Source organism: Nicotiana tabacum, chromosome 7, assembly GCF_000715075.1.
Source record: "Nicotiana tabacum cultivar K326 chromosome 7, ASM71507v2, whole genome shotgun sequence".
NCBI lineage: Eukaryota > Viridiplantae > Streptophyta > Magnoliopsida > Solanales > Solanaceae > Nicotiana > Nicotiana tabacum.
The window spans coordinates 47,349,638-47,493,816 of NC_134086.1; the positions used below are offsets into that span (position 1 = coordinate 47,349,638).

The 144,179-nt window shown below is 39.7% G+C and overlaps 1 long non-coding RNA gene across 1 annotated transcript; it reads right to left on the bottom strand.

The window, feature by feature from the left end:
• Positions 1 to 7,622: 7,622 nt before the first annotated feature.
• Positions 7,623 to 9,518, bottom strand: LOC107784717 (uncharacterized). The gene is made up of 2 exons (XR_001647741.2): positions 8,960 to 9,518; positions 7,623 to 7,979 (listed from the first exon to the last, which is right to left on the bottom strand). It is a non-coding gene; the product is annotated as an uncharacterized LOC107784717 (long non-coding RNA).
• Between the last annotated feature and the right edge of the window lie 134,661 nt (positions 9,519 to 144,179).

Below are 144,179 nucleotides of genomic sequence, written 5' to 3' on the forward strand. Positions count from 1 at the left end.
ATTTTTTTGATTCCACAATGCCATCCATTTTCACCGAAGGGAAATAATAGCGGATATTGTAACGGATCATAACATCCATAATAATAATATACTAATCGAACTCTATTGCTATGGGTATAAATTCGAATATGTGGTGCAGAAATGTTTGTAGGATTTTCTTCAAGCCATAATGCTGCAATCTCTGATGAGCTGGGTAAGTTATATGTCTGTCAATCTAAGGTTTAGTGACATTTAAGAGCAATATAAAAATAAGATAGTTGGGGAACATTTAAGAGAGATTTTAGGAAAATAGTGTATGGATTTACTTTCAATATGTCCATCAACTTTTTCACTATTGATTCATTAATTCTTGTCGAACAAGCCATCCTATTAGCTAGTTCATTATCATGATCATAGAAGTACAATTGTAAATTCCTGGGTTTTTTATTAGAAGGAATTAAATCATCTATAAAATGATACATTTGTCCTTGGACTCTAAATGTGTAGATACCGCAATTTCTTCTCGCTAGCTCTTTATCATACTTTACACCAAGTGAAATATATGCAAACATGTTGTTGTATGTTCTAATATAAGTTCAAAAGTTTTCAGATTCTTCAGTATTTCCAAAGTATAACTCTGATAATTCAGGTGGCATTTTATGAGATGTCAACCTTATTGAACCATTGTTATAGCAAAATCTTGGAGGTTCATATTCAAACCTCTTTGCACGACAGTATTGGCAATACGAAACGTTTTTTAGAGCAACATAGTCACTTCGTTGCTCTTTAGCAGCCAGACACACCTTTCTGGCCCGACTATGAGATGAATATATAAGAAGTATCATTAAAAAAATGGAAACACGAAGGCATAAGTATGGTGGACATTATTATAATATAAAGTGTATGCAAACCTTTGATTGGAACAACGTTCAAGGAAACATGAGGTAGGTTAGATGTACCCGATGGCAACCCTTATATACAAATAGTCACAAATTACAGTAATGTACAAACAATATGTTATTCTAAAAAAACGTACAATCTAAAGGCAGGTTTACCTATTTCACGAATGATCGGGGGATCCAATATATGCTTTCCTTTTTCTAGATTATCCATCACTGTAGTCGTGCAAGTTTGAAGACTGGCAGCTAGTAAATAGAATAGCCAAGACGTTTAAAAGCGTACAGTGAAGCCATAATAGATGCAAAATAGAGTGTAAAACATTATGTAGTATTTTTGTATTTTCGTTTATAGGCACATATAAGATAAGATATCATACTCAATATCCTAGCAAAATTAAGAATCATCCTTGTCCTAATAATATATAGTGTACAAACATGAGTACAACAACTTGAACTGGCATAAATGATGGATTCCAAAGAACCAAACAAGTGCTCATAAATATACAGCTTATTTTTTACTTGTAACGACCCGACCGGTCGTTTTGAACTTTTGCACTTTGATCACCAGTTCCCGGGCATGACTTGCCCCGTGTAATGTATTATGACTGATGTAGATCGTTGGTTTGGTTTTCAGGAAAAATCGGAATGAATTTGAAGGAACAATATCAGTTGAAAGCTTTGAATTTGAAAGGTTTGACTAAGAGTTGACTTATTTGTATATGAGCTCGGATCGGAAATTTTATGATTTGGATAGCTTCGTTGGGTGATTTATGACTTAGAAGTGCGATCGGAATGCATTTTGGAAGTCCGTGGAAGGATTTGGCTTGAATTGACAAAGTTAATATTTTGGCGAATTCTGGTTGATAGGTGAGATTTTGATCCAAGGGTCGGAATGAAATTCCGAGAGTTGTTGTATCTTCGTTATGTCATTTGTGATGTGTGTGCAAAATTTCAGGTCATTTGGACGTCATTTGGTCGACTTTTTGATCGAATTTGAATTTCGGAAGTTTTGGAATTCTTAGGCTTGAATCCGAGGGTGATTTGATGTTTTGATATTGTTTTGAGCGTTCCGAAGGTTGGAACAAGTTTGAATTATGTTATGGGGTGTGTTGACATATTTGGTCGGGGTCCCATGAGTCTTAGATAAGTTTTGGAAGAGTTTTTGGAGGATTTTGCCGTTTTGAGCATAAACATGTAATGATCCAAAGATCCATTTTTAGTTCTAGAGATCGAAAATTGATTTCGTGACTTCCGTAATTTTGATAATGAATTATAGGAGTGATCTGGAAAGTTTGGTCTAATTTCATCAAGTCACGATTGGGTTTTTGACACGAAACATGAGTTAATTATTTAACGAGCGAAATGGGTATTGAACTGAGCAAATGAGCTCCGAATTGAGTTTCCACTGAAGGGATATGTTCGTATTATTATTTGTGACTCATAGGAACAAGAATCATTAAATTTCGAATTCGTACGATGGAGTTAGAGCCTTTTTAGTGAAAAGAAAAGTTGCTGCAATTTTCTGGGCAGTTTCTGCATTTTTCGCACGTGTGAACAGTGACCGCACCTGCATGAACAGTACCATGTATAGTACCCCGTGAACAGTAACATGTACAGACCCCGTGTAAAGTACCCCGTGAACAGTACCCCATGAACAGTATCCCGTGAACAGTCGTGAACAGTACCGGACAGAATGTTAAGTTCTGGAAAATGGGACGAATCCCATTTTCCATTTTTACCAAATTGGAGCTCGGGGAGAGGCGATTTTCGGGAGATTTTCAGAGAAAACAATGGGGTAAGTGTTCTTAACTTAATTTTGGTTAGATTACCCGAATCTATTACTAGTTTTGGCATTTAATTGGTGATTTTAGTTGGAAAAATCTTGAAAACCCTCTTGGTTTAATTTGAAGATTTGAGGGTCGAGTTGATGTCGGATTTTAGTAAAATTGGTATGGTTGGACTCGTGGTTGGATGAGGTTTCATATTCCGTAATTTTTGTCGGGTTTCGAGACGTGGGCCCCACGGGCAAATTTTTAGTGCAATTTCGGATTTTAAATGGAAAATGTAGAATTTCATATGGAATTAATTCCTATAATTTTTATTAACTGAATCGAATTATTGTGGCTAGATTTGATAGACAAAGGCACGAGTACTGATTGGTAAGAGTTGAGTCACGAGTGACAGAGAGGCTATCTCGAGGGGCGATAGATATATACATGCATATGAGTGGTGTTTTGCCTGAGAGGCCTGTTTATGGACTTATTGATTTCACTCCTCTTAAAATGAGTTTCTATCGAATATGTTGATTTATTGACTGTTTTCACTCATCTTTATATTGAGCCTCTATCGAAAAGTTGCACAAATATTTTAAAACAGCTTTTATTTAAACTGGGGTTTATGAGATGTTCAGAAATTAATCACTGATTTGACATTGGTTATTTCCACTGAGATTTTCAAGTTATGAAGTATTCGTGATTACTGTTTGCCCGAGGGGCTATTTTACGAACCATGCTTTGCCCGAGGGGCCGATTATGACTTTAATCTCTATTATTATTTTAAATGGTATTGAACCCCTACTGAAACTGTTGGAAGGTATTTCAAAGATGATTTTTACTAAAAGTTGGATTTTAAAAGAGAAGATTGACTCGTATTATGATTTGAAAGCATGTTGTGTTTATTGAACCCAGCGTAAATGTGGATTCATTGTTTCCTACTGCTCAGCCTTTATTTACTCTTATTACTTACTGGGTTGGAGTACTCACATTACTCCCTGCACCTCGTGTGCAGATTCAGGTATATCGGAACCCGGTAACGGGTGTTGATAGCTCAGCCGCGGAGTCATCAGAGTTAGCAAGGTGGCTGCATGACGTTCGCATCACCGCTTCCTTCCCCTCATTATTGTTACTGTATTTAGTACATTTTTAGACTTTTGTTGTATTCAGACCTTGATAGTTGTTCATGACTAGTGACACCTCGATGTCGGGCTGGTATTTTATTCAGCACTGTTATTCCAGGATTTTATTATGAAACATTGTTTAATTTAAAGACGTAAAAATGACTCTTAATGCTTAAAGGGTTAAGGTGAGTGTTGTGTCGGTTGGCCTTGTCTTCACGAAAGGCGCCATCACGACCGGGCCGGTTTGGGGTCGTGACATTACTGTACAACCTCATATAGTTGAATGTCCTCTACTCTTCCTTTTCGTTTTAAGTGTGCTGAAACATCAAATAAAGTGGAACATCTGCGAGGGTTTATTGTACTTAAGTGTTAATTCTACCATACTGAGCCTTATTCCACCAAGAACTTTGTTATAATAGAATTTCCTATGATCCCTACCTGAAGAACTAAATAATCAAAATTTTAACTCCGTCTGTATTTTAGTTATACTACAATACAGCCAGTCCCAAGCCCCGATAAAGGAGAAAGGTTTATTAATCCACAATCAAAATTTTGTGATTAAGTATTCATCCATTTGAAATTATCCTTTTCCTTTAAAGTTCTACAAATTTCATAGGCTATCTATCCGTTTTTTGGTTTGTTTGATTCATTTTGGAGCTTGAGACGACCTGATACATGTAATCCTTCAATACTTGAACAAACAAACTTTTAGTGTTCTTAGTTCTGTAATGTTGTCCACACTATGTTATTAATTTTATTCTAGTGGTGCTAGTGCTGTATGGTGGGCCGGGATGGGACCGGGACCGGACCAGGCCAGCGGTCCTAACGGGGAAAACGGGTCTGGCGGGCCGGTCTTGGCGGGCCGGTCCTTAATGGTGCAAAAAGCCTGGGGCGGGGCGGGTATGATAAAATAGCCCACGAGCCTGGGACCGCTAAGCCCGGGACCGGATGGCGGGCCTGGGCCGGTCTTACCGGGCCTAACGGCTACTTTTTTTAAAAAAAAAATTGTTTTAAAAAATAGCAACGGTCAAAAATTTAAAAAGTAGCCGTTGGGCTGCAATTTTGACCGTTTGGAACTTTCAAAAATAGCCATTTGGCCCCCAAACTTTATTTTAACCCCAAACTTTATATAATTACACTTTTTTTCAATTCTCAACTATAAATACCCCCTCATTCTTTCCTTTTTACTCACCAATTCATCAATCTCTCTCAATCTCTCTACTATAATTGCTTATTTTATTGTTGAAATTTCGTGAAAAATTGTGAAGTTGGTGAATTGAAGAATTCAAGTCTTCAACGATTTTCAATTTTCAAGAATTCGGCAATTTGGTAAACTCGTTTCAACTCTTAAGTTTTAAGAATATATTTTTGTGTGTTTTAGTTTGCATAATTGTAATTAATATGACATCTTTGATAAAAATGTTTGGTGGTAAGGGAAAAGCTAAAACTGGTGAAAGTAGTGGCCAACCTACTACCCTTCCCCCGGCTCCCCGACCCAGACCTGGTAGATGTCCTGATGCTCCTATTATTCTTGATAGTGATAACCCTTGTTTTCAATTTTCCGATAGTCAATTTTGCCATAGTGTTGCACCAGGTGAAAATTTAGATGATGAAACTATGAATGCTCTTTATCCTAATGAAACTATCTTTGAAAATGAGGATGAAGATGAAACCCAACCGGATTTAGATGATACACCTACTAGTCCTTTTAATAACCCAACTGATCTATCGCCCGACTCACCTGTAGAAACCCCTAGTTTTAATAGACAACCTCCTAAACGCCTAGAAACATCATTAGTTTGGAATTTTTTTACTCAAGTAAGAGAACAAAATAAGGCTAAGTGTAAAACATGTGGGAAATTATTGGCGCATAAATATACTGGAGACCGTAGCGGCACGGGTAGTTTGACTAGGCACATAAAAACACACCCTAGAGATAAAGTTAGATATTTACAAATGAAAGCGCAGCTAGAGGGGACACGTGTAGATTGTGGGGATAGCCCTAGTACATGTTCAAATCTAGTTCAACCATGAATTAACACTGTGACCGGAGGTATTTTATATTACGATCCAAATAGAGATCGTGAAGAATTAGCAAAGATGGTTACCGTTATGTGCTTACCCTATTCTTTTCCTTCTAATCCTAATTGGGTGCATTATATTAGAAGAGTTTTTAATCCTACTTATAAAGGTTGGCCTCGCGCAACAGTTAAGAGCGATATTTATAAATATAAACATGAGTATGAACAATATTTGCGGTATTTATTTACTCATATAACTAATCGGATTTCTATTACTACTGATATTGGTAGAAGTGGTAATGATTTTGATTATCTAACTGTTACAAGTCATTGGATAGATGAGGAGTGGACAATGCAAAAACGCATTATTGTGTATAGAATAATTAATTCACGTCACACAGGTAAGTTTATAGCTAACATTGTTGCAGATATTTGTAGATATTTTTGCTTTAGAGATAAAATAATGGCAATTTCTATGGATAATGCTTCTAGTAACACTAGTGCTATAGGCATACTTACAACAACACTAAATCCTGCATTTAGGAATATATTCCATGTTAGATGTATTTGTCATATTTATCATTTAATTTTCGGTGATGGTATGCGAATTTTAAATTTAGAAATTGAAAAGGTTAGAATGACTCTTAATGGGATTTTTTATTCAAACCGTAGAAGTAGACTTAGAGATTATTTTAAAAAATGTGATGAATATGGCCTTAGAGAAAGAAAGGTTCCTAAAGCTTGCCCGACTAGATGGAATTGTATGTACGAAAGTTTAGTAGTTGCATATGAATATAGAAACCCAATTAATGCAACGTTTAATGCTCGGGTAGGTGGTGAGGATGATGATGAAATGCTTACTACTCAAGATTGGACGAATGTTAAAATTCTTATAGATTTTTTAGAACATTTTCAAATTGCTACAAATGCATTTTCTGGGCAATATTATCCTACTATTTCAAACTGTTTAGTTTATATTACAGCACTATCTGATTTGTTTGTTGACGGTCATCCATATCTATAATACTAATAAATCTCATCATCCAAACATCCCATGTCCAGAGAACACACAAAGGCACCCTCTAAGAGTCACAATACTACACCCCAACAAATCACGTTTACCAAGCTCATTAGGCGTTGATACCTCCGAGAATTTCTCTCACTTAAATAAAAAGCAACAATTATACAATAAACACTAAAAAGCAACAATTATACATGAACGATCAGAAACAACTATACATGAACAATCAGAAGCTTCAATTATACTTACCATAGAAGTTTTTGTTCTATTTTGGTAGTCTTCAAGGGGTATACTAGTTATCTTTTGGTTTTCCTGTCGTCGTATGTCAAGACAATTTAGCTCTCTTGAGACCTTTTACATACAATGGGTATGTTAGTTTCAGTGCTTAGAACACTTGTTGCTATAAAGGAGAATATCAATACAATACAACAACAACACAGTATAATCCCACTTAGTGGGGTCTGGGGAGGGTAGTGTGTACGCAGACCTTACCCCTACCCTAGGGTAGAGAGACTGTTTCCAAATAGACCCCCGGCATCCTTCCCTCCAAGAACTTACCACCTTACTCTTGGGGAGACTCGAACTCACAACCTCTCGGTTGGAAGTGAGGGTTGCTTACCATCAGAGCAACCCCTCTTGTCTATTTGGATATCAGAATATCAATACAATACACTATTTTTTGTTCATTCGTCTCAGGCTTGTCGCTTAGTTTCACCAATTAATCGCAGTAACAGGCTGTAATGTCTATTATCTATGAAATAAGGAATATGTCTCAACTGTTCCAGCCAAAAGCACGATAAGAGAACTAAGCACAATTGTCTCCGACATGCTAAAACATTGCAAAGCTAAAAATTTGTTTACAGCAATTCAAAGGATCAACTCAATTGAGATGTGAACAATCAACTATCGGAACCAGCTTCTCCTAATGGTGCTATAGTGCCGTCCTTTGTATACTACATAGTATGCGATACCACAAATGCAAGTCTACTTCAAAAATTCTACTTCTATGAAGTGATCTTTCTTGAAAGAGTATCCATTTTATAACATCATAATTACAGAGTAATACTCTTGGAAATAAAATATATTGTTGAGATCCAGGCCTCAGTGACTCTGTCCACAGTTCTCTAACAATCAATTCCATAGAAGCAGACATATCCCTGTCACTGTATAGAACAAGTGTCAAATGGTATTATGTGGCATTACACTTAACAGATAAATGCATATGCTAACCTGTACCCTGAACGCTTGTAGACTACTAGACTACATGTTGCAACTTCAGAAGAACAAATATTAACCAGCAACAATAAAAGCAATGGATTTGGCGAAAGGTGTAGCCTTTATAATACTGCTGAAACTGTTATTTATCATCAGAATTGCAACCACAGTTTTGCTATGCAAATAAAATAGAGTGGCTTTTGAACAATTTACAGGGGTAAAAAATAATCAGTGACAGACCATCCTATCATAGCAAATAAATGAACCAGAAAATAACAACATATTTATGCATCAAGAGTTTTTCAAAAGAGCTTTTTCGAGATTTGGTTATCTTAATAAGATAGAAAATATGTTTAACTATTAACTAGGAGTTATCTGCTTCTTAAGATATAGTTCTAGCCAATATTGAGCTTTAGTCTTTGTAATCATAGATACTGAGAATTACATAATCAAGCAGGGAGTAACATACACTTTTTTTAATATTTAGAGCGGCTAGATAAGACTTCTACCATCAGATTGCTTAAAAACAGTATGCACAAAAGCGGCTACAATACTACATTAGTCCATTGGGAGGTTACTCATGATTCAAAAAAAAATCAAAAGGAGTGGAAACTATTCTTTTCAAGACAATGTATGCCCAAAATGTAACTATTTTTCTCTTAAAGCACCAGCATTATATGATGCTGAATTAATGCAAGCGACGAATCCAAGTTTTTTCCTTTTCAAGTAATACAATATACTTCAGGATTGAAGAATTACCATCACAAAACTATGAGCACGAGAAAATTACCAGTCACCCAATCCTAGGAGGACAAAAGAATTACTTTTCATAAAACTCTGATTTATTTTATTGAATCAAATATGAGGACCTAATTAAAAAAATATAAAATAAAAATGAGTAAGAAATCATGAAAATTTGATGTGTTACCTGAGTAGATCTTCATCTCAAAATATTGCACCAAGGCCAAACATAGGAGAGACAAGACTCTCTATGAAAGTTCTAGTCCTTGGAAACTTAGCTATTATTCCATCAACATTCAAATCTCTCCACAGTTCCTCTTTCTTATTGTAGACAATCAACTTCTCTTCTGCAGCCACATCCAATACAATATCATCATCATTCATCAAACACACAGGGGTGAAACCTGAACCTTGGCTTATAACACTAAATTTGGTCCAAGACGCCGCAACCCCATATTCTTTCATAATCCAAGCATCAATTTTGTATTTTCTAGCCAAGATACTAAGACACCCTCCAAGACCCACCAAATCGTAAAACACGGTTTCGCGGTGGATTATGGGTGGTTTTTGGAGATGGTTTCGCGGCTGTTTTGTCGCTACTGTGGTAGTTCAGGAGATCCGATAGAGGTGAGAAGGAGGTGTTTTAAGGAAGAAATGGCATCTTTCCAGTGGTGGTCAAAGGGTGGAACAGTGGCGGCGACAGATGGTGAAGGTGAGCTTAGCCTGCTACTGCTTTTCGTTTGGATGGGCTTGTTTTACTTGGTAAGTTACAATACTAAGGTAGCGTTTGGACATAAATTTAGTTGAAACTTGAAAAAGTAATTTTTGAAGTAGTTTTAAAAAGTAATTTTTGAAAGTTAAAATTATATTTGGACATATATTTTATTTAAAAAAAAATTGAAATTTTGTAAGTGGGAGAACAAGTTTCATCCAAAATTTACCCTAAACTAGATTTTGGGAATTTGAAAAAAAAATTCAGAAATTTTTTAAAAATAGATCATTAATGTATGAACAAACAATATTTTCAAATAAAATTTAAAAAAATGTTGCCAAAATGTATGGCCAAATGGGGCCTAAATTTTGATTTTTGATTTATTTTTACTTTATTCAAACACTACATAGCTCTAATTTTTAAGGGTGAACAGTGGCTTTTTGTTCCTGAATCGTCTCTGCCCACATTTTTTGCTCTTCACTTTTCTTTTTTCAGGTTTTGCAAAAATTACAAGAAGTTTTTACCCAGCAAATCTTTTCTTTTAACTTGTTTATGTGTTTGGAGAACATTTTGGTTCGAAATGGAAAGAATATTTGAAGTTGAAATTATAATCTTAGTGGGCGTTTGGACATGAGAATTGTAAAATTCCAAAAAAAAGTGATTATTTTTTAAAAACAGCTTTTTGTAGTTTTTTAAATTTTTGAAAAATTTCAAAATTCAATCTTCAAGTGAAAATTGAAAATTTTATGCCAAACACTGGTTTTAAAAAAAATAACTTTTTTTCTGAAAAGTGAAAAAATTCTTATGTCCAAACGGGCTAATAGTGCACTTGAACTTTGTAAAATTACACGGGATACCTTATTTGGTCTATACTCATTTTTTAAATTTTTTTTAACTTGTACCCAATTTTTAAACAACTTCAGCCCCTTTCTCCTCATTCTTCTCCTCCTTCGTTTTCTTCTTCTGTTAACAACCGAAAGGCCTTGGAAAGTTTGATGGTGGTTTTGCAATTTTCGAGGGCGTTTCCGGTGTTGTAATTTTCATAGTCATCTTTGCTTATTACATCCACGCTGCGGCTTGCACCATAGTTGAACTCTGATCATCACCATGCAATTTCAAATTAATAGTTTGGTTTAGTCTAAAGAAAGACTTAATAACAATAATAATTAAGAACTCAAACCCTTAAGCTCTAAAGCTAGAGCTGAATTTCGCCAGTTATGAAACAAAAATTTCAGCTCTAGAGCTGAAGTTTGTCAGTTACAAATAAAAACTTCACCAGTTACAAATAAAAACTTCTACAGCTCTAGAGCTGAAGTTCGTCAGTTACAAAACAAAAACTTCAGCTCTAGAGCTGAAGTTCGCCAGTTACAAACAAAAACTTCAGTCTCATCTACTAGAATGTTGAAGTTTTGTGTGATTGCCTTTGCTACTTCAGCCCCGTATGCTGAAGTTAAGCGAAAAAGTGGGTACGCTTGTAATTTTTTTGCAAAGCGGACACAAGTTAAAACGTGACCCAAAAAGCGGATATAAATGCAAATGTATTTGAAAATTGAAATTGTACTTAACATGAATTTTACTCCAAAAAGTTACCTTTTTAACTAGATATTATTATTATTATTTCATTGAAATAAGTTTTTTAGTATTTGTTAATTTTGAATTTAAGCTAATTTTTGAAACTTAAAAAAAATCATTTGAGGAGTATTTCAAGTGAAATCATAGTTTCGCTCATAAATTTTATTTTTTCTTCCAAGAAAAAATTATTTATGTCTACAAATTATAAGTGAATAATAACGTGGTTAGCTAACACGTGTCTAAAATTTAATAATAGGAAAAGATCAAATTTATTCTTGAATTTTAAGAAATGATCTGGATATGCTCTTTTTACCCATCCCAAACATTCCGCCTATTTTAATCTTTTTAACTGACGAACGACGATAATCAAGACAGACGGCAACAATTGGACAATACTCTCCTTCAAGGTAAATCAATTTTTTAATATTAGAATACGACAAAATCAAAGCATACCATCAATAAATAATTTTAGGCCAACGTAAATACCAGCTATCGGATAAAAAAATTAGAAAATGGATAACGGACAATAGCGTCTAAAGGATTGGGATTTGATAGCTAAGAGGAACATTCTGTCAGAATATCTGAGTGGAGAAAGGAGACGAGGATACAACAGCAACCACCATATCTCAGTCTCGAATAATATTGGGTTTGGAGATACGAATATTCACTTTTTTCTATAAGCTCAATTCACCAAAATATATTACTTAAAAATTGATTCCAAAAAAATGTGGCATTTATAGTGATTGATTGTTATATAGGGATGCTATTATAGAGATGACTGACCGTTGTAATAATATTAAAAGTTATCTAACAAATTTAAAGCATATTCCTAACGAGTAAATATTACCTATATGAAATTTATTTTGGTCCAATCTTTAGCTAAATGTGCTTTGATTCCAAGAATTTGTATCTCTTTCGAGATAACTTCCTTCCATATAATTTTAGGTCTTCCTCGTTTCCTTTTAACACCTTCATTTCACCATAGCTTCACACCTATGAATCGGTGCCTCTGTAGGACGATGCAAGCATGACCAAATTATCTCAAGCGACCTTCTCCCATTTTATCCTTAATACGTGTTACTTGCATCTTCTAACGATTGTGGTAATTTTTAGTTTTATCTAATCTAGCATGACCACATATTCATATCTTAGCATCCGCATATCTACACCACTCATCTTGTGGATATGTTGGATTTTAACAGCGCAACTTATATTTCACTACCATATAAACATTGCCGGTCTTATAGTTGTTCTATAGAGCTTATCTTTCATTTTCCTAGGCATCCTTCTATCACATTATAATACCTTGGTAGCATTTCTCCATTTCAACTACCCAGTATTGATTATATGGTAACATCATCATTTATCATTTCATTCTCTTAAAACGACGAACCTAAATATCTAAATTGTTTATATTTTGGTACCGCAATCCCATCTAGTCTCACATTAACATTGTTCTTCTCATGCTGACTAAAATTGCAGTATATATTCAATCTTAATTCTATTTATTTGTGATGACCCAAAATGTCATCTTCTATTTTAGAATCCGATTCCGTATTCTGAGGCATTAAAAACCTCCTTTTATCTCTTCTCGATTTGCGTGTGTAGTCCGGGAGCGATTTCGGAAAGCCTTTATTTGGAAAAAATTTATGAAATAATAATTTTCGGCTTAAAAAGTGATTTTTGTTGACTTCAGTTTTTGGGTAAACGGACCCGGAGCAGTGATTTGAAGGTTCCGATAGGTCCGTAGTAAAATATGGGACCCAGGCCTACGCTCGGAATCGAATTCCGAGGTCCCAAGCCCGAGAAATAAATTTTTGATGAAAATTGTAAGACTGAAAATCTAAGGAATTAAAGTAATTGATTAATGTTTGATCTCGTTGGTATTGTGTTTGTATTTTGGTTTCGGAGTCCAGTATAGGTTTAATATAATATTTAAATTATGTTTGTGAAATTTGTTGAAAAACGGAGTTTATTTGACGTGATTTGGACCGTGGGTTGAGAAAATAGAAGTTTTGAAACTATCTTGAAAATTTCATGCAAATTGGTACTAAATTCATAGTTCTAGGTGTTATTTTGGCGATTTGATCACGCGAGTAAGTTCATATGATGTTTTAAGACTTGTATGCATGTTTGGTTTGGAGCCCCTAGGGCTCGGGTGAGTTTTGGATAGGCTACAGAGTGATTTGGACTTAAGGAATTTATGGTGGTATGCTTCAGGTCTGCAGGCTATCGTTTTTGAATAGTTGCAGGTATCACATTTGCGATCAGGGGTTCGCAAATGCGGACATTACTTGGAAAATACGAAAAATGGCCTGACCTACTAACATCGCAAATGCGAACAAATGTTCGCAAATGCGGCTTGTTCACAAATAAGGAGTAATAAGGGTGGACATGTGGGATCAGATTGCACGCCGTAACAGGAGGAATATGGCGATATATTGAGGAGTAATAAGGGAAGATTGGTGGGATCGGATTGCACGTCGCAACAAGGAGTAATAAGGGTGAATGTTCATATTGTTACTGAGTATATGATGGGATTAGGATGCGCGCTGCATCATTTTTTATTTATATATATTCATCTTTTGTTGTGATTTTACTATGTAGTATCGTAATTCTCTCTTAAGGATTGGTTATAGCTGAGTACTGGCAAGACATTTGGGTTCCGTATTTACATTGTTGCAAGTTACTGTTCCAATTCATTCTGTACTTCCTTTTTGCTTTATTATATATTGTTGCAGGTTATATTGTACATGCCCCGCCATAGCCTCGTCACTACTTCATCGAGGTTAGGCTCGGCACTTACCAGTACATGGGGTCAGTTGTACTGATACTACACTCTGCACTTTCTGTGCAGATTTTGAAGCTGGTTGTGGCTGATCGAGAGGTCGGTTGCAGGCAATCATCTAAGAGACCCAAGGTAGTCCTGCAGACGTCTGCAGTCCCTGGCGCCCCCTCCCATGTTTTTCTTATTTCTATTTATTTCCTTTCGAGAAAGATGTATTTTCTTCTTTCAAACCCATATTTGTAGTTATTCATAGAATGTTCGTGGGTTGTGACACCAGTTTCTGGGTGGTAATAGTTTTCGATATTTGTTAATAGCGTATGGTTAACTAATAAATTATGTGCTTCCGCATTCATTTAAATTTAATTTAGTTTTATTTATTGTAAGCTATAAAAATGCAAAGGAAAAAGGTAAATAGAACTCTAACGTTGACTTGCCTAGCGAGTGCGATATTAGGCGCCATCACGGTCCCGAGGATGGGAAATTCGGGTTGTGACAAGTTGGTATCAGAGCACTAGGTTGCTTAGGTCTCACAATTCCTGATCAAGCTAGGTAGAGTCTGAGGGATCGATACAGAGACGTCTGTGCTTATCCCCAGAGACTACAGAGTAAGGAATAAATTCACTTCTATTCTTCTTTGTCGTGCGATTTGATCTTTTAGTTCTAATTGAACTTGCTACTCTGTTCCTTTGCAGATGGCGAGAACACGTACCGCTTCATCAGCTGATTAGCAGCCCGGTCCCCTAGTGGAAACTCTTACGAGGGGTAGAGGACGAGGCCGAGGCCGTGCTAGAGGCCGAGGCAGTGGCAGGGCTCAACCTAGAGCTTGAGCAACAACACCAGTAGAGGAGCCTCAGGTGGAGTTTGATGATGAGGCTCTGGCCCAGACCATTCCGGTGGGGCTAGCTCAGGTACTAGAGGGGTCATCGCTACCCCGGTACTTCAGGATGCTTTGATTCATCTAGTGGGCCTTATGGAGAGTATTACTCAGGCCAGTACATTCCCTGTAGCACCAGCCGTCTCTCAGGCTGGGGGAGGAGCACAGACTCCCGCTACTCGTACTCCGAAGCAGATGGCTCCCTAGTTTCAGACTCCAGCAGCTCAGCCAGTTGAGGTAGTTCCGCCGGGTGTTGCAGCACAGACCGGTGATGGATCAGCTTTGTCTTCTAATGCTTTGTGGAGGTTGGATAGGTTTACCAAGCTTTTCACCACTACCTATGAAGGTACATCTTCAGAGGATCCCCAGGACTATCTGGACAGTTGTCACGAGGTATTATAGAACATGGGGATAGTGGAGACTAATAAGGTCGATTTTACTACTTTTCATCTGTTAGGTTCCGCCAAGAAATGGTAGAGGGATTATTGTTTGGCTAGACCAGCTGGGTCACCAACTCTCACTTGGTACTAGTTCTCTCAGCTATTTTGGAGAATTATCTTCCTATTACATAGAGAGAGGACTATCGGAGGCAGTTCGAGCACCTTCAGTATGGTTCTATGACCGTCACTCAATACAAGACTAGATTTTTTGATTTGGCCCGTCATGCTCTTCTTATACTTCTCACCGAGAGAGAGAAGGTGATGAGGTTTATTGAGGGACTTGCTCAGTCTATCAGATTGCAGATGGCTAAGGAGAAAGGGAGTGAGATTTCTTTCCAGGATGCAGTCAATGTGGTCAGACGAGTTGAGATGGTTTTAGCTCAGGGGTCTGACAAGAGGCCTCGTCACTCCGGTGGATTCAGTGGGGCCTCATCTGGAGGTCAGGGTACTTTTGGTAGGGGCCATCATCCAGGCCGTTTCATTCAGCACTTCAGGCATCCCATGGAGCTTCGGGGGGTCGTGGTTCTTATGTACCTCCTTTAGGGCAGCCAACTTATAGTGCACCGCCAGCTCCTATTAGAGCACCTCCTCTTTAGAGTTTTTATCGCGGTCAGCTGGCTTGCCAGAGTCAGTATCAGTTTCCTCAGTCATAGTATTTGGACGGATGCTTTGAGTGTGGTGAGTATGGGCATATCCGGGTGACCTGTCTGAGATTAATGGGTGTTCAGTCACAACAGTAGAGTTCTCGTGCCATGATTCTGGCATTGCCTGCCCAGCCAGCTAGAGGTAGGAATCAGGGAGCCAGAGGTAGGGGTCAAGCCGCTAGAGGTGGAGGTTAGGCCATTAGAGGTGGATGCCAGGTCGCTAGAGGTGGAGGCCAGCCAGCGGGAGGTCATCCTAGGGATATGGTTCAGGGTGGTGGGGCCCAGCCCCGATACTATGCTTTCCCAGCTAGGCTTGAGGCTGAATCCTCCGATGCGGTTATCACAGGTACTGTTTCGGTTTGCAGTAGAGATGCTTCAGTTCTATTTGATCCAGGGTCTACATACTCCTATGTGTCATCTTATTTTGCTTCATATTTGGTTGTGTCTCGTGATGTTTTGAGTGCTCCCGTGTATGTGTCCACACTATTAGGGGATTCTATTATTGTAGATCGTGTCTATCGCTCATGTGTAGTTATTATTGGGGGTCTTGAGACCAACGTAGATCCCCTACTTCTCAATATAGTTCATTTTGATGTCATGGGGATAGATTGGCTGTCACCTTATCATGCTATATGGACTGTCACGCCAAGACCGTGACCTTGGCATTGTCGGGGTTGCCTCGATTGGAGTGGAGAGGGACTCCTAGTCATTCTACCAGCATGGTTATTTCTTATATGAAGGCTCGGTGTATGGTCGAGAAGGGGTATTTGGCTTATTTTGCTTACGTTCGTAATTCTAGTGCGGAGGTTTCTTCCATGGATTCTGTACCAGTTGTTCGGGAGTTCCCAGAGGTATTTCCTACATACTTGCCGGGGATGCCACCCAATAGAGATATTGGCTTTTGCATTGATTTGGCTCTAGGCACTCAGCCTATGTCTATTCCGCCGTATAGCATGGCCCTGCCATAGTTGAATGAATTGAAGGAGCAGTTGCAAGATTTGCTGGATAAGGGCTTCATTAGTCCTAGTGTCTCTCCTTGGGGTGTGCCAGTGTTGTTTGTAAAGAAAAAAGATGGATTGATGAGGATGTGCTACTATTGGCAGTTGAACAAAGTCACCATCAAGAACAAGTACCCATTGCCGAGGATTGACGACTTTTTGATCAGCTTTAGGGTGACAATGTGTTTTTAAAGATTGATTTGAAATCTAGCTACCATTAGTTGAGGATTAGGGTGTCGCGCCCCCTTTTTTCCCTCCGAGAAGAGAAGTACGGGTTCCGGCGTTCATAGGGGGGTAATAACTCGTTTCCTTTTGGGATTTGGGTATTCGAAGAGTCGCCACCTAACGGATTATGGTGCGTTAGGGCACCTAAAGCGATTAACTCTTAGATTAGTTTGCATTACCAGAGATTTAGGGTAAGGGCTCGAAATAACCTTGAGGGGAAGGTGTTAGGCAGCCCTCTCGGTCTATAATGGTGGGTCCCAACTGAACTTATACTCATGAATTAGTCCTTTTAACAAATAAATAGTTTAAATACATACTTGCAAATAAAGGCATGTTTTTGGACATTGTATGACTCAAGTAATGAGATTAAAGGAAAAGAGTTGAACAAGTTGCATATATAGAGAAAAGTAAAGTTTAAACATCGGGAATTGGGAAAGAGGGATCCTAGGTTGGTTAGCCTACAGGATCACCCCATACAATGCCCGGTAAACACTCCTCAACGAGGGGCTACACGTGACATTAGCGCGTAGTCATCATATCCTTACTACCCAATTCCCTCCCCTTGGTCATAGCCTAAAGCGTTCTAATAACCTTGATAGATGTCCTATGCGTACACTACCTGTCCCTTCCTTGTGACCCTGGAGGTATTTAGGGCCTCTACTTTTGGACAATTCTAGGCCATCCTAAGTTATTTTAAAGGAGAAAAGTCTAAGTGTCAACCAAAATAATTAGGACTGCACATAAATAAGGAACAAGTAATGGCTCACATTTTTACCTCCACACGCATAACAAATAAATGCATGTCTCAAACAATTGTTTCAAGTATTTAATAAAACTTAGAACATGATGTCTAGGTGAGCAGGAAGTATACATCATGAATTAGGACCAAGTCGCAAAGACCTATTAGCTTGCCTACTGATTTTAGACCTGTTAAATTTGGTCAGTCTAAAATAACAAAGCGCAGTTTTATAGTTGTAGAATTTTTATCGCCCTATAGGCTAGCCTAAGCATATAACAGTGACGTCCTAAAAGCATGATATCTATATTGGTTAGGAATGCAGTAAAACAGTGAACAATTTTTAAACGGGTGACTTGTGATCATAGACATATTTTCTAGCGGTACTAATTTAAAGCAGTGTTTGAAAATTTATTACAGAAACGGACAGATTAATTAATTATACCAATTCAGGATGAACAAACATGAATTAAACTGATTTATTTAACTAAACTGGTTTTAAGTTCTATAGGCATGATTTCTACTAGAGCTGATTTTAATTCCTATAGGCATGGTATCTAATTATTAAAATCTGACTTTTGAATTTCTATAGTCATGGTATCTAATTATTAAAAGCCATTTAGATCCTATTGGCATGATTTCTAATATTGTGGAAGTAAAGCAAACATGGCAGACACATTTGAATTAACACAACTCTATAGGCATGATATCTACCCATATATATATATATCTACTCACCCTTTTCCAATAATCACCCCAATATTGTTTACAATAATTATTACAGACCAATGAATTAAATAAAAATACATAAATAAACATGAGTTAATCTATAGGGAGCCTGCAGTAGGCCAAAATGACTTCGCACACCTCCAATAGCCTCAAATGCCAAAGTTCCATAAACAATTTCTTGTCTACATGTGTCAGAGTTCTCAAGGATCCCCGGCAGTGCTCACACCTATACCTTTTCTCAAATAATAACTGACTTAGGTGCAATGTGGAAAGGCCAGCTCTGACATGCCATAGTTCAGAGAGATCTCAAGGATCTTAAGGCAGTACACATGTCAGAAGGGCAGAACCTAGTATTCTAAGAATAAGTGGAGGTGCATAATAGTTGAAAGAGTTTAATAGAAAGGTCTTAAGACTAAAAAGAACTTTTGAAAAACCATTAGTGCTGAAACAGTTTGAGGAAAAGTGTAAAGAAAACAATTAGCAATCAGAACCAAGTCATAGAACAAGTTTCAGGAACAACTTTCACACGAAGGGGATATGGGTTGGGAACATAGAGGCATCTCTTAATGGAGCATACAAACGACAGGAAATAGGGAGTTTTGAGGGGGATTCTGCATATACAGCAAAGATCATAGCAGAAACATGCGTCACACAGCTAGAATTACTTTAAAGGGATTGACTGACTTAGTAGGAATGAAACAGAACAAGCAAGGATTTAAATAAGCATGGTGGGCAAGTACTAACAATGGAGGCATGCTAATTATATTGAAGCAGAGTTTAGGAAGGACAGTAGTTAGGCCAAACATGTGCAGTCATGCTAAATAAGGTAGCAAACAAGCAAGTAAAGTGGGAACATACTAATCATAGATTTGAATGGGCAATATTAAACATGCTTGGATAAGCAGTAGATAGAAACATGAACAGACTTAAGCCATACGAACTAAAGCAGTAAGTAGACACATAGGTTTAATTCTTAAAAATTAATCAGAAGCATACCTAGTTAAGGAATGAAAAGTACAAGATGTAAGAAAGGTAGTGTGCAACTTCTAGCCTTGGCTTGCAACCGGCTAGAATGGCAAAGATCACAAGTAGCAAAGAGAGCAGAAAGAGAGACTTTTAGAGTGTAAAAGAGTAGTGGTTTTTGAACTATTGTTCATTGTCCAGAACTCAAAATAAGAGGGGGTTTATATAGTAATCAGAAGCTTAACAAATAAGGTAAGAGATCAATTAAGTAGCAAATCAGGGAAGTTTGTGGAATCAATCACATATGTAAATTAGCAAGTCTTTCCCTTAATCAAGGGATAATCAAATCAACGGTAAAGTATGCTAGGTATTTAAGGAAAAAAAATCAAGTAAGGCTTGGGTATAGAGCAGGTAATTAGGGGTAAATGAACAGAAGTTTCAGTTAAGGAAACAATCAGTAAGAACCAGCAAAATACAGACAAGGCAAGGAAAAATTAATTAAGGCAAGTAATTCAATCAAATCGGGTAGAGAGGTAAGAATTGAAAGTTTAAGGGAAAGTGTTCAAATCAACCAGAAAATAAGGAATTCAGAATAATCAAATGTTCAATCAAAGAGAAAGTCATGAAAGAGTCAGCAAGTTTAGCATATAAAATAAGGCAAGACATGAATAGTCAGGAATCAACACATAACTTTAACAAAACAAAAAGTAAAACGACACTGATTTAATGAGAAAGATACAAGTCTTGACATGAATAGTTAGGGTGAACACAAGAATATAGAATCGGTGAAAAGGTTGAACTAAGAAATTCAGTAGAAGCATATTAGGACAAGAAAATCACGAGAAATCACAAGAACCCATAGCAATAACACAATCAGATGTACCAGTACTCAGAAACCAAACGAAGAACCCCCAAAATTAGGGCTTTCAGTACAAGTGAGCTAAGGTTGTAGCAGAATTATAAAATCAGTCAAAACATATGAGAAGCAGAAGATTAAGTACAAAAAGTCATCAAACATTTTGTAAAAGAAATTCCGGAAACCCTAGTTTAGAAAAAGATGTGAATCACTTGAAAATCATACGATTATTGTAAAGAACCTCAAGGTTGTTGTAAAACTCACATGAAACAAACCCAAATCATCTTAGATCTGTACAGGTCTAAGAGATTTTAGAAAAGAAATTAGGGTTTCGGAGAGAACAACACAGAGGTGAAGAAACATGCTAAAAAACCCATAGATCGTAGTCAATATAGGACGATCTTACTCGGAATCACACTGGAACAGCCTGAACCAGGCGAGAAAGGAACCATAGATGCAAGCCAACTAGCCTTGGTCCCTTAAGGACCCTGGAGATGGCAACACTAACGTGAGGGAGACCATTGGAGTCTAGGGAGGTGGTGAGAGATTATCGTAGATAGCCATGGACGAGGGTCAGTGAGGTTTGATTAGGGTTAGGTTTGAGAGCATTTGAGAGCAGAGAGGATTTTCAGAGCGGCGGGTAGTGTAGAATGATAAGGTTTGGGGGGCGGGGGTGATCTTTTGGGTTTATTTTATGAAGGGTTATTTGTGGCCGTTGATCTTTATGATCAACGGCCGAGATTAAAGGGTATTGGGGCTAGATCGGGTCCTCAAGATTTGGGCTGGGTAATTTAATTGGGTATTGGGCTGGTAATTGGGTTAAATTGGGGCCGAAATTGAAAATAAAATAGGCTAGATTTTAAATTGCCACTTTTAATAGTTATATAATTTATAAGAACAATAAATAATTTATAAAAAATAATTTCGTATACTAAAATGATTTAAATAGTTATTTAATATTTTAAAAATATAAAAGACCATTTTATACATTAATAATGCAATTATGCATTAGTAGGGCTATTATTGCAAAGATATGCAATTTAGCCTAAAAAATATAAATATAATTACAATAATGCACAAAAATGTTTAAACACTATTTTGGCATAAATAAAGAATTTAGATGACTAAATAACCACAAAATAATTTGAAAGATAATTATTAGAAATTTTATAAATAAAAAGAGAAGAAATAAATCAATTTGGAGCTTTTAAAAATTATAGAAAAAATTATAAAAATTCTTATGCATTCTTATAACTGCATATGTGCTATTTTGAAAGTATATATATGTATTAAAAATATATGAGGAAAAATTGGGTATCAACAGGTGCCCCTCTTTACCCGGGAAGGATGAAAGAGTTTTCGGTTAAAGAAATGATAGCCAATTTTGACCGGACGAGATGTTTTGAAAGACAGAGGCTGGACTCTGGTCTTGAGTTGCCTACATATCCCTGGTTTTACAGGAATCAGGCCATGTGTAGTTCTGGATTCATTGGAATATACCGATGAAGTCATTGCAAGAACGAACATGGGATGCATGAGCGGCTGTGGTGAACGATCAGGGTTTGAGATAGTTGAAGGAATTGGAGCGAGGTCGCTCATGCTATAATAGAGGTTGCTTGCTGGTCACCTGCAGATGAAAAGATGCTACCGACATGTATTTGTGCGAAAAATTAAACATGATGCAAATTTCCTTTGGACCATGAAGGTTGTCTTTGGACGGTTTAAAGATGACGTCCTTGGACCATGACATCCTGGGCCATGAATTGTTTGGTGAGGGATTCACAAACCATGAATGATGTTCTTGGGCCATGAAGATGATTCCTCCGAACTATGACGCCTTTGAATAATAATATGCAAAGTTGAGGGATCCTAAGGCCATGGCATGGTGTCTTCCGGCTATGAGGATGATGCCTGTTAGACTATGACGCCTTTGGATAGATTGGCGATATTTTCGCCCATAAGATGTAATAATATGATATTAACAAGACAAGGCTTAGTCTTATGAAATGAAGGGCAGAGCTTAGCCCGATAGAAAAACAAATAGATAGTACTAGAAAAGAGCAATATTTATGTAAGGAGGGACAATGCTTAGTCCCGTGCAAATGTGGAGGCAGGGATTAACCTCATGCAAATACGGAGGCAGGGATTAGCCTCATGTAGATATGGAGGCAGGGATTAACCTCATGAAAATATGGAGGCAGGGATTAGCCTCATGCAGATAGGGAGACAGAGATTAGCCTCATGCAGATATGGAGGCAGGGATTAGCCTCATGCAGATAGGGAGGCGGGGATTAGCCTCATGCAAATATGGAGGCAGGGATTAGTCTCATGCAGATAGGGAGGCAGGGATTAGCCTCATGCAAATATGGGGAGGCAAGGATTAGCCTCATGCAAATATGGAGGCAGGGATTAGCCTCATGCAAATATGGAGGCAGGGATTAGCCTCATGCAAGATGAGGAGGCAAGGATTAGCCTCATGCAAATGTGGAGGCATGGATTAGCCTTATGTAGAGAGCAAGTAGCAAATAAGAGTAGTATATGTCTTAGCTGGAGATATATTCGATGTCTGATGTCCTGATTGATAGCGAATTTGCTTTGTGTATACATATCTGTGAATGCTATCGTCACGTCAAACGTGCCTGCATTCAAAGAAAAATTGTAAGTTTTGTGAGGGGAGGTTGGTTCGTGCTTCTGTCTGTTGGCCTTGCTTTGCTCCGTTCTGGAGGCCTTTTCGAATTCCCCTATGTAACATTTGACTGTTACGGAAATAAAGGTTTTTTCCGAAAAATATGCAATTATTGATAAAAATAGAGTTATTTTAGAAACATATTGATATATCAAGTAATTTTAGACGAACTAGTGACTGTAACACATTTTAGAGACACTGCAGCTTTCTTATGTAAGAATTTTGAGGGTCCTCCTCAAAATTATGCCCCAGTTTGGTAGATGATCTTTTGACCGTTTGGGGGTAATGAGCCTTGTTGAACCTTCTTCAGAATTTTGAGAATCTTTCTCAAAATTCTGCCCCAGTTTCTTAACCGATTTCTAACCATTTGGTATATGTTGGCACTGGCTGGACTTGCTCCGGAATTTTGAGGGCCCTCCTCAAAATTCTGCCCCAGTTTTTGATTTTGGGGAAAAATCGAAATTTTATTATGATATGACCGAACCTATAAGGCTGCCTACGTATCCCCTCTTAAACGGGAATCATGTCAAGCGTAGTTCAATTACATCAGATAAGAAAGGTAAATAATCTAAGCATAGTATCTCTTGACTGCGTCTGAATTGATTGGTTTTGGCCAGATTTCACCATCCATTTCTGCAAGTATGAGTGCTCCTCCTGTTAGTACCTTGTGAACCATGTAAGGACCTTGCCAGTTTGGAGAGAATTTTCCTTTGGCATCATCTTGATGCGGGAAGATTTTCTTTAACACCAACTATCTTGGCGCAAATTGCCTTGGTTTGACCCTTTTGTTGAAATCTCTGGACATTCTATTATGATAAAGCTGACCATGACATACTGCGTTCATCCTCTTTCCATCGATAAGAGCTAATTGTTCATAGCGGCTTCTTATCTATTCTGCATTGCTGAGTTCGGCTTCCTGTATGATTCTTAAAGAAGGAATCTCTACCTCGGTTGGAATGACAGCTTCGGTACCGTAGACCAACATGTAGGGAGTTTCCCCGGTTGATGTGCGAACTGTAGTGTGGTATCCCAATAAATCAAAAGGTAGCTTCTCATGCCATTGTTTGTGGTTCTCTACCATCTTCCTTAATATCTTCTTGATGTTTTTGTTGGCAGCTTCTACGGCTCCGTTCATCTGAGGTCTGTAGGCTGTGGAATTCTTGTGCTTGATTTTGAAAGTTTCACACATAGCTTTCATCAAATCACTGTTGAGATTGGCGGTATTATCAGTAACAATGGACTCAGGAACTCCGAATCGGCAAATAATACGATCCTTGACAAAGTCTGCGATGACTTTCTTGGTTATAGCTTTGTAGGATGCAACCTCTACCCATTTTGTGAAGTAATCAATGGCTACTAGAATAAACTTGTGTCCGTTCGAAGTAGTAGGCTCAATCGGACCAATGACATCCATTACCCATGCGGAGAATCGCCAAGGTGAGCTTGTTGCATTGAGCTTATTTGGTGGCACTTTTATCATATCGACATGCACCTAGCATTGAAAGCATTTGCGGACATACTGGATGCAATCTGTCTCCATGGTCATCCAAAAGTAACCAGCCTTAAGTATCTTCTTAGACAAGATAAAACCATTCATGTGCGGGCCACAAGTCCCGGCATGTACGTCCTCAAGCAGTTAGAAGCTTCTTTTGCATTGACACATCTTAGCAATCCCAAATCGGGAGTTCTTCTGTACAAATTTCCTCTACTGTGGAAGAAGTGATTGGATAATCTCTGGAGTGTGCATTTCTGAGTGTGGTTAGCATGCTCCGGATATTCTCCCTTTGACAAATACTCCTTGATGTCATGGAACCAAGGCTTTCCATATGTTTCTTCTTCAACATGAGCACAATATGCCGGCTGATTATGGATCTTCACCGGAATGGGATCAATATAATTCTTATTTGGATGTTGTATCATAGATGACAAGGTAGCCAAGGCATCAGCAAGCTTATTCTAAATTCTAGGCACATGTCGGACTTTTATCTTCGTGAACCTCTTTCTCAATTCCTGCATATGGTGCAGATATGGCAATATCTTGTAATTCTTGGTGGCCCATTCTCCTTGTACCTGGTGCACAAGCAGATCTGAATTACCGATTACCAACAACTTCTGAATGTCGATTGCCATGTTGAGCCCTAGTATGCAGGCTTCATACTCCGCCATGTTGTTGGTGCAGGGAAATCTGAGTTTAGTAGATACCGGATATTGTTGACCCGTTTCTGATACCAAAACTGCTCCAATTCCTACTCTTTTGAAATTTGCAGCTCCATCAAAGAATATTCTCCAACCGTCGTATCCTTCGGTAATGTCTTCTCCTACGAACGACACTTCTTCATCAGGAAAATATGTTTTCAAGGGTTCGTATGCTCCTCCCACCAGATTTTTAGCAAGATGATTTGCCAATGCTTGTCCTTTGACTGCCTTTTGAGTTATGTAGACGATATCGAACTCACTTAATAGTATCTGCCATTTGGCCAACTTTCCAGTCAGTATGGGTTTCTGGAATATGTACTTCAGAGGGTCCATCCTAGATATGAGGTATCTAGTGTAGGCACAGAAGTAATGCCTCAATTTGTGAGCTATCCAGGTCAAAGCACAACAAGTGCATTCCAGTAGAGAGTACCGTGATTCGTAAGGTGTGAACTTCTTACTCAGGTAGTATATGACCTGCTCCTTTCCTCCTGTCTCATCATGTTGTCCCAGAACACATCCGAAGGCTCCATCCAACACAGATAGATAGAGTATCAAAGGCCGTCCTGGTTCTGGTAGGACCAGAAATGGTGGTGTGGATAAGTACTCCTTGATCTTGTCAAAAGCTTTCTGACAATCCTCAGTCCAGCTTGTCTCGGCATATTTCCTCAGCATCTTGAATATGGGCTCACATATGACTGTGGACTGTGCTATGAAGCAACTAATGTAGTTGAGGCATCCTAGGAAGCTCATCACGTCCTTTTTGCTCCTAGGTAGCGGTAGTTCCTGAATAGCCTTGACTTTGGACGGATCCAGCTCGATCCCCTGGCGACTGACAATGAATCCCGGTAGCTTTCCTACGGGAAACCCGAATGCATATTTTGCGGGGTTCAGTTTCAAGTTGTATCTCCTTAACCTGTCAAAGAACTTTCTCAAGTCCGCTATGTGGTCTGCGACTCTCTTGGATTTGATAATTACGTCGTCCACATACACCTCTATTTCCTTGTGTATCATATCATGGAAAATAGTTGTCATGGCTCTCATGTAAGTAGCCCTAGCATTCTTTAGACCAAATGGTATCATCTTGTAGCAATATCCCCCCAAGGTGTGATAAAAGCTATTTTCTCCACGTCTTCTTCATCCATCCAAATCTGGTGATAACCCGCGAAGCAATCTACAAAGGATTGGAGTTCATGCTTGCAGTTGTCGATCAAGATGTGTATATTTGGCAGTGGGAAGTCATCCTTGGAACTTGCTCTGTTTAAATCCCGATAGTCAACACATACTCTGACTTTCCCATCCTTCTTCAGAACCGACACGATGTTAGCTAACCAAGTTGGGTACTCAACCACCCTAAGAACTTTGGCTTTGATTTGCTTGGTAACTTTCTCCTTGATTTTCAGGCTCATATCTAGTTTGAACTTTCAGAGTTTCTGCTTTACTAGCAGACACATGGGATTAGTAGGCAGCTTGTGAGCCGCTATAGATGTGCTCAAGCTGGTCATGTCATCATATGACCATGCAAAAATGTCCTCATATTCCTTTAGAAAATGGATGTATTCTTCCTTCTCTATTGGTGACAAGTGAGTGCTGATGCGAGTCTCCTTGATGGTCTCGGTGTCCCCCAAATTTACTGCTTCGATTTCGTCCAGATTGGACTTAGGTTTATTCTCAAAGTTTTCAACCTCCCTGACAATTTCCTCGGGTATCTCATATTCCTCGTCTGAATCACTTTCCTCATGTTGCGTTGCGTCATTATATGTCACAGTCACCGGTTCATCAGGAAAATTAATAATAACGCTGTAGAAAGAAAAAATGTAGGAAATAGTAATGAATAATAAAGAGAAAATGCATTTGATTAAAATCAAACAACATCCAAACAAGTGCGGCTCGATGAATCGAGCATTTATTTTGAAACAAGTAAGTCTTAAAACAAAATTACTGAAAATCTTAAATGCCTAGAATGCCTACAAAAGTAAAATCTACCAAGCTACCCAGGGACTCGACGGGCTTGGGATGATGTGGCGGTCCAGTTCCTGAGAATAGCTCCCTTCTTTACGGTCTAAATAGTGAGGCCTTCTTCTTCCTCCTCCTCAATTATGGCACTGCAATCCATGTCTTCGTACTCCAAGAACAAATTCCTCAACCCAGCTAATGTTTCTTCTTCTATGGTGCCCCATATTGTGTCAGCTTGGTGAAAAGCTTGATCTAAACGTGGCACGGGTTGCCGAGAGGGTAATACGGTCTGCGCCATGGAGGCGACCAGTCATTGTATTCTTGCCATGTGTACTGATATCCGAGCCCAAAAGTAGTACTATAACCCTTTAGCCGTATCGGTTTGGTGATACCCTAGAGATTCTTACCCAGCCCTTTGCCGGGCTCATACCCAGACCATGCCAATATGCTTTCTATTTTACTACTCCACCATTTGTCTTTCTCGATGGCATTGACACGTTTAATGTGATGATAGGTTTCCCCTCGTAGCCTTCTTAAATGTCCAATGGCTGGGATGGTTTGACTAGTGTAAATGAGGTTACTCCCATCTCTGTGAATGATCACCTCCTGACGATTCCATTCAAACTTCACGGCCAGGCACGGCTCCAGTGGCATGGATCCATTGTCGGTCTAGCAGAAGATTATATGAGGCTGGTATGTTGAGCACCTGAAACTCGACGTCGAACCAAGTTGGCCCCATCTGCAAGCAAAGGTTGATTTCCCCGATTGTGGCCCTTTGGGACCCATCGAAAGCTTTCATGTTCATGCTTCCTACCTGTATCATGTAAACCTTTGTCCAACCTTTTAAGAGTGTCCAACGGACAAATATTGAGGCTTGAACCTCCATCAACCAAGACCCTGGCAATGAATTTGTTTTCAAATTGCACTATAATATGCAATGCTCGATTGTGATTCAACCCCTCATACGGTAGCTCATCTTCATGGAAGATGATCTTATGACTTTCCAGTACTTGCCCTACCATATTGGCTATTTCTCTGCCAATGATGTTATTGGGTACATAAGCCTCGCTCAGCACTTTCATTAAAGCGTTCTTATGCACCTCTGAATTTTGCAATACTGACAAGATAAATATCTGAGCTGGGGTTTTGTTCAAATGGTCAATGACAGAGTACTCCTTTGCTTGTACTTTCCTCGACAGGTCATCTATCCCTGTCTCAATAACATGTTGCCTGGTAGTGGCATCCTTACTTGGTCCTCCCAAGTGTTTAGGTGTATAGACTCTTCCAGTCCTAGTTGTTCCTTGTGCAGCATCAGATTCCTCTACTTTTGCCTTCCCTTTTCACCGAGCTTCGGCAAGTAATCCTAGGGTATTGCTTTTGAGTTGAATGGAGGTGTGGTTGATACTATCACCGTGAAAGGTGTGACCACTTCTACTTCAAATGGAGCGGGGGTGGCTGCAGGTGGAGCTACCTCTACCTCAAATGGAACCGGTGTCGTTACCTCAACCTCGATTGGTGACTGAGTCTGTACCACAATAGGAGTAAGTGTGACTGCAACTTTAAAGTCATCGCCTTATCGAATAATCCCAATCGACCCCTCAGGGTCCCATTCTTCGTTCGTCTCTATCACATGTAACCCACTACCTCCATGATCAGGGAGGGTGTTGTTGCGGATATTGTGTGCAACTTCTTTTGCCTGTATGACCTTGTTGTCAATTAGCATCTGGATCTTATCCTTGAATGTTCGACACTCATCAATGGTGTGCCCCTTAATACCAGAGTGGTATGCATAAGTTTTGTTCGGATTGACCCATTAGGATGGATTCTCTAATGCCACAACAGGAATATGGGTGACATAACCAGCGGCTTTCAACCTTTCCTATAGCTGGTTGATGGGTTCCTCAATGACGGTGTATAGTCTTGGTGGCTTGCGATCGAAATTGGGTCTTGGTCTTGGAAAGTTTTGGCGAGTTGGAGGTGATTGGAAATGGGATGGTTGGGAGTTATAGGTGTGATGGACAGTGGCTGGTTAGGAATATCTAGGAGATGAGGGTTGATATGTGGGCGGTGGTGCTTGGTATGTAGGTGGGGTTGTTTGATATGTGGCTGGAGGTTTTTGATATGTGAGTGGAGGTGTTTGATATGTAAGTGGAGATTTTGGGCCCTGAGCCACCATTACTGCCCCAACATCTCTCTTCTTTGACATGCCACCTGATTGTAATGCCTTATTTGTGGCATGTAGTGCCTCAAAATTCATTACCATCCCGCTCTTTATTCCTTCTTCGATTCTTTCTCCAAGTTTGATGATACTAGAGAATTTATGATTTTCGATAACCATCAACCTTTCATAATATTGTGGATCCTATGCTCTGACAAAGAACTTGTTCATCTGTTTCTCATCCAAAAATGGCATGACCTTGGTCATTTCTGACCTCCAACGAGTAGCATACTCGTGGAAAGTCTCGGTAGGTTTCTTCTTAAGATTTTGAATCTAGAAAACATCCGGTGCGTTCTCTGTATTGAACCTGAACCAGTCCATGAAATCTGACGCCATACTCACCCAAATGGACCATTTCTTTGGATCTTGGCTGATGTACCAGGACAAAGTATCCACAGGAAGACTCCTCATAAAGAGTTTTATTCGGATCTTTTCGTCTTTCCCAACCCCAACAAGCTTGTCATAATAGGTTCTCAAATGAACCCTGGGATCACCTGTACCGTCGAACGTCTCGAACTTGGGAGGTTTGTACCCCTCTGATAGTTCTACGTCTGGTTGTATGCATAGATCTTCATAGTTCAAACCTTCTATTCCTTTGTTGCCTTTAACACTCTGAACTCGGCTCATCAACTTCTTGAGTTCTTCAGCCATGTTTTTAATGAGCAGGTCCTTCTCGGAAGATTCTGGTGTATAAGAGATTAGTTGGATAGAGTGAAGTATAGTTTTCACATATATAGGTTACTTTGATGGATGCCAGGGCCTTGGGTGTAATAATGGTCACTGGTGGAGTTTTGAGGATTGAGAATGGGTTGTGGTGTGTTTTGGGGAGTATGGTAAGTGGTGGTTGGTGGGTACTAAATTGGTTGGTGGTGATGCTGTGGCGAAATTGGTATTGGTAATGGATTGAGATTTTGGGGTGAAGTTGCGTATTGATTTGGCGCGGGAGGATTTTAGGGATGTTGGTTTTGTGTGTTTTGGGAAGGTGCTGGGTTCTTTGTGTTCTGTTGGTTGATGTCGGGGACATTCAGGGTGAGTGACAAGTTTGCTAAGTTACGAACCTACTCAAGTTCTCCTTGCAATTCCAATATCTTTTGTTCCAATCTTAAGACTAGGTCATTCGGTGCCGGAGTACTTCGTCCATCTGAAATTTTCGCGTTCTCAACATTCTCATTTCGGATACCACTTAAGTCGTCCATTTTTGCTTTTCCTCTGCCTTTTGTATTGCTTGGAGGAGGAGGAGGTGGAGGGCCTCTAGATCTGGTATGATACGCTGATGATGCCAGTATGTCTGAACCAACCTAAGAGTATGGGAATAATCAAAATAAGGAAAAACAAAAAGGTAACAAGTTAGTAAGGATTCTGAAATGTTTGCAGTATTTAAACACATATTACGGGAATGTAAATTCGTGTCCTAATTTGGAAGCCTCGTTGTGCCCGAGGTAGGCCTAGCGACAAGTAGATTTGGAGAACTTTAGATGCCAATAAATGCTTCATTTCATAACATGAAAAATAGATGAATACCAAATGACACTAAGATAATAGAAAAAAATAAGTCACTACTGGCACTTGGCCTTATTACATTTTAGGAAAGCAAATAAATCTAGCCTATTTGGTCCCAGAAGGACCTTCCCCAGATTCGATCTTCCTAACTCCATCATACAGGTCCCCCAGTTCGCGCAGACCCAGCAGCAAGTTGGCTCTGGCCAGATGTCCTCCTTCAGCTCCTTCGGCGTTCTGGCAATCCTCGTTCCTCTTTATGACTTTAACTTCCAACTCCACTATTCCTCGCTCCAGATATTCCAACTTCCTGTTGGAAGTGACTGCCATTTCTTTCCATTCTTCAATCAACCTCGCATTCCTCTCATGTATTTCTCGGTGCTCATTCTCAGAGTTGTGGACCCTCTTCTGCAACCTATTGTATTTGAGTTGAGCTTCAGCTTCTTTGTCTATGATTCTATTCCCTCGGCCGGCTCCTGGCATTTCTATTCCCTTTCAGATTGTCTTCTAACCATGCTGGGTAGAGAGGTTCACACCCTGCATGATACCTGTCGGGCTCGATGGTGTTCTTTTCAACAATGATCTTGTAGTGCCATATGTGATAAGCTTGGACTTTTAAAGGACGTCGTCGTCTTGAAAGTCTGCTCTAAAATGACTCATCTTGGCAACCCTTGGTACAACCTGTTTCCTGCTTGCTTGCCTTATAACTCAGATATGGACATAAGGGTATATCCCTCTCAACCCAATCAACAGCAGGTGTGGGACATCCCTGGATCTGATGATGAATTCGTCTGTTGGGAACCATTCAAACATCCATTGCACTTACTCCTCGGTCAGATTGTCGAAGAACTCCACCCACTCTTTGGCATTTTTCGGCTGAGCCCACCTATCCGGAATATAGGTCATCTGCTTGGGGTGATGGAAGGCAATATGGTCATTCCAAGCCCTTCGCAGAAATTCTTGGCAATACTGGCTCTTTTGAAGATGTTCTAATAATCACAACCCCAGCAACAGGTTACAACCCCCGAAATGCTAGACCCCTCTTTGATAGTGCTCCAGAGCCCTGTAGATGTCGACTATGATCATGGGGACTATAGTGTATGTCTGTCCATTGATCCCTTCCATCAAAGTCTTGGCGACCATGGCCAACCTAGTGTGGATTCTTTCCCTTTTCATTGGGAATACTATCAGGCCTAAGGAACATACAATGAACATGAACACTCTGCGGTGGATGTGGCCCATATAAGTGAGAGAGAGCTCATCATGGTAGGTACGGTAGGACTTTCTATGGCCATACCTCTCATACAGATATTCGAAGGGTATGTAAGATTCCTTCAAGCATACTAGGTCAGCATTTTTCTTCAGCCCCATCATCTTTAAAAACCCTCCCTTTACCAGTTCGGTTTTCCAGCACCAATAACCCAGGGCTATCCCAAGTTAATCCCGCAAGCCCTCCAATTTCTTCCAGAAGTGGTGTCATTTCTATGTCACCGAAACAGAACACATCCCTTTCACTTCCCAAAATAAAACGGCAGCCTCGAATATCCTTTTATTTGGCTCAATGTCTAGTAGAGAAGGCAACTTACCCAGGTACTTTCTTACATATTTCTTGTCGCTTGAGGAAAGGTCCTCAGACCAATCTAGCTGCAATGGTGGGATGTTGCTAACCATACCCAATCTGGGGACCCAATCTGGGGACCTTGTGCCTCATTTTCTGCAAAACAAAAAGGTTAGGCCCTTCTCCCCCACCAGACTCGACTATTTATACATTCATGATTAGCATATTGGCATATAGTTCTCCAAATTAATGCATAGAATATGGTTGTGCCGTTGGGATTATGGAAACCCCGGTGGACTTTTGGATAAGGCTCATCTTAAAGGATTATTATATGGACAATATATTAATCCTACTAGGTTTGACCATGATGCATGCATAATTTCAATCAGAGTAAGGTTACTGGGGGTCTAGACTGGTATCCTCAAGTGGATAACTTGAGGGGGAAATGCACGAAACTGTCGACTGCACCGCTGATCAACTAGTTTTACCGCAAATAAACCTTTTCGAATTTAAGGGTAATAAATAGGAAGAGCATAACCACTCATCAAGCGTTGCTATAGGATTTAATATGCACGAGTGGAATATGATGTGGATCATTATTTATGCAACAATAAATAGACAAGTCAGTTTCAGGAATAAAAGAATCATAAATGCCTAAAAAAATAGACAGTTAAATCCAAATAAGGGGGAAGGGTACGGGATAAGGCATGCTTGGACTAATTCACAAAAGATAAGTTTGTTATGGTAAGAGCCTAAAAATATCCCCAGCAGAGTCACCATGCTGTCGCGCCCCTTTTTTCCCTCCGAAGAGAGAAGTCCGGGTTCCAACGTTCATGGGGGGTAATAACTCGTTTCCTTTTGGGATTTGGGTATTCGAAGAGTTGTCACCTAACGGATTATGGTGTTGGGGTACCTAGAATGATTAACTCTTAGACTAGTTTGCATTACCATAGATTTAGGGTAAGGGCTCGAAAAAACCTTGAGGGAAAGGTGTTAGGCACCCCTCTCGGTCCACAACGGTGGGTCCTAACCGAACTTATACTCATGAATTAGTCCTTTTAACAAATAAATAGTTTAAACACATACTTGCAAATAAAAGCATGTTTTTGGACATTGTATGACTCAAGTAATGAGACGAAAGGAAAAGACTTGAACAAGTTGCATATATAGAGAAAATTAAAGTTTAAATATTGGGAATTGGGAAAGAGGGGTCCTAGGTTGGTTAGCCTGCAGGATCCCTCCACACAATACCCGGTAAACACTCCTCAATGAGGGGCTACATGTGACATTAGCGCGTAGTCATCATATCCTTACTACCCAATTCGCTCCCCTTGATCATAGCCTAAAACGTTCTAATAACCTTGATAGATGTCCTATGCGTACACTACCCGTCCCTTCCTTGTGGTCCTAGAGGTATTTATGACCTCTACTTTTGGACAATTCTAGGCCATCCTAAGGTATTTTAAAAGAGAAAAGTCTAAGCGTCAACCAAAACAATTAGGGCTGCACATAAATAAGGAACAAGTAATGGCTCACATTTTTACCTCCACAAGCAGAACAAATAAAGACACGTTTCAAACAATTGTTTCAAGTATTTAATAAAACTTAGAACATGATGTCTAGGTGAGCATGAAGTATACAACATGAATTAGGACCAAACGGCAAAGACCTATTAGCTTGCCTACTGATTTTAGACCTGTTAAATCTGGGCAGTCTCAAATAACAAAGCGCACTTTTATAGTTGCAGAATTTTAATCGCCCTATAGGCTTGCCTAATCGCATAACAGTGACGTCCTAAAAGCATGATATCTATATTGATTAGGAATGCAGTAAAATAGTGAACAGTTTTTAAATGGGTGACTTGCTGTACTAATTTAAAGCAGTATTTGAAAACTTATTAAAGAAACAGACAAATTAATTAATTAAACCAATTCAGGATGAACAAACATGAATTAAACTGATTTATTTAACTTAACTGGTTTTAAGTTCTATAGGCATGATTTCTACTAGAGATTTTTAATTCCTATAGGCATGGTATCTAATTATTAAAAGCTGACTTTTGAATTCCTATAGGTATGGTATCTAATTTTAAAATCCATTTAGATCTTATAGGCATGGTTTCTAATATTGTGAAAGTAAAGCAAACATGGCAGACACATTTGAATTAACACAACCCTATAGGCATGATATCTACTCGATTGGGCCCAACATATATATATATATATATATATATATATATATATATATATATATATATATATATAACTACTCTGCCGTAGTAGGTCACCCCAATGTTTGTTTACAATAATTATTACAGACTAATGAATTAAATAAAAATATATAAATAAATAGGAGTTAATCTATAAGGAGCCTGCAGTAGGCCCAAATGACTTCCCAGCCTCCAATAGCCTCAAATGCCCAAAGTTCCATAGTCAATTTCATGTCTAGGTGTGTCAGAGTTCCCTAAGTACCTCAAGGATCCTGGGCAGTGCTCACACTTAGACCTTTCTCAAATAATAACTGACTTAGGTGCAGTGTAGAAAGGCCAGCTCTGACATGCCAGAGTTCAGAGATATCTCAAGGATCTCAAGGCAGTACACATGTCAGAGGGGCAAAACCTAGTATTCTAAGAATAAGTGAAGGTACATAACAGTTGAAACAATTTAATAGAAAGGTCTTAAGACTGAAAAAAACTTTTGAAAAACCATTAGTGCTGAAACAGTTCGAGGAAAAGTGTAAAGTAAACAATTAGCAATCAGAACCAAGTCATAGAACAAGTTTCAGGAACAACTTTCACATAAAGGGGATATAGGTTGGGAACATAGAGGGCATCTCTTAATGTAGCATATAAACGACAGGACATAGGGAGTTTTTAGGGGGATTTTGCATATGCAGCAAAGATCAAAGCAAAAACATACATAACATAGCTAGAATTACATTAAAGGGATTAACTTACTTAGTAGGAATGAAACAGAACAAACAAGGATTTAAATGAGCATGCTGGGCAAGTACTAACAATGGAGGCATGCTAATTATATTGAAGCAGAGTTTAGGAAGGACAATAGTTAGGCCAAACATGCGCAGACATGCTAAACAAGACATGAAATAAGCAAGTAAATTGGGAACATACTAATCATAGGTTTGAATGGGCAATATTAAACAAGCTTGGATAAGTAGTAGACAGAAACATGAATAGACTTAAGCCATACGAACTAAAGCAGTAAGTAAACACATAGGTTTGATTCTTAAAAATTAATCAGAAGCATACCTAGTTAAGGAATAAAAAGCACAAGATGTAAGAAAGGTAGTGTGCAACTTCCAGCCTTGGCTTGCAACCGGCTAGAATGGCAAAGATGACAAGTAGCGAAGAGAGCAGAAAGAGAGCCTTTTAGAGTGTAAAAGAGTAGTGGTTTTTGAACTATTGTTCGTTGTCCAAAACTTAAAATAAGAGGTGGTTTATATAGTAATCAGAAGCTTAACAAATAAGGTAAGACATCAATTAAGTAGCAAATCAGGGAAGTTTGTGGAATCAATCACATATGTAAATCAGCAAGTCCTTCCCTTAATCAAAGGATAATCAAATCAACGGTAAAGTATGCTAAGTATTTAAGGAAAAGAATCAAGTAAGGCTTGGGTATAGAGTAGGTAATTAGTGGTAAATGAATAGAAGTTTCAGTTAAGGAAACAGTCAGTAAGAATCAACAAAATACAAACAAAGCAAGGGAAAATTAACTAAGGCAAGTAATTCAATCAAATCGGGTAGAGAGGTAAGAATCGAAAGTTTAAGGGAAAGTATTAAATCAAACCCAGAAAATAAGGAATTCAGAATATCAAAGGTTCAATCAAAGAGAAAGTCATGAAAGAGTCAGCAAGTTTAGCATATAAAATAAGGCAAGACATGAATATTTAGGAATTGACACATAACTTTAACAAAACAGAAAGTTAAACGACACTAATTCAATGAGAAAGATACAGATCTTGACATGAATAGTCAGGGTGAACACAAGCATATAGAATCAGTGAAAGGGTTAAACTAAGAAATTCAGTAGAAGCATATTAGGACAAGAAAATCATGAGAAATCATAAGAACCCAAAGCAAGAACACAATCAGATATACCAGTACTCAGAAACCAAACGAAGAACCCCAAAAAATAGGGGCTTTCAGTACAATCGAGCTAAGGTTGTAGCAGACTTATAAAATCAGTCAAAACATATGAGAAACTGAAGAAAGTCATCAAACATTTTGTAAAAGAAATTCCGGAAACCCTAGTTTAGAAAAAGATGAGAATTACTTGAAAATTATACAATTCTTGTAAAGAACTTCAAGGTTGTTGTAAAACTCACATAAAACAAACCCAAATTATCTTAGATCTGTACAGATCTAAGAGGTTTTAGAAAAGAAATTAGGGTTTCGGAGAGAACAACACAGAGGTGAAGAAACATGCTAAGAAACCCATAGATCGTAGTCAATATAGGACGATCTTACTCGGAATCACATTGGAACAGCCTGAAACAGGCGAGAAAGGAACCATAGATTCAAGCCAACTAGCCCTGGTCCCTTGAGTACCTTGGAGATGACAAGACTAACGGGAGGGAGACCATTAGAGTCCTGGGGGAGTGATAGATCATCGTAGACAGCCATGGACGAGGGTCAGTGAGGTTTGATTAGGGTTAGGTTTGAGAGCGTTTGAGAGCAGAGAGGGGTTTCAGGGCAGCGAGTAGTGTAGAATGATAGAGTTTGGGGGAAGGGGGAGCGGTCATTTGTGTTTATTTTAAGAAGGTTTTTTTGTGGCCGTTGATCTTTATGATCAACAACCGAGATTAAAGGGTATTGGGGCCGGATCGAGTTCTCAGTGTTTCAGGGCGGTGGGTAGTGTTTACAATTTATAAATAATTTCTAAAAAATACTTTCATATACTAAAATAATTTAAAATAGTTGTTTAACATTTTAAAAATATAAAAGACTATTTTATGCATCAATAATGCAATTATGCATTAGTAGGGCTATTATTGCAAAGATGTGCAATTTAGCCTAAAAAATATAAATATAATTACAAAAATGCACTAAAAATGTTTAAACACTATTTTGGCATAAATAAAGAATTTAGATGACTAAATTACCACAAAAATAATTTGAAAGATAATTATTAAAAATTTTATAAATAAAAAGAGAAGAAATAAATCAATTTGGTGCTTTTAAAAATTATACAAAAATTATAAAATTGCTCATGCATGCTTATAACTGCATATGTGCTATTTTGAAAGTATATATACGTATTAAAAATATATGAGAAAAAATTGGTATCAACATAGGGCATCCGATGTCCCTAAGATAGCTTTTCGGACTCGGTATGGACATTATAAGTTCCTAGTGATGTCATTTGGGTTGACAAATGCCCCAGCAACATTTATGGATTTGATGAACTGGGTGTTCAAGCCCTATCTGGATTCCTTCGTGATTGTTTTCATTGATGATATTTTGATCTACTCCCGCAGCCGAGAGGTGCATGAGCAACATCTTCGAGTCGTTCTTCAGACTCTGAGAGACAGCCAGTTATATGCTAAGTTTTTGAAATGTGAGTTTTGGTTGGGTTCAGTTGCTTTCTTGGGTCACGTTGTATCAGCAGAGGGTATTAAGGTGGATCCTAAGAAGATTGAGGCAGTCAAGGACTGGCCTAGACCCACATCAGCTATAGAGATCCGGAGTTTCTTGGGATTGGCGGGTTATTATCGTTAGTTTGTGGAGGGGTTCTAGTCTATAGCATCCCTGATGACCAGGTTGACCCAGAAGGGTGCCCCGTTCAGGTGGTCGGACGAGTGTGAGGCGAGCTTTCAGAAGCTCAAGACTGCTTTGACTACGGTGCCAGTGTTGGTGTTGCCCACAGGTTCATGGCCCTATACAATATATTGTGATGCATCTCGTATCAGACTTGGTGCGGTATTGATGCAGGGTGGCAAGGTAATTGCATATGCTTCGCGGCAGTTAAATATTCACGAGAAGAATTATCCAGTTCATGACTTGGAGCTAGCATCCATTGTTCATGCGCTAAAGATTTGGAGGCATTATCTATATGGCATGTCGTGTGAGGTGTTCACAGATCATAAGAGTTTGCAGTATTTGTTCAAGCAGAAGGAGCTCAATTTGAGACAGCGAAGGTGGTTGGAGCTATTGAAAGACTATGATATCACCATCTTGTATCATCTCGAGAAGGCCAATATGGTGGCCGATGCTTTGAGTAGGAAGTCAGTCAGTATGGGCAGCCTTGCATATATTCCAGCCGGTGAAAGACCTCTTGCATTAGATGTTCAAACTTTGGCCAATCAGTTTGTGAGGTTGGATGTTTATAAGCCCAATCGTGTTTTAGCTTGCACAGTTGCACGGTCTTTCTTATTTGAGCATATCAGAGATCGACAGTATGATGACCCTCATTTGCTTATCATTAGGGACATAGTGCGGCATGGTGATGCCAAGCAGGTTACAGTCAAAGATGATGGAGTTTTGAGGATACAGGGTCGTGTTTATGTGCCTAATGTGGATGGACTTCATGAGTTGATTCTAGAGGAGGCCCATAATTCCTGGTATTTTATTCATTCGAGCGCCGCTAATATGTATCAGGACTTGCGGCAATATTATTGGTGGAGGATGATGAAGAAGGATATTGTTGCATATGTAGCTCGGTGTTTAAATTGTTAGCAAGTAAAGTATGAGTATCGGAGGCCTGGTGGTTTGCTTTAGAAGATTGAGATTCCTGAGTGGAAGTGGGAGCGTATCACTATGGATTTCATTGTTGGACTCCCACAGACCCATAGGAAGTTCGATGTAGTATGGGTTATTGTGGATAGGCTGACTAAGTTAGCGCATTTCATTCCTGTGGCAGTTTCCTATTCTTCGGTGTGGTTGACAGAGATTTATATTCGTGAGATCGTTATCGAGGTACACAGTTTATCTTGCATTTCTGGAGGTCGGGACAACATGAGTTGGGTACGCAGGTCGAGTTAAGCACATCATTTCATCCTCAGATAGACAGACAGTCCGAGCATACTATTCTGATTTTGGAGGATATGCTTTGTGCCTGTGCTATTGACTTTGGAGGTTCTTGGGATTAGTTCTTGTTGTTAGCAGAGTTTTTCTACAACAACAGTTATTAGTCGAGCATCCAGATGGCTCCCTATGAGGCATTATATGGTAGACAGTGTTGATCGTCGGTTGTGTGGTTTGAGATGGGGGAGGCTCGGTTATTGGGTACAGATTTAGTGCAGGATGCCTTGGATAAGGTTAAGATCATTCAGGATAGACTTCATACAGCTCAATCCAGGCAAAAGAGTTACGCCGACCATCAGGTTCGTGACGTGGCATTCATGGTTGGAGAGAGTGTGTTGCTTCGGGTGTCATCGATGAAGGGTGTGATGCGATTTGGGAAGAAGGGCAAGTTAAGCCCTAGGTTCATCGGGCCTTTTGAGATCCTTGATCGAGTGGGAGAGGGTGCTTACATACTTGTGTTGCCGCCGGGTTTATCAGCAGTACATCCAGTGTTTCATGTGTCCATGTTTCGGAAGTATCACGGTGATCCATCCCACGTGTTATATTTTAGCACTGTCCAGTTGGGCAAGGTTTGACCTACGAGGAGGAGCCGGTAGCTATCCTAGACCGGCAGGTTCGTCAATTGAGATCGAAGAGTTATCCTTTGGTTTGTGTGCAGTGGAGAGGTCAGTCTGTAAAGGCAGCTACATAGGAGTGCGAGTCCGATATATGGAGCAGATATCCCTATCTTTTCACCGACTCATGTACTTTTTATTTCCATTCGAGGACGAACAATTGTTTTAGAGGTAGAGAATGTGATGATCTAAAAGGTCATCTTCTGTTTTAGAATTCGATTTCGTATTCTGAGGCCTTAAAAACCTCCTTTTATCTCTCCTCGAATTGCGTGCATAGTCCGGACGCAATTTCAGAAAGCCTTTATTTGGAAAAAATTTATGAAATAATAATTTTTGGCCTAAAAAGTAATTTTTGTTGACTTCGGTCCATGTTTTGGGTAAACGGACCCGGACCCATAATTTGAAGGTCCCGATAGGTCCATAGTAAAATATGGGACCTGGGCGTATGCTCATAATCGAATTCCGAGGTCCCAAGCCCGATAAATATATTTTTGAAGAAAATTGTAAGACTGAAAATCTAAGGAATTAAAGAAATTCATTAATGTTTGATCTCGTTGGTATCGGGCCCGTATTTTGGTTCCAGAGCCCGGTACATGTTTAATATAATATTTAAATCATGTATGTGAAATTTGATGAAAAACGGAGTTTATTTGACGTGATTTGGACCTTGGGTTGAGAAATAGAAGTTTTGAAACTATCTTGAAAATTTCATGCAAATTGGTACTAAATTCACAGTTCTAGGTGTTATTTTGGCGATTTGATCGCGCGAGTAAGTTCGTATGATGTTTTAAGACTTGTATACATATTTGGTTTGAAGCTTCGAGGGCTCGGGTGAGTTTTGGATTGACTACAGAGTGATTTGGACTTAAGGAATTTATGCCGGTATGCTTTAGGTCTGCAGATGCGAGCATCGCATTTGCGAAGATGTTTCGCATTTGCGATCAGAAGGGCTGGGAGGGGACCATCGCAATTGCGAAGCTCAGGATCGCAATTGCGATGTGAACATGCGCATTTGCGAACATTTGTTCGCATTTGCGATGTTAGCAGGTCAGTCCATTTTTTGCATTTGCGAGTTCGCATTTGTGAACCCCTCATCGCAAATGCGATACCTGCAACTGTTCAAAAATGATTTTGGATGGGATTTTTCATTCATTCTCCCATTTTTCAAAACCTAAACCTCAAGAAGAGATTTTTCAAAGACCATTTCTTCCCCAAATCATAGGTAAATAATTTTTAACTCCTTTCTTTCAATCTATTACATCTTTTTACAAAATTTCATCCTAGAATTTACGGGTTTTTATGGTGGAATTGGGTGTTTTTGGGGTAGAATTTAGGGATTTCGCAATTTGGGGATTTAGACCTCAAATTTAGGTCGAATTTCAAAACCAATTATACATCCGCGCTCGGGGGTGAATGGGTAATCGGGTTTTGGTCAGAATTTCGGATTTTGACCAAGCGAGCCCGGGGTTAGTTTTTGACTTTTTGGGAGAAAGTTTGGGAAAACCAAAATTATGCATTGGAATTGAATTCTTTAGTGATAATTGATGTTATTAAGTTAATTATGACTAGATACAAGTGGATTGGAGGTGGAATCTAGAGGAAAAGCAATATTTGAGGCTTGAATTTGGTCGTGGAATCGAGTTAAGTGTTTGGTCTAACTTTGACTTGAGGGATTAGGGATCTCCGACTTAATTGCTATATGAAAATCCATGTGTGTGGTGTATAGGTGAGGTGACGAGTACCTATGCGCCGCCAAATTATCTGTTTAGCCTGTTCCCTTCCCCGTTCCTAATATATTTATTCCATGTCTTAACTGCTACATGCCTATTTGTGCTTCCATGTCTAATTGCTTCTTGTTAAATGTTATTTTCTTCATCGAAGGTATTAATTGTTCCATAGTTTTATTGTATTACATTACGGGTTTATGTTGGTTTATTGGTGCTTCATGGTATACTTTGGTTGGTCTCGCTGTGTAGTATTAATTGATAAAGTTTGATAATTGTATAGATTTCCATGTTTTGGTTTGAGGTATAAATGTTGTGAAGGGTTTGAGCTGAATTGTGAAATACTTGTTCATATTATGTGATTGGTACTGATATGGTGGGATCGGGTTACACGCCGTAACATAAGAAATAAGGGTGAAATGTGATTGTTTGGAGGGATCACGTTGCGCGCCGCAACAAGGAGTAATAAGGGTGGACAGGTGGGATCGGGTTGCATGCCGTAACAGGAGGAATATGGCGATATATTGAGGAGTAATAAGGGAAGATTGGTGGGATCGGATTGCACGTCGCAACAAGGAGTAATAAGGGTGAATGTTCATATTGTTACTGAGTATATGATGGGATTAGGATGCGCGCTGCATCATTTTTTATTTATATATATATTCATCTTCTGTTGTGATTTTACATTGTAGTATCGTAATTCTCTCTTAAGGATTGGTTATATCTGAGTACATGCAAAATATTTGGGTTCCGTATTTACTTTGTTGCAAGTTACTGTTCCAATTCGTTCTGTACTTCTTTTTTGCTTTATTATATACTGTTGCAGGTTATATTGTATATGCCCCACCGTAGCCTCGTCACTACTTCGTCGAGGTTAGGCTCGGCACTTACCAGTACATGGGGTCTGCTGTATTGATACTACACTCTGCACTTTCTGTGTAGATTTTGGAGCTGATTGTGGCTGATCGAGAGGTCGGTTGCAGGCAATCATCTAGGAGACCCAAGGTAGTCCTGTAGGCGTCCGCAGGCCCTGGCGTCCCCTCCTATGTTTTTCTTATTTCTATTTATTTCCTTTCGAGACAGATGTATTTTCTTCTTTCAAACCCATACTTGTAGTTATTCATAGAATGTTCGTGGGTTGTGACACCAATTTCTGAGTGGTAACAGTTTTCGGTATTTGTTAATAGCGTATGTTTAACTAGTAAATTATGTGCTTCCGCATTCATTTAAATTTGATTTAGTTTTATTTATTGTAAGCTATAAAAATGTAAAGGAAAAAGGTAAATAGAACTCTAACGTTAGCTTGCCTAACGAGTGCGATGTTAGGCGTCATCACAGTCTCGAGGGTGAAAAATTCGGATCGTGACATTATCTTAAAATATTTACTCTCCAAGGTGCTTCTCCATGTCTCAAGCTTTTTATTGACACCCTTGCTAATTTTGTCAATTAACACATGTCATCAACAAATAACATACACCATTTAATATATGAGAAAGCAAAGTCAATAACGACATTAATCTAGGCCATTTTTTGATCATCTCAATCTTTATTTGGCATTGTCACACCTCCTTTTTCTGAGGGATTAGGGAGTTTTTTCATTTAAGTGGCATTAGTCGAAATTGAATTATTTATTTATCTAGAGTCGCCACTTGGAATAATTTATGATGTCCCAAATCACCGATTTATTTTAAATCCCAAATCGAGGAAATTTGACTTTATTTTAAAGTCCGCAAAAATCAGAAGACAGGGTAAGGAATTATGCTAACCCGGGAGAAAGTGTGAGACACTCCCTAGTTATGTGATTTTAGCACGGTCGCTCAACTATTAATAATTGGCCTAATTGTCTGATTTATTACATCTTTAAAACTCATTGTGCATTTTTAATTTTGTAGCCACTTTTAATTTATTTATGGAGTTTATTTAAATAAGTCGCGATGTCGCGCACTTATTGTTTTTTGTACACATTGCGAATTGCGTTACGTGAAACGCACCCATGATTTATGATATGTTTTTTTATTATTGTTTAAAGTTAGGGTCGAGTCACGTGGAACACACATTCAAATTGGGATTTATGTATCATGACTATGCCACTGGAGTCGCGCCCATAGTCATGATGATTTATTCAATTAACATGCCTAAAGCAAGCTACAAAGTTTGTGACTTATTTCCTAATCTAATTTGAGATTATTGTAAGGTCATTAATTTTGGAATGCAATATTGGGGAGAACATGATTTGGAAATTATTTAAAACCACACTTTTGGAAGGACTTCTTGCTAAAAGAAAGATACCCCATTTTCTGGAAATCTTGTCATTTCATCTTGGATATAGCGCCGATCTCAAAGTCAACTAATGATTAAGCTTTATGAAAATATATAACTATTTGAGATATGAATAGCTAAAAGTTCTATCAGGCACACATGGCTACTTGAATTTATGAATTAAAACCTTAAACAACTGAATCAAGAGTACTTATTCGGAGTTCACAATAACAGATACCCTTAATGCATTTCATAAGAACGGTAGGAACTTTGTACACGATCACCCAGCAATAAACCACAAATAATTTCAAGCTTCATCTTTAAACTTCAAAAGAAACAATAGGGCTATCGAAAACATGTCCAACCAGCATGAATTGTGAACATGTTACATATAGAGATTCCAATAAGTGATTCAAGCAATTACAGATATTTACGAAAATTAACAACCAGTGATACAGATTCAAATTCTGTCATCAAATATAGGCTTCAACTAACAGACTCTAAACTTAGACTTTAGCTATATCAATTCCTGCCATAGTGTTTCACTGCCAGCTCCTTGCAATTCCAAAGCCTCGCCATTGAATACCGAGATTGCAAATTAATGATACTACCAACAGACCGAGAAATTGATCGAGACCAAACTAAGCTTACACTTACTCATGCAAATCAAAACATCTAACGTATGAGAATGAGTTAGACCTTGAGTCATTTCTTATAATTTAAGCTTTCAACCTGCATCAAACATACGAATCACTGTTCGAGTTAAATTAAACACAGTTAATGGATAATTGCATCTTAACTTTCAACATTGAGCAAAATGAATGAGTTAAGATATTGTCACGACCCAAAATCTACTAATCGTGATGACACCCAACCCAACCCGCTAGGTAAGCCAACTATGCTATCCAACTCCCATAATATTTAATAAGACAATTTAAACAAGAGAATTATCTAATCTTATACACTTTCCAAAGGACTGGTAGTACAAATCATGAGCTTATAAGAATAGAATTTACAAAGCTGATATGAAGTAAATACATCTTCTGTTTGAAAAGTACATAAATAGAGTTTTAAAATTTAAGGCTACCATGAACAAGAGGCAGCTACAACAACAACCAATATCTGCACGCAATGTGCAAAAGTGTAGTATCAGTATAACCGACCCCATGTACTGAGTAAGTAACAAACCTAACCTAGGTTGAAAGCAGTGACGAGCTAGAACATAGGTCGGGTCCAACACCAATAACTAACAGCAGTTCATAATAACGTAGAGCATATAAATGAGGAAGTAACTCAGAGAAAAAATGCTAAGCTTTTTCACAGTTTTCCAAAAATAGTTTCGCTTTTCAAGAATATCAGTGAAACTCAAATCATTTACCGAAATCATCGTAAAATATGAGATAGTTTGAAAACTGTAATTTTTCTAAAAATCCTTTTCACAATAAATAAGATGTTTCATTTTCTTTCTAGATAACAAGGGTGAAATACCTCTCTATGCCCATATATCAATGTGTGTAAAAAGTCATGAATGACGTGATACCGTACAGCATAAGAAAAAATGCATATATATGCCTGTATGTCATGTATGTATGCCAATGCCATGTATCTCAGAGATAAATCATGTACTCACACTCTCGGAGTACTCAATCTCACTGTCTCACACTTTTCACTTATCATGCTCAACCACTCGGTACTGTATATGGCCCAGGGAAGATCCATCCTGGAATATATACATCACTAACCATCAGTCACTCAGTATCGAGGAAGGCCAATCCGACCCCATGGAGAAGATCCATCTCCAGGTGTATAAATGTTTCGGACAAGATACATGTCCAGGGAAGATCCATCCCTCAATATAATTAACCGCGCTCACTGGGGGTGTGTACAGACTCCGGATGGGCTCCTTCTACTCAAGCACTATCACAAGCCAGGTCCAGACATAAATCAATATAACATGTTGCGTCGTGCAGTCCGATCCCGTAAATGTCACTCATAATCAGGCTCTCGGCCTCACTCAATCATCAATCTCTCCAGTCTCACCCAAGGGCTCACAATGTCATGAAGACTAACCCGGAACAATGATATGATGTGCCAATGAATAATAACTAAGATTGAGGTATGATATAAATGCATGAATATGATTGAGTACGAAATATCAATGAAAATCAGTGGGATAATAGCAAGAAATGACCACTATGGGTCCCAAAAGTATTGGCATAAAACCTAAACACAATATATAGCATACAACTCAATTACTTTATCACATGGTGAAAACACTGATATCAACAAGATAGGGCCACTATACAGTGTCATGGAAAACAACAGAGTCACAATTCATAGGATGCACGCCCACGCGCCCGTCACCTAGCATGTGCGTCACCTCAACACCAATCACATAACATGTAATCGGGGTTTCATACCCTCAACACTAAGTTTAGAAGAGTTACTTACCTCGAACAAGCCAATTCCAATACCGAGCAAGCCAAGCGATGGTCCAAAAATGTCATATCGTACATTCCGACCTCCGAACGGCTCGAAACTAACCAAAAACAACTCAAATATATCAAACAATACTAAAGGAACCAATCCAAATTGAAAAAGGTCGAATCTTTAATCAAAAGCCCAAAATGGCCAAAAAGCCTAACCTAGGCTCGTATTTCGGAACCCGACAAAACTCATAAAATCTGACAAATCATTCAATTATGAGTCCAACCATACTAGTTTCACTCAAATTCGACTCCGAATTGATATTCAAAACTCAAAATTCACTTTATGAAATTTTAGACATAACCCCAAATTTCACTTTAAAATCATCAATCAAATGTCAAAACGAAGATGGTTTCACGAAGTATAACCAAAATCGAGTATAGAACACTTACCCCAATCCATATGGTGAAAATATCCTCCAAATATTGTCCAAATCCGAGTTCCCCAACTCAAAATATGACCAAATGAGCAAACCTTCGATATTAAGTACTTTTGCCCAGCTGTTCTGTCTCGTTTTATGTGCCAAACTATCCCAAAACCTATTTTTGATGCCTCCAATGAATTTCTTGTGAAATTTCAGTCAAGATAGGCTTTTGAATCACTCTATTTGACCTTATAATGAAGGAGATATGTTGGTTTCAATATTTGAAAATAATGCAGATTTTTTAATACGAAGTCAGTGGCAATTTCGTAATTAATTTGAAAAAATCTGGCAACCCAATTCTTAGTAAATGACCAATAAATCCTCATACGATGTCCAAATTCGACGATTTTTTTTACTACGGATCCGTAATTACGATACAGATTGAATTCTTCAACCAAAACAAAAATCGAAGCTCATTTGTTCAATGTGGTACCATTTATGCTTGAAGAAACGACATCGAAACATAAGAAAAACGAGCGCAACACAACCCTATTCTATTCAAAACTCACCCGAGCCCCTTGGGATCCCGTACGAACATACCAACAAGTCCCATAATATAATATGAACTTACTCGAGGCCTCAAATCACGTATTACAATATCGAAACAATGAAACACACCTCAAATCAAACTTAATGAACTTTCGACTTCCAAACACTCGCGCCGAAACATATCAAATCAACTCGGAATGAACTCAAATTTTTCACACAAGTCCTAATACAGCATACAGAGCTACTCGTGCCCCCAAACTACTGAGCAAAGTACAAATACTTAAAACGATCGTTTGGGTCGTTACAGATATTAAGAGAGAAAGCAAATATGGACAAATCTACGGTCCAACACCCTCAATACACAAAATTTGGACATAAATATAGCAAAAACAAATCACAACTTCAATTCCATATTTAATAGTGATCTCAGATAGAGTGTTACATACTTAACAGTAAGGAAACAAAAGGAAATGACCAAATAAAGGTCTGGAATCCAAAGTAAAGAACTTAGCTACACAGTAACAACAAATAGCAATAGAAAACAGCACACAATAGCTTCAATCTTCAACCCAGAGGTCCAGCAGTAGACCCAAAACCAACGAAACTTTAATGCAAAATTATTACCAAATGAGAAGGGAGTTCCCAATTTTCAGAAAGTTGAAGTGTAAAATCCATCTCAAAATCAGTCTTAAAAATGAAGAAAAATAGTCTGAATTTCAGAGGGTTTTGGTGTAAAATTCGTAAGTGTATCTGTGAATGAGTCTCGTAGAATATGTCTATGCTATATGGGGGAATGAGACAAGGCCTAGAAAAGAATCTGTCAGCCATCCTAAAATTTAGGAAAATGGCATCTTTTTGCAACAGAAATGGACATTTGTCCCTTCTAGATATTTTTCTTTACTCCCTAAACCTTTAAACTTCTAAAATTTTAACGTTTTACCCCAAGTTTTGACTTAATTCCTTGTTTTATTTCCTTAAGTTTTTATGACCCCTTAGCCCTCTCAAGTTTCAATTATGACAAATAAACACCAAAAACAAACATACAGATATGAACAAAACATTAACAATCAAACCATTTAACAATTAATTGATGAACTTATGCAATTAAACTAATTAACATAATTAAACTAACTGATTATGCAATGACCTAATTAACCTAAACAAATGACATTCAACATAGTACAACAATAACAACAACATCCCAGTATAATCCCACTAGTGGGGTCTGGGGAGAGTAGTGTGTACGCAGACATTACCCCTACCCTGGGGTAGAGAGGCTATTTTCAATAGACCCCTCGGCATCCTTCCCTCCAAGAACTCCCCACCTTGCTCTTGGGGTGGCTCGAACTCACAACCTCTTGGTTGAAAGTGGAGGGTTCTTGCCATCAGAGCAACTCACCTTGTCCGTGGTAATTGTAAGCACGTGATTTTTGCCCTATATGAGAATTACTCCCAAAAAATTCAAAAAAATAAAGTAATTTTTCTTGGTGTGCAATTTTGTGATGTTTTGTGATATTTTGAATAATTATTTGTATTTATCTGTGCATGTTTATTTGCTAAATTAATAAAAAATACAAAAATATGTCGCATTTTGCATATAGGATTTAATTCTACAATTGTTAGTAATTAAATTTGTTTTACAAAAATTAAAAATTACAAAAATAGGCATCGTTTGCATTTTTAGCATTTAATGTCCAAATATACAATTTTATGCTTAATTAATACTTAATTGTGCGTTAATTGTTATTGGGAGTTAATTTGCGCTGTTATAAATTAATTTAGTTCTTAATAATAGTTTAAGTATTTTTATAATTTAGTTTTAGAAAAAATAAAAGAAGAAAAGAGAGCGAAAATATAAAGAAAGTCGGAATTAGGCCTCTTCTTCAATTTCAAGCCACAGGCCCAAAAAATGGCCCAATCTTCCCTACGACCCAGTCCATTTCGAACTGGGTCGACCCAGTCCATAACCCAAAAGACCCAATACCCCTATCTTGCATTTCAAAGACACAAAACAAAAAAAAACAAAAAAAACCAAAAAAAAAACCCTAAAAATGACCTAAGTCATCCGCCCCCCCCCCCCAAACCTTTGCTCTTTCTTCTCCATCTCCATCTTACACAGCCATGGCTGCCCTAAAACCTCACCTCCCATGGCTGCGCTTACCTTCTTCTTCGTCCACTCAGAACAACCAACGTCACCACCATCCACGTCGACCTCCCCGTTGCATCACCGGAAAACCCTCAATCAAAGAAGAAAAAATATCAAACCCACCGCTGCCCGCTTCATCCCCGTCGTCACTGAGCTTCGCCATCAACATCCATGGCTGACCTGCACCAGCATCACATCCAAACCACTACCAAACACCACTGTTACACCCAGTCGCTTGGCCCGTCGACCCTACTGTTCCGTCGCCTCCTTCCACTGTTACACCCAGTCGCTTCCCTGGCCAAGCTCATCGTCGACCAGCTGCTCAGGTTGCTGCATCCTTCTCCTTTGATGTCCTTAAGCCGAACAAGTCGACGCCATTGTCTCTCGCTGCTGCCCTTGTTTCTGAAACACCATGGATTCCATGGATGCGGCTCGTCGCTGCTTACTCCGTCGCTAGCCAAACACACGAACAACTGCTTCAGTCTCCGAACTACTGCTGCTCGCGTTTCTGGTTTGAATTCGCTGGCCATGGCAGCATCGTCATTAGCTGCTTCTTCTCCTTCATCATCCCGTTTGCTACTGCTTCATCGTCCAGATTTTGCTACTGTCCCATTTCTTCAGTTACTTCTTAATCGCGTTCGTCATCGTTGGTTCGAGCTTTGGTCGAGGCTCGTCAAGTTCGTTGTTGGTTTAGTCGTTTGTTCGTCGTTCATCTCCGGTTAGTAGATTTTTTGAATTTTATTTTGTCCGCATTTCGTTTTGATATTTTCGAATCTAAAATCGGCAAAGGTTTGTTTTGTTTATCGTTTGAATTAATTTTTAGTTCATGTTTATGTGTTGTTTGTTAAATTAATTTTTCAGATTCCAAATGAAAGATTAATTAGTTATTTTTCATGTTTATTTCATGCTTGTATTGTTGTTTAAGTGAATATTTGTTAGTTTAATGTTTGTTAGATTCAAATTGGAATTTAATTAATTATCTCTTCAATTTGTCTCATGTTGTTATGTATTTTCCGGAAATTAGTAATGTTGTTTGAATCATTGAATCTGTCATGTTTTGTTGCTTAAAGATAGATTTAATTCATGTTCGTCTTGGTTTGAAGTTCATGTTTAAATCCAGTGATTTAATGTGAGTTTATGTTTGTTCGTGATTTTTTGATTTAATTTGAATCATGCATATTGTTGTTGGTATTGTTGTATCTTTGTTCATCCATTGATGATCTAAATTAACCAGGATTGGTTCCCGATATGGTTGATTTATTTCCATTAATTTGGAGTTTGTATTGTTCATCATGTTCATGTAAATTGTTGTTGAAGATTGTTGAAGAATTGGTCATCTTGACTATATTTTGGTTGAGTTATGATTAATTGATTGTTTAGAGCAGAGGGGTAATTTGGTAAATTGCATTGCATTCGGGGGTAGTTTGGTAATTTCAGTAAGGTCGGAGGGGGTAGTTTAGGAATTGTACATTTTGAAATTGTTTATTTGAAGCATGGGGGACAAAATGAAATGGGGTGGGTTGTGATATGATTATTTAATATAATGGGGGGACAAGATTTAAATTAAAGGGGAATCTTGCATTATTTTAAATAAAGCATGGGGGACAAAATATAATGGGGTGGTGTGATATGTTTATTTAATGTAATGGGGATGAGTGGAAAGATAATGGGTTGGGTAGAGAAAAAGTATTGATTTAATTGATTAAAAGATTTATGGGATGGGATTATATATATGTGAAGTCTTGAGAACAAGAAATACAGAGAGAGAAATAGGGAGAGAGATACGAAAAAAAATACACACACAGATAGAGAGAAAAATTCCGAAAAATATTTAAGCTTTCAAAATAAAAAATAAAACTAAAAAAAAATCTACTGCTTTCTTTCTTTGTTTGAAATTAGTATTAATGGTTGTTGTTTCATTTAAAGCTTAAAGCTTTTGTTTTTGGGATTACTACTCCACCGGTCTGTTACTGGGTAGTTACTGTTGCTGGGCAGTTGTTGCTATTGTACTGTTATTATTGATGCTGATTCTCATCATCATTTTCTTTTGCTTCCAATATCAGGTACATATCTGAAAATTCATGTCATGAAAAGCTTCAACATGGCAAGTAAATGAAGTTTGGAATTATAAGGATGTCTTTTACTCATTTAAATTTTATTAGTTTAAGTTTCAGTTTTGTTTTAGTTGGTTAATATAGTATTAAATCAATTGGTAGATTAGTTCTCTTTCTTAATAACAAATGGCTTAGTTATTTTAGGAACGCGATCAACTCATTTCTTTTAATATATGAAATAATGTCAATGATTTTTTACAAAATATAGAGTTAGTGTTTGCAAATATTCGCATAGGCAGAATATAAGAATTGGTTTATTTATCTCAAACCCAATCTTCGTAAGCAAAATTAACCAAACAATTATAACCTCGGACTAAAAACAAGTGGTGTAAAAGAAGGATGAGATTTATAGATTGTAACTTTTTAAGTCAAAAAATGTGTAAATAGCGTTTGCTCCAAATATAACAATAAAAATTCTTCAGAAACTATTAATTTGTTTATCAAATTAATTCTTTTTCCAGTTTTATATGCGATTCGATTTTGGATATGTTAATGTTGTATCCACGATAAAAATGGTAGTATTTTTAGTTACATGTTGTTTGTTTCTTTTTCATATCATTAATTCTTTAAAATTTGAATAGTTTTGAGGTATATAATTCATACGCGTAAAAATAAGACTTGTAGCAACGCCTAATAAATTTTGAATTCTTTGTCAAGAAATTTGGTGGCATCTCAATCGGTAATTCTCCATGATTCTTACATTTAAAAATAGATGGATGAAATAAACATTTATGGAAAATCTATACTACTATTAAGAATATTTTGCGTGATTAGGGATGCGTTTGCGTAACCTGATTATATTTCTAAAAGCAATTCGGATTATGCGTTCGCGCAACTTCGAACGAACATTTAATAAAAAGGGGGCTCTTCGGAGAATATCAATATTAATTTCATATAACTCGAGATGTGCGGTTCAATATTTAATTATACAAGAGCGACGAACGTTCTTAATTTTATTTTAAGCACAATTTCGAACTAGTCCTTTTTTTTCTTATAATAAAAAATTTCGAAAAAAAATAATAATAATTATATTATCAATATCATTGTGTATACGTACGCGTGACATGATTTTTCACGTTAAAATATATATAATATATAAAACGGATACACGTACGCGTGATTCGATTCAAAGAAGGGTCTTTAAATCTAAATAGAAGCGGTAACAATAGAATCATGCAATAAAAAATGTATTTAGCTAATCAAAATAATCAAGCCGAATATAACAGTTGAGCGACCGTGCTAGAACCACGGAACTCGGGAATGCCTAACACCTTCTCCCGGGTTAATAGAATTCCTTATCCGGATTTCTGGTGCGCAGACTGTTAAATAGACAGAGTCATATTCTCCTCGATTCAGGGATTAGAACCGGTGACTTGGGACGCCTTAAAATTCCCAGGTGGCGACTCTGAAACAAACAAACAAATCCCGTTTCGACTGTCCTTTAATTGGAGAAAACTCCCCACGCGCCCCGCGGGCGCGGTGAAAAGGAGGTGCGACAGCTCTGGCGACTCTGCCGGGGATCAAACCCAGAACCACTGGTTCAGGGTTCAAGAATTCGAGCTTAAAATAATTGTTATAGTTGGCTTTATTTATTATCTGATTTTTTTTACATGATATATGCCCAATGTGCTAAATGACATTTTTACCGCTTTAATATTATTTGAATTATGAATATATACAACTGCTACGAAACCCCCTTCTTTCTGAGTCTTCTAAATTTATGGTGCACACGTGCGCGTGGCCCACCTTTCTGTTAAAGTCATACCAAATAAGACGAAGTTGGGACAAGTAACTAGGCCGGGTAGACTTTCGTGCTCCCGGTACGTTGCCCCCGCTTCGGCTCAAACTGTCCGTTTGGGTAAGCCAGGGCTAGATCAATATGCCTCAGGTTTTTTTTTCACTTAGAATAACTCAGCTTCATGCCGGATCCCTAGTAGGAGCGATTGTTTGCATCACGTGCATTTGACTTTGGAGACTCAACACAGGGGTTGGGTCTGTCTAGGACAGGTGTACCAAAACAAATGACCATCCTGATGCATCTTACGTGCTGCTACTTGCGCATTTATTTGATCCGGATTTGTGTGTTGACTGACTTTTGAATATCATGAATAATATTTTAAAATTGAAAAAAAAATAGCGGTTAGGGAATTGACTGTTTATTTTTGAAAAAAAAACCAATGCCCAAATAACTGTCAAAACTCTGCCGAAATTTTGAGAAAATGAAAAAAAATGTTTTATTAGTTTGTTTTATTAAAAGCAAAGGAAAAATAGAAAATGAAAATAAAAAAAGAGTCTTATTTTTAAAATGATTTTTTTTTATTTTATTTGCTTATGAAAATGCAAAAAATAAAAAAAAATAAAAAAAAAATAAAAAAAGGTCTTTCATTATTTGTCGCAAATATATATATATATATCCGAAAAGTTTTTTTATTTCCAAAAGATATATATATCTTTATTTGTTGCAAAGAGTATTTTTCTTGCCAAGAAAATTCAAAATAAAATTCCAAAAAATATGTCTTGCAAAAAACAATATAAATATCTTTATTTTCCATTGTTGATAAAACAAAAATAATAAAAATGTTTTCTTTTTAAAAAAAAAAATCCGAAAATATTTTGATTCCTCTTTCAAAATTGAAAAGAAAATTCAAAATTCAAAAAATATTTTTTAGAAGCATTTCTTCTATCAAAAGTAAAATTCCAAAAATATTTTTTTCTTTAGAATAAAAAAAAAGACAAATGGAAATTCGAAAAAAAAAACTTCCTTTTACTTTTGAAATTCTCAAAGTTCAAATCAAAAGAAAAGGAATTTTTACGAGTTTTTCTTTCAAAAAGAAATCAATCAAAAAAATATATATACTTCCTTTGAGCAGTTCTTTCACAGTTCCAACAAAAAAAAAATATTAGTTCATTTACTTATTCACGATGCCCGAACTACGCCGGTTTGATTCTCACCGGATGTGAGATACGTAGGCAACCCTCATCGGGTCCAACCCCCATTTTTGCTAAAATAGCCAAAAACCAATAAATAAATAAAAAACATGTCAAAATTTTAATTTTTTTTTCATAAATAAGTCGGGCAGTGTCCAGCCTCCACTTTTTGCTAAAACAAAATAGCCAAAAAAAAATATGTCAAATTTTAAGAGTCATAAAGAAGTCGGGTGACATTGTTTTATCAAGACATAGCCGAATGTTCCCGAATGGGACGCCAGAAGGCCGACTTTGCATAAACAACCACATTTTGGGTCATGTTTAGGATTTTGGTCTAGTTGACTCACACAGCCTTAAAAATCTTCGTCCCCGAGGCGCTGAAGGGACGTGTTTGCAACACCAGGTTTTTATTGTAATTTGAAAAAAAAAATAAAAATAAATAGTCGGCGGTCAGGTGAATATCGTTTGAATTTTGTCATAATAAGCCGAGCCAGCTTCGGCCGCGTCTTAAACCGTTCTTGCCGAAATAGCCTCAGAGTATCTTTCAGTTGTCGAAAGGCTATTTTCGTAAAAGAACAGACAAGTGTGTAAAGTGTCATAAAATAATCCTCTCCGGCCTCAAAATTTGGACGGGGCCACATTTGCAAAAATAACCGTTTGGTTGCATTTGTCAAACGGAGAAAGGAAGCTGACCGTTTGTTTTGGAGTTTGTAAAACTTTTGATTATAATATGTGGGTCGTTTGATTTTCAAGTTTGTAGGTCATTTTTAAACCTTTGAAACCCAATATGAAAATTGAAAAAAAAATGATAAGTATTGCTTATCTTTTATTGGTCTGAACTACGCAAGGTCTGATTCATGCGGGGTCATGATACGTAGGCAATCTCCATAAGATTCGACCACAACAAAAAAAAAAGAAAAAAATGATAAAAAAAAAGAAGAAGAAAAAAATCGAAAAAAAAGAAAATGAATGAAAAAAAAATCGAAAAAAAGAAAGAAAAGAAAAAAAAAAGATGTTATTAATAATGGGGACCGACAGAGTCCATTCTAACCTGTTTCACTTTGAATCACAAAGAAAGTTAAGGTGGTTGGTTTGTGGTAAGCCGTAAATACAAGACCCAGAAGCACACTTTGCGGGGATCAAGCCTGATAACAGAAGCACTCAAATCCTATTAAGACTTGTTGACTGAGGTTGATGATATTGAAGTTGGCAATGGTCTCGACAATATTAATGCAAAGCTCAGTGGCTAAGATGCCAATTTTGATAAAGTGGGAGGACGCTCCGTTCCTTGGTTAGCAAGAGAGAAGCTTTTGGTGGCTTATTTTGTTGTCATTTCTGTTGTCCGGATTATCCTTAGGGTTGTAGTTCGAATATTGTCTTGTGTCAAACCTTCTTATCTTTCCAGTTTGTCATATCAGTTTGTTTAAGTTTTTTAAGGGTGTGTTAAGATTTTATTCTGGTTGTTTTATTTGTTTTTCTAACCATCTCGCCGGAAGTCTAATACAAAAGCCGGTCTTTTATTATTTCCAGTCATCTTTTTATTTAGTCCTTTTGTCATTTTCGTTCAATGTCGATTCTAGGGACATGACATGCGCACACAGTTTGGGCCTAGTCTATAAAGTTAATCATAAAACCCTGGGAAGGTGATCAAAGCATTTAAAGGAAATAAGAACGGTTTGAGATTATTTGAAGCCCGAGTCATGTGGAATTGGGGCAAATAAAACATAAAGAAAACCGTTAAATGCAAGATTCGCCAAATTGGCATGAGGGTCGTGCATGAGAGTGAGAGTGTCGCCCAGCAGTGCTTTAGAAATGACAAATGAAAAAGCAAGTGTTTAACATAATTGTCAAGTCCAGCACCATCGGAAGAGACTATAAATCTATGTTCAATTGTGTTGTTTGCACTTGGCTTGTTTTGAAGACTGGAATGACGAAGGCATTTTATTCTGCTACCTAAACACTTTATCCTTCATTACCCCCCTTTGAGCCCTATTTATTTTCTTTCATACCCCTCGTTCGGAATCAATAGCAACGACTAGGAAATACGAGCCTGGAAGGTAAAAAGAAGGTAAAGAAAAAATCAAAAAAAAAACGAAAAAGAAAAATAAAAATGAAAAAAAAACAAAAGAAAGTCAAATGAAAAAGAGGAATTGGGAACTACGTTTGACCTGATTCCTCAAAGAGGATACGTAGGCGCCTCACGGCTCGGTCATAGGGTGCATAGTGTGCATAATGTGCATGGTGTGCATAGTGTAACAAAAAAATTAAAAAAAAAATATAAATAATAAATAAATTATCCCCAAGCAAGAAACTGGGGCAAGGGTTGCACTTGTTATAAACAAATATGATTTCGAAGGTTGTAATTTTGAACCCCAAATTGATTTGTTTTTGAGCCTTTAATACCCTTTATTTCTAAGCCTATCCAAAAAACCCACATTACGGTCCAAAGGAAGACCTTCTGATCAGTCTGCAAAAGATGCCAAGTCAGACAAATGAGAGTCTTACCGGCGAACATAACATTCTGTTCCACAGCAGAAAGGACTCTAATCTCCAGCAGAGAGAGTCATACCGGCAACACTCCAAATCCCCAGCTGGAAAGTGATACAAATGAGAGAGTCTTATCGGTGAAAATCTTTACGGACACCATAAGGCGACGCAAGCTGAGAGAAAAACCAAAATGAGAGAGGCTTGATAGTGAAAACCCTTTGGGCACTACAAGTCGAATAAGATTGGGAATCAGATGGGGAATCGCCAATTGAAGGTCTTGAAAGACGATTGACGGCAGAGGATGGGCCACATGTGCATGTCATGACCATTAGAGTCGGTATTTGCATTTGATAGGTTTTTATTTATAGTTTCTTTTGTTAAAGAGTCATCTTTTTCCGTTGTCTTTTATTCTGTTCCCTTTTATCTTTTCCTTTCATAGAAAAATTCCCCAGTAGAGTCTGTTTGGTCAGATCCAGTGGGAAATGACTTCAAAATAGGCCATCAGCTTTCCAAGATAAGATCTGACTAATACATCCAAGTGATATAGTCAGGAAGGAACAAGCGCGAGGCCAATGTCAAGAAAGATATCCCCAGCAAAAGGGAATTGACAAAGGGATCGACGAGTGTCAAGAGGGATATCCTTGCCGAAATCAGAGGTTATTAAAACCTCAAGGCCAAGGCCCGTGGACAAAACAAGGAGAGCAATAAGCATGACTTGGAAAATTCATGCGAGACTAAAAGGTCAGGAAAATGCAAGTCTCCGAGCCATGCCACGAAAGAAGAGGGATATCCCCAGCAGAAAAGGATTATCCCCAGCAAATAATATCATCCCTTGTGGAATGCAGAGCAAGGAAGGAAAAAGGGAAAAGTCGTCCCAGTGGAGTATCACAACCAACTACCACGCTTTAAGCTAACAAATTTTGTTTTGAAACAGGTAAAAGAAATGGCATTGATGACAGAAATGCATGCCATAAGGGAGACTGTAAAACTGGGGCAGAAAATTTTCCTTTCATTTGGAAAATTTTCTGGAAGTCAGGTACCCATTTGAGGAAGAATAAAAAAATAACACCAGCTCAAGGGAAGTGGTCTTTGGAACCAGTGTTGCCCCAACATAATAAGTTTCAATGGAGGAAGTTATCCCCAGCAGACAGAATAAAGGGATGACGCTTGTGCTCAGAAAAGCAAAAAGCCATTATCATCCCCAGCAGCTTCCAGAAGAATGAAGCATCTATTTGAAGGGATAAAATTCCCCAGCAGCGTTATCCTCAACAACGTTATCCCAAGAACATAACACTTTTATCCCCAGCAGTGTTGAAAAAAAAAAAAAAAAAAACAAAAACAAATTTGAAGGAGGGGAAGAAAGGAGACTCCCACAGTGGTATTATCCCCAGCAAGCAAGAACAAAGCAGCGCAAAGGAAGGAGAAAAGAAAAGAAGAAATTACGAAGGTAAGTTTCTCAAATCATTGATCTTTACTACATTTTTCTCCTAGGATAAAAAGTCTTAGTCTGATGAATTTACCCCCCGATACAATCTTGGTCCGATGAAATTTTTCTCCCAAGATAAGATAAAATCTTAGTCGGATGAATCTTTCTCCTAAGATCACAACAAAATGGACCTAGTCTGACGATTTATCTCCTAGAGTCAAAATCTTGGTCTGATGAAATTGTTCTCCCAAGATAAAATCTTAGTCGGATGAATCTTTCTCCTAAGATCACAACAAAATGGACCTAGTCTGACGATTTATCTCCTAGAGTCAAAATCTTGGTCTGATGAAATTGTTCTCCCAAGATAAAATCTTAGTCGGATGAATCTTTCTCCTAAGATCACAACAAAATGGACCTAGTCTGACGATTTATCTCCTAGAGTCAAAATCTTGGTCTGATGAAATTGTTCTCCCAAGATAAAATCTTAGTCGGATGAATCTTTCTCCTAAGATCACAACAAAATGGACCTAGTCTGACGATTTATCTCCTAGAGTCAAAATCTTGGTCTGATGAAATTGTTCTCCCAAGATAAAATCTTAGTCGGATGAATCTTTCTCCTAAGATCACAACAAATGGACCTAGTCTGACGATTTATCTCCTAGAGTCAAAATCTTGGTCTGATGAAATTTTTCTCCCAAGATAAAATCTTAGTCAGATGAATCTTTCTCCTAAGATAAGATATCAAATCCTAGTCTGATGAATTTTCTCCTAGGATAATAATAATAAAAAAAATGAAAAAATTGGAAAAGAAGTCAGGCGTCCACCTGGAGAATGAGGATGAAAAATCTAAGAAGAAATCAGGCGCCCACCTGGAGAACAAGGGAAAACAATTGAATTATCAGAAATCAGGCGTCCACTTGGAGAACAAGGAAGGACAGTTGAAATAGCAATCAGGAATCCACCTGGAGAACAAAGAAGAAGAGTTGAAATATCAGAAGTCAGGCGTCCACCTGGAGAACAAGGAAAAGCACCAAAACTGGGGCAGAAAATTTTCTGCCATTGTAGAAAATTTTCTCGGAGGAACGAGGAAATTAATTCAAGTTTTAAGAGATAGCAAGACAACACGATTCGAAGAAAAACAGTCGGAGGTAAGACAATTCCAAGATTTTGAAAATGGGATCATCCGCCCTCGAATAGGATATTGTTGGGTTCATCCGCCCTCGAATAGGATATATTGGGTTCGTCCGCCCTCGAATAGGATATTATGGGTTCATCCGCCCTCGAATAGGATATTTTGGGTTCATCCGCCCTCGAATAGGATCTTTTGGGTTCATCCGCCCTCGAATAGGATATTGTTGGGTTCATCCGCCCTCGAATAGGATATATTGGGTTCATCCGCCCTCGAATAGGATATTTTTGGGTTCATCCGCCCTCGAATAGGATATTTGGGTTCATCCGCCCTCGAATAGGATATTTTGGGTTCATCCGCCCTCGAATAGGATATTTGGGTTCATCCGCCCTCGAATAGGATATTTCGGGTTCATCCGCCCTCGAATAGGATTTTATTTTCAAAGTTGTTGAAGTCAGGAGCCCGCCTGAAGAGAGGAATGGCGAATTATTTTCAAAGTTGTTGTTGAAGTCAGGAGCCCGCCTGAAGAGAGGAATGACATTCATTTTGTTGTTAAAGTTGGGAGCCCGCCCATAGAACAGATGCATACATTTCAGTCTTTAATTTTCAAGCATTGAACTTGGGAGCCCGCCCAGATAACAGAGGCATACGTATCAAGTCTTTAATTTTCAAGTATTGAAGTTGGGAGCCCGCCCAGATAACAGAGGCATACATTTCAAGATCAAGTCAGAGAACAATAAAACAGAGGGTTACAATAGGAATCCCCAGCAGGAAACAATAAAATTCCCCGGCACCGGAAAACAGAAGGTTGCAACAAGAGGTCACAGCACAAACTCAAGTGCATGTGTCAAAAGAAGAAAAGTATCGGAAGAAATGCAAGCAGACAAGGAAGCAAGGCAACAAAAACAAATTGTACTCTAGCCTAGCTTCTTGTTTTCTTTTAAGCACGTTGTAACAAGGAGATCGGTAAGCAGTAGTAATAGCATGCAACAACATTAACAGTGCAGTCCAACGGTAGTCCCAGCTACCAAAGTTTCCCGAACTACATTGACCTGATTCCTGTTTAGCCCAGAATATGTAGGAAACCTTTGAAGCAAAGGTTCGGTCAAATCTTTTTCAAAAAAATGCTTCAACGGAGTACTCGAATGGGCAAAAATCGCTCGCTTTATCTTTGCACGAAAACCCTTCATGTCTTCGGGCAAAGAGGGGCAGCTGTAAGCACGTGATTTTTGCCCTATATGAGAATTACTCCCAAAAAATTCAAAAAAATAAAGTAATTTTTCTTGGTGTGCAATTTTGTGATGTTTTGTGATATTTTGAATAATTATTTGTATTTATCTGTGCATGTTTATTTGCTAAATTAATAAAAAATACAAAAATATGTCGCATTTTGCATATAGGATTTAATTCTACAATTGTTAGTAATTAAATTTGTTTTACAAAAATTAAAAATTACAAAAATAGGCATCGTTTGCATTTTTAGCATTTAATGTCCAAATATACAATTTTATGCTTAATTAATACTTAATTGTGCGTTAATTATTATTGGGAGTTAATTTGCGCTGTTATAACTTAATTTAGTTCTTAATAATAGTTTAAGTATTTTTATAATTTAGTTTTAGAAAAAATAAAAGAAGAAAAGAGAGCGAAAATATAAAGAAAGTCGGAATTAGGCCTCTTCTTCAATTTCAAGCCACAGGCCCAAAAAATGGCCCAATCTTCCCTACGACCCAGTCCATTTCGAACTGGGTCGACCCAGTCCATAACCCAAAAGACCCAATACCCCTATCTTGCATTTCAAAGACACAAAACAAAATAAAACAAAAAAAAAAGAAGAAAAAACCCTAAAAATGACCTAAGTCATCCGCCCCCCCCAAACCTTTGCTCTTTCTTCTCCATCTCCATCTTACACAGCCATGGCTGCCCTAAAACCTCACCTCCCATGGCTGCGCTTACCTTCTTCTTCGTCCACTCAAAACAACCAACGTCACCACCATCCACGTCGACCTCCCCGTTGCATCGCCGGAAAACCCTCAATCAAAGAAGAAAAAATATCAAACCCACCGCTGCCCGCTTCATCCCCGTCGTCACTGAGCTTCGCCATCAACATCCATGGCTGACCTGCACCAGCATCATGTCCAAACCACCACCAAACACCACTGTTACACCCAGTCGCTTGGCCCGTCGACCCTACTGTTCCGTCGCCTCCTTCCACTGTTACACCCAGTCGCTTCCATGGCCAAGCGCATCGTCGACCAGCTGCTCAGGTTGCTGCGTCCTTCTCCTTCGATGTCCTTAAGCCGAACAAGTCGACGCCATTGTCTCTCGCTGCTGCCCTTGTTTCTGAAACACCATGGATTCCATGGATGCGGCTCGTCGCTGCTTACTCCGTCGCTAGCCAAACACACGAACAACTGCTTCAGTCTCCGAACTACTGCTGCTCGCGTTTCTGGTTTGAATTCGCTGGCCATGGCAGCATCGTCATTAGCTGCTTCTTCTCCTTCGTCATCCCGTTTTCTACTGCTTCATCGTCCAGATTTTGCTACTGTCCCGTTTCTTTAGTTACTTCTTAATCGCGTTCGTCATCGTTGGTTCGAGCTTTGGTCGAGGCTCGTCAAGTTCGTTGTTGGTTTAGTCGTTTGTTCGTCGTTCATCTCCGGTTAGTAGATTTTTTGAATTTTATTTTGTCCGCATTTCGTTTTGATATTTTCGAATCTAAAATCGGCAAAGGTTTGTTTTGTTTATCGTTTGAATTAATTTTTAGTTCATGTTTATGTGTTGTTTGTTAAATTAATTTTTCAGATTCCAAATGAAAGATTAATTAGTTATTTTTCATGTTTATTTCATGTTTGTATTGTTGTTTAAGTGAATATTTGTTAGTTTAATGTTTGTTAGATTCAAATTGGAATTTAATTAATTATCTCTTCAATTTGTCTCATGTTGTTATGTATTTTCCGGAAATTAGTAATATTGTTTGAATCATTGAATCTGTCATGTTTTGTTGCTTAAAGATAGATTTAATTCATGTTCGTCTTGGTTTGAAGTTCATGTTTAAATCCAGTGATTTAATGTGAGTTTATGTTTGTTCGTGATTTGTTGATTTAATTTGAATCATGCATATTGTTGTTGGTATTGTTGTATCTTTGTTCATCCATTGATGATCTAAATTAACCAGGATTGGTTCCCGATATGGTTGATTTATTTCCATTAATTTGGAGTTTGTATTGTTCATCATGTTCATGTAAATTGTTGTTGAAGATTGTTGAAGAATTGGTCATCTTGACTATATTTTGGTTGAGTTATGATTAATTGATTGTTTAGAGCAGAGGGGTAATTTGGTAAATTGTATTGCATTCGGGGGTAGTTTGGTAATTTTAGTAAGGTCGGAGGGGGTAGTTTAGGAATTGTACATTTTGAAATTGTTTATTTGAAGCATGGGGGACAAAATGAAATGGGGTGGGTTGTGATATGATTATTTAATATAAAGGGGGGACAAGATTTAAATTAAAGGGGAATCTTGCATTATTTTAAATAAAGCATGGGGGACAAAATATAATGGGGTGGTGTGATATGTTTATTTAATGTAATGGGGATGAGTGGAAAGATAATGGGTTGGGTAGAGAAAAAGTATTGATTTAATTGATTAAAAGATTTATGGGATGGGATTATATATATGTGAAGTCTTGAGAACAAGAAATACAGAGAGAGAAATAGGGAGAGAGATACGAAAAAAAATACACACACAGATAGAGAGAAAAATTCCGAAAAATATTTAAGCTTTCAAAATAAAAAATAAAACTAAAAAAAAATCTACTGCTTTCTTTCTTTGTTTGAAATTAGTATTAATGGTTGTTGTTTCATTTAAAGCTTAAAGCTTTTGTTTTTGGGATTACTACTCCACCGGTCTGTTACTGGGTTGTTACTGTTGCTGGGCAGTTGTTGCTATTGTACTGTTATTATTGATGCTGATTCTCATCATCATTTTCTTTTGCTTCCAATATCAGGTACATATCTGAAAATTCATGTCATGAAAAGCTTCAACATGGCAAGTAAATGAAGTTTGATTATAAGGATGTTTTCTACTCATTTAAATTTTATTAGTTTAAGTTTCAGTTTTGTTTTAGTTAGTTAATATAGTATTAAATCAATTGGTAGATTAGTTCTCTTTCTTAATAACAAATGGCTTAGTTATTTTAGGAACGCGATCAACTCATTTCTTTTAATATATGAAATAATGTCAATGATTTTTTACAAAATATAGAGTTAGTGTTTGCAAATATTCGCATAGGCAGAATATAAGAATTGGTTTATTTATCTCAAACCCAATCTTCGTAAGCAAAATTAACCAAACAATTATAACCTCGGACTAAAAACAAGTGGTGTAAAAGAAGGATGAGATTTATAGATTGTAACTTTTTAAGTCAAAAAATGTGTAAATAGCGTTTGCTCCAAATATAACAATAAAAATTCTTCAGAAACTATTAATTTGTTTATCAAATTAATTCTTTTTCCAGTTTTATATGCGATTCGATTTTGGATATGTTAATGTTGTATCCACGATAAAAATGGTAGTATTTTTAGTTACATGTTGTTTGTTTCTTTTTCATATCATTAATTCTTTAAAATTTGAATAGTTTTGAGGTATATAATTCATACGCGTAAAAATAAGACTTGTAGCAACGCCTAATAAATTTTGAATTCTTTGTCAAGAAATTTGGTGGCATCTCAATCGGTAATTCTCCATGATTCTTACATTTAAAAATAGATGGATGCAATAAACATTTATGGAAAATCTATACTACTATTAAGAATATTTTGCGTGATTAGGGATGCGTTTGCGTAACCTGATTATATTTCTAAAAGCAATTCGGATTATGCGTTCGCGCAACTTCGAACGAACATTTAATAAAAAGGGGGATCTTCGGAGAATATCAATATTAATTTCATATAACTCGAGATGTGCGGTTCAATATTTAATTATACAAGAGCGACGAACGTTCTTAATTTTATTTTAAGCACAATTTCGAACTAGTCCTTTTTTTTTCTTATAATAAAAAATTTCGAAAAAAAATAATAATTATTATATTATCAATATCATTGTGTATACGTACGCGTGACACGATTTTTCACGTTAAAATATATATAATATATAAAACGGATACACGTACGCGTGATTCGATTCAAAGAAGGGTCTTTAAATCTAAATAGAAGCGGTAACAATAAAATCATGCAATAAAAAATGTATTTAGCTAATCAAAATAATCAAGCCGAATATAACAGTTGAGCGACCGTGCTAGAACCACGGAACTCGGGAATGCCTAACACCTTCTCCCGGGTTAACAGAATTCCTTATCCGGATTTCTGGTGCGCAGACTGTTAAATAGACAGAGTCATATTCTCCTCGATTCAGGGATTAGAACCGGTGACTTGGGACGCCTTAAAATTCCCAGGTGGCGACTCTGAAACAAACAAACAAATCCCGTTTCGACTGTCCTTTAATTGGAGAAAACTCCCCACGCGCCCCGCGGGCGCGGTGAAAAGGAGGTGCGACAGTAATTACTACTAAATGCAAGACAAACAATTAATTAAACCAAATGAGAGAGGAAATGATTACCCTTAAGAAAGTGAGTGACTACCTAATTAAGATTTAGACTCTGACCGGTCAAGAACAACTTGGCCGGATTTCGATGACTTCGAAGGGACCCAAAATTAGTGTCAATCTATTGTTCTGGTTGAAGAACAATCGATTAGCACAAATTTTAGGTCAAACAAGTCAAGAATTCCGACCAAATCAGAAGTGGAGGCGGATTAGGTATTTTAGATTCCTAGATCTACTATTCGTCGATTTTGGTGGGAATTTTGGGGAAATTATTGGTAGATTAGGGTTGAGGAAGAATTGGGGAAGGGTATAGATGTGGGGTTGTTTGGGGGTGGCCGCCGGTGATGATTTCAGGGACGGCTATGGTTTTGCTGGGTTGAGAGAGAGATGGAGAAATAAGAGGGTTCTGAGGGGTTCATGGGAGGTGTGGGGGGGGGGGGAAGGGGATGTTTGGACAGTTTTATGGGAGATGCGAGGGGGTTGGGAGCCGTTGGATTAGAGTAGATGGAGGGTTGAGATTAATCCAGGCCAAAACGACACCGTTTGGGAGCTAGGCTAGATTTATAGGGGATTGGGCTTGAGGCGGATTTGGTCTGGGGCCTTTGAAGCTAGCCTAGATTGGATTTGAACCCAACAACCCTTCTCTTTTCTCCTTCTTCTTTTATTAAATTTTCAAAGCTAACCACTTCACTAAATATTCCTAATTAAACCTAATTTTTTGCAAAATTAGCTTGTTGACTATCATTTAAATAATTATTTAACTAAAAATGCATGTAAAGTGACTAATATTGTTTTTAAATTTTCATGTATTAATTATGAAATTAATATATAATTAAATCTTAAAAGTGCAATTAAAACCTAAAATGATATGAAATTAAAATGTGATAATTTTTATGATTTTTGTACAATTTTATGATATTAAACATGCATAAAATGCAGCTAAATGCAAACAAACAATTTAAAAGAAAATCCTAAAATTCTATAAATTCAAAAATAATTAGAATTTTTTTTATTTTTATGGATTTTGTGGGAGATTTTCATCGGACAAAAATCACGTGCTCACAGGCATAGCCCAAACTTATGAACCTATGTACATGCACTATACAATCTTTTGCCATTAAACTAGCCAAATTCTTTATTTCTGCTGCTTCACTGAATATAAAGCATATTTATTTAAGAACTAGGTAATTCGTCCGCACTTCGTGCAGTAATAAAGATATCATTAAATTAACGCATTAACTTTTTATAATAGCCAAATATTATAATATTTCAAACTAAAATTTTAAATACCTTTTTAGTCTTCGAATCTAATAAATTTATAAAAGTGAAACATTTTTCTCAGTTTTCTTATACAAAAACATGTAAAGAAAGAAAATGATCAAGAAAACTTGATCTCTTTACGTGCATATCTGTATTAATTTAAAATATGATTTGTACTCTGTACATTTAAAATGTGTATGCAAATTAATTTTTCTCTTCAAATGTTAATGCTTTCATAAAATAAGAAGAATGAAATAAAAAAAATGCAAAGTCAAATTAATCGACCTTGCTCGTTCAGTTTTAAAAATAAAAAGAAATATCTACCAACTTTTTACTATAAAATAATTTATTTTCATCCTCAAAGTCATAAAATTATACTAATATTTCTCAAATTTTAAAAATATATTAAATTCCTTTAACACTTTCTCCTATAAATTGAACATACGATAAAAAAGTGCGGAGAGAATCCATAGGAGTTCAGACGGATAATATTTCAAGCTGCAATCTCCTTGATTCGTCTGAATCACTGTCTGAATAGTTTGTGAGAAATATCTTTCCGTTCATTCGTCTGAATAGTTTATCACAATAGAACTACTAAAGAAGAAAAATAACATAACCAAGAAAAAGATACAAGACAGAAGAAGAAAATAAAAAAAGAAACAAAAAGAAAAGACAAGACCTAAGACTTCCAAATCCTACTTTTTGTTGCTCCTCCTATCTTGTTGTAGTGAGTTTCGGCTGTTTGAATATGTTCTGATTTCTCTACGCTGTCTTTTGAGCTGGAGTGCATTAATAGTTTTACGGCCTCTAGAGAAAGTTAGCAGCTAATTTGCTAGTGTGTCTAATACGTGTCACGACCCAAAAATTCATTAGGAGTCGTGATGGCACCGGACACCACTGTCAAGCAAGCCAACACCAAATATTTAGTAATTTTTCGTTTTAGGCATTTTTGAAATCATTTCCTCTGTACATTTAAACAATAGATAATAAATTTCACAGAATAAATAATAATACTTTTAACAATTTTAAAATATTGAATAATCCCATAGATATCCCAGAACCCGGTGTCACAAGTGCATGAGCAATTTCTAGGAAATAATGTAATACAATAACTGTCCGCAAAATAAGTTGGATAGTAGTAAGAAAATACAATACAATACTCTGAAGGAGACTCTGCTGGCTGCGGATCATCTCGAGAAGTGCAACTCACCTAAGTCCCTGTATCAACCATGCCGCTGCGCCAAACTAGGCCACTAAACGTACATGTGCCTGTGCAACAAAAATGCACCGCAAGTGTAGTATGAGTACGAAAACAACGTGTACTCAGTAAGTATCCCGTCTAATCTCGAAAAGGTAGAGACGAGAGGTCGACTTTGATACTTACTAGTGGTCCAATAATAATATACCAATAATATAGTAATTAAGGATTTTTATAAATATGGTTGTAACTTAATAGAATGAAGCAAGTAAACAATTCTTTTATTCATAGGAAATTTTCAAATTCCTTTTCATCATTTATACATTTATTCTCAATCCGGGGAAGCAATATCCTCATTTATAAATATCAAGGCAAGCAATACAAGCATGCGCAAATCATGCCGAGGACGTACGACCCGATCCAACAATATTTAAACTGTGCACTGCCAGAGGGTCGAATGGCGCGAACCATAGATACGTCTATTACCCCGCTCGCGAATCATACGTCCGACGCGGTCAAATATAAATAATAGAGTTACCCCGCTCGCGAATCATATGTCCGACGCGGCCAAATATAAATAATAGAGTTACCCCGCTCGCGAATCATACGTGCGACGCAGGTACTCATAGATACACATATTCAAACCGTCAATTAAGAATTCATCAAGAAACAATTATCCAAGAAAAATGCAATTTCTCTTTTAAAAAATCAAGAAACAATGTCTAGTCTATTAGAAATTCATTTACACGTTCGATATGTTTTAAACATTCTGAATTGACAACAAGATTTCAGATATTGCAAGTAAAACATGCTTTTGGGTCCTAGACTACCCAGACTTAAGCATAATAGTAGCTACGCACGGACTCTCATCACCTCGTGCGTACGTAGCTCCCCACAAATAGAAGCACGTATCCAATTAATTCACCTATGGGGACAATTCCATCTTACAAGATTAGAAAAGAGACTCACCTCGCTCCGAAGCCTATATCCCAATTCAAGAATGCGCTTAAACCTCCAAATCGGAGTCAAACGATCCAAAACTATTCAAATAGAGTAAGAACTAGTCAATATATGTTCAAATGTCCATATTCTAATTATTAAACCGATTTTCCAACCCTAAATGCAAGATTCCTAAAATTTATCCCCGGGCCCAAGTATCCGGATTCCGAATTTTTTGAAGAAAGTTGTTACCCATAACCTAAGGATCACAAATATATGATTTCTACTAAATTCCATAACAAATTTCGTGGTTAAAATAAAAAAATCTCAGAAGTGCACGAGCAATTTCTAGGAAATAATGTAATATAATAACTGTCCAGAAAGCAAATTGGATAGTAGAAAGAAAATACAATACAATACTCTGAAGGAGATTCTGCTGGCTGCGGATCGTCTCGAGAAGTGCAACTCACCTAAGTCCCCGTATCAACCATGCCGCTGTACCAAACTAGGCCACTAAACGTACATGTGCCTGTGCAATAAAAATGCACAGCAAATGTAGTATGAGTACGAAAACAACATGCACTTAGTAAGTATCCCGTCTCATCTCGAAAAGGTGGAGACGAGAGGTCGACTTCGATACTTACTAGTGGTCCAATAATAATATACCAATAATATAGTAAATCAAGGATTTTTATAAATATGGTTGTAACTTAAAAGAATGAAGCAAGTAAATAATTCTTTTATTCATAAGAAATTTCAAATTCCTTTTCATCATTTATACATTTATTCTCAATCCGGGGAAGCAATATCCTCATTTATAAATATCAAGGCAAGCAATACAAGCATGCTGTGATGACCCGCCTGTGTCTCATGAGTTTCTGCTCTGTTTTCCCCATTTCTGCTTCTTATTGCTTTGTCTATCGGTTTTATATGTGATCGGGTTGGTTGACTCGGGTTCGGAAAGGATTTGGTAAGATTTGAGAACTTAGTCTCTTTTGAAGAAGTTTAAGTTGGAAAAATTAATCGGATGTTGACTTATGTGTTAGAGGGCTCGGATGTGAGTTTCGATGGTTCGGTTAGCTTCTGGAGGTAATTAGGGACTTAAGAGTGTGATCGGAATGAGTTTTGGAGGTCCGGTGTAAATTTAGGCTTGAATTGGCGAAATTGGATTTTTGACGTTTTCCGGTTGATAGGTAAGATTTTGATATAAGGGTCGGAATTGAATTTCGAGAGTTGCAGTAGTTCCGTTGTGTCATTTGGGATGAGTGTGCAAAATTTCAAGTCATTCGAACGTGGTTTGGTTGGGGATTTTGATCAAAAGCATAATTCGGAATTATTTGGAAACTTAGGCTTGAATCCGATGTGTTTTGGTTAATCCGATGTTGTTTGAGGTATTTTGCAGATTGATATAAGTTTGAACAAGGTTATGGGATATGTTTGTGATTTTGGTTGAGGTCTTGGGGGCCTCGAGGTGATTTCGGATGGTTGACGGAGAGTTTGAGATTTTGTTGAAGCTGCCGATTTTTCTGCTTCTGGTATTTCCACACATGTGAATTTGGGACCGTAGGTGCGATCTCGCAGATGCGTGAAGGGAGCCACAGAAGCGGAATAGAGCTAGAGAGGCAGGAAATCGCAAAAGCAGTTAGTGGACCGCACCTGCAATGGCGCAGGTGCGGTTGGCGCATCGCAGATGTGGATCGGGGCGGAATAAGTGAAAACCGCAGAAGCGGTTCTTTAGCCGCAAATGCGGTACCGCAGAAGTGGGTATATGGCTGCAGATGCAAAAATTCCTGGGACAGAAGGTATAAATTGTGTCCTTCGCGATTTTTGAGCTATTTAACCATTTTTAAGTCGACTTTGAAGCTTTTTGGACGATTTTGAAGAGGAATTTTAAGGGAACTTCATTGAGGTAAGGATTTTGGACCTAAAACTCGTTCCTATGGCATTATTTCAAGGATTAGAGCTATAATTAAATGAAAATTAAGGGTTAACATTGGGGAAACTAGGGCTTGGTATTGGAGACCTAGACTTGAGGATTTGATGGACCTATTGTGGTCGGATTTTGGTACTTTTGATATGTATGAACTCGTGGGGAGATAAGGAATACATTGATGTAAATTTTATCAAATTCCGATACGTGGGCCCGGGGGTCAGGTTTTGGTAATTTCAGGATTTGTGTCATATATTGATTATTTTCATTTGGGCTTCGTTCCCTTGGCATATTTTGATGTTGTGATTCTGATTTTGGATAGATTCGACGCGAGTGGAGGTCGATTCGAGGGGCAAAGGTGTCGCGGGCTAGAGATTTGACCGGATTGAGGTGAGTAATGATTGTAAATGTTGTCTTGATGGTATGAAACCCCAGATTGCATATCGTGGTGCTATATTGAGGTGACACACACGCTAGATGACGAGCGCGGGGTCGTGCACTATTGGGAATTGTGACTTAGTCCATCCTAAATGATTGTTTTACCGCGTATTTGACTAAAAACTATTTGCTATCATCATGTTTTGGGCTGAATGCCATATTTGGGCCTCGTGCCAACTATTTGAACCCTTAGGGGATTTTTATTGATATTTCCTCACTGTTTTGACTTTATACTTGAACTCAGTCATGTTATATTCTACTGATTTCATAACTCAGCCATGTTTACTCTACTTTAACACTTAAATGAGATTTTGGGCTGAGCATCATGCTTTACTGTTGCCCGAGTAGTTTGTGAGAACTTTGACTGAGAAGGGCCGAGGGCCTGTGTTGTGAGGAAACACCTGATTATGATTATGAGGCCGAGGGCCTGAGATTTGTACGCCACGAGGTGGCTTGTTGATATGAGGTCGTGAGCCTAGTGATGATGCCACGAGATGGATTGATATTGCGCTCTGGCCGAAAAGGGCCCCTCTAGGAGTCTGCATACCCCCTAGTGAGAGCGGGTACCCATTGTGATGTGAGATATAGCCCGAGGGGCTGGTATTGTTGACATTGTGCCCGAGGGGAAATCCTTTATGTGCTTATCTGTCTTATTTGTCTGTCATTTACTTGTTTAATTGTTGAATAGGCATTTCTTGAATTTTAAGTTGACCTTATACAATTTTACATATCTTTACTGAACCACTGTTCTTACATGTTTTACTGCTTCATTTCTTGAATTTTAAATTGACCTCATAGAGTTACCCTTCTCACGAATCATACATGTGACGCAGGTACTCATAGATACACACATTTAAACCGTCAATTAAGAATTCATCAAGAAATAATTATCCAAGAAAAAGGCAATTTCTCTTTTAAAAATCAAGAAATAATGTCTAGTCTTTTAGAAATTCATTTACACGTTCAATACATTTTATGCATTTTGAATTGACAACAAGATTTCAAATGTTGCAAGTAAAGCATGCTTTTGGGTCACCTCGTGCGTACGTAGAACCCCACAAATAGAAGCACGTATCCAACTAATTCACCTATGGGGACAATTCCCTCTTAAAAGGTTAGAAAAGAGACTCACCTCGCTCCGAAGCCTATATCCCAATTCAAGAATGCGCTTAAACCTCCAAATCGGAGCCAAACGATCCAAAATTATTCAAATGGAGTAAGAACTAGTCAATATATGCTCAAAATTCCATATTCTAACCAATTTTCCAACCCTAAATGCAAGGTTCCTAAAATTCATCCTCGGGCCCATGTGCCCGGATTCCGAATTTTTTTGAAGAAAGTTGTTACCCATAACCTAAGGATCACAAAATATGATTTCTACTAAATTCCACAACAAATTTCGTGGTTAAAATCCAAAAATCTCGATTTCTAGGTTTTTCTTCAAAATTCCTAAATTTCCACAATTTTACATGTTTAAATCCATATATAATACTTGCATTTAACCCATAACTCGACAAAATGACTCACCTCTTTGATGATGATGGAACTCCTTCTCAAATGCTCTCAAAAATCGCCTAAGACCAAGTGGGAAATTCGCTAAGTCTCGAAATAAAAAGCCATTCCAACAGACACAGAAGTCGCATTTGCGACCTCTGGCTCGCAATTGCTATGGTCGCATTTGCGACAAAGGCATCGCAAATGCGAAGCCCAGCTTCCCCCTGCCATGGTCGCATTTGCGACAAAAATCCTCGCAAATGCAAAGAGGACAACATTGCAAAAGCGATGACTCCCTCGCAAATGCAATCTCCCCTTAGAAGCCCCAGGTTCGCAAATGCGAGCCTACCTTCGCAAATGCGGTGATCGCATTTGCGACCAATTCCTCGCAAATGCGATTATACCAGAACCAAAAATTCCAACTCCTTCATAAAACACTCCGAAGCTACTCCGAAACTCACCCGACCCCCTAGGGCTCCAAACCAAATACTCGCACAAGTCTAAAAATTATAACACGGACTTGCTCGAGGCCTCAAATCATATCAAACAATGCTAAAATCACGAATCACACCCCAATTCCAACTTAATAAACTTTAAAATTTTAAACTTCTACTTTCGATGTTTAAGCCTATCAAATCACGTCCGATTGACCTCAAATTTTGCACACAAGTCATATTTGACATTACGGACCTACTCCAACTTTTGGAATCGGAATCCGACCCTGATATCAAAAAGTCCACTTCCGGTCAAACCTCTCAAAACCTTCAAATTTCCAACTTTAGCCAAATGACTCCAAAATAACCCACAGACCTCTGAATTCGCTTCCGATCGCGCTCCCAACACCAGAATCACCATACGGAGCTATTCCTAGACTCGGAATCCCAAACAGATATTGATAACACTGGAATGCGCTTCAACCCAAACTTATAAAATTCTTCCAAAAATGCTAACTTCCACTATAGGTGCCGAAATGTTCCAGGGTCTTCCAAAACCCGATCCGGACATACGCCCAAGTCCGAAATCATCATACGGACCTAATGGAACCTTTGAATCTTGATTTCGAGGTCGTTTATTCAAAAATCCAGTATTAGTCAATTCTTTCAACTTAAAGCTTCCGAAATGAGAATTTTCTCTCCAAATCAACTCTGAACTTCTTGGAATTCAATTCCGACCATGTGTACAAGTCATAATACCTAGAGCTCAAAATGACTGGTCGGGTCGTTACATTCTCTCCCACTTAAACATACGTTCGTCCTCGAACGTGCTAAGAACTGCGCTGGAGCTGTCCGAAATCACTGTTTAACACCTCGTGCACCTACCCATGCTACTACAACCCAGTTGAGCACATTAGCTCGATCAATTCTAAAGATATTCCCTTTTATTCAAGCAAATAAGCTTAGAGCCTAGTTCCAACATTCGGATCTACCAGGCCTACTTCCAATATTTGAACATGGTGTCAATCACTACACGAGGTACCGGAACATGACTGCATACCTTTGCTGAATTCTCACCATGCACCATATCATTCACAGTACCATAATAACATTCTTTGATCATAATAATCGACATTTCCTGAATCTAATGCTCACAACGCACCTCATGATATATATAAGTCTTGTTCCAACTCTCGCAATACTGCCCCAATGTAAGAGATGCGTGGAAACTCATAACCAACTATTGAGTTAACAAATCATTGAGTCTACACCTCTAACAAGAACCATTACCTCATTCTGGCCAAATAATGATCTTTGCTCTTTATTATACTTCATATAATTCGACTGCACTGATCTTAGATCCAATAATCTTGCCTCACCCAGTACAAACTGTTTAGGTAATAAGCCACCCCAGATATGACTAGAAGCCTCATATGATGCCACAATGTTCCAATAGGCTACAAACTTGAACGTGATACATAAGGGAAGCGAACTCAGGGAGGGATTACTCAACTCGCGCAACTAATATAAACTTTCGTCAGAAAATGGGAAACAAAACGCACAAAACAGATATAGGGAACTATACTCAACATCACGTTATTGCGGCATACATACCCGTGGCGGCGTACCACCCAATCCACACATAAAATTTCACATAAGAAGATACGCACCGAGCTAAATCGCTCATTACTACAAAATACTGGATATCGGGCACAAGCACGCTAAGTGCACAATACCATCCCTGGGGAGACATATAGCGCCATAGGCTACAAAACGCAAGCACAAGTGAGATGTGATTTATGATCTGAATCTAAAGAGCCATCCTGCTCACATAACATCATCGCTACGCGAAACCTTAACACATAAGAAATTTAGCAAGCCGTCTCACAGCTCACATGGTGCAACATAGCATCACATGGAATAGCCGATGACGAAATAACATCTAACATCCGAATACTCCTTCATAAGGAGTGCTTTAAATGAACACATCCGGCCTGATATAGAGCCCATATTGTTACTTAAATCCATTCACAAACCTCAAGCCGATTGTGATTGTACCGAATTAGGTCCATAATCTTTTCTGGGTCCATAATAACCCCCTTTTCCCATAACACACAAGAACAACCATCTTAACCGGAGTAATCCTCCATACTCCACAACCCAATAATTCGAGTGCCCTCTAGGCATCAATTCCCAAATTAACGATATCACCACAATCTTCATACTTGGTTTAATTCTTCAATCAATTAAGTGACTACATGCCACTCTTATACAATCTTCCCTTGGGGAACGCTCCCACGACATTCCGTAACAGATAACAGGTTTGTACATCCATGCCACCGGCCGCACTAACGCTGAAAAGGGATCAAGAATCCTTTACCAGGATGCAAAGCCTTTTTCACAAAACATCGATCTCAAGTGACGTTGAAGGCAATGCTAGCTTACTCTAAACATTCAAATCCCTTTCCTACTCTTTCGAGCTTGTGACATCCTTGTCAATACCAAACCACAACCTTGATCCTCACTTTCAAATTCCATAGCACTCACTGCACCCAACATGCCAATATGCAATAGCGCAAGATCTTCATCATAACTCCTGAAACACTAATATGGTAAACACTTCCTCACCTGGAAACTTTTTTACTTAATTCATTCCAAGAGGACCGTAGTAACATGCAAGTAACTTCTCCTAACCATAGAACATTCAAATCCTCAAGTAGTGGTCTAAACCACCATAACCCTTTCGGGATCTGCCTACACATAACATGCCATAATACTTAAATACTTCCAAATATAATCAATTACGGCGGCCGTCCAGCCTCACACGTACCGTCACAAACGACATGCATAACTCAATCATGCTGAAGGAACTGATCACTGTCACCAATATTCCAATTCAACCATGGCTAACCAATCCCATATTCTTCTAATTTATCCTTAATCGCCTCAGAAATAATAATAACTCCATTCAACATATAATGAACTCAATCCGCACTCCTCTCGAGTGGCCTTGTATCACGAGACCATGCTGTCTCAAATCCCACAAACCGTCTCATACCCTCCTTGTGCGTATATTTTCATCTTTATATGATATACCCATTCTGAAAATCCCTTTATGAATCCGAGGTCATTTTATCCCATTCCTCTCAATTTATACCGCAGACCAAAGATAACACTGAACACTCCAAGCTCCTTATCATAATCTGCTGCAAAAGCTCGATACTCAACCATACTATGGACTCGAAACCCTTAAGCACCACACCTTAACCTTTGAACCCACTAGGACTATTATTGAGAGTCACCCACTCTAATTTGGCCCCAAATATAATCAACTGCAAGGCTTCGCTAGCACATGACCACGCTCTCAAAGAAGCACCCGACCGAATCACCTTCCTTGCAACTCACTTTTACGTGAAACATAATTCCTGAGTCTTCCCAAAGCCTGAACATGAATCAAGGATGCCAATTATAGAACACATTCTTCAATTCCTTTGCTCAAATTACCACTGATGTTCTCTTTCCTTAGTCGCAGTAACCCATCAATATGCCGATTAACTAGAAATCTCACAAATAGGCGACCAGGCAATCCAACCGTAGGCGGTGGGACTCTCCCACTTAGCATGAATCCACTATTACACAACTTTGGAACCCACTATGATTCTTTATCTCTTATTGACATGACCTTGCGCAATTAAACCACCAGATTCCTCGAAATCCTTCCGTTAGAATTTCATGAACACTCTGAATCTCTAGCAACATTCATATATTAGACCTCTTACCAGATAGCCAGTAAAATCCTTCGCAAGAGCTTCACCAACCACGCAACCGCTGACCTGCTCATAAAAGATAACCCACCTGAGCCCGCGCTCATTCACCAGCTGCACAAGTCCATTCACTCCTCGTGGACATCAACTAAATATGCGGCAATATTTTCCAATTCAAAGTCATGTTGTATCCTTCTTCATATCAAGCAACTCATTTCTGTCATATCCAATCTCCCGCCGTATGCTAGCCAATATTTTAATTTAGGCTCGTAGACCCAATCACCATCCACTATCATTCCCAAATCACTTCAAGCTTTCATTAAGGGGTGTAATTACCCTGCCATTAAACCCATATGCTACTCTGCCACTCTCCCACTTTGGGCAACCTCACTTCTTTAAGAAACTATTTGACTTCCGCTTCTTACACCCAACCTTCTAGAAGTTTGACCTCTGCACATGTACTTCCCCATCCTTTGTTGCCCAATTGTTACCTTAAGTCAAATCTATCTCTGACAGCCGCTCTTCCAATACTATTTCACAATATCCTGCCCCAAAGGAGAATTGTAGAAGACCATGACATCGGCGAACTTAACATATCCAATCGAGGACGACGATACCACGTCACAGATGAAAATTCTACCACACTTATAAACACCGAGTCTTGTTACTCCATCAACCCAAACCTGGTCATTCATAGTCCGATTGACCTTCCTTCGCCAGAAATACAACACCGAATCTCTGAATCATGCACTGAGAAAACCTCCTTCCAAGTCATTCACTGCCCCAACACATATGCAAGTATCCTGTCACCACATCAATACCGTGCAATAACCAATCATGAACAATTACACCAATCCGTACATTGCCTCAAGCTCTCAGGAGTGCAACTACCTGTGACGACCTGACCGGTCGTCTTAAGAATTTACGCCCCGATCCCCTATTAACTTCTTTTCCCAAGTTTATTTTTGCTATTTTGACTTGCCAGGATGTTTGGTTTCGAGTTTTGGAGGGTTTTGGGACACTTAGTCTCTAAATGAGAGCTTAAGTGTTGGAAAGTTGACCATAGTTGGAACATTGTGAAGACGGCCTCAGAATGGAAATCTGATGGTTCCGTTAGCTCCGTTGGGTGATTTCGGGTTTAGGAGCATGCTCGAATTGTGTTTTGGAGGTTTGTAGCTAATTTAGGCTTGAAATGCCGAAGGTTGAATTTTTGAAGTTCCCGGTCCGATAGTGAGATTTTGATCCAAGGGTCGGAATGGAATTCCGGAAGTTGGAGTAGATCCATAGTGGTGAATGTGACGTGTGTGCAAAAATTTAGGTCATTCGGACGAGGTTTTGATCGAAAGCATATTTTTAGAGTTTTTGGGATTCTTAGGCTTGAATCTGATGAAAATAGGTGTTTTGATGTTGTTTTGAGCGTTCCGAAGGTTGGAACAAGTTTGAATGATATTTTATAATTGGTTGGCATGTTTGGTTGAGGTCCCAGAGGCCTCGGGATGAATTCAGATGGTTGAGGAAAGGATTTTTGGAGTTGGAAGTTGCAGCATCAGCTGGTCTTCTGTCATAACCGCACCTGCGGTTTGGGTCCCGCAGGTGCGGAGCCATAGAAGTAGCGGAGTAAGCACAAATGCGGATTTGGGGAGGGCCAACAGGTTCCGCAGATGCGTGTAATTCACCACAGAAGCGGTACCGCACCTACGGAAGGGTAACCGCAAATGCAGATATTGGCGTTTAAGTGGAAGTCATAGATGCGATGAAGTTCTCGCAGAAGCGGGACCGCAAAAGCGGTCCCAGGGCCGTAGATGCGGATATCGCTGGGCAGAACATATAAATTCTCGCCTTCGCGAAAATTAGCCATTTTCATCTTTTTCAAAACGGGAAGGAGCTTGGGAAGCACTTTTCAAGAGGGATTTTTAGAGGAGTTCATTGGGGTATGGTCTTTGGTCCCTAAACTCGTTATTGGAGTGATTTTTATCAATTTAAGCATGAAAAATTAAGGAAAATCAGTGGTAATTAGGGGGTTAGTGCTTGTCTAATTGGAGACCTTTGAGTGATGATTCGAAGGACAAGTTGAGGTCCGATTTTGGTACTTTTGATATGACTGAACTCATGAGAGTGCAAGGTTTCTGGAAATATAAATTTTACCCGATTCCGAGACGTAGGCCCGAGGGTTGTTTTGGTCATTTTACCTAATTTCGCGTATTAGCTTAGAATTTCTTTGTTGTTACAGTTACTTGAAGTGTTATTTACATTATGAAATTGAATTGAATAGATTTGGGCCATTTGGAGTTGATTACTCGTGGCAAGAGCGTGGTTTCAGATTGATTTTTGAGCCGGTTCGAGGTAAGTGACTTGTCTAACCTTGTATGGGGGACCTTCCCCTTAGGATTGGTATATTTGGTAATTGAAATGCCTTATACGTGAGGTGACTAGTGCGTACTTGTGCTAATTGTTGGAAATCCGGTTTTCTTTAAGTAATTGCTAGTATGTTTCCTTTCCTGTTTCTATTACTTGCACTATTAAGCCTGTTGTTAGCTTAGGAAAGCATGTCTAAGTGACTTAATTGCTTATTTGCTCAACCTGCCTTACTTGACTTCTGTGCAGCATGCTAGGCTAGAATCACTTGTTGCCTTAATATGAAATTTTTGCCATTTCTGTATATTTTCCTATTACTGCTGTGTATTTATTTTGGGACTATGGATGTGGGATTCCAGTAGCCCCCCCTTGTCTGTTTATTTTGGGACTACGGATGTGGGATTCCGGTAGCTCCCCCTTGTCTGTTTATTTTGGGACTATAGATGTGGGATTCCAGTAGATCCCCCTGCACAGTTGTATGGAACTACGGGAATGCACTCGGTAGATTCCCCCAATACTAGGTATTTATATTTGGGACTACGAAACAGGATTCCGGTAGATCCCCGTGCACTATGAGTTGGACTACGGGACGGGATCCCGAGAGATCCACTGTATATGTACATATGGGACTACAGGATGGTATCCTAAGAGATCCTCGATTGTTATTATTGGTGCTGAGCTATATTTCCTTTCCATTTTTACCTTGCTTCTGTATAGTGTTGTTGTCCTGTACATCCTGTTTTATTTACTGCTGTACTTATTTCTATCGTTTTGTTCTATATTGTTGATCCTTATATTTTATTTAACCTTAGTAGGGCCCTGACCTTCCTCATCACTACCCAATCGAGGTTAGGCTTGGCACTTACTGAGTACCGCTGTGGTGTACTCATGCCCCTTCTGCACATGTTTTTCATGTGCAGATCTAGGTACCGCTACTCAGGCCTACCATCCTTGAGGGAGGCGACTGCTCTAGAGACTTTGAGGTACATCTGCCGCGTCCGCAGACCAAAGAGTCCCTTTCCATTCTAGCTTTTAAACATTGCCCTTCTGTATTTTCTTTCTTGTTAGATATTCTGGAGTTAGACTATTAGATATTCGAAAGGCTTGTGTTTCCGTGAGTTTCCGGGTTTTGGGATAGTGTACTTGGTTTTGAGAACGTTGTGTGGTATATGTCGAGCGACATTATAAGTATTGTTACCATTCAGTTATTTTGGTTTTTGATTATTTCTTCCGCAAGTTTCGTTTATGTTCCGCATTTGTTAGGTTTACCTAGTCGTAGAGACTAGGTGCCGTCACGACAGTTCACGGAGGGCAAACTGGGGTCGTGACACTACCGAGCTAAAAAGACAGAATATCCTTCCACAAGGTGATGACAATAGCCCAATCAACCATGCCAGTAGAAACATCCCGCACCATATTTGTAGTATCATTACAATTCTTCAATTTTCATTTTATAATAAGCGCTTCGCGTCGTATAAGATTGAGTAGGTAGGAAACAAGGGCATAAGACTCAAAGGAATCAAACAGCACGATGAGGAATCAAGAAGGGAAGTGCTCCTAATAGTCCTGTAGCCTCTCGAAGATAAGTACAGACGTCTTCGTACCGATCTACAAGACTCTACTAGACTCACTCATGACTCGTGAGACCTAAGGGAACCTAGTAATCTGATACTGTATTGTCACGACCCAAACATCCACTAGGAGTCGTGATGGTGCCGGACACCACTATTAGGCAAGCCAACACCAAATATCTAGTAATTTCTTGTTTTAGGTATTTCTGAAATCATTTCTTTTGTACGATTAAATATAGATAATAAATTTCATTAAATAAATAGTGATACCTTTAACAATTTTAAAATACTGAATAATCCCAGAGATATCCCAGAACCCGGTATCACAAGTGCATGAGCAATTTCTAGGAAATAATGTAATACAATAACTATTCAGAAACCAAGTTGGACAATAGAAAGAAAATACAATACAATACTCTGAAGGAGACTCTGCTGGTTATGGAGCGTCTCGAGAAGTGCAGCTCACCTAAGCCCCCCTATCAACCATGTCGTCGCGCCAAACTAGGCCACTAAACGTACATGTGCAAAAACATGCACAACAAGTGTAGTATGAGAACGAATACAATATGTACTCAGTAAGTATCCCGTATAATCTCGAAGAAGTAGAGATGAAAGGTCGACTTCGACACTTACTAGTGGTCCAATAATAATAATATATCAATAATATAATAAATCAATAATTTTTATAAACATGGTTGTAACTCAATAGAATGAAACAAGTAAACAATTCTTTTATTCATAGGAAATTTTCAAATTTCTTTTCATCATTTATACATTTATTCTCAATCCGGGAAAGCAATATCCTCATGTATAAATATCAAGGCAAGTAGTATAAGCATGCGCAAATTATGCCGAGGACGTACGACCCGATTCAACAATATTTAAATTGTGCACTGTCAGAGAGTCAAATGGTGCGAACCATAGATGCATCTATTACCCCACTCACGAATCATACATGCGATGCGGTCAAATATAAATAATAGATTTACCCCGCTCGCGAATCATACGTGAGACGCAGGTACTCATAGATACACACATTCAAACCATCAATTAAGAATTCATAAAGAAACAATTATCCAAGAAAAAAGGCAATTTCTCTTTTAAAAATCAAGAAACGATGTCTAGTGTTTTAGAAATTCATTTACATGTTCGATATGTTTTAAGCATTTTGAATTGACAACGAGATTTCAAATATTGCAAGTAAAGCATGCTTTTGGGTTCTAGACTACCCGGACATAAGCATAACAGTAGCTACGCACAGACTTTTGTCACCTCGTGCGTAAATAACACCCCACAAATAGAAGCACGTGTCCAATTAATTCACTTATGAGGACAATTCCCTCTTACAAGGTTAGAAAGGAGACTCACCTTGCTCCGAAGCCTATATCCCAATTCAAGAATGTGCTTAAACCTACAAATCGGAGCCAAACGATCCAGAACTATTCAAATGGAGTAAGAACTAGTCAATACATGCTCAAAAGTCCATATTCTAATTATTAAACCAATTTCCCAACCATAAATGCAAGGTTCCTAAAATTCATCCCCGAGCCCACGTCCCCGGATTCGCAATCTTTTTGAAGAAAATTGTTACCCATAACCTAAGGATCACAAATATATGATTTCTACTAAATTCCATAACAAATTTGGTGGTTAAAATCCAAAAATCTCAATTTCTAGGATTTTCTTCAAAATCCTTGAATTTCCACAATTTTACATGTTTAAATTCATATATAATACTTGCATTTAACCCATAACTGGAAGAAATCACTTACCTCTTTGATGATGATGGAACTCCTTCTCAAATGCTCTCAAAAATTGCCTAAGACTAGGTGGGAAATGGGCTAAGTCTCGGAATAAAAAGCCATTGCACCAGACGCAGAAGTCGCATTTGCGACCTGTGGCTCGCAATTGCGATGGTTGCATTTGCAACAAAGGCATCGCAAATGCAAAACCCAGCTTCCCCCTGCCATGGTCACATTTCGACAAGAATCCTCGCAAATGCGAAGAGGACAACATCGCAAAAGCGATGACTCCCTCGCAAATGCGATCTCCCCTCAGCAGCCTTAGGTTTGCAAATGCGAGCCTACCTTCGCAAATGCGGTGATCGCATTTGCGACCAATTCCTCGCAATTGCGATCATACCAGAACCAGAAATTCCAACTTCTTCATAAAACACTCCGAAGCTACTCCGAAACTCACCTGAGCCTTAGGGGCTCCAAACCAAACACCCGCACAAGTCAAAAAATATAACACGAATTTTCTCGAGGCTTCAAATCATATCAAACAATGCTAAAATCACGAATCACATCCCAATTCCAACTTAATGAACTTTAAAATTTCAAACTTCTATTTTTGATGTTTAAATCTATCAAATCATGTCTGATTGACCTCAAATTTTGTACACAAGTCATATTCGACACTACATACCTACTGCAACTTCTAGAATCAGAATCCAACCTCGATATCAAAAAATGCACTTCCGGTCAAACTTCTCAAAACCTTCAAATTTCCAACTTTATCCAAATGACTCCAAAATAACCCATGGACCTTTGAACTCACTTAGATCGCTCCCAATACCAGAATTACCATACAGAGCTATTCCCCGACTCAGAATCCCAAACAAACATCGATAACACTAAAATGCACTTCAACCTAAACTTATGAAATTCTTCCAAAAATGCTAACTTTCACAATAGGTGTTGAAACGTTTCCGGGTCTTCCAAAACACAATCCAGACATATGCCCAAGTTCAAAATCATCATACAAACCTGCTGGAACATTCAAATCTCGATTTCGAGGTTGTTTACTCAAAATTCTAGTCTTAGTCAATTCTTCTACCTTAAAGCTTCCGAAATGAGAATTTTCTCTCTAAATCAACCCCGAACTTCCCGGAATTCAATTCCGACCATGCGTATATGTCATAATACCTGAAGTGAATCTACTCAGGGCCTCAAACCACCAAACGACGTGTTAGAGATCAAAACGACCGGCCGAATCGTTACAATACACTTGACTGTAAGTGAGTTTGATATTTCTATAGTTTAATTTGGAAAATATCTCGTTTCAGGATCTTAAGTTTTGTCTAGTCTATTTTCATTTGCATAGGTATTTTTTAAGCGTTCTAGTGTTCATGAATAAATGAATATTTTTGAGCTATATTGATACGTTGAACCGTCTTTCTTTCTCTTGTTTGTTTCTGTTGGTATTACTATGTTCAAAATCAGAAAAATAGAGAAGCAAATAAACTTTAGTTCAATAAACAAATCGTACAATAATTCCGAGCCCACTGAATTCACAGTGTGTTCTTAAGGAATTTAATCTCCACACTGTTGCCCAAGGTATACGGATTAGTTCCTCCCAGGATAGAACGGAATAACTATTCTGTGATAGCGACACTTCAAATCACAGAACTTTAGCGAACTCAACAAACGGAGCAATCACACTTAACACTTATGTTTATTTATAAAATAATGCAACAATGTAGAAAAGAGGGGAGAAGATTTTAAATTTTCCATATCTTAAAAATGAGGCCAAGCCTCTAAATTTATAGACAATGAAAGGGTGAGATGAAGAGGTGCAATCCAAGAGGTGCCTCTTCCATTTCCCATTCACATCCATTAATAAAAGTGCAACAATCCATGTTGGAATAGACATATGTGAAAAATATACATGAAAATACTGTGTGATATGCAAGTAAGGATTAATCGAATTTGGATAAGTATGTTTCCCTTTGAACTTTCTGTAGTGAACTTATGTCGGATATACTCGGTCAATCAGTAGATTTGATATCTTTGAACTGTCGAGCTTTGGTATATACCTAGACAACCATAAGTCACAATCAATCCTTAACCGTTTTTGGTTCTCACAGTTGTGTTCGTTTTTGCCATGAACACCGCCTGGTTTCATGAGTGCTTAGAGAATGGGCCTTTACTTTCATTCCCCTTAAAGCGGTTTACACTTCACACTCACATAGGTGATTTTAAACGTGTAATCCTATAGACACACTATCTGGTCATATCATGCCAGACTTAGCAAATGATTAAAATGCTTTAAGCTTTATTGACTCATCAAAAAGCCTTAATGCTTTACCTTGACTTCTGAACATTGTCTTCATCACGAGAATGGGTTGAGTTATTTGACAATGTTGAACCGTCATTCATAACTTTGTTTGATATCTTTGAACATAGATCTTGAGGTCTCCTGTCTTCTAGGTAGAGTTACCGCCATGATGACTTGTCCTAGGCCTTAGCCCCATTCCCTTCGATGATCTTTCAACTGCCTCTCTAGATAGGCCTTTTGTAAGTGGATCCGACACGTTATCTCTTGACTTTACGTAGTCAATCGTGATAATACCACTAGAGAGTAGTTGTCTAACGGTATTGTGTCTCCGTCGAATGTGACAAGATTTTCCATTATACATAACGCTCCCTACCCTGCCTATTACCGCTTGACTATCACAATATACACATATAGGTTCCAAAGGTTTGGGCCAAAATGAAATATCTTCCAAGAAATTTCGGAGCCATTCATCTTCTTCATCGGCCTTGTTTAAGTATATAAACTCAGCCTCCACTGTAGAGTGGTCAATACACATTTGTTTGGATGATTTCCAAAACATCGCTCCTCTACCGACTATTTAGAATCGGTTGAACTGGTGATCTAATTTGCATCACTATAACCCTCTATTATCGCGGGATACTTATTGTAGTGCAAAACATAATTTGGAGTATATTTTAAATACTTCAAAACTCGTTTCATTGTCATGAAAGTTCAAATGCAAACTTTCGTATGTTGTAGACTAATACGTCTGGACATTCGATTGCATATCAGATTATTGACTACACTTAATGTAGTAATTATAACAACATCTGAAATGATTGACATCAGTTGTGGCCACAAACTTTTAATATATAACACATCGCAATCATTCTGTCATTTTAAAGCATTTGTATGATATTTATTCATACGTCTATATGATATGCAAATTATAGCACCTTCATTCATGAAACAAATCCAATTTGCAAAAGATTTTGATCATGTTCATCGGTTGGTTCACCTCATTATATACCAATGTATTAATACATTCATTCATGAACGGTCATGTTTATACAAAACATACAAACACACTTTTCATGAAAAGTCGCAACCTTCCAGGTGACACCTTTCATAAAAGAACTAAAAATGATAAATGTTCAAGAAAGAACAAATCATTTTTGTAAAGGCACGTAAACAACTTTCGATTTTGTAGTTTCATCACTAGTCATCACTAAGACTGAACAAGTAATGAATTCACCGACTACCATATCAATATCCTTAAGGATTCATGGGGTTCGAAGAATCATATCATCTAGTTCTTCAAAACAATATAGACATCATGTCTAACATTAGCTTTAGTTATGCATAAGCTAAATATCACCACATTTCATATGTTTCATGTGCCTTTTCAATCAACATATAATCCATCTATAACCAAATAATGACTATATAATTTAGAGTATTCTTAATGTAACTACACTAGTTTAAAACCATTTGACAATATTTTTAGCCAAATTTTGTATGCTATTGTTTGAATACTTGTTTTAGTCCATAAAGTGACTTAACAAGTCGACACACTTTCTTTTCTTTTCCAGGAACCATGAACCCTTCGGGTTGTTCCATATAAATTTCTTCCTCCAGATATCCATTTAAGAAGGTTGACTTTACGTCCATCTGATGGATTTCAAGGCCATACACGGTGGCTAACGCTATTACCATCCGAATAGATGTAATTCTCGTTACCGGTGAGCATGTGTCAAAGTAATCAAAACCTTCTCGTTGCTTTATATTTGTCAATAGTACCATCTCTTGAAAATCCATTTGGAAACCAATGGTTCGTTCCCTAGAGTAAAATCAACTAACTCCCAAGTATGGTTACTTAATATGGATTCTGTCTCACTATTGACTACCTCTTTCCAATATTGTGCTTCCGAGGAAGACAATGTTTCTTTAAACATTTGAGGCTCATTTTCCAACAAGAATGTCAGAAAATCCGATCCAAAGGAAGTAGTTATCCTTTGACGTTTACTACATCTTGGATTTTTCTAATTCAATGTACTTTCCTTTGCTTCTTCCCGAGTTCACTTAGATACTTCACTAGACGACTCACATTCCTTTTTATACGGATAAATATTCTCAAAGAATTAAGCATTATCTGATTCGATTACCGTATTAATATGAATGTTAGGATTTACTGATTTATGAATCAGAAAACGATATGCCTTACTATTTGTTGCATATATTATAAAAACGGAATCAACAGTTTTTCGATCCGATTTTTATCCTTTTGGGTTTAAGAGCTTGCACTTTACTCATGCAACCCCCCCTCCCACACACACTTGAAAATATTTCAAGTTGGATTTTCTTCCTTTCCATTTTTCATATGGAATAGATTGTGTTTTGCTATGGGGAACGTGAATGAGTATTCGGTTAGCTGTAAGCATAGCTTCCCGCCCACAAGTTTTGGGTAAACCAGAACTTATCAACTAGGCATTCATCATCTCCTTTGACATTCTATTCTTTCTTTCCGTAATTCCATCAGATTGCGGTGACTAAGGGGCGATCTTTTGGTAATTAACTTCATATTCCAAACATATATCTTCAAAAAAGGATATTCATATTTGATGCTCCTATTACGTTGTTGAGCCAGCCACAAGAATTGTTATTTGTGTCACGACATAGCCAATCTGACACAATCAAAATTAATAAATGGTGAAGTTTTTAATCTTCAAACCAATCTGACACAATCAAAATTAATAAACGGTGAAGTTTTTAATCTTCTAACCGAGTAATATCTGATACCTGATCTAATAAATGGTGACGTTTTTAATCTTCAAACCGAGTAACATATGACACAATCAAATTTAATAAACGATGAAGTTTTTAATCTTCATACCGAATAATAAATTTTAATCTCCAAAACGAGTAGAAAGTCACTAAGACTTTAATCTCAATGAACGAGTAGAAAATCACGAATTTTAATCTCAAAGCAGGAGTAGAAAATCACGAAGATTTTAGTCTCCAAAACCAAGGGTATAAAATCACAAGAATTTTAGTTTCCTTTCCAAATGATTTTCCAACTAAACCATTATAACACTTAAACAATCTGATCTTTTTAATCTTATCAAACTAATATATGTAATATCTTAACATATACTATATTCATGATACTTCAAGTATCATTGTATTTACTTTGAAAAGAAATAAACTATTTTTGAAGAGAAGAACCAGAACCTATTATTATTATTATTATTATTATTATTATTATTATTATTATTATTATTATTATTATTATTATTATTGTCTTTTATGATTCTTGTGTATTCTTAAGGAAGACATTATTTATTCCTAATCATGCATATAAATCTAGATTTGTCATATGAGATCATCACACAATAAATATCTACCCCGATATTTATAGAAGCAAGATATCTTAAATCACTAAGGATAGAATATTAAAAATAAATAGAGTAAAGAAAGTAGAACCCGATATATTATTGGTTTCTTCTTAAATCGTTGCCTTCACTGTTTTCCTTTTACAGTGATTAAACTGTGACATTTCCGGCCATTAGTTGTCACAAATGATTCACGTCCTTGTTTGTATTATTTGGATGGAAACAAATCCACTGGACTTTATGACTTTCATTTTGAATCATCACTTTGATCACCACTAGTTGTGGGTTCTTATAGTTCCGGAAAACACACAAATGAGTCATCGGCTCACTTGTCCTTGTACACAAAACAAGTGGCCATGTTTCATCCAAAGTAATGGTATAACTCATTGTATATGGTCAAAATCAGTTAAGGCTGATTTTAAGGCTTCTGTGGCGTCTTAGGCCCGACCTTGATTGGCTCGGAGCACGGTCTAAGGCTCGTCCCCGAAGCACTCGTCTCGAGGGGGTATATCGAAGACTCACCATAGCGTACCTTGAGGCAGCATGAAAATCGGCGACCGCCATAAAGAGGCGGGAAACTCTCGAGGGCACATGATTAAAGCTGACAAAGTCTGCGAGAGATAGTACCAATCCGTGCTAGGCCATTACACAACTGTACCAATATTATTTCTCTATCATGATTAGACTTGTATTGTGTTGGGATTCACCTCTCCTATATAAAGGGGACCCAAACATTCTTGTAGGGGGACTTTTTTTTACTTTACAACAGACAATAATATTGAATACAATAGAACATTCTCTGACTTTCTAGCCTAACATACTCAACAATTACTCTACGAATTTATTGCATTGTTTTTCATTTATTGCTTCTCATTTATTGTGTTCATCTGTTATTCCACATTTATTGTTCATTTATTTTTCTTCATTTATTGCTCATCATCAGCCTTTAAAGGCTGCCCTCGAGGTCCCATATCGCTGAGCTCGAGGCCCTCAGTCTTGTGACCACACTGGTTTGCTTATCATTTCTCGATTCATTTATGCTTAGCATTATCCACATAACTACTAGTATTAAGATAAATTACATATTTTTAGAACCACAAATCAAATATAATTGTTAATATCATTTTTCAAGGTAAGCAGTTTGGCGCCCACCTAGCACATAAAATGCACCTCTTTACAATAGTGAGGGACTTGGAGCATGGAGCTAGTTAATATCAGCTCCCACAATGCTCTAAACTCGCAAGCAGGCGCATACCTCGTAATGAATGGATGCAAGGAAGCCCAGGCTGGAGGCCAAGAAGCACGAGGAATTGAAGGAGGAGTCAGCCTCCAAGTGATATTCGAGATGCTGCAAGCTTAGCAAGTCGCCATCGCCCAAATTCAATGTCAGAACAGAACCCCTAACACCACCGGACTAGTAAACATGGAGCACGAACTAGTGCTAGAAAGACCCGATGAAAGCAGCTCGGGGATTGACCCCACGATCATGAAAATGCTCGAGGAATTGACCAAAAGAATCGAGTCAGGAGAAAAAAAAGATAGAGGCTAACGATAAAAAGGTGGAGACTTATGACTCGAGGGTCGATCATATCCCGGGCACACCCCCGATTCTAAAGGGTGTAGATTCGAAGAAGTTCATGCAGAAACCATTCCCCTCAAGTGCGGCTCCGAAGCCCATCCTAAAGAAATTCAGAATGCCCAATGTCCCGAAGTATAACGGGACCATGGACCCAATGAGCACATTACCGCTTATACTTGTGATGTAAAAGGAAACAATTTAAAGGATCACGAGAGTGAATCCGTCTTGCTGAAGACTTTGGAGAAATACGGTCGAAGGGAGCCATGATGTGGTATCACAACCTGCCCCCGAACTCGATGGATTCATTTTACATTTTGGCAGATTCTTTTGTGAAAGCACATGCCGATGCCATCAAGGTCACTACAAGGAAGTCCGACATCGTCAAGATCAAACAAAGGGAGAACGAGATTTTGAGGGAATTTCTATCTCAATTCCAGATGCAGCGAATGGAATTACCACCGGTCTCCGATGACTGGGCAGTGCATGCCTTTACTCAGGGCTTGAACGAGCGAAACTCGATAGCTTCGAAGCAGCTAAAGCAGAACTTGGTTGAGTACCCCACCGTGACTTGGGCAGATGTACACAACCGATATCAATTGAAGATCAGGGTCGAGGACAACCAACTAGGAGCCCCTCTAACTTAGTATATCCAAGCAGGCTTCTAGCAAAATAACCAAGGTAGTCGAAATCAGGCAAAGAAAGGTATCAGCTATACTTCAAGGATCAAAGAGACACCTCGAGGTAGAATATGCCTCGAAGTGATCGAAGAGTAGATCAAGGCCAAAATTCCTGGGGACTTATGAGGAAAACCAGGTTTGGTAGGCATTCGAGGCCAATGGAGGCACCCCGATTGTCGGAAAACAACTTCCACATCGATGTCTCAGACATCGTATCAGCCATGTTTAATCAGGGATACCAGGTAGCCGAAGCCGGCACAATCAGATCCTTCCCAAAGGAACCCAAGTTGATGTGTGAATACCACGACATTCACAGTCATAGGACCGAGAGGAAGTGGCTCAGCTGATCAACGAAGGTCACCTTCGAGAATTCCTTAGCGATTGAGCCAAGAACCACTTTCAAGAAAAAGAGGCGAACGGAAAGAATAGGCCAGAAAAACCTCAGCACATCATTCACATGATCGTTGGAGGAACCGACATCCCGTAGGGACCCGCGTTCAAACGGACCAAAGTGTCCATCGCAATGGAAAGCCAAACTCAGAGCTATATACCCGAGGACACCCTTATATTTAGCGAAGAAGACATCGAGGCCTTGTCCAACCACATAATGATGTACTAGTAATTTCTTTTCTTTTGAATAACGTTCAAATTAAATGTGTGCTCATGGATCCAGGTAGCTCGACCAACATAATCTTGTCGAAGGTGGTGGAGCAGTTCGAACTGCTCAATCAGATCACATCCACCTCTCGAGTCCTCAATGGATTCAACATGGTAAGTAAGACAACGAAGGGAGAAATCATCCTCCCAATCAACATGTCCGGTACAGTTCAAGACACCAAGTTTCGTGTCATTGAAGGTGACATGAGGTATAATACCTTACTTGGAAGGACGTGGATTCACAACATGAAGGTGGTACCATCAACTCTTTATCAGATGATGAAGTTCCCAACAAAAGATGGTATAAAAATGGTGTACGGAGAACAATATGCAACAAAGGAGATGTTCGCAGTAAAGGACATGGCACCAACATCGACCCCCCTCCAGGATGAGTAAGGAAATGGGCTGGCCCCCGAGGAACAGGTGGTCTGTGAGCATTCGAACGAAGATGACTAAGAAGACTTCCTCATTCCTCGAACCTTCACTGCCCCCGAAGAGTTGGATGCAACAAAATCAATGGTCGAAGAACTCGAACAAGCCATCTTGATCGAGCATCTTCCAGATCAAAGGGTTCAAACCAGTGAAGCAAAAAAGGAGGTCTCAGTCCGAGAAAAAACATGCGTTCACCAAAGACGAGGTAACAAAACTCCTCAAAATAGGATCAATTAAGGAGGTAAAATACCCCGAATGGTTGGCTAATGTAGTAGTGGTTTCCAAAAAAGGAAATAAATTAAAAATGTGTGTGGATTATAAACTCTTGAATAAAGTATGCCCCAAAGACTCATTCCCATTGCCCAATATCGAACGCTGGATCGATACCACAGCCGACCATGAGATCCTCACTTTTCTTGACGCTTACTCCGGGTATAATCAAATTCAAATGAACCCAGAGGGTAGGGAAAAGTCTTCATTCATCACAAAGTATGGTACATACTGTTATGATGTAATTCCCTTCGGGCTAAAAAACGCAGGAGCTACGTACCAACGCCTAGTTAATAAGATGTTCGAACATCAAATAGGCCAATCTATGAAAGTTTACATTGATGACATACTAGTTATGTCCTTGCGAGCAGAGGACCATTTAACTCATTTGCAAGAAACATTTGATTTCCTTATAAGCTACAACACGAAGCTCAACCCCGAGAAATGTGCCTTCAGAGTAGGATCAGTCAAATTTTTAGGCTTCATATTGGTGAATAGGGGGATCGATATCAACCCCGAAAAAATCAAGGACATTGAAGAAATTACAGTGGTGAACAATGTGAAGGTCGTACAGCGGCTGGCCGGGCGAATAGAGGCCTTAGGTCGGTTCATCTCGAGATCGTCAGATTTGGGATCCCCTTCGAGATTACATATGATAATGGGAAGCAGTTCATAGGCAACAAGGTGACAAAATTCCTCGAAGATCATAAGATCAAGAGAATCCTATCAACGCCTTATCAACCATGCACAAATGGACAAGCCTAATCCACGAATAAGACCATCAGCCAAAACTTGAAAAAGAGGTTAGAAAATGAGAAGGGAAGATGGAGAGAGGTATTGCCCGAAGTACTATGAGCATACCAAACAACTTAGAAGTCGAGCATAGGAGAGATACCGTTCTCTTTGGTATACGGGTTCGAGGCTTTGATACTAGTCGAGGTCGGAGAGCCAAGTGCCAGATTTCGACATGTCACTGGGGACTCGAACAACGAGTCCATGACCACAGCCTTCGTGCTACTAGATGAAAAGCGAGAGGCAACACTAGTCCGAATGGCCGCCCAAAAATAGAGGATCGACAGATATTATAACAAGAGAACAAAGCTCCAATACTTCGGAGTCGGGGACGTAATCCTAAGGAATGTTGCCAGTGAGCACGTGATTTTTTCCCTATATATGAATAATTCCCAAAATTCCAAACAAAATAATTTTTCTTTATTTTTACAATTTTTGTGCGTTTTTGGTGTCATCTTCTGATAGTTGTTGCATTTTTATTTTGTGCGTGTTAATTTTTATAAAATACAAAAAATACGCATTTATGTTGCATTTAGGATTTAATTTTATACTTTAGTATTAATTAGGGATTAACTTGTTTTAGAATAGGATATGAAGAAAACGACAAAAATAGTTCACTTTAACGTTTTATTATTTTAATTGTGAGACAATCGCAAATGGTTATCAAGTTTAAATTTAGGCGTTAATTGGTTGTAGCTTAATTGTTAGTTTACTTTGTAAAAAATCAGAAAATAAATACAAAAAAATATATATATACAAGATTGCAAAAAGAAAATTGAAAAATACAATGAAAAATGGTTTGTTTCGGATGAAAAATGGTTTGTTTGGGATTTAAAATTTGGGCCATTTCTGCATATATTCCTTTGGCCCAAATGCCTCAAGAACATCCCGTTTCAGCCCAGCCCAAATCCCTACCCGGTCCGCCCCCTTTTAATGAAACGGCGTCGTTTCAAGGCCTTTGGATCAGGACCGTTGGATCTCATCAATCCAACGGTCCGGATCTAACGAGGTTTCAGGAATTTAAGTGTCCAAACCAGACCCCCCTACCCCATTTACATCGTCTTCCTCACCCTACCCCTTCTCCCCAAACCCTAATCCGTGCCGCCTTAAAATTCCTTGCCTGCGGTGAACGCGAACTACACCGTTCACCCTGAAATTAACACCATGGGCTCCCCTCACCCTCCTCTTTCTATTACACTCGTTGGTTTGCCTCGAATAAGGCCGGAACTCTTCGAATCTTGATTTGAAGTTTTCCGGCCAGGTGCCAGTTTGTCCGAATCAGCCCAAAATCACACCCTACAACCCCCAGCCCTTCCTCAACACTAATCTGTGGCTATTTCCTTTCAAATAACCTTAAAACAACCTAAATCTTAGATCTAAGAATTGCTGACCAAACCCTAAAACTAAATCCTTTTGATTTCGAACCGTAGTACCCTTAACCATGTGTTCTCGTGTAAGAACACATGGTTAGGGGTGTTACGCATAAAAAATCTGAAAGGATTCAGATGTTATGACTGGCCGGACCCCCTTTCTGCCTTTGTGAGTTTTTCTGTTCTTTTTTTACTGCTTCTTTTACTCGCATGATTAAAATATTATTTGCAGTCGTTGTTTCATTATTGTTTTGTCAATCTTATGGTTTAATTGTGATAGTTAAGTTCTGTTAATTACTGTAGATTCTGAGTTTGTTAGTTGGTTGAATGATTATAATTTCATAATTAGTTTAAGTTCTTTTAATGTAAATCATGGTAGCATAAGCACAATTTATTTTCGTTTAGCTTATTTGAGTTGGTTAATTGAACATAATGGGGTCAGTCAGTCTGATTAATTGGTTTCTGATTGTTAGGTGATTAATTTTAGTTGATTTCTGATTGCTAGATAATTGATTTTAGTTAGTTTCAGACTGGGTTAGGGTATTGGGTTTAGTTATTAAGGATAAGGGTAGGGTCCGTGATTCTGAAAGGCTTTCAGGGGTAATCTGGGTAAGGAAAAGGGTAGTTCTGATAGGAATAGTAATATCAAGGTATAGGGAAGGGCAGTATGGGTATTGTATGGGTAGAGGAATGCTTTAGGACCTTCTAGAATGAGTTTCAAGTGTAAATTTTAATAAGTATACTGCAGTTACTTGTTTAGCAAGATAAAAATAGAGGGACCAAAGTGAAAATAGAGAGGGACTAATTAGAAAATCAGAACTTAGTTTATTCTCTTTGGGTTTGCTTATAAAAGGGCACTAGATGCCCTGGGAAAGGGGGTCTGCTTTATCTTCTGCCTTGAGCCTTAAAAGTTTTAATTTAAGCTTTTATTTTTAGTTAGCATTTCAATTCTGAGGGTATTCAAAAATAAAAACACCCAAATATGGAAATCTGAAACAGTTTCAGAGCCTCATCACTAGTTTTGGTCTTCAGCTGTGAGGGATAGGGGTGTGTTAAGACTGATCTGGGGGAATTGTCTTGCATTTCTGATTTTCAAAACAATCTGCCTGTGTTTCTGTGGTGCAACATTACTGGGTTTGTTGTTTGTTGCTGCTGAAAATAGCTGATACCTCTCCTTTTCTCTATTTTCATTGTAATTCCCAGGTACATTTCCTTGACACTCATCTATGTGAAGCCAAGTTTGAAGTGAAGAACAATGAGAATGTTACTGAATTATGTTGCCTTAGAAACATTGTCTGTTGATTACCCTTTCATAGTTTAATTTGTTAACATTGTCTGACTATTACCAATTGATTTAATTGGGTTTGATTCGAACCAATAACTAAGTTGTATAATTGAGATTGATGAATTGCCCAGCATGATTTTGATTATTTTAGTTAGTAAGTGGACCGTTGGGTATTCAGGCTCATGTATATAGTTCAGGGTGGGGGTTATTTAAATTGAGCATTTCATGTTTATACAATTGTCATTGTCTATCTGCTTAAGTTTCACAGTCTGCTAAAATTAAATTTGCAAAAGTTGCAGTTGATTTGTAGTCTATACGCATGGTTGATTTTAAGTTTGGGCTGGTAAATCCCATGCTTAATAGCCTTATATTGGGCCAGTTTTGGGCCTGGCATTCTGGCCGGAAGTCCAAGAATTTAGTTAAGTCAAAAGGGGCCCAAGGATTCAATCCCTGGGCTGTGCGAATGCAAGCCAAGTGTTGGGCCTGCTTTGTGCCCGACACCAACGTGCTCTAAGGGATTATGTCCGCAGCTTTGGCCTGGTTTGGCTTTGTGAGCTCAGGGCCCATTCGCTTGGTATTTCTGTCCGGATTTTCAACTTCAAATTCAACAAATTTTAGGCCTAATCAATTAGAATCCTCAAGTAGTTAACAACACAATTATTTCATTGCGTAGACTTAGAAAGGATGTTTAGTGAATTTCACCGTCTTTCCCGAAATAACAATACATTAGAATCTTTAAGCACGCTCTTAATCAAATTACTTTCTTAAACTCGGGTGCGCATTGATGCGACCCAAATCCAAATCTCGACGAATTTGAAATGTGTTGATAACTACGGGTGCATTGATTGCGACGTAGTTCGAAACGCGTTTTCATGACGTCGCAATTCTTTAAAAAATAATTATAATAAAAAGCGGTTTACAAATAAAAGGCACATAAGCTAGCATGTATTAAAATCAGATAAAATCAAATACAATAGTTAAGCGACCGTGCTAGAACCACGGAGCTCGGGAATGCCTAACACCTTCTCCCGGGTTAACAGAATTCCTTACTCGGATTTCTGGTTCACGGACTGTTAACAGAGTCATAAATTTCCTCGGTTCGGGATCCAACCGGTGACTTGGGACACCATTAATCTTCCAAGTGGCGACTCTGAATAATTAATAATTAAATCCCGTTCCGATTGTCCTTTAATTGGAAAAACTCCTTTACGCCCTCTTCCGGGGGTGTAGGTAGTGAAAAAGGAGGTGTGACAGCTCTGGCGACTCTGCTAGGAAAACGAACCCAGAATCTCTGGTTCAGGGTTCAGAATTCGAGCTTAGATAAATTGTTGTATTTAATTGTATCTGATTTTCCTACATGATTTATGCTGAATGTGCTAAATGTTACTGCTTTGATATTGTCTAAACTGTATATAAATTGCGCCGACACCCTTCCCTCTTCACCTCCGGGGATGTGCTTACTGGTTGAGACTCCCTATTCTGTTAGTGTCATACCCTGAAATAATAAAGAGGTCGGACAAGTTACGAAGCCGGATGGCCTTTTGGTTCCCGGTAAGTTGCCCCCTCCTCGACTCGAGTTGTCCGCTCGGGTACACAGTCTAGAACACCGACCCAGGTTTTGAACATAGAATAACGTGACTTCATGCCGGATCCCTAGTAGGAACGCTTATTTGCATCACGTTGCATTTGACCTAGGGGACTCAACACAGGGGTTGGGTCCGTCTAGGACTAGCAACCTGAAATGAAAAGACCATCCTGATGCATTCTCTTGTGCTGTGCATTTATTTGTTCCGAACCTGCATGTTGACCGGTTTCTGAATCTAGGGTGTTGGAAAAAAAAGGAAAAAAGTGAAATAAAATATCAGTTAGGGAGTTAATTGATTATTTTAGAAATAAAAATCAATAACCAAGAAAAAATAGAAAAAAAGAGAGTCTTTTATTTTTGGAAAGTTGGTTGTTGAAAAAGAAAAGGATAAGAAAAGTTTTTGTTTTAGTTTGAAAAACATAAGTTGTTTCATTATTTGTTGAAAAAAAAGATAAAAAAAAGTCTTTTATTTTAGTTTGGAAAATAGGTTGTTTTATTATCTGTGAAAGAAAAAGGAAAAAAAAAGTCTTGTTTCTAAAAATAGTTTTATTCGCTTATGAAATGCAAAAAATAAAAATGGAAAAGAGTCATGTTTTAAAATAGTTCGGTTAATTTGCTCGAACTACGCATGGTTTGATTCTCACAGGGCGTGAGATACGTAGGCAACCCTCATCGGGTCCAACCTCCCCTTTGCAAAAATAACCAAAGAATATCAAAATTTTTAATTTTTGTCATAAATAAACCAGGTGATGCTGTTTTTGTCAAAAATAGCCAAATGTTCCCAAACGGGGCACCAGAGGGCTGACTTTGCATAAAAAACCACCTTTGGTCGTATTTTGATTTTTGACCCTCACAGCCTTAAAATTTTCGCCCTCGAGGCATTGAAAGGCCGTGTCGCAATATCGTGTCTTTTATCTAAAAAAAAAAAGAAGAAAGAAAAATTTTAGAATTAAGAATTGAGTTCTTCATGTGAAGTATAGGGGTAATTTTGAGTCAATAATATAGATAGTTTTTTTTTGGAGTTAAATAAAAGTTCTCTTTTTGTTTGCTTAAACACTTTAATAAATGTGCAGGATGAACACGATGATAAATGAGCCTTTTTCAATAATGACCAAAATCCCTTTTGAGCTGCAATTGTGGTGGAATGATCTGGGTAACGAAGGGCAAGACGAAGTGAGAAAATATTTGAAAGACCTTCCAGATTTATTAAACATTCAGCCTCGGGGGGATATCATCAGGGCATTGGTCGCCCATTGGGATGCGACACATAATGTGTTTCATTTTTCGGATTTCGAACTCACCCCAACGTTGGAAGAAATAGCGGGGTACATTGGAAGTGACCAAGCTCCATTAGGTTCAAATACTTGATTGCTCCTAGGGCCATTACCATACACCGATTCTTGGATTCCTTGAAAATACCCCGAACAGTTCATCATCCAGATTTTGCAAAGGGTTTCTGCAGTTTTCGCTTCATGTATGATAGATATGGCCATGTGGGCGGGTTCAATAATCCAGACTTTAAGCTGTCCAGCAGAAATAGCCGACAAAAATGGGAGGACCACAGACGAGTGACATTTATGATAGCTTTTTTGGGTCTCGTAATATTCCCAAGGAAAGATGGCAATATTGATTTGAAAGTAGCAGGCATCGTCAGTACCTTGCAAACCATGGGGAAAAGCACTTTAGCACCTATGATTGTGGCTGATATCTTCAGAGCTCTCACTGCGTGCAAAGCCGGGGGCAAATTTTTTGAGGGATGTAACTTATTGTTACAGATGTGGATGATTGAGCATTTGTGCCCACTCTCAGTTATTGAGTTATGGTTCGGCTGAGAAAACTTGTATAGGGGAATTTTGTACGAGAATCAAAGGGACTAGTCTACCTGAAGGAGTCACGGCTTGGGCATTATTATTTCGGAACCTCAAGGCTAGCCAGATACAGTGGGTGCTTGGATGGTTGTCTACAGAGGAAGTCATATATATGCCAGCAACCCGACCACATTTCTTGTTAATGGGACTCAAAAGCATACAACCTTATGCACCATATCGGGTTCTGAGGCAACTCGGTAGATATCAAGTAGTACCAAGAGATGAAGATTTGAGTACCCAAGTGGTCGAAATTAGTCCTGACGGTCGATTCCCCGAGGAAGAAGTTCGTCAAATTTGGAGTGAGTGTCAATATCTGATGGCAAACACTTGTGCGTCTGACAGGGTCAAAGGGGAAATTGCTCCAGGGTACCACGAATGGTTCAAAGGTGACGTGGCATATGGGAGACCGGCTAAAAGACCTTATCTCGAAGATTTCGCCAAGTCGTCCCAAGAGCAGTGGGATTGGTTGGCAAAGGAAGAAAGCTATCGAGTTGAGATTGGTAAATTAAAGCAACAAGTCGAAAGTCTGAAATTCGAGAACAGTGTACAAGTTGCCGCAGATCAAGGTGAAAAGAATAGACTAGCCAAAGAAAATGAAGCACTTAGGGCCCAGATCCGATAGTTGAAGATAACCATCGACAAGCAACCAAGGAGCCGGTCCGATGAACAATTGGTAAAAAGATTGGAAAGCGAAGTCAGAGAATGGCGGGATGAGTTAGGAAAAGCTGAAAATGTCATGGCAGAACTTAAAGCACAGTGGGCGACAAGAACCGAAGAGCGTCGCCAATACTTGAATCAGTTGAAAAGGGACCATGAGAAAATTGTTGCCAATTTAAAGAGAAAAGTGGTCGCCCTTATCAGGCCCAGGGTTATGGTACCACGTCATACGCTCCCCCAGCTCCACCCTCTAAATAGAACCCTCCACCACCCATGGTTCCCGTCTTTGTGGCACCTCCCCCAGCTCCACTACATAGATCATCCAGTGAGCCGCTATTCCAAGCTCACGACACCCAATATTACCCTCCCGAACCCACCTTCAAAGCGCCTGAGCCGTATACCTACTCTCCCCATTTTGAAATCCCGAGAGAAGTTGAGAAACCGGTTAAGAATGCAGAACAAGAGGAGGTGATTCGTAAAGTCAAAAGCCTGGAGCAATCCTTCAGGAACATGCATGGTTTAGGAAACCACGTTAGTGTCGCATACAAAGATTTGTGCCCTTTTCCTAATGTACAGTTGCCTGCGGGGTTTAAAATGCCGAAGTTTGACTTGTATGAGGGGCAAGATGACCCAGTAGCCCATCTGCGTGGTTTCTGTAGCAAAATGAGAGGTGCCGGGGGAAAGGATGAGTTGTTGATAGCATATTTCGGTCAAAGGCTGAGCGGGTCACCATTAGAATGGTACACGAGGCAAGACCCCGGCCGATGGTATACACGAGATGATTTGGCCCAGGCATTCGTTGGCCACTTTCAATATAACCTCGAGATAGTACCTGATCGTCTGTCATTGTGGAAACTAGAAAAGAAGCCTGGGGAAAGTTTTAGAGAGTTTGGTTTCCGCTGGAGGGAACAAGCTGCAAGGGTTGACCCTCCCATGAGGGAGAGTGAGATGGTAGATTATTTCTTGCAAACATTGGAACCTACCTATTTTGGTCATCTAGTGACATCTGTCGGAAAGTCGTTTAATGAAGTGGTAAAGATGGGAGCCATGATTGAAGAAGGGTTGAAATCTAACAAAATCTTGAGCTACTCGTCGTTGAAAGCAACCACCCAGGCCATCCAAAGCGGCACTGGTGGTGTGTTGGGGAAGAAGAAGAAAGAAGAAGTTGCTGCAGTTGAAGCTAATGTTTGGTCCAGGCACAATAACCCTCCACTTTAATACAACCAACCCAGACCCTACCACCCAAACTATCAATATACCGCATATGGCCCACCACAACACTATTATCCACCACCAGAACCACACTTTTCTATTCACCACGCCCAGACCTACACTTAACCCCCAGTGCACTCGCAATGGCGTACACCAAATCCCCAAAATACACAGCCACACCCACAAAACACCTATCCACCTCCCAAGGCTAACAAACCAGGAACCAACTTCCGCCCAAACCAAGCTTTTAGAAATGAGAAGGCCCCAAACAGAAAAACATTTACTCCGCTGGGAGAATCTTACACTTCTCTCTTCCACAGATTGAAACAGTTAGGGATGCTGACCCCAATTGAATCCAAAACACCAAACCCCCTACCCAGAAACCTGGACCATTCGGTTAGCTGCGAGTATTGCTCAGGGATGCCGGGGCATGATACTGAAAAATGCTGGAAATTGAAAAACGCAATACAAGATCTCAGTGATAATCGCCGTATTGAGGTACAGGCTCCAGAGGCCCCAAACATCAATCAAAATCCATTACCAGCGCATTATGAGGCCAACATGATCGAACTGATACATAAGGGGGCAGAGCCTAAGAAACCTTCACAGGTGGTTATGGTGATTCGTTCTACGTAAGCCAAAGAAAGAACAGTGAGTGCAAGACCAGTGGTTCAGTTAAAAGCAATAAAAGACAAGCCAGTGTTAGTAATGGGGAAGGGACCGGTGGTGGCCGAGAAAAAGCAGGAGCCAGTCAAGATAGTGGTACCAGGGTCAGTATCAGCGCCCGTGGCGGTTGTGAAGGGAGCTTATGTCAAACCGGTTGTTATAAAACTGGTAGACCAGTTACCCATGGTTGATAGCAAAGCCGTACCGTGGAAATATGACAAGGTAGTGGTGACATACAAAGGAAAGGAAATTGAGGAAGAGAGTTGTGAAGCACAAGGACTAACCCGGTCGGGACGTTGTTTTGCTCCCGAGGAGTTGAGAAAGGCTAAGGGCGCAAAAGACAATCCAGTGACAGTTAAAAGATTGTAACGGAAGAAGAGGCAGAAGAGTTTCTGAAAAAGATGAAAGGACAAGATTATTCCATTGTTGAACAACTGAGAAAAACGCCGGCCCAAATCTCGTTGTTGTCATTATTGATTCACTCTAATGAGCACTGCCGAGCTTTAATGAAGATATTGAATGAGGCTCATGTGCCTGATGAAATTTCAGTGAACCATTTAGAGACAATTGCCAACAAGATCTTTGAAGTGAACAGGGTAGCATTTTCTGATGATGAATTGCCTATGGAAGGCACAGAACACAACAAGGCTCTGTATTTGACGGTCAAATGTGAAGGTTCAATGGTTACTCGGGCGCTAATCGATAACGGGTCGAGTGCTAATATCTGCACGTTATCCACATTGAACAAGTTAAAGATTGATGAGGATAGAATTCGCAAAAATAGCATTTGTGTTCGAGGGTTCGACGGAGGAGGAACAAACACGGTAGGGGATATTGTACTTGAATTGACTATTGGCCCGGTCGAATTCACGATGGAATTTCAGGTGCTGGATGCTACAGTATCCTATAATCTGTTACCGGGTCGACCATGGATTCATGCGGCCAAAGCCGTGCCCTCCACATTGCACCAGGTGGTCAAAATTGAGTGGGACCGACAAGAAATTGTGTTACATGGGGAAGATCCCACATGCGCCATGAATGATGCCATTGTACCCTTTATAGAGACCGAAGATGATAAGGGGCCATGGGTGTATCAGATCCTCGACACGGTTCCGGTGAGCAGGGTGCCTGAGGGTAAAAGCATGCCATGTCCCAGGGTGTCAGCTGCGACCGTCATGGTAGTGTCAGAAATGTTGAATAACGGGTTCGTGCCCGGGAAGGGTTTGGGGGTTGAACTGCAGGGCATTACTCAACCTGTGTCTTTGCCCAAAAATCTGGACACCTTCGGGTTAGGGTTCAAACCAACAGCGGCAGATGTCAGAAAGGCCCGTAAATTGAAGAAGAAAGCTTGGGTGCTCCCTAAACCAATTCCTCGATTGTCCAGGTCCTTCGTCAGGACGGGTATTAAGAAACAGTCATTGGCAAAGATGTCAGGTTCGTTAATTGAGGCGGAGGGGAATTTGGATAAGGTGTTTGAGAAAGTATTTGCTGAAGTAAACATGGTTGAGGCCGGGGAAGGGTCAAGCAGAGCAGACATACAGTACATCGGACCACGTGCTAACATCAACAATTGGGAAGCTACTCCTCTTCCAGTTCGGAGGGAGTCGTGGTAGTGGGTCTTGTTTTCCTTTTTGTCACCTGGATTATTCCAGGGTTTGTAATCCAGTTGCTATGTTCCGTCCGTTTGGATGAGTTAAAACCTTGTTGTCTTTACGTTTAATGAAATGCAATTTTCTTCGTCCCTAATTCTCTTTCCATTTTTCTTTTCTTTTCTTTCTTTGTACAGTTCTTTTTATGCTGATATCAATGACATGACATGCATAAGGAATCTTCGGCCCATTTTTAAAAGCCAATCTAGTTCAGAAGTAATAATACAAGAGATCGAGTGTGATGATGGGGTGGATTGTAACGATGATGAAGCTTATGAGGAAATTAGTAAAGAATTAAGTCATTTTGAAGAAAAACCCAAACCTAACCTAAATGACACAGAAGCAGTTAATCTAGGGGACAAAGACAATGTACGGGAAACTAAAATAAGTGTTCATTTGGAGCCACAAATCAAGGAGGAGATAATTAAAGTATTGCATGAGTACAAAAATGTTTTTGCATGGTCTTATGATGATATGCCGGGTCTAAGCACCGATTTGGTGGTTCATAAATTGCCCACTGATCCAGCACTCCTCCCTGTCAAGCAGAAGTTGAGAAAGTTCAAAACGGACATAAGTGTGAAAATCAAAGAAGAGATTACCAAGCAGTTTGAGGCAAAAGTCATTCAGGTGACACGGTACCCCACTTGGTTAGCTAATGTCGTGCCTGTGCCAAAGAAAGATGGCAAGACCAGGGTGTGCGTCGACTATCGAGACCTTAACAAGGCAAGTCCAAAAGATAATTTTCCATTGCCCAACATCCATATACTGATCGACAATTGTGCCAAACATGATATTGGCTCTTTTGTGGATTGTTATGTGGGTTATCATCAGATTCTAATGGACAAGGAAGATGCAGAAAAGACGACATTCATCACGCCATGGGGAACATATTGTTATCGGGTCATGCCCTTTGGTTTGAAAAATGCTGGGGCAACTTATATGAAGGCCATGACAACTATCTTCCATGATATGATACATAAGGAAATCGAGGTATACGTGGATGATGTGATCGTGAAGTCTAGATAGCAATCCGACCATGTCAGAGATTTGAGAAAATTCTTTCAAAGGCTTCGCAGGTACAATCTTAAGCTCAATCCTGCAAAATGTGCTTTCGGGGTGCCATCTGGGAAGTTGTTGGGATTTATAGTCAGCCGGAGGGGTATTGAATTAGACCGTCAAAGATCAAAGCTATTCAGGAGTTGCCACCTCTAAGAAACAAAACCGAGGTGATGAGCTTGTTGGGAAGACTGAACTATATCAGCAGGTTCATTGCTCAGCTCACGGTAACGTGTGAACCAATTTTCAAATTGTTAAAGAAAGATGCCGCGGTCAAATGGACTGATAAATGTCAGGAGGCTTTTGATAAGATAAAGGAGTATTTGTCAAACCCACCTGTGCTGGTTCCACCAGAACCAGGGAGACCTTTGATTTTATATCTGACAGTTGTGGACAGTTCATTCGGCTGCGTACTGGGGCAGCATGATGTTACGGGCAGAAAGGAGCAGGCTATCTACTATCTCAGTAAGAAGTTCACATCTTACGAGGTCAAATATACTCATCTGGAAAGGACATGTTGTGCCCTAACTTGGGTGGCACAGAAATTGAAACATTACTTGTCATCCTACACCACTTACCTTATATCTCGTTTGGACCCGTTGAAGTATATTTTTCAGAAACCCATGCCTACAGGAAGGCTTGCAAAGTGGCAGATCTTGCTTACAGAGTTCGACATTATATATGTGACACGGACTGCCATGAAAGCACAAGCATTAGCCGATCACTTGGCGGAGAACCCCGTTGATGAAGATTACAAGCCTTTGAAAACTTATTTCCCTGATGAAGAGGTAATGCACATTGATGAATTGGAACAAGCTGAGAAGTCGGGATGGAAACGTTTCTTTGATGGGGCTGCAAATATGAAAGGTGTGGGAATAAGAGCAGTACTTTTTACGGAAACAGGTCAACATTACCCTGTTACAGCTCGGCTTCGTTTCTACTGTACAAACAACATGGCAGAATACGAGGCGTGTATATTGGGATTGAGATTAGCCGTGGATATGGGTGTACGGGAAGTCTTGGTCATGGGCGACTCGGACCTACTGGTACACCAGATTCAAGGGGAATGGGAAACACGGGACTTGAAGCTTATACCATATCGGCAGTGTCTGCATGAGCTTTGCCAGCGTTTTCAGGCCATAGAATTCAGGCACATTCCAAGGATTCATAATGAGGTTGCCGACGCTTTGGCGACTTTGGATTCAATGCTGCACCATCCAGATAAGGCTTATGTTGATCCATTGCAGATTCAGGTCCGTGATCAGCATGCTTACTATAATGTCATAGAAGAGGAAATCGATGGAGAGCCGTGGTTCCATGATATCAAAGAGTACATTAAAGCGGGAGTATATCCAACGCAAGCCACCGGTGATCAGAAAAGAACAATTCGACGGTTGGCAAGTGGGTGTTTCCTTAGTGGAGGAGTACTGTACAAAAGAACGCCAGATCTCGGTTTGTTGAGATGTATAGATGCACGGCAGGCCACAACTATCATGATGGAGGTGCATTCCGGAGTTTGTGGACCGCATATGAGTGGGTATGTTCTAGCAAAAAAGATTCTCCGAGCAGGTTATTATTGGCTCACGATGGAGCGAGATTGTATCAGTTTTGTGTGTAAGTGTCATCAATGCCAAGTACATGGAGATTTGATTCACTCTCCACCATCAGAATTACATACGATGTCCGCACCATGGCCTTTTGTTGCGTGGGGCATGGATGTTATTGGGCCAATTGATCCAGCAGCATCAAATGGGCATAGGTTTATCTTGGTAGCTACAGATTACTTTACCAAATGGGTGGAAGCTAAGACATACAAGTCTGTGACCAAGAAGGCTGTAGTTGACTTCGTGCATGCAAATATCATCTGTCGGTTTGGGATCCCAAAGGTAATTATCACGGATAATGGGGCTAATCTCAATAGTCATTTGATGAAAGAGACATGCGAACAGTTTAAGATTACTCATAGACATTCTACTCCGTACCGTCCCAAGGCAAATGGTGCGGTTGAAGCGGCCAATAAGAACATAAAGAAAATACTCTGGAAGATGGTTGAAAGATCTAGACAATGGCACGAGAAATTGCCTTTTGCATTGTTAGGATATCGCACCACTGTACGTACTTCGGTAGGGGAAACTCCTTACTCATTGGTATACGGTACCGAGGCAGTAATACCCGCAGAAGTGGAAATCCCATCTCTGCGAATCATTGCAGAGGCTGAGATCGATGATGATGAATGGCTGAAAAGCCGTCTGGAGCAGTTGAGTTTGATCAACGAGAAAAGATTGGCATCAGTGTGTCATGGCCAACTGTACCAACGAAGAATGGCGAGAGCATACAACAAGAAGGTACGTCCAAGGAAATTCGAAGTCGGGCAATTAGTACCGAGGCGGATCTTGCCTCATTGGGCTGAGGCAAAAGGAAAATTTGCCCCAAACTGGCAGGGACCATTTGTAGTAACCAGAGTGTTGTCTAACGGAGCATTGTATTTGACCGATGTGGAAGGAAAATGTGTAGAAATGGCCATCAATTCCGATGCGGTCAAAAGATATTATGTATGATTTCTTTATTTTTCTGAATATGTCTGTTTGTATTTGGCATATCTTAAAGATTGAAATGATGAAGGCATTTTGTCCTGCTATCCAAACACTTTTATCCCTTGTTATCCCCCTTCGAGCCTTACTTATTTTTCATACCCCTCTTTCGGAATCAGCGGCACTATCAGAGAACACAGGTGCCGAACATAAAGGAAAGAAGAGAAAAACAAAAGGAAAAAAAAGAAAGAAAAGAAAAGAAAGGAAAGAAAAAAGGAAAGGAAGAAAAAAAAAAGAAGAAGAAAAAAAAAAGAAAAAAAAAGAGAAGAAAAGAAAAAAAGGAAAAGAAAGAAATAAAAGCGAAAGAAAAGGAAAGAAAGAAAATCACAACGACAAAGTTAAAATATAGTGAACTACGTTTGACTTGATCCCGAAAGGGTACGTAGGCAGCCTTACTCCGAGGTTCAGTCATATCAAATAAAAATTCTAAAATCCCCAAGCAAGAAACTGGGGCAGAAATTGTGATTGTTATGAAAGTCGGATTCCGAAAGTTGTAATTTGAACCCATTCGAATTATTTTGAGCCTTTTATACCTCTCTTTCTAACCCCATCCAAAAGCCTACATTACGGTCCAAAGAAAGACCTTTTGCTCAATCTCTAAGAAATGCCAAGTCGAACAGGTGACGGTAATTCGTATCAGTGGCGACACTATGGTTCAAACAAGAAAGAACGAAAGCAAAATGAGAGAGTCTTATCGGTGAAAACCCTCACGGGCACCGTAAGGCGACGAGAGCTGAGAGAAATAATAAACGAGAGAGTCTTATTGGTGAAAACCCTCGCGGGAACCTTGAGGCGAAGGTGTTATGGCAATTGGAAGTTGGTTATTTGGACAGATTGGGCCGATTAATCCAAAATGCATGTCATGGCCATGGGTACCAGCTATTTCGCTCAGATAAGTTTCTTTTCCTTCTCTTCTTAAAAATAGTCATCTGGTTGAGGATTCTTCTTACCCTTAACTCAAAAATCGTCGCATTTCATTTTTCTGTTAAGGGTTTATCTAGCAGAGATATTCCAGTGCTAGTTTTGGTCAAAGCAGACAGAAGGGACTTCAGAGCTCACTACCAGCTTCTGGAATTGTAAAGCACAACGTGGTCAGAGCATGTCAAAAACAACGTGATGTAAATGGAATAGGGGAAGTCGCCGAAAAGTTGCATCGGTAGAATATTTGGGAAATGTTATGGGAAATGTGAAGGTTCAGGCAAAAGGGCCGGAAAGATGAGACAACAGTATGGGTACAAAAGCATTCAGGTGGTCAGAAATTGGGGGAATTAACGGAGGTTTCAGCGGGGACATGATTGGGAAGTGTCGGGGGAAAGGCAAAGCTCAAACAAAAAGTCAGAAGAGTAAAACAACAGCAGGGGTGTAAAACACTTAGGTCGCTGGATGTCGGGAAATTTAAAAATCGGTCAGAAAGTCAAGGGGTACAGAAACAGCATGTGGAAGTCGGTCAACACAAAGAAATGCAGGGGAAGGATTTTTCAGCAAAAATGCCATCAACTAACCACCATTTTAAACTGACGAAATTTTCTTTGATTGTAACAGGGGCAGAAAGTTAGTCATTGAAAATGGGAATTGCAAAGTGCGGTTTGGTTGAATACAAGGTAATCTTGAAATTCATAAGGGGAATCGAATCTGATTACAAAGTTGGCATGATTAGAACAAGTGTAAGTTGTCAGGACCTTCCTGTATAATAGGATGTAGTTCAAATACCCGAAAGTCAGGATGTCCGCCTGGAGAACAGAGACATACTTTTCAGGTTTAAAGTCAGGATGTCCGCCTGGAGAACAGAGACATACTTTTCAGGTTTAAAGTCAGGATGTCCGCCTGGAGAACAGAGACATACTTTTCAAGTTTGAAGTCAGGATGTCCGCCTGGAGAACAGAGACATACTGTTCAAGTTTTGGGAAGTCAGGAGTCCGCCTGGAAAACAGAGACACGTATTTCGAGTTTCAGCTGTCAGGAGACCACCTGAATAACAGAGGAATACATTCAAGTTCGAGTTTATTTAAATTCAGCAGTGGGGAGAAAGGGAACAACATCTCAGTCAACCAGGGAATAGCAACATAGATTTTTATCGAGAAAGAACAAGGCAACAAGGAAGTGCAAGAGCAAGTTTGAAGAATTTAGATAGGATTTTTATAATTCATAGAGCATAGTTAGTTTAGCTTCTTTTATCTTTGGCACGATATAATAAGGGAGGTCAGCAACAATAACAGCAATAAGCACAGCGAGTCACAGTTCCTGGTAGTCCCAGCTACAACACACTCCCGAACTACACTGACCTGATTCCTGTTTAGCCCACGATATGTAGGCAACCTCTGAAGCAGGATGCGGTCAAGCTTTTCAAAATGCTTCACGCAGAATTTGCAAACGAGCAAAAATCGCTCGTATTTGCTCACTTGTCTTTGCCCGGAAACCTTTCGCGTTTCCGAACAAAGAGGGGCAGCTGTGAGCACGTGATTTTTGCCCTATATATGAATAATTCCCAAAATTCCAAACAAAATAATTTTTCTTTATTTTTACAATTTTTGTGCGTTTTTGGTGTCATCTTCTGATAGTTGTTGCATTTTTATTTTGTGCGTGTTAATTTTTATAAAATACAAAAAATACGCATTTATGTTGCATTTAGGATTTAATTTTATACTTTAGTATTAATTAGGGATTAACTTGTTTTAGAATAGGATATGAAGAAAACGACAAAAATAGTTCACTTTAACGTTTTATTATTTTAATTGTGAGACAATCGCAAATGGTTATCAAGTTTAAATTTAGGCGTTAATTGGTTGTAGCTTAATTGTTAGTTTACTTTGTAAAAAATCAGAAAATAAATACAAAAAAATATATATATACAAGATTGCAAAAAGAAAATTGAAAAATACAATGAAAAATGGTTTGTTTGGGATTTAAAATTTGGGCCATTTCTGCATATATTACTTTGGCCCAAATGCCTCAAGAACACCCCGATTCAGCCCAGCCCAAATCCCTACCCGGTCCGCCCCCTTTTAATGAAACAGCATCGTTTCAGGGCCTTTGGATCAGGACCATTGGATCTCATCAATCCAACGGTCCGAATCTAACGAGGTTTCAGGTATTTAAGTGTCCAAACCAGACCCCCTACCCCATTTACATCGTCTTCCTCACCCCACCCCTTCTCCCCAAACCCTAATCCGCGCCGCCTTAAAATTCCTTGCCGGCGGTGAACGCGAACTATGCCGTTCACCCTGAAATTAACACCATGGGCTCCCCTCACCCTCCTCTTTCTATTACACTCATTGGTTTGCCTCGAATAAGGCCGGAACTCTTCGAATCTTGATTTGAAGTTTTCCGGCCAGGTGCCAGTTTGTCCGGATCAGCCCAAAATCACACCCTACAACCCCCAGCCCTTCCTCAACACTAACCTGTGGCTATTTCCTTTCAAATCACCTTAAAACGACCCAAATCTTAGATCTAAGAATTGCTTACCAAACCCTAAAACTAAATCCTTTTGATTTCGAACCGTAGTACCCTTAACCATGTGTTCTCGTGTAAGAACACATGGTTAGGGGTGTTACGCGTAAAAAATCTGAAAGGATTCAGATGTTATGACTGGTCGGACCCCCTTTCTGCCTTTGTGAGTTTTTCTGTTCTTTTTTTTACAGCTTCTTTTACTCGCATGATTAAAATATTATTTGCAGTCGTTGTTTCATTATTGTTCTGTCAATCTTATGGTTTAATTGTGATAGTTAAGTTCTGTTAATTACTGTTGATTCTGAGTTTGTTAGTTGGTTGAATGATTATAATTTCATAATTAGTTTAAGTTCTTTTAATGTAAATCATGGTAGCATAAGCACAGTTTATTTTCGTTTAGCTTATTTGAGTTGGTTAATTGAACATAATGGGGTCAGTTAGTCTGATTAATTGGTTTCTGATTGTTAGGTGATTAATTTTAGTTGATTTCTGATTGCTAGATAATTGATTTTAGTTAGTTTCAGACTGGGTTAGGGTATTGGGTTTAGTTATTAAGGATAAGGGTAGGGTCCGTGATTCTGAAAGGCTTTCAGGGGTAATCTGGGTATGGAAAAGTGTAGTTCTGATAGGAATAGTAATATCAAGGTATAGGGAAGGGCAGTATGGGTATTGTATGGGTAGAGGAATGCTTTAGGACCTTCTATAATGGGTTTCAAGTGTAAATTTTAATAAGTATACTGCAGTTACTTGTTTAGCAAGATAAAAATAGAGGGACCAAAGTGAAAATAGAGAGGGACTAATTAGAAAATCAGAACTTAGTTTATTCTCTTTGGGTTTGCTTATAAAAGGGCACTAGATGCCCTGGGAAAGGGGGTCTGCTCTATCTTCTGCCTTGAGCCTTAAAAGTTTTAATTTAAGCTTTTATTTTTAGTTAGCATTTCAATTCTGAGGGTATTCAAAAATAAAAACACCCAAATATGGAAATCTGAAACAGTTTCAGAGCCTCATCACTAGTTTTGGTCTTCAGCTGTGAGGGATAGGGGTGTGTTAAGACTGATCTGGGGGAATTGGCTTGCATTTCTGATTTTCAAAACAATCTGCCTGTGTTTCTGTGGTGTAACATTACTGGGTTTGTTGTTTGTTGCTGCTGAAAATAGCTGATACCTCTCCTTTTCTCTATTTTCATTGTAATTCCCAGGTACATTTCCTTGACACTCATCTATGTGAAGCCAAGTTTGAAGTGAAGAACAATGAGAATGTTACTGAATTCTGTTGCCTTAGAAACATTGTCTGTTGATTACCCTTTCATAGTTTAATTTGTTAACATTGTCTGACTATTACCAATTGATTTAATTGGGGTTGATTCGAGCCAATAACTAAGTTGTATAATTGAGATTGATGAATTGCCCATCATGATTTTGATTATTTTAGTTAGTAAGTGGATCGTTGGGTATTCAGGCTCATGTATATAGTTCAGGGTGTGGGTTATTTAAATTGAGCATTTCATGTTTATACAATTGTCATTGTCTATCTGCTTAAGTTTCACAGTCTGCTGAAATTAAATTTGCAAAAGTTGCAGTTGATTTGTAGTCCATACGTATGGTTGATTTTAAGTTTGGGCTGGTAAATCCCATGCTTAATAGCCTTATATTGGGCCAGTTTTGGGCCTGGCATTCCGGCTGGAAGTCCAAGAATTTAGTTAAGTCAAAAGGGGCCCAAGGATTCAATCCCTGGGCTGTGCGAATGCAAGCCAAGTGTTGGGCCTGCTTTGTGCCCGACACCAACGTGCTCTAAGGGATTATGTCCGCAGCTTTGGCCTGGTTTGGCTTTGTGAGCTTAGGGCCCATTTGCTCAGTATTTTCGTCCGGATTTTCAACTTCAAATTCAACAAATTGTAGGCCTAATCAATTAGAATCCTCAAGTAGTTAACAACACAATTATTTCATTGCGTAGACTTGGAAAGGATGTTTAGTGAATTTCACCGCCTTTCCCGAAATAACAATACGATAGAATCTTTAAGCACGCTCTTAATAAAATTACCTTCTTAAACTCGTGTGCGCATTGATGCGACCCAAATCCAAATCTCGATGAAGTTGAAATGTGTTGATAGCTACAGGTGCATTGATTGCAACGTAGTTCGAAATGCGTTTTCATGACATCGCAATTCTTTAAAAAATAATTATAATAAAAAGCGGTTTATAAATAAAAGGCACATAAGCTAGCATGTATTAAAATCAGATAAAATCAAATACAACAGTTAAGTGACCGTGCTAGAACCACGGAGCTCGGGAATGCCTAACACCTTCTCCCGGGTTAACAGAATTCCTTACTCGAATTTCTGGTTCGCGGACTGTTAAAGAGTCATAAATTTCCTCGGTTCGGGATCCAACCGGTGACTTGGGACACCATTAATTTTCCAAGTGGCGACTCTAAATAATTAATAATTAATCTCGTTCCGATTGTCCTTTAATTGGAAAAACTCTTTTACGCCCTCTTCCGGGGGTGTAGGTAGTGAAAAAGGAGGTGTGACATTGCCCTCAACAATCGAAACCCAAATAAAGGGAAGCTAGGCCCAAGCTGGGAAGGACCGTACCGCGTCCTCGGAGTAGTAGGCAAAGGGTCCTACAAACTTGGAACCATGAAAGGCGAGCAACTTCCAAGCAATTGGAAATATCGATGCTCAAACACTATTATTGCTAAGGTATAACCTTCTCCCTTTTCATTTATGTTTTATACTAACTTATTGCAGGTGTTCGATTGATAGGAATCGAAACACCCTCTAGCTCGAAAACTTTGGGTTTTAAAGCATGCATTGTGCTCTTTTTCCCTTCGATCGAGATTTATCCCAAATGGGTTTTACTGGCGAGGTAACGAGGCAACATCTATACGCTACCTAAGGAGAGCTCAACTAGTATTCAAGGCTTCTTCTCAATCAACCTCGAAAACTAGGGGGCATCCTCCTCAGAGGTTATATTTTCAAAAAAATCGAGTTACGCCTAAGGGGACCTTAATAGGAAAATATTGTATTGGGCCAAACGGTCGAATGGACCGTGTCCATGTAGAACAATCGAGCCTCCGAAGGCAAGAACATGTGCACATATATCATGTAATCAAAGAAGCCTCTCTGCTTGTCAAAATGTTGTGTGCCTCAAAAACGTTTACTACTTTCACGAAAAACGGCTTATGGGCTAGTAATCCTCGAACACTCGGGGACTGTCACCAACAGTCAGCTCATCGAAGACATCAAAAGCTCGAATTCGTAAGACCTCAATAAGGCCACTTCGAGCTCGGAAGACCTCAGTGAGGTAACATCAAACCTGTAATACCTCAACGAGGCATGCCCAAACTTATAAGACCTCAATGAGGCGATACCGAGCTTATAAGACCTCAACGAGGCGTACTCAAATTTGTAAGACCTTAAAAAGGTATAACCTCGATATGAAGGCCAAGTCTATATATTCGAACTTGTAAGATCCCTAAAAAGGAATACCCTCGATATAGACGCCAAGGTCACCGCACCGGGGGACTAAATGCTACATCCAAACATAAAGACTACAGTCGAACTAAAAGGCTACGACCGAATTAACGCGGCTCGGAGACATTCGACTACCGTCATAAAACTAAAGTCCTCCAAATACTTCTAAAAAAACCCGGTTAATCAGGCTACCCTCGGCATAAGCAAAGGAGCTTCGATAATATCAACTCCGAACAATAAAAAGGCTTCGAAAATAATCAGCCTTTGATGAAAAGGCTTCGAGAACTCAGCCTTCGAGCGAACCTCCCGAGGTACTCAGCTATCGTCACATATCGACTCATAATCGAAGTTATCGTTTGAGTCATCGAAGAGTCGAACGAACATAAAACATGCCAAGGCATAACAAAAACTTCAAAAGTCTTTAGCTAAAATGAGGGAAAAATATAGCCATATTAGAGATCGCATCGACCCAATGCGTAAGAGCCTAAGGGCCAGCCTAAAGAGCCTAAGGGCCAACGCGGAGCCTCAAGGCCAGCCTAAAGAAGCCTCAGGGCTATCTTTATTTCGAGTTTGAACGAATGCTCACTCGACTATTAAGCCCAAGGGCTACCCGAGTTCGAGCAAGTTCTCACTCGGGGACTATTAATAAAGCCTTAGGGCTATCTTTATTTCGAGTTCAAACAAGTTTTCACTCAATTAAGGGCTACCCGAGCTCGAGAAAACTCTCACTCGGGGCTTATTTGTAAATGCCTAAGGGCTATCTTTATTTTCAGATGATCGAGCAAATACTCCCGGTTGCTAAGTCCAAAGGCTACCTAAGTTCGAGAAAATTCTCACTCGAGGACTATCAATAAGGCCTAAAAAGGCTAAGCTTTATTTCAAAAATCGAGACCTAACTCTCACTCAACTCGAACTCAGAAGTCCCGGTGACCTAAGTTCGCATCAGATCGATCCAAGCTTAGTCCGAGGGATAACAAAGGACTTTAAGAAGCATCATATCAATCAATTAAAAACCTAAGGGTTTATTACGTTCCTGGTCTGATATTCGGACTAATCGTTAGAGTCGTACACTTGGATTTCAATGCAAATTGAAGGCGAAATAAAGAAATTCTTGTATTAATAAAATATGTTTACAAAGTCCACGAGGGGCCCATTATACAAAAACAAAGAAAAACCTAATCTACTGTCGGGGCCACTTGACCGGACGGAGCTCCCTAAGGAGTTGTGCCTTCAACGACCTAACCCTCGACCCCGGAACATCAACGGCCTTCTCCCCTTTGGGGGATTCACCTTCATCTTCATCATCCTCCGAGCCGCTGGCCGAACCACTGTCTGAACCATCATCGGAAGAAAGCAGAACCGCCGATTCTTCCTCTAGGGCCCTCACCCTCTCGATTTCAGCAGACAAATCGATGCCCCCTGCATGTATATCCTAAAGAGCCTTTCTCCGAGATATTAATTGGGAATGCTTCAGGGCTCGGGTCAGTTCAAGCTCGACCTCTTCAGATACCTTCTCGGCTCGAGCATTTGCAGCAACAACAGCATCTCGGTACGTGGATATGAGGGCAACGGCTTCAGACTTGGCTGCAGATAGCATGGCGACCGATTCAGCATGGATATCCTTATACTTGTTACTATCCGCCCTTGCATCCTGAAGATGATGCTCAACCAAGGTCAACTTCCCCTGGAGGGTATCTCTCTCGGAGGTTATCTCGTCCACATGCTGCTTGAGCCCGAGAATCTCAATATCCCTGGCTCTGAGCCCCTCCCTCATCAGGACGTCTTTCTTCTCAAGCTACAAAAATCAAACCAAAGGCGGTAAATGCTAAAGTTAGAGAAGCACAAAAATAAAAACATACGAAGACTGTATTACCTGCTCGGCAAGATCGGTTCGCTCTCGAGACACCGTCCCCAAACAAGCCCGAAGGCCATGGAGTTCTTCCTCCTTTTTGGTAAAAAGGGCTTTGAGCTCGTTAGCCTATGATGAGAGCCTCCTACACTCTCCCTCACAATGGGTCAATCAGTTTGGGACTTAGCAAAGGCCTGATTGTAAAGCAATATAGCCTGAAAGCATGAAAGAACAAAATCAGGAAGATGAATATTGGAGCTCAGAGCATTGTCGACGGAAGATTACCTGTTTACGGAGCCTCTCGGCTTCCTAAAAAAAGAGCGAGGCATTAATCTCGGGGTTTTCTTCGACCCTAGTGAAGAGTCCTTCAAACACGTCATTTTCTCTGAGGGACACACCTGCATCAGAAATCTCTCTATTACGGCCATGTCATGTCTCCCTCGGAAGGAATGCCGGGCCTGGCGGAGAATCACCCATATCAATAACTCCAGATGGATCGATCGGGGCCTTCTCTTGCCTCCGAGGAGCCAAGAACTGGTATCCCCTAACTCATCTACTGAATGCCCCTCGGCTCGGGAAACATTTTGGCCGTTGACTGTCTTAGGGACATCATCTAATTCACCCTCGAGAGCCTCCTCGGCCCGAGGTGGGACAACATCAACAACTTCTAGTTTATTTGTCGTCGGCTCAACAACCATCGACTCAGCAAGGTCCGAAGAAGTCACGCTTCCTCTTTCCCTATGCGCTAGCGGGGAGTCATCTTTCTCTTCGCCCCCAGCTCGGAGGCTCTCTACTACTTCCGAAGTTAGGGCCGCTGAATCGACCTTGAGCTTTTGAGTTTTATCCTTCTTCGGTTTTGGGGACTTAGTCAGTGATTTTCTCTTTTTCTTCTTCTCCTTAGTGATTTTTGGGGTACCTGCCTCCCCGGAGGGGGACTCCCTCATCAACGAGGCCTCTCCCATGCCTGCACAAACACAAAAAGAAGGTACAAAACATGAGAATACAGTTAAGGGATATCTCTTGTAAAGAGCTCAAGTACGGCAGAAGAAAAACCTCACTATGATTTTTAGCTTTCCATCGGGTCTTGGCCAGGTCAAGCCACATGCGCTTAGCATACGAGCAAGTCTAATCGAGCTGGCGAACCCAGGCGAGAGATCCTTAACCACATCGTGGTACCACACAATAGCTGCATCATCAAAGGGAGTCAGTTCAAGGGGAATATGGTCCAAAGGAGAGAGAAAATATTTAATTAGCAAACTCGCTTACGATTCATATTCTATTCCTCTGGGAATGGTATCCTTTCAACAGTAATTAGATCTGAGGTCCTAACTCGGACAAAGCTGTTCATTCACCCTCTGTCCTTGCCTTCGTTATTACAAGCAAAGAGAATCATCTGGGCCCGACATTGAAGCTTAATAAGACCGCCTCAATAAAGTCGGGGACTATACATCCTAATCCGATGGTCAAGGGTAAAAGTCATCCCCTCAACCATGTTTGCAAAGTGCCTAATCATGTAAAAAATGCGCCAAAATGATGGATCGATTTGTCCGAGTGTCACCCGATATTGTTTGCAGAAATCGAGGATTAAGGGGCCTATCGACGGTGAGGATGGTTCTATCGGACCTAGGGTAAAAGGATATGTGTATACACTAAGGAAACCGGGCTTGTGTGTCAGTACATCTTCCTCCCGAGAAGGAATCTCCACTTGCACCGCCTCTCCCCAGCGGCAATCGGCTTTCACCTTCCCAATGTCAGTTATCAGGCTAATGTATCAGGACATGGGTTCATACCACCTCGGTTTTGAAGAAGGCTTGTCAACCGTGAAATCGGAGGATGTTTCACAGGGTTCGGGGACGCACTCTTCAAGACGAGGAGGTACTATGGCCTTGCCCTTAGACGAGCGTGAAGATGAAGAAACTTTATCACCTTGGGGAATGGTTCTACAGGTCTTTACCATCTTTACTGAAAGGTTTAAGAGGATAAGAGAAAACTAAATGAGAGACGAACATAAGAAAGAAGTCAGAAAATCTGTTGAAAGTTTGGAGATGTGATGAAGAGTAAGGAGTGAAGGATTGGAGTATTTATAGGGGCTAGTAGTGCGCGTTGGGGAAAGCCAAAGGATGGCCAACTGTCTTAATCAATTCAAGGCTTTTCAAGAGTCGTGCGAACGTGGCTTTTGAACGTCCCTTTTTGTCACATCAACTGCTCACATGACATAACTGACGTAATGATTGAGGCATTGAAGAGTTGAAGAATTCAAATCGTTCCTTGTTATTTCATTCCAAAGAATGCAGAGACTATCTGTATACGGTAAAAATCAGGGAAGACCGATTTTAAGGCTTCTGTGGCGTCTTAAGCCCGACCTCGATAGGCTCGGAGTACGGTCTAAGGCTTGTCCCCAAAGCACTCGCCTCGAGGGGAGTATATCGAACACTAACCACAACGTACCCCGAGGCAGCATGAAAATCTGCGATCGCCATAAAGAGGCGGGAAACTCCTGAGGGCACGCGATTAAAGCTGACAAATTCTGCGAGAGATAGTACCAATCCGTGCTAGGCCATTACACAACTGTACCAACAGTATTTCTCTATCATGATTAGACTTGTACTGTATTGGGATTCACCCCTCCTATATAAAGGGGAACCAAACATTCTTGTAGGGGAACTTTTTTTTTTACTTTACAACAGATAATAATATTGAATACAATAGAATATTCTATGCCTTTCTAGTCTAAACATACTCAACAATTACCCTACAGATTTATTGCATTGTTCTTCATTTATTGCTTCTCATTTATTGTGTTCATCCGTTATTCCTCATTTATTGTTCATTATCAATCTTTAAAGGCTGCCCTCGAGGTCCCATATCGCTGAGCTCGAGGCCCTCAATCTTGTGACCACATTGGTTTGCTTATCATTTCTTGATTCATTTACGCTTAGCATTATCCACGTAACAACTAGTATTAAGATAAATCACGTATTTTTAGAACCACAAATCAAATATAATTGTTAATACCATTTTTCAAGGTAAACACTCATAGGAGCACCTAAGACATAGGGTTCTGTAACAGCTTTAATTTCTTCTAAGCAACGACTGCCTCACTTTCAGTATGTTTTGCATTTTATAATTAGCCAACCTTATGTGCTTGTGTAATTTCTTATTTCTTATTCAAGTCAAGTGACAACTACATCTTTGACCATCAGAGACACACACTTGACTTGTGAATCACCGACGTGAACTTCCCTTGTCTCAATAGAAAGGCGTTCGATATGGGCTTTCCTCCAACAACTCGCATTGAGTACATCTCTGAAAATTGTCGCAGGCTAATTGAAAAGACGGCATTTTTTCAATGATAATCTCTTTCTCGTTTAGTTTCCAAAACAAACTGATGTTAAGACCAACACAGAAAATAAATATTAAATTCCTTAAGATGGTTTGTTTTATTATGTTCAAAATCTGAAAAATAGAAAAGCAAATAAACGTTAGTTCAATAAATAAATCGTAAAATAATTCCGAGTTCACTGAATTTACAGTGTGTCCTAAGGAATTTAATCTCCTCACTGTTGCCCAAGGTATACGGATTAATTCCTTCCAGGATAGAACGGAATAATTATTCTGTGATAGCGGCACTTCAAATCACAAAACTTCAGCGAACTCAACAAACAGAGTAAATTACACTCGACACTTATGTTTATTTAGAAAATAATGCAACAATATAGAAAAGGAAGAAGATTTCAGATTTTTCATATCTTAAAAATGAGGCCAAACCTCTAAATTTATAGACAATGAAAGGGTGAGACGAATAGGTGCAATCCAAGAGGTGCCTCTTCCATTTCCTATCCACACCCATTAATAAAAGCGCAACAGTTTCCTCTCCTATGATCCTATCTTCTTCTACGTTTTTCCCTTACTAAGGTCTTGCTTCTTCTTTGGACTGCTTATTCCGCCAAGTAGGGATAACAAATGGGGCGGTGCGGTGCGGGGCGGGACGGGGCGGGGCGGTTTTCAGCATTCGCGGGGCTGGGCGGGTTACAATATTTGCGGGGCGGGGCCTAATTTTTTTTTAAAAAACTAACGAGCGGGGGAGGGGGGGGAGGGGAGGGGTCGCGGGTTGCGGGTTTTTTAAAATCTAAATCTTGAACTAAAAGTCTATGCTAGTATGCTATGATGTTCCATTTTCTATGCCAGAAAAGATCGTGTAAGGAGAAGAATTTTGGGTCTTCGTTTTCCATTTGAGTAGTTATGTTCCAAAGCCTTTGAAGTGAGAATTGTGTCCGCTCCAGTTTTGATTTGTCTAAATATTAGTAAGTAATAGTAATAACAATGAGAGAAATCTTACGTAAATGTCCCAAATAAGTTTCATGTGATCTATTGGACCAATGTATATAATATATGCCATATCCAGTAGAGTTTCAAAGCTAGAGATTGGAAAGTTAAACAACAAAAAACTAAAGGAGATCAGTTATTTTACAAGAAAAAAGAATTTGTTTATCACAACCAGTTTTATTGTTAATGTAATTATCCAAAATGTATCAATTTTAGTTGGAAAGTTTTTTATGGCCATTCAATTTCGTGGTTCTCTTATTTATTTATTTTCCATTTTATTGGTAGACTGACATTGTCAAAATACATGTGATTGTGTAGTTTTTAGTACCTGCATCTGGTTTATTAAAAGATACCAAATTAAAAAAAAATTAAAAACAAATATGCGGGGCGGTTAAAAACAGTAAATTTTATTTTGCGGGGCAGGGCGGATTAGAGTCTTCGTGGGTGTGCGCGGGTGTGCCCCGCAACCGCTATCGCCCCACACCGTTTGCCATCCTACCGCCAACGCTGCCTATTTTTACCACTTGAACTTAAGCACACTAGCTTGAAGGTTTAATTAATTAAAACCTGTGTCACGTAGCTTCACCTTCTTTTGAGTTATGTCATCTTGCATTATGATATAGGATTTGTGCCAAATCCAGCAAGGAGGACGGGTACATTGCTTGATAAGGAGAGATAGGTCAGAAAAGATGGAGAGAGCAGTCAAATAAAAAGTGGCAAAACCCATCAAGTGGGAAGTTTCTTCCAGCGTCACGCTGGCAGCGTGACAAGATCTACGAAGCTTGAAAAGAAAAGTGAGAAGTGAGGCACACACTTTCCAATAAAGTGAAATGCACATTTTGTGACAGATTAAAAAATACCAAACATATATGAATTTAATACTATAATATTCAAATTTCAATTAAAATAAATAAATTCATAATCCAGTACATTACAATACTGACATTAATCCAACTCCTTGAAATTGAGATTTAAAGAATTGTGCGCATCTCATTGGGAGAACGGTGTGCCATTATATGAAGAGCAAACTTCTTTGAAGCCCATTGATTCGCCTATGAAGGCGAGTATTCTTCGCTTGACATTGCGTCATCGCCTTAAGCAATAAAGCGATGACTTTCAATATAAAGTTCCCTGCTTTCCCTGCTTGTGACACATCATGCGAGACATCATCTTACAAGATCTTCACATGCACATCAGCCAATGCATGCAACTTTACTTGAAAGACTTTGAGATTTTAGATTGTGAGATTAGATAGTTATTAGCTATGACTAATAGAGGAGATTTTATGAAAATAATACTTACCTTTTTAGGTAGAATATCCAAATAGACACTTGTACTTATTTGCGTTTGTCATCCCGATTCCCGTACTCAATATAAAGTTTCATCCATACACTTATAGTAGTTCAAAGCTAATATTTTAAACCCCTCTTACCATTCACCAAGTCTATGTTGTAACTTAATTGCTGAACTAGACAAAATACATGTATTTCACACGTATAAGGAGCATGAACATAAATATTTAAACAAAAAAATAATTAAAATAAGGGAAAAAATAAGAAGAAAAATAAAAATATAAAAAATAAATAAAGAAAGGTCAAAGAGTGTTTTTTCTTTCACTTTGCTCTCACCCCCCCCCCTCCCCCAGTTTTTCTCCATCTCCCTACATTCACATTGCTCCCCCCTACGCCATTTGAACCCAAAACTCACCACAACATAACCCTCCTCCACCACCTTTTCATCCACCAATAACATCCTTCGTCAGCATAGATCCAAAACCATTACCAAAATGGCAGCAAATATTTGGGAAAATCTTTTTCCCACATCTCCATTACCCAACTTAGAAGATAGACTTTGGAAAGAAAAGAAATAGAAATAGTGGAAGAAGATCGCCGATGAAACCTGTTTTCGGTTAGTTTTTTTGTAGTGAAATTTCAAGAAGTTTTGGGTGATGTTGGTCTTTTGGGTGGTCATTTCTGATGGGCGATTCTTTTGGTGGTTGATTGGGGTGTTATAGTGGAGTGTTGGTTGTGAAGAAGCTTTGTAGGTGAAGGGTAATCAAAGAGGGACCCCAATTAGGCGATTTTTTAAATTAGTGGTTAAATATAAAAAATTTGAAGGTGTTGGTTAATGTGTAGGGAATGAGGGAGAATACAGATGGCTGAGGGAGAAGGAAGGTGGTGGAATAAAAAAGATTAATTTTTTAAAATAATGTAAAAAATAAAATGATAATGATTTATTACAGAAAACTTGACGTGGACACTGAGGTGTCATCCATCTCAGAGAGTTGAAGAACACGTGAGGTTGTATAGGGTAAAATATGTTATGTTAAGTAAATGTATTAGAGAGTGAAACGTGGAGCCGATGGTAGAGGGTAGCTAAAACCGAAGACAACTATTCTGTTTGTTACCGGAAAGAATAATGCTCATAAAGATGCAATAAATGCCTGCCACCCGGTAGCGTTTAATGGAGAATATTTTACAATATTTAATACAATGCTCGTTACAAAGAATTTATCATTCATGCCCGCTGTTACACATTCTTCAATGGCGCTCATAATTTACATTAAAGAAGGGCATGATCCTAGGACCTTGTTCCCTAGGTACAAGTATAAATAGTGAGCTCTATTATCATTGTAAGGGACTCAAATTTTCTAGCAAACTTACACTATAATCTATTTGAAGTTTTGTACAATTTTATCTTCTTTCTTTTTGATTTCAATGCTATTGTCTACTCCTGGAATTACTGTTTCTACTATTTCATCTTCATCTTAAGGCTAAGTATTGCGTATTTGTTCAATTCCTTTACTATTTCAGGATCAAATTAATTCACTTGTCTAGAAACCATGTATAAATTCAACTGTACCATTTTACAGATAAACAGTTAAAGGACGATTGTAACGTTTTATGAGTAAATAGATAAAATTCGGGTGGAAGGCCACAAATCATGGTAACTTAGACTCATTTCGTCTTTGTTTTTTTGTGTGAGGAAATTAATTAATCCTTTCTCTCTTTGACGAATTCAAGTCTACCACGGGGCTCGGTTGTTATCCCTGAGGAGGACATTTTGGTTGATCCTGCTGATGCAACGAGACTACTTTAGGAGGCGCTTACTCGAATAGGTGTCTCTAGGCCTGCTTTGGGTGCATGTATTTCTTCTCGGAGTCTCTGGCTAGAGAACAAGAAACCAAATAGAAAGGGCTCCTCCGCGGCTGAGGGATAGAATTAGAGGGCGAAGAACGTCGCCCCCGAGTCGTCTCCAAAAGTTGTGGTGATGAGCCCTCTACCCGGGCCGACCATAGACACCGTGATGATCGACAATGATGTAGAAGCAAGTGATGAGGGAGCTTCTCCACATAGACGACCACGATCCCCATCAACTCAACAGAATGCTCAACCTGTTGAGTTAATTACACCAACCAAGGACATGTCTTGCCACTTTGAGGGGAGTTTGAGATGGTAGGAAATGCCAACTCCCGTTGTCCAATCCCAGTCACTGCGCCCGGTACCGTGAGGCTGAGTACTGGGCCCCTACCGTCTTTGGTTGATGAGAAACCAACAACCAGCACTGTATTTGCCGCAACTGCTTCTCACCCTTTAATGCCATCAGCTTAATTACCTTCTTCACCCATTCTTCCATCAGTATCTACTACATCATCTCTACCGGCCGCATCTGTTCGAGAAGAGGATGTTCCTCTTCCCAGTCCCCAACTCATAGGAATTTGGGGCAAACTTATGCCGCCCCCTCAGAATATCCTCAAAAGGAGGAGGATCATTACTCTCTCGGTCTCCACCGGGTGCAATCTATTTTCCCGACCGGTGGAACTTGCTAACTATCTGAAGCCTTTTGCTTCAAAAAAAGATTAGGAAAAGATACATGCTCTCTCGGGAGAGCGTTTGTTGAATAATACCATACACAACGCCGCAACGGTATATTCCTCTTTTCCTTTGTCATTTCTTCTATCTTTGATTTTGTATTATTTTTGAATTTTCCTTTCTTGTTTCGCATGCTAATTTCCTTGCTTTCGAGGGCCTTCTGAGGTTGATTCGGGAAAAGAAGGAACTTACCTCCGACTGGGATCAACTTTTGGTTGAGCGGGACCGAACTGCTGCTCGCCTCTCAGAACTGGAAGCCAAAGTTGTTGAGGCCGTTATGTTGGAGGCTCATTTGTAGCAAAGTGAGCAAGTGGTGGAGACCCTTAGCCAAGAGATCGCCCCACTAAGGGTTCAATTTGAAGAGGCTAGGGCCAAATGGGCTGAAGTCCATGGTGCCGTTCTTGCTGCATCCGGTTGCGAGGCTGCCTCCGTTGAAAGATTGACCAATTTGGAGGAAGCCTTTAACTCCAAAGCTGAGGAGCTTGCTACTGCTAGGGTGACATATGCCCAGTTGGAGGAGAAGTATAAGAGGACTATTGAGCATAATAGACTTTTCAGTTCTACTGTCCACGATCTCGATGTTAGCCTCCGATCTGTGAGGTCCGCGCGAGAGAATCTTTATATACAGGTTGACCAACATAAAGAAGAACTTCAACACCGAGCGGCTTCCCTCATTGTTGTAAAAATGTGTATACGGTAGAAATTGGCGGTTGGATTTTACAATCATCAAGGCATTCCGAGGGTTTTCAGTGGTCAACTCCGGGGGTTCTCAGCGATCGACTTCGAGGTAGCGTAAGTAACGACCGGCCTCGAGGCAGTGAAATTAGCGGTCTCAACGGATCAAGGTGATGTTCCCAAGGCCCATACATATAGCTGTCCAAGTCTAGTGGACTAGCCAAAAAAGCGAATCAAGGCATTAAATGGCTGTACCAGCCCCATATCTTTGTAACTAATGCTTTTTAGACTATGTTGGGATTTCCCCTCATATATAAAGGGAATCCTTATCATTTTATAGATACCTGTTGCTCAATAGAAAATACATAAGAACATTCTCTCTGCTCTCTAACATATTCTCTTGATCTCGTTACTTTAGTTATTGCTCGTATTTATTATGTTCTAATTATTGTTCTTCACTTACTACTTATTATTAGCCATAAAGAGCCTTCATTAATTTATTTATAACTGTTAGTCTCCATCAACTACCCTCGGCGGGACACTAGACTCGACCCCAAGGCCCCGAATAAGCAAGCTCGAGGCCCCGATCGATAGCCATTCGGTTTGACTATTATATCATTTTTTAGCTATAATCTTGCTCTCTAGTCTCTTACTTTAGCATCCATTGCCCTAACAACTAGCATAAAAATAGATCACATATTTTTAGAACCACAAAATTAAATTTAATTGTTATTACCATTTTCACGGTAAACAGTTTGGCACCCACCGTGGGGCTAAAAATAATAGTGATTATTTTCTTGTTGGTTTTACTATGTAACACAAGTTATCTTATACACTTTTTCTTTCCCAAGATCTTTGATTTCAGGTCAAAATGTCTGACTCGGTAAACAACAATCTTGAGAACCATGGAGAAAATGGTGTGGATGTTCAAGGTGTTGGTGTACCACCACGAAACCCTGAGAACGCACCAGAACCAATTCATATGGACGCAGTCTCACGCGATGCTCAACAAGTCGATGTAAGCTCCCACACTAATAGGAGCGTGCACCAAGGAGACCAACAAGAAGCTCAAAAAACCCCAGCTAGAGAAGAACGGGAGGTTAGCCTTCACGTTATTTTCGAAATGTTGCAGACGCAATAGCTGGCGATTGCTTAGCTGCAAAGTCACCAGAAAACTCCCAGCACGGTAGCACCGGGGACGGCTCCCCCAGCCGAGTAAGTACCGGTGAGATCAAGCAACAATGGATCGGCAGCCAACCCCGCCATCGTAAAGATGCTCGAGCCTCGATCACCTCACAAAGAGGATCGAGTCAGGCGAGAAGAAGATAGAAGTCAACGACAAGAAGGTAGAGACCTACACATCCAGGGTCGATCAAATCCCGGGCGCATCCCCGATTCTAAAAGGGGTAGACTCGAAGAAGTTTGTGCAAAAGCCGTTCCCGTATGAAGCGACCCCAAAATCCATTCCAAAGAAGTTCAGAATGCCTGAGCTTCCGAAGTACAACGGAACCTCGAACCCCAACACCACCTACACTTGCGCGGTGAAGGGCAACAACCTAAAAGATGATGAGATCGAGTCCGTCTTGCTAAAGAAGTTCGGGGAAACACTCTTGAAAGGGGCCATGATGTGGTATTACAACCTAGGTCCTAACTCCATAGACTCATTTGCCATGCTGGCAGATTCTTTCATAAAGGCACATGTCGGTGCCATCAAAGTAGCAACAAGGAAATCCGACGTCTTGAAGATCAAGCAGAGGGAGAATGAGATGCTGCAAGAGTTCATATATCGATTTCAAATGGAACGAATAGAACTACCACCAGTCTTCGATAACTAGGCAGTGCAGGCCTTCACTCAAGGTCTGAATGAACAAAGCTCGGTGGCTTCGAAGCAGCTGAAACAGAATCTGGTTGAATATCCCGCCGTGACCTGGTCGGACATTCACAATCGATGTCAATCAAAAATCAGGGTCGATGACGACCAACTAGGAGCCCCCTCGGGCTCGGTATATCCAAGTAAGCTTCTGGCAAATGAGCAAAATCCATATAAAAAAAGTACCAGCCATACACCGAAGACAAGAGAAACGCCCAGAGGCACAACATACCTCGCAATGATCGAAGGATAGACCGAGCCCAGAATCCCTAGGGACTCATCAATAGATCCGGATTCGACAGGTACACAAGGCCGACGGAGGCACCTCGCTTGTCGGAATACAACTTCAACGTCGACATATCAGACATCATGATTGCCATCAGTAAAATCAAAGACACCAGGTAGCCAAGGCCTGCACAATCAGACCCTTCACAAAGAAACCATAATTTAGTATGTGAATTTCACAACACGCATGGGCACAAGACCGAAGATTGCCGACAACTCTGGGAAGAAGTGGCCCGACTACTCAGCAAAGGTCACCTCCGGGAATTCCTCAGCGATCTGGCCAAATATTAGTTCTGGGAAAGAGAGGTGACCAAAGAGAGTGAAGCAGATAAGCCGCAACATGTCACCCATATGATCTTTTAAGGCGTCGGTGCCCTGCAGGAACCCACGGTCATGCGAACAAAAACATCCCTTGACAGGGAAAAGCGAACTCGAGGCTCTATCCCATCCCCATAATGTCACAGTGGTAACTTCTTTTATTGTGAACACATTTCAAATTAAACATGTACTTGTGGGTCCAGGTAGCTCGGCCAATATTATCAGATCAAAGGTGACAGAGTAGCTCGGACTGCTTGACCAAATTATGACCGCCTTTCGAAGTCCTCAACAGACTCAACACGGCGAATACAACAACGAAAGGGGAAACTACCATACCAGTCAATGTGGCCGGCACAACCCAAAATACCAATATCTCCACCGTCAAAGGGGCTGAAGGATAAACAAATAGTGAAATAGCGACCACGAGGCATGCTCTCGACTGTACCCTAACGAACAAAGCAGAGGACCGTACTATGTCCTCATCACAGGCGACTAAAGCATATCAGGGCTCGAAACACCGTCGACACATTCTACACTAAGGTATGACCGTCTCCTTTTTCTTTCAATTACATTCTACACTAACCTGAGTGTAGGTATCCGATCAAAACTGCCAAAGCACTCTCCAAATCGAAGGCCTTAGGTTTCAAAAGCATACGTTGCACTCTTTTCCTTCGATTGGGTTTTTATCCCAAAAAGGGTTTTTACCGGCAAGGTTTTTAGCGAGGCAACATCCATATGCTACCTAAGGAAGAATCAAAAAGTATTCAAGACTTCTTTTGCAAGCAACCTTGAATACTGGGGGTAATCCCCTCGGAAGGTCACCTACTCGGAGAAGCCAAGATACGCCAAAAAGGGTCTCGGTAAGAAAATATTATATCGGGCCAAACAGTCGAACGAACTATATCCGTATAGAACAACTGAGCCCTTAACGGCAAAGACATGTATACTTGTACCAAGTAATCAAAGAATACTTCCCAAAAGCATTTTGCATTTCAAGGAAGATCGATATTTTTTGCAAAAAACAGCCCCGGAGCCAAAAAATGACCCGAATACTAGGGGACTAACGTCAACAACTCGAAACAGTGAGACCCCCGGGTCGGAGCTTCGAACTCGTACGCCCTCAATGAGGCAACAACAAGGTCACAAAACAGCTCTAGAGCCAAAAAACATCCCGAACACTCGGGGACTGGCATCAAAAACTCAAGGCCACATGACCTCCAGGTCGGAAATTTTGAAATCGTAAGACCTCAATGAGGCAATACCAAGTTTACAACTAATGGCTCCCGAGTCGAGAAATCCTCGATAACTCGTGGACTACCGTTAATCGCCATCTCCATCGACTTATCAAAAGCTGAGGCCATAAGACCACATGCGGGCAGCCTCGGTCTTGTAAGACCTATATAAGGAAACAACAATATTTGTAAGACCTCAAGCAAGGCATGAACCACACTTGTACCAAGTGACAATATATTTAAGACCTCAAGCAAGGCTTGAACCATACTTGTCCAAGTATCCAAAACTGTAAAACCTCAAAGGCATGTAAAACTTGTAAGACCTTACTAAAGGCATAAACCCGATCTTAAAGTTAAGGCTATATATCGAAGTTGTAAGACCCCTAAAAAGGCATACCCTCGATATAGATGCCGAAACTACTTCATTCGGGACTGAAAGGCTCCAGCCAAATATAAATGACTACGGTTACAAGGCTGTACTAACCAAACTAACGCGACTCAGGGACGCCCGACCATTGTTATAAAATCACATGCGTTCAATTACTTCGAATATACTTTGGAAAGAACCGGTTAAACATGCTACCCTCGACATAGGCAAAAGAGCTTCGACTATGTCAGCTCCTAAACATAGGCTTCGAGATACTCAGCCACCGAGCCAAACCTCCCGAGGTGCTCGATCATCGCCATATAACGACACACAATCGAGGTTTTTATCAAACCATCGAAGAGTCAGGCAAAAAATATTAAAAACAATCCTTATCAATGAAAAAATAAAGCATATATTAGAGGTCGCATCGACCCAAAACGTAAGAGCCAATGTCGCCAGCCCACATAAATGGTTGCATCGACCCAACACGTAAGAGCCTAAAGGCCAGCTTGAAATTCAAAAACTTGAGGGTCGAATGAGCTCGAGTCAAAATCCGATTCGGAGACTAAACCCAAAATAATTAACTAAATATGCCTCAAAGAAAAAGCATAAGAGCTCAAAATGCCGGCTTACACTAAAAGGTCGTACCGACCAAGCGCGTAAGAGCCTACGGGCCAGCCTAATGAGCCCTAGGGCTATACCACAAATCTAATGATTCCTTTTAATGCAAAGACCAGTTCATCTGGCTAAAATCGAGGCAAAAAGAAATGCAAGAGAAACAAAATCGTGAGGTTTCCTCTTAATACATACATGCGAAAAAATACAAGCTCCATTTACAACGTACTTTGAAAGTACTATATACAGAAACGGAAAAGGAAATCTACGTCCCCCTTGGGGACTATGGCCCATCGGCCCCATCCTCGCTATCCTCGGCATCGGATAGAAGGGATTTAGCATTGTATTCTTCCACCTTCGCCTGCTTAATCTCTTTCGAGAGGTCGAAGCTCCTGATATGGACTTTCTCGAGGGTTTCCCTCCCAGATTTACACCTCACATACTCTTTATTACTGCTCTCACAGTCAAGAGCCTTCCTCAGCTCAGCTCTAGCATCAGTAGCACCCTTCAAATAGGCCACCACTTTCTGGTCAGCCTTAGTGCGGCTCATTACAGCCTCAGCCCGAGCATTCACAACCTCGGCCTTCACCTTCAAGAGCTCAGACTCGAGCCTTGTGATAATATTTGCTCTGACAGAATCATTTGCACAAGCGTTCCGGATTTGCACCTCGAGGGCAGAAGCCTTATCCAAAGCAACCTCCTTCGTCGCAACATGGGTATCTATCTGAGCCTTCAGCCCGTTAAACTCACGTTTGACCCGACCAACTTTGCCCCAAAGTCGTTCCAGCTCCTTTGTTTTGCTCTCCAATTGAAATATCGAAATATTAATCTCTAAAAGTGTAAGGGGGACCGTACATCAACACAAAATGCAGGTTACCTGTCTTTCGAGATAGCTTTAATAGTTCCGACTTCAATCTGCCTCGCACCGCAGATATACTAGCTCACCTTCTTTTTTCTTACAAAGGAGCCTAAGGGATTTCTCCCTATCCAAAGCTTTCTGTAGCCTGTCCTCACGGTGAAGCAGCTCAGACTTAATCTTGTCAAAGGCCTACAAAAGAAAACTCAATAAAAAAGGGAGGGCGCGAAACCGAAAGAAGCCTATACCGGCTACCAAAGCTTACCATAAAGCTAAGCCGCTGAACCTCGCTAAAGGTCGAGCCTATATCCGATGGCTTAGTTTCCCCCGAAATGCCTTTAGTAGGAGAGGAGGAAGGCACCAGATGACCCTCGTCCCTCGAAATACCTTCGACGGGAACATGAAGTGTTATTTCGAAAACAGAAGCCTCCGAAGCCAAAAGCTCGGCCGACCCATTACTTTTGAACCTCAGAGGAGGACTCGCCCCACTGCGAGCATCCTCACACATCAAAGAATCCTTACGTTTATGATCAATCCTCGGCCCCAAGGCTGGCGATCTCTCCTCCTCCCCCAGGGGGCACGACCTAATCTTGGGAAAATCTCCAATACATGCGGTGGCAGAGTTAGTGTGTTAAAAAGAAAGTACCTTTTCTGAGGAAATGAGCCACTAAACACCTACCATGATGCTTTGCATCCCATCTCCCCTTGGAAATGTCTCGCCATTTGCGCTTATCGTAAGTCGAGCAAGCTGCCAACTTACGGGATCATGTATCGAGGTTCATCTCCTCAATAAGTGAGGAACACCTCGAAATGATTAGTAAAGACTGCGGATGGGGAGAAGGAGTAGTACTGTAGGTACCTTCCCCAGAGGAGAGCATCATGACCCATGCCGAGGGGTGTTTAAGCGTGTATACGTATCTTTTTATGTTGGGTACCCCCGGTAGGTTCATGCTTGAATTCTATAGGAGATATCAGGTTACTTTGGTGCAGGCTCACCCATCCTTTTGGAAGATAGTGCTGATGATAAGGTACTTTGAGGATAGGGCTGGGCTCGAATTCACGCTTAGCCATCTCGTTAGGTTTTATCGGCCTCTGCATTACCGGAGCCCACTACTTCAAACGTACATAGGTTTATTCTGGTAGCCATTGATTACTTCACAAAATGAGTAGAGGCTGCATCTTACAAAGCTGTAGCCAAGAAGGTCATCGCAGACTTTGTCAAAGATCATATCGTTTGCCGATTCAGAGTTATCGAGTCCATTGTTACTGATAACCCTGCCAATCTCAACAGTGATCTGATGAAAACCATGTGTGAAACTTTCAAAATCAAACAAAAGAATTCCACAGCCTATAGACCTCATATGAATGGAGTCGTAGAAGCCGCCAACAAAAACATCAAGAAGATACTAAGGAAGATGGTAGAAAACCATAGACAATGGCACGAGAAGCTACCTTTTGCTCCGTTAGGATATCGTACTACAGTTCGCACATCAACCGGAGCAACTCCCTACATACTGGTTTATGGTACCAAAGTTGTCATCCCAGCCTAGGTAGATATTCCTTCTTTAAGAATCATGCAAGAAGTTGAACTCAACAATGCAGAATGGATAAGGAGCCGCTATGAACAATTGGCCCTCATAGATAGAAAAAGGATGAATGTAGTATGTCATAGTCAGCTTTACCAGAACAGAATATCTAGAGCTTTCAACAAAAGAGACAAACCAAGGCAATTTGCACCAGGACAGTTAGTGCTAAAGAAAATCTTCCCATACCAAGATGAAGCCAAAGGAAAATTCTCTCCCAACTGGCAAGGTCCTTACATGGTTCATAGGGTGTTAACAAGAGGAACACTCATACTCACAAAGATGGATGGAGAAATCTAGCCAAAACCAATCAATTCAGACGCGATCAAGAGATGTTATGCTTAGACTATTTATATTTCTTCATCTGATGTAATTGAACTACGCTTGACCTGATTCCCATTTAAGAGGAGATACGTAGGAAGCCTTATAGGTTCGGTCATATCATAATAAAATTTCAATTTCCCCCCCAAAGTCATAAACTGAGGCATAATTTTGAGGAGGACCCTCAAAATTTCGGAGTAGGTCCAGTCAATGCCAACACATACCAGATGGTCAGAAATCGGCTAAGAAACTGGGGCAGAATTTTGAAAAGGATTCTCAAAATTCCGAGAAAGGGTCAACAAGTATCATTACTCACAAACGGCCGAGGGATCATCTGCCAAATTGGGGCAGAATTATGAGGAGGACCCTCAAAATGCTAACATGAGAAAGCTCCAATGCCTCTGAAATGTGTTACAGTCACTAGTTTATCTAAAATTACTTGATATATCAATATGTTTCTAAAATGACTCTATTTTATCAATAATTGCATATTTTCGAAAACTCTATTTCCATAATGGTCAGATTTTACCCAAGGAAACTCGAAAAGGCCTCCAGAACGGAGCAAAGCAAGGCCAACAGACAGAAGCACAAACCAACCTCCCCCTCACAAAACTTACCATTTTTCTTTGAACACAGGCACATCTGACGTAACGATAGCGTCCACAAGTATATACACGTGAGAAGGTTACTATCAATCAGGCTATCAGGCACCGAATATATCTCCAGCTAAGAAATATACTACTCTTATTTGCTACTCGCTCTTTGTATGGGACTAAGCATTGTCCCGCATACCTGCATGAGGCTAATCCTTGCCTCCATATCTTGTATAAGGCTAATCCCTTCCTCCATATTTGCATAAGGCTAATCCTTGCCTCTATACTTGCATAAGGCTAATCTCTACCTCTATATCTGCATGAGGAAAATCCGTGCATCCATATCTACATGAGACTAATCCCTGCCTCCATACCTGCATGAGGCTAATCCTTGCCTTCATATCTTGCATGAGGCTAATCTCTGCCTCTATATCTGTATGAGGATAATCCTTGCCTCTATATCTTGCATGAGGCTAATCCCTGCCTCTATATTTGCATGCGGTTAATCCCTGCCTTCATATCTTGCATGAGGCTAATCCCTGCTTCCATATCTACATGAGGCTAATCATTGCCTCCATATTTGCATGAGGCTAATCCCTGCCTCCATATCTGCATGAGGATAATCCTTGCCTCTACGTTTACATGTGGACTAAGCATTGTCCCTCTATGCATAAATATTGATCTATTCTGGTACTATCTATTTGTTTTTCGATTAGGCTAAGCTTTTCCCTTTACAAGACTAAGCCTTGTCTTGGTAGCATCATATTATTGCATCTCATGGGCTAAAATATTGCCAACCTATCCAAAGGCATCATAGTCTAAAAGGCATCATCCTTATAGCCGGAAGACACCATGCCATGGCCTGAGGATCCCTAAAATTTACATATCATTATTCAAAGGCGTAATGGTTCGGAGGCATCATCTGCATGGCCCGAGAACATCATTTCACGGCCTACAAATCCCTCACTAAACAACTCATGGTCCAGGACATCATGGTCCGAGGACGTCATCCTTAACCGTCCGAAGACAACTTTCATTGTCCAAAGGGAATCTGCATCATGTTTAAAATTTCGCACAAATATATGTTTGTAGCATCCCTTTATCTGCAAGTGACCAGCAAGAAACCGTTATCCTAGCAAGAGAGACCTCGCTCCAGTTCCTTCAACTATCTCAAACCTGGACCATTCACCATAACCAATCTTGCATCCAGTCCGAAATTTTGTGTCTGTTCTTGTAATGATTTCATTAGTATCCCACCAACAAACCCAGAACTACACGTGGAATAATTCCTGTAAAAGTAGGGATATGTAGGCAACTCAAAGACCAGAGTCCGACCTCTGTCTTTCAAAACATCCCGTCCGGTCAAAAGTGGCCATCATTTCTTTACCCAAAAACTCATCCATCCTTTCCGGGTAAAGAGAAGCAGTTGTTGATACCCAAATTTTCCCATAATGTTTCAAACTATGCCTGGGCATTAATTAGTATTTTTCATATAATTTTTGCATTTTTTAAATATTTTAACTAATTTCTCCCAGCATTTATTTCATAAAACAATCAATAAATTGTATCACAAAATAGTATTAATAATTTTGTGACTTAATTTTATCATTTGCATTCGTATTAAGTTTCAGTTATTTCACAAACAGCCACATCTGTATTTTAGGATATAATTGGAATTACTTTGCAATTATAGCCTATGCATGCATTATTGTATTATTTTACCTGAAAATAGCCTTTCATATTTTTTAACTATTAAGTGATTACTTTAAAACATTTCCATGCATTAAAATCATTTTTTATAATTTATTAACCATTTTTAAAAATTATTTTAGAAATTAATTACGTATATAACAAATATCCCCTTTTCAGTTAAAATTAGCCTATTAACTAGCCCAATTTTAACCCCTTAAACCAGCCCAGAAACCCCAGGCCCAATACCCATCTGCCCCAACCCAATACCTGGCCAAATCCTGGCTGTTGATCATTTTGATCAACGGTCCAAGTTCCCCCTTTCCAAAATTAAACCTAATGACCTCCCCCCCCCAAAAAAAAAACAAAACCCTCACATTTCCCTCACCTCCCCCGTCGTCGGCTAATCCTCTCTTCTCTCAAATGCTCTCAAGTCTAAACCCTAATCGGACCTCGCTGTCACTTATCTATGGCCATTCATGGTGGTTCTCACCATGCCCAGGCCTCTAACGGCCTCTCCTCTACTGGTATCACCATCTCCAGGGTCCTCAAGGGACCAAGGTCAGTCTGCTTGCATCTATGCCCCTTGCTCGCCTATTTCAGACTGTTTTGGTTTGATTTTGAGTAAGAGCTTCCTATATCGGCTTAGATCTATGGGTTTCTAAGCTTGCTTCTTCAGCTCTGTGTTGCTCTTCTCGAAACCCTAATTTCTTCATTCTGAACTTCTTAGATCTGTACAGATCTGAGGTGGTTTGGACCTATTTCATATGATTTTTACAAGAACCTTCTAATTTTTAGAAGAACCCTTTGATTTTCGAATGACTTTCCATTTTTCTAAAACTAGGGTTTCCCGGAAATTTCTTTTTCCAAAACATTTGATAATTTTGAGTGTTTAAACTTCTGTTTCCTATATGTTTTAACCGATTTTGTAAGGCTTTCTCTAGCCTTAACTCGTTTATATTAAAAGCCCTAATTTTTCGACATTTTTCTTGTTTGGTTTCTGAGTTGCTTGTGTGCTGACTTTGTCCTTGCTTTAGTTCTTGTGATTTTTCTTTAGCTAACTAGATGTCTTGTGATTTTTATCTTGATATGCCTCTACTAAGGTCCTTGGTTCAATTTTCTACTAATTTTATATGTCTATATTCGTTTTGGCTGTTCATGGTAAACCTATATTTTCTCCTTAAATAAGTGTCGTTTTATTGATTTACCAATTTATTTCGTTAAAGTTATATGTCGAATCCTGACTATTCATTTCTTGCCTTATTTTTGTATGTAAGACTTGCTAACTCTTTACGTGATTTTCTCTTTGATTGAACCCTTGACTATTCTGAAGTTCTTATTTTCTGGTTTGATTTGATCTTTTTTCCTTAACAAAACCTTTGATTCTTACTTCTTCACTCAGTTTGATTGGACTTCTTGGCTTAATTAGTTTTCTCTTGTCTTATTTGTTATTTGCTGATTCTTACTAATTGTTTCCTTAAATTGAACTCTTGTTCATTCACCCCTAATTACCTACTCTGTACTTAAGCCTTACTTGATTTCCTTCCTTAAATATCTGTCCTGCTTTTACCGTTGGGTTATCAGGACCCTAGACCCAGACCCGGTCGTGATGGCGCTTCTCGTGCAGACAAGGCCAGCCGACACTTTCCCATTTCAGTTTTAAGTAGTTAAACAATAAGAATTAAGTCTATAACGTAATAAATAATCCAAAAGTGATAAGTAGTGAACATTACAGTTTGCGGAAATAAAACCCAACACAACCCGATACCGGGGTGTCACCAGTCATGAGCATCAATCGATACACTATAAGTCTAAAATGTCTACCAAGCTATTACAGAATAGCTGAGAAAGAGAAAGAAATGAGATAAAGGGGGAGAAGCACGAGATTGTGAACACCAAGTAGCTACCTCATGAACTCCGAATCTGTCGGGAGCTCTCAACCCCCGCTGGCAGGATCACCAATGCCTGAAGCTGCACACGAGGTGCATGGAGTAAAGTGTGTACTCCAACTCAGTGAGTAATAATCATAAATGAAGACTGAAAGTAAGAAATCACGTAAGGCACATTATAGGCTATATGGAAGCAGTAAAAGCCAGTAAAATAGTGAAGCAGTAAAGATATGTAAAACTACTGAGTTCAGTTTAAAACTTCATAAAAATGCCCTTTTAACAATTGAGCAAGCAAATGACAGGCAAATAGGAAAGATTAACCCATAAAGAATCGCCCCTCGGGCAGATCATAGAACAAAACCAACCCCTCGGGCTATCTCTCACATCACACTGGGTACCTACGCTCACTGGGGGTGTGCAGACTCCTAGAGGGGCCTCTTACGGCCCAAGCACAATATCAAGCCATCTCATGACATCATCACTAGGCCCTCGGCCTCATATCAATAAGCCATCTAGTGGCATATAAATCAGGCCCTCAGCCTCATAATCATAATCAGTGTTTCCTCACGAAGGAAACAATTTATACTTTCTGACTTAGGGATTTCGCATCTGAGGCCCAATTTCCGCTTCTGTGGTACCGCATTTGCGGTCCTTGAACTGCTTATGCGGTTTTCACTTAAACGGCCAAAATCGCATCTGCGATGCACAAGTCGCACTTGCGCCATCGTAGGTGCGGTTCACCAACCGCTTCTGCGATCACAGCCTCCCTAGATCTTTTCCGCTTCTGCGGTCCCCAATCCGCAGGTGCGGAAACACCAGAAGCAGAAAATCTGCAGCTTCACCAAAATTTCCATACTCTCCGTCAACCATCAAAAATTACTCTGAGGCCCCCGGGACCTCAACCAAAGGCACAAACATATCCCAATACCTTATTCAAACTTATACCAATCATCAAAACACCTCAAACAACATCGAATCAACCAAAACACATCGGATTGAAGCCTAAGTTTCCAAAATCTTCTCAATTACGCTTTTGATCCAAAACCCAACCAAACCACGTCTGAATTACCTGAAATTTTGCACACACATCTTAAATGACACAATGGAACTACTAAAACTCTCAGAATTCCATTCGACCCCTATTTCAAAATCTCACATATCAACCGGAAATCGCCAAAATACCAACTTCGCCAAATCATCCCTAAATCTACTCCGAACCTCTAAAACTCATTCCAATCACGCTCCTAAGTCCCAAATCACCTCCCGAAGCTATCCGAACCATCGGAACTCACATTAGAGCCCTCTAAAACATAAGTCAACATCCGATTGACTTTTCCATCTTAAGTTTCCACAAAAGAGACTAAGTGTCTCAAACCTTACCAAATCCTTTTTGAACCCAAGCAAACCAACCCGATCAGTCATAGAACCAATACACAAAGCAATAAAAAGCAGAAATGGGGGAATCGGAGTGGTAACTTATGAGACAACTGGCCGGGTCGTCACATCCTCCCCCTCTTAAACAAACATTCGTCCTCGAACGAGTCAAGAAACATACCTGAAGCCTCAAACAAGTGAGGATATATGCTCCACATCTCCCACTCGGTCGCCTAGGTAGCCTCGTCCACGGGCCAACCTCTCCACTACACTTTCACTGAAGCTATATCCTTTGACCTCAACTTTCGAACCTGACGACCCAAAATAGCTACTGGCTCCACATCATATGTCAAATCACCATCCAACTGAACCGTGCTAAAATCCAGAACATGAGACGGATCCCCGATATACTTCCGGAGCATAGATACATGAAACACCGGATGCATACTAGACAAGTTGGGTGGCAAAGCAAGCTCATAAGCGACCTCCCCAATCCTCCGAAGCACCTCAAGAGGCCCAATGAACCAAGGACTCAATTTACCTTTCTTCCCAAATCTCATAAAGCCCTTTATCGGTGAAACCTTCAATAGGACCTTCTCGCCAACCATGTAGGACACATCCCAAACCTTCCTGTCAGCATGACTCTTTTGTCTCGACTACGTTGTACGAAGCCTCTCCTGAATCACTTTCACCTTGTCTAAGACATCCTATACCAAGTCTATCCCCAATAGCCTAGCCTCACCGGGCTCGAACCAACCAACTGGAGATGTACACTGCCTCCCATACAAAGCCTTATATGGAGCCATCTGAATACTCGGCTGGTAGTTGTTGTTATAAGCAAACTCTGCAAGTGGTAGAAACTGATCCCCTGACCCTTCGAAATCAATGATACAAGCGTGCAACATATCCTCCAATATCTGGATAGTGCGCTCGGACTGCCCGTCTGTCTGAGGGTGAAAAGTTATGCTCAACTCAACTTGAGTACCCAACTCTCACTGTATAGACCTCCAAAACTGCAAAGTAAACTGAGTGCCCCTATCTAAAATGATGGAAACTAGGACACCATGCAAACGAACAATATCACAGATATAGATCTCTGCCAACCGCTCTGAAGAATAGGTAGTACACACAGGAATGAAGTGCGCGGACTTGGTCAGACGATCCACAATCACCCAAATAGCATCAAACTTCTTCAAAGTCCGTGGAAGTCCAACTACAAAGTCCATAGTGATCCGTTCCCACTTCCACTCTAGGATATCCATCCGCTGAGCAAGCCACCCGGTCTCTGATGCTCATATTTCACTTGCTGACAATTGAGGCACCGAGCTACAAATCCCACAATATCCTTCTTCATTCTTCTCCACCAATAATGCTGCCTCAAATTCTAATACATCTTCGTGGTACCTGGATGAATAGAATACCGCGAGCTGTGGGCCTCCTCCATAATCAGCTCCCGAAGTGCATCTACATTGGGCACACAAATCCGGCCCTCCATCCTCAATACCCCATCATCATCGGTAGTCACATCTCTGGCATCATCATACTGAAATCTGTCCTTAAGGACAAGCAAATGCGGATATCATACTAGCGCTCTCTGATGCGATCATATAAGGAAGACCGAGAAACCACACAAGCCAATACCCGACTAGGCTCCGAAATATCTAACCTCACGAACTGATTGGCCAAGTCCTGAACATCAACGGCAAGAGGTCTCTCCCCAACTGGAATATATGCCAAACTCCCCATACTAACCGTTTTTTGGCTCAAAGCATCGGCCACCACATTGGCCTTTCCCGGATGGTACAATATAGTAATATCATAATCTTTTAGCAACTCCAACCACCTTCGCTACCTCAAATTGAGATCCTTCTGCTTGAACAAGTGCTAGAGACTATAATGATCAGTAAACACCTCACAAGACACACCATACAAGTAATGCCTCCAAATCTTCAACGCGTGAACTATGGCAGCCAACTCTAAATCATGAACGGGGTAGTTCTTTTTATGGGGCTTCAATTGACAAGAAGCATAAGCAATAACTCTACCCTCCTGCATCAATACACACCTAATACCAATTCTCAAAGCATCATAATACACGGTATATAAACCTGAAACTGATGGCAAAACTAGCATTTGAGTTGTGGTCAAGGTTGTCTTGAGCTTCTGAAAGCTCTCCTCACACTCGTCTGACCATACAAATGAGGCACCCTTCTGAGTCAACTTGGTCAAGGGCAATGCAATAGATGAGAATCCCTAAACAAACCGGCGATAATAACCCGCCGACCCAAGAAAGCTACGAATCTTTGTGGCTGAGGACAATCTGGGCCAACTCTGAATTGCCTCTATCTTCTTCGGATCAACCTGAATACCCTCACTGGACACCACGTGCCCCAAGAAAGCCACTGAACACAACCAAAACTCACGCTTGGAGAATTTTGCATAAAGATTCTCTTCCCTCAATCTCTGCAACACAACTCTCAAATGCTCTGCGTTCTCCTCCCAACTACGCGAATACAACAGAATATCATCAATGAAGACTATGACAAACGAGTCGAGATAAGGTCGGAACACGCAGTTCATCAAATGCATGAACGTTGTTGGGGCATTGGTCAGCCCAAAAGACATTACCAAGAACTCATAATGACCATATCGGGTCCTTAAAGCTGTCTTAAGAATATCCGAGTCCCTGATCTTCAACTGGTGATAACCTAAACAAAGATCAATCTTGGAGAACACGCTCGCTCCCTGAAGCTGGTCGAATAAATCACCAATGCGAAGAAAAGGATACTTGTTCTTAACTGTTACCTTGTTCAATTGCCTATAATCAATGCACATCCTCATAGTTCCATCCTTCTTCTTCACAAATAGAACCGGCGCACCCCAAGGTGACACACTAGGCCGAATTAACCCCACAACAACGAGTTCCTGAAGCTGCTCTTTTAACTCCTTCAAGTCCGCTGGTGCCATACGATACGACAAAAAAGAAATGGGTTGAGTGCCCGATACCATGTCAATACCAAAATTAATATCCATGTCCGGTGGCATGCCCTGCAGGTCTGCAGGAAACACATCGGAAAAATCCCTCACAACTGGAACAGAATCAATACTAGGAGTCTCTGCACCGACATCCCTCACAAAGGCTAGGTACAAAAGAAAACCCTTCCCAACCATACGTTGGGCTTTCAAGAATGAGATTACCCTACTGGGAACATAATCTGTCAAACCTCGCCACTCAATTCGTGGTACACCCGGTATAGTCAATGTGACTGTCTTGGCATGACAGTCTAAAATAGCACGATACGGAGATAACCAATCCATGCCCAAAATGACATCGAAATCCACCATACACAATAATAAAACATCCACTCGGGTCTCCAGACCCCCAATAGTCACGACACACGATCAATACACATGGTTTACAATAACAGTATCGCCTACCGGGGTAGATACATGAACAGGTGAAACAAGAGACACACGGGGCGTACCCAAATAATGAGCAAAGTATGATGACACATAAGAAAAGGTGGAACCGTTATCAAATAAAATAGAGGCATCTCTGTGGCAGACTAAAACAATACTTGTAATGACAGCATCAGAAGCAATAGCATCAGGTCTAGCTGGAAGTTCATAGAAACGGGCCTGACCGCCACCTGATCGACCTCCCCCTCTAGGGCAACCCCTAACTGACTGACCACTACCCCTAGCTGGCTGGGCGAGTGGTGATGAAGTAACTAGCGCTGAAGCCGATGACTGACTCCTATGCTGAATGGACCCGCAAGACGATGAGGGCACTGCCTCCACATATGACCCATCTCTCCACACTCATAATAACTCCCAGGTGCTGGAGAAGGGGACTGAAGGGAACCCCTAGCACCGGAATGACTAGCAGATGCACTAGGCATGGAAGAGCCCTAAACTAATGAAGCACAGGACAAACTTTAAGCTGGAAGGGCACTAAGTGATGACTGGCCCTGCTAAGAACCGTGAGAACCATAACCCGACAATGCCCCACGATAACTTGGGCGAGCTGGCTGAGCATGCCTGAATGGACGACCTCTACCGTGCTAAAACTGACCTCTCAAAGGAGCATCACTGTAACTACCAGATCCTTGAGGCCTCTTGGCCTCCCTCTCCTCTCGCTCCTGGCGATGAACAGACTCAATCTCACGAGCAATGTCTACAACCTCCTCGAAAGTAGCACCACCCTGTCATGATAATATGAAGATGAAAAGTGAGGCCATCCACAAAGCTTCTAATCCTCTCTCTATCTGTCAGAACCAGCCAAATCGCATGATGAGCTAACTCGGAGAACCTCATCTTATAATGCATCACAGTCATCTCTCCCTGACATAACCACTCAAACTGCTTGCGCAACTCCTTTCTACGAGACTGTGACACATACTTCTCTAGAAAGAGAATGGAGAACTGCTGCCAGGTAAGGGGTGCTGTACCAATAGGCCTACGCCTCTCAAACGTCTCCCACCAAGTGAATACAGCTCTAGAAAACTGATAAGTAGTGAAAGCGACGTCGCTGGTCTCCAGAATACCCGTTGTATGAAGCATGCTCTAGCACTTATACAAGAAACCCTGGGCATCCTCACCCTCTACACCACTAAAGGCCGGAGGGTGAAGTCTATCAAACCTCTCAAACCTTCGCTGCTTGTCCTCTGGCATGGAAGGAACTACATAGTCCTGAGCAGCTGCAACTGGCTAGGCTGGATGCGCCCCCGGTGTCTGAAGTCCCTGCATGACCTATTTGGGTGTACGAGCGGCGGGAGTCTGATTGCCTCCCCCAGCCTGAGAAGTAGCTACGGATGTAGTGAATGAAACCGCCTGAGCTAGGCTAGTGCAAACTGATAGAATCTGAGTCAAGGCCTTCTGAAGACCCAGAATCACAATGGGCACAGCTAGTGCTGCTGGAGCATCAACAACTGGGTCTTGATCCTGAACTGGGGCGACTAGTGGATCTGCAGGTGCTGCCCTAGCTGCTGTACGGGTTAGGGCCACACCCCTACCGCGACCACGATCGCGTCCTCGGCCTCTAGTGGCCACAGCTGGTGGTACTGGTGGTCGTCCATCCTGACCAGTAGCGTGTGTCCTCACCATCTGTGAGAGAATACAATAATAGAAGTTTTAATACTTGGATCACAGATTCGCACAACAAGAATTTCAAGAATATGAAGTTTTTCCTAAAGGTTCTACAGCCTCTCGAGGATAAATACAGATGTCTCCATACCGATCCGCGAGACTCTACTAAACCCGCTCATGAGTCGTGAAACCTATGTAACCTAGGCTCTGATACCAACTTGTCACGACCCTAAACCCGAACCCGGTCGTGATGGCGCCTCTCGTAAAGACAAGGCCAACCGACACTTTCCTATTTCAGTTTTAAGTAGTTAAACAATAAGAATTAAGTCTGAAACGTAATAAATAATCCAAAAGTGATAAGTAGTGAACATTGCGGTTTGCGAAATAAAACCCACACAGCTCGATACCGGGGTGTCACCAGTCATGAGCATTTATCGATGCACTACATGTCTGAAATGTCTACCAAGCTATTACAGAATAACTAAGAAAGAGAAAGGAATGAGATAAAGGGGGAGAAGAACGGGACTGCAGACGCCAAGCAGCTACCTCGTGAACTTCGAATCTGCCGGGAGCTCTCAACCCTCGCTGGCAGGATTAGCAATGCCTAAATATGCACATGGGGTGTAGGGAGTAAAGTGAGTACTCCAACTCAGTGAGTAATAATCATAAATGAAGACTGAAAGTAAGAAATCACGTAAGGCACATTATAGGCTGTAAGGAAGCAGTAAAAGCCAGTAAAACAGTGAAGTAGTAAAGATGTGTAAAACTACTGAGTTTAGTTTAAAACTTCATAAAAATGCCTTTTTAGCAATTAAGCAAGCAAATGACAGGCAAATAGGAAAGATAAACACATAAAGGATCGCCTCTCAAGCAGATCATAGAACAACACCATCCCCTCGGGCTATCTCTCACATCACACTGGGTCGTGCTCACTAGGGGTGTGCAAACTCCTGAAGGGGCTCCTTACGACCAAGCGTAATATCAAGCCATCTCGTGGAATCATCACTAGGCCATCAACCTCATTTCAACAAGCCATCTCGTGACGTATAAATCTCAGGCCCTCGGCCTCAAAGTCATTATCAGTGTTTCCTCATAACATAGGCCCTCGGCCTTACTCAGTCAGAATCTCACAGCCACTCGAGCAACAGTAAAACATAGTGCTCAGCCCAAAATATCATTTAAATGTTAAAGCAGAGTAAACATGGTTGAGTTATGAAAAACAGTAGAATAAAGCCTGACTAAGTTCAAGTATAAAGTCAAAACTGTGAGGACATATCAATAAAAATCCCCTAAGGGTTCAAATAGTTGGCACGAGTCCCAATTATGGCATTCATCCCAAACCATGATGATAGCAAACAACTTTCAATCAAATGCGCTGTAAAATAGTCATTCAGGACAGACTAAGACACAATCCCCAACAGTGCACGACCCCACGCTCGTTATCTAGTGTGTGTGTCACCTCAATATAGCACAACGATGTGCAAATCTTGGGTTTCATACCCTCAGGACAACATTTACAATCATTACTCACCTCAATCCGATCCAAACTCTAGCCCGTGACACCTTTTCCCCTCGAATTGGCCTCCACTCGCATCAAATCTATCCAAAATCAGTATCACGACGTCAAAATATGCTAAAGGAACAAAACCCAAGCAAAAATAATCAATTTATGGCATAAATCCCGAAATTACCAAAACCCAACTCCCGGGCTCACATCTCGGGATTCGATAAAATTCATATCAAGACCTCAAATACCAAAATTCGATAAAATTCACATCAAAAGTACCAAAATCCGACCACAAATGGCCCCTCAAATCTTCAAGTCTAGATCTCCAGTACCAAGCCCTAGTTTCCCCAAATTTTAACCCTTAAAATCCATTAACTACAGCTCTAATCTGTGAAATAATACCATAGGAACAAGTTTTAGGTCCAAAATCCTTTCCTCAATGAAGTCCCCTTGAAATCCTTCTTTAAAATTGCCCAAAAATCTCCAAAGCCGACTTACAAATGG